At 40.5% G+C, this 121,896-nt stretch overlaps 15 protein-coding genes and 3 pseudogenes across 21 annotated transcripts; 7 read left to right on the top strand and 11 right to left on the bottom strand.

The window, feature by feature from the left end:
• The first annotated feature begins 7,233 nt into the window (after nt 1–7,233).
• On the top strand, nt 7,234–9,438 carry LOC112188817 (F-box protein At5g39250). 2 transcript variants are annotated; one of them, XM_024328026.2, is made up of 2 exons: nt 7,234–7,443; nt 8,270–9,438. In XM_024328026.2, the coding sequence occupies exon 2, from the start codon at nt 8,273–8,275 to the stop codon at nt 9,020–9,022; it is 750 nt and encodes a 249-aa protein (XP_024183794.1). In that variant the 5' UTR covers nt 7,234–7,443; nt 8,270–8,272; the 3' UTR covers nt 9,023–9,438. The 2 variants fall into 2 exon arrangements, with proteins under 2 accessions (XP_024183794.1, XP_024183793.1); XM_024328025.2 differs by having other exon boundaries at nt 7,238–7,443; nt 8,178–9,438.
• A 339-nt stretch (nt 9,439–9,777) lies between these two features.
• Nucleotides 9,778–10,944, bottom strand: LOC112188818 (expansin-A22). Its single transcript, XM_024328027.2, has 2 exons — nt 10,733–10,944; nt 9,778–10,550 (listed from the first exon to the last, which is right to left on the bottom strand). The coding sequence occupies exons 1-2, from the start codon at nt 10,857–10,859 to the stop codon at nt 9,928–9,930; spliced, it is 750 nt and encodes a 249-aa protein (XP_024183795.1). The 5' UTR covers nt 10,860–10,944; the 3' UTR covers nt 9,778–9,927.
• A 1,140-nt stretch (nt 10,945–12,084) lies between these two features.
• On the bottom strand, nt 12,085–13,165 carry LOC112185152 (annotated as a pseudogene).
• Nucleotides 13,166–14,947: 1,782 nt separating this feature from the next.
• Nucleotides 14,948–15,881, bottom strand: LOC112189457 (expansin-A23). Its single transcript, XM_024328798.2, has 2 exons — nt 15,800–15,881; nt 14,948–15,567 (listed from the first exon to the last, which is right to left on the bottom strand). The coding sequence occupies exons 1-2, from the start codon at nt 15,867–15,869 to the stop codon at nt 14,948–14,950; spliced, it is 690 nt and encodes a 229-aa protein (XP_024184566.1). The 5' UTR covers nt 15,870–15,881.
• A 1,064-nt stretch (nt 15,882–16,945) lies between these two features.
• On the top strand, nt 16,946–18,860 carry LOC112186170 (NAC domain-containing protein 1). Its single transcript, XM_024324520.2, has 3 exons — nt 16,946–17,116; nt 18,174–18,442; nt 18,518–18,860. The coding sequence occupies exons 1-3, from the start codon at nt 16,951–16,953 to the stop codon at nt 18,662–18,664; spliced, it is 582 nt and encodes a 193-aa protein (XP_024180288.1). The 5' UTR covers nt 16,946–16,950; the 3' UTR covers nt 18,665–18,860.
• A 986-nt stretch (nt 18,861–19,846) lies between these two features.
• LOC112186566 (sister chromatid cohesion protein SCC2) lies at nt 19,847–32,101 on the top strand. Of its 2 annotated transcripts, XM_024325023.2 has the most exons (28): nt 19,847–20,497; nt 20,725–20,834; nt 21,705–21,844; nt 21,922–22,018; nt 22,127–22,377; nt 22,636–22,743; nt 22,883–22,994; nt 23,316–23,412; nt 23,526–23,712; nt 23,842–24,273; nt 24,357–24,889; nt 24,969–25,182; nt 25,286–25,336; nt 25,434–25,592; nt 25,683–25,850; nt 26,053–26,352; nt 26,435–26,587; nt 27,234–27,403; nt 27,499–27,607; nt 29,021–29,179; nt 29,285–29,389; nt 29,458–29,691; nt 30,024–30,157; nt 30,235–30,525; nt 30,612–31,023; nt 31,147–31,239; nt 31,321–31,446; nt 31,590–32,101. In XM_024325023.2, the coding sequence occupies exons 1-28, from the start codon at nt 20,247–20,249 to the stop codon at nt 31,800–31,802; spliced, it is 5,409 nt and encodes a 1,802-aa protein (XP_024180791.1). In that variant the 5' UTR covers nt 19,847–20,246; the 3' UTR covers nt 31,803–32,101. The 2 variants fall into 2 exon arrangements, with proteins under 2 accessions (XP_024180791.1, XP_024180792.1); XM_024325024.2 differs by lacking the exon at nt 19,847–20,497 and having other exon boundaries at nt 21,697–21,844.
• A 436-nt stretch (nt 32,102–32,537) lies between these two features.
• Nucleotides 32,538–35,104, bottom strand: LOC112189992 (biotin carboxyl carrier protein of acetyl-CoA carboxylase 2, chloroplastic). Of its 2 annotated transcripts, none has more exons than XM_024329405.2 (7): nt 34,654–35,104; nt 34,119–34,169; nt 33,859–34,034; nt 33,419–33,746; nt 33,147–33,218; nt 32,979–33,044; nt 32,538–32,875 (listed from the first exon to the last, which is right to left on the bottom strand). In XM_024329405.2, the coding sequence occupies exons 1-7, from the start codon at nt 34,801–34,803 to the stop codon at nt 32,852–32,854; spliced, it is 867 nt and encodes a 288-aa protein (XP_024185173.1). In that variant the 5' UTR covers nt 34,804–35,104; the 3' UTR covers nt 32,538–32,851. The 2 variants fall into 2 exon arrangements, with proteins under 2 accessions (XP_024185173.1, XP_024185174.1); XM_024329406.2 differs by having other exon boundaries at nt 33,859–33,998; nt 34,654–35,101.
• A 10,542-nt stretch (nt 35,105–45,646) lies between these two features.
• LOC112188177 (probable mitochondrial-processing peptidase subunit beta, mitochondrial) lies at nt 45,647–49,223 on the bottom strand. Of its 2 annotated transcripts, none has more exons than XM_024327241.2 (9): nt 48,478–49,223; nt 47,897–48,061; nt 47,589–47,726; nt 47,360–47,511; nt 47,138–47,246; nt 46,670–46,768; nt 46,449–46,514; nt 46,096–46,210; nt 45,647–45,987 (listed from the first exon to the last, which is right to left on the bottom strand). In XM_024327241.2, exons 1-9 carry the CDS (start codon nt 49,147–49,149, stop codon nt 45,776–45,778), a joined length of 1,728 nt encoding a protein of 575 aa, XP_024183009.1. In that variant the 5' UTR covers nt 49,150–49,223; the 3' UTR covers nt 45,647–45,775. The 2 variants fall into 2 exon arrangements, with proteins under 2 accessions (XP_024183009.1, XP_024183008.1); XM_024327240.2 differs by having other exon boundaries at nt 45,755–45,990; nt 46,103–46,210.
• Nucleotides 49,224–49,391: 168 nt separating this feature from the next.
• Nucleotides 49,392–50,835, top strand: LOC112188508 (40S ribosomal protein S19-3). The gene is made up of 4 exons (XM_024327633.2): nt 49,392–49,560; nt 50,066–50,156; nt 50,261–50,444; nt 50,537–50,835. The coding sequence occupies exons 1-4, from the start codon at nt 49,477–49,479 to the stop codon at nt 50,607–50,609; spliced, it is 432 nt and encodes a 143-aa protein (XP_024183401.1). The 5' UTR covers nt 49,392–49,476; the 3' UTR covers nt 50,610–50,835.
• Nucleotides 50,836–52,330: 1,495 nt separating this feature from the next.
• LOC112185153 (putative F-box protein At5g66830) lies at nt 52,331–53,509 on the bottom strand. The gene has a single exon (XM_024323361.1). The coding sequence runs from the start codon at nt 53,507–53,509 to the stop codon at nt 52,331–52,333; it is 1,179 nt and encodes a 392-aa protein (XP_024179129.1).
• Nucleotides 53,510–70,566: 17,057 nt separating this feature from the next.
• LOC112185154 lies at nt 70,567–71,775 on the bottom strand. Its single transcript, XM_024323362.1, has 4 exons — nt 71,598–71,775; nt 71,225–71,482; nt 70,986–71,177; nt 70,567–70,865 (listed from the first exon to the last, which is right to left on the bottom strand). The coding sequence occupies exons 1-4, from the start codon at nt 71,773–71,775 to the stop codon at nt 70,567–70,569; spliced, it is 927 nt and encodes a 308-aa protein (XP_024179130.1).
• Nucleotides 71,776–73,848: 2,073 nt separating this feature from the next.
• Nucleotides 73,849–75,114, bottom strand: LOC112185156. The gene has a single exon (XM_024323363.1). It carries the CDS (start codon nt 75,112–75,114, stop codon nt 73,849–73,851), a length of 1,266 nt encoding a protein of 421 aa, XP_024179131.1.
• A 2,324-nt stretch (nt 75,115–77,438) lies between these two features.
• LOC112185157 lies at nt 77,439–78,468 on the top strand (annotated as a pseudogene).
• Nucleotides 78,469–80,932: 2,464 nt separating this feature from the next.
• On the bottom strand, nt 80,933–84,284 carry LOC112188972. Of its 3 annotated transcripts, XM_024328213.2 has the most exons (9): nt 83,359–84,282; nt 83,171–83,216; nt 82,977–83,072; nt 82,759–82,878; nt 82,516–82,614; nt 81,952–82,011; nt 81,762–81,856; nt 81,399–81,441; nt 81,077–81,217 (listed from the first exon to the last, which is right to left on the bottom strand). In XM_024328213.2, exons 1-8 carry the CDS (start codon nt 84,168–84,170, stop codon nt 81,423–81,425), a joined length of 1,347 nt encoding a protein of 448 aa, XP_024183981.1. In that variant the 5' UTR covers nt 84,171–84,282; the 3' UTR covers nt 81,077–81,217; nt 81,399–81,422. The 3 variants fall into 3 exon arrangements, with proteins under 3 accessions (XP_040370952.1, XP_024183980.1, XP_024183981.1); XM_040515018.1 differs by lacking the exon at nt 81,399–81,441 and having other exon boundaries at nt 80,933–81,217; nt 83,171–83,204; nt 83,359–84,284; XM_024328212.2 differs by lacking the exon at nt 81,399–81,441 and having other exon boundaries at nt 80,933–81,217.
• Nucleotides 84,285–90,282: 5,998 nt separating this feature from the next.
• LOC112186769 (DExH-box ATP-dependent RNA helicase DExH12) lies at nt 90,283–99,635 on the top strand. The gene is made up of 7 exons (XM_040514096.1): nt 90,283–92,059; nt 92,141–96,835; nt 97,333–97,459; nt 97,695–97,798; nt 97,942–98,122; nt 98,284–98,381; nt 98,652–99,635. The coding sequence occupies exons 1-2, from the start codon at nt 90,356–90,358 to the stop codon at nt 96,767–96,769; spliced, it is 6,333 nt and encodes a 2,110-aa protein (XP_040370030.1). The 5' UTR covers nt 90,283–90,355; the 3' UTR covers nt 96,770–96,835; nt 97,333–97,459; nt 97,695–97,798; nt 97,942–98,122; nt 98,284–98,381; nt 98,652–99,635.
• Nucleotides 99,636–99,747: 112 nt separating this feature from the next.
• Nucleotides 99,748–101,385, top strand: LOC112190672. Its single transcript, XM_024330143.2, has 2 exons — nt 99,748–99,908; nt 100,175–101,385. The coding sequence occupies exon 2, from the start codon at nt 100,176–100,178 to the stop codon at nt 101,331–101,333; it is 1,158 nt and encodes a 385-aa protein (XP_024185911.1). The 5' UTR covers nt 99,748–99,908; nt 100,175; the 3' UTR covers nt 101,334–101,385.
• A 4,609-nt stretch (nt 101,386–105,994) lies between these two features.
• LOC112186259 (probable RNA-dependent RNA polymerase 1) lies at nt 105,995–110,493 on the bottom strand. The gene is made up of 5 exons (XM_024324614.2): nt 110,356–110,493; nt 109,656–110,190; nt 107,387–109,212; nt 107,141–107,291; nt 105,995–107,050 (listed from the first exon to the last, which is right to left on the bottom strand). Exons 2-5 carry the CDS (start codon nt 110,163–110,165, stop codon nt 106,235–106,237), a joined length of 3,303 nt encoding a protein of 1,100 aa, XP_024180382.1. The 5' UTR covers nt 110,166–110,190; nt 110,356–110,493; the 3' UTR covers nt 105,995–106,234.
• A 10,236-nt stretch (nt 110,494–120,729) lies between these two features.
• LOC112191135 lies at nt 120,730–120,842 on the bottom strand (annotated as a pseudogene).
• Nucleotides 120,843–121,896: the final 1,054 nt, after the last annotated feature.

Consider the following 121,896-nt stretch of genomic DNA (forward strand, 5'->3'; position numbering starts at 1 on the left):
AACTATAATACAGCAGCATTAGTATTATCTTCTTTTTCAATACTACTAGATCCAACCTCAATGAGTTTCTGCAAAATCACCACCTGGGTTCGCAGCAGAACGATATAATCCGCTGTGTCTTGGAACAACTTGTCCGCCTGCACCGCACTAGCACTACTACTCTTCCCGTTTGGAATGAGGTTTTTCAGGGTTTCCAATTTGGCTGAGACCACCTTGGAACACTTCAACGCTTTGCGTCCTCCTCCTTCTCCACCATTGTTAAAGCTTCTTCGAGCTCTAGGGCTACAGCCACGCGTCGGCCTGAGACTTCTTCTTCTTCTTCTTCTTCCTGCGAGAGTTGCCTTGAGGTTTCCAGGAGTTGAGCTCATTCTGTAATTTCTGTGTGTATGAATGAGAGAAGGAGAAAGAGAGAGAGAGAGAGAGAGAGAGAGAGAGAGAGTGTGTGTGATGAAGAGGAGGCGTTAGTTTCAGGGTTTAAGTAATGGTGAGTTTCTAAACTGACACTAGGGTTGTTGGTTACTACGTAAATGCCATTGTTGGCTTTTCCTCCGTCGTTTTCTTCCAAGTATAATTCCTTTTCTTTGTTTCTGTCACCATAAAATTACAGGCTCTGTTTTGGCGTTTGGGTTTGGTAAGAGAAGTATGTGCGTAAAAATTAAGTGAAAAATATCTTGAAGACGTAACAGGTTGGTGGGAATGGTGGAGAAAAGTGTCAGATAATTGCATGCGAGGTGGATGAGGGCTAAAGGTGTAATTTCACAAAGATCTCGCATCTGAAAATTAAAAGATGGAAAGCGGGAATAGAGCACAACTTGCGAGCAACAACGCAGAAAGCCTGTTACATCTGTAACGGCACATGTGAGGTCCCCGGGAACGTTATGTGCATCATTTACCAAATTACCCTCAGAGTTTTCTTACCTAATTATGTGTGTTGAGTTTATCAAGATTACAACTAACATGCATCTATCTTATATCAAAAGGTTGATAAGTTTTCATCAAATAAAAGTAAAAATTAGATGAAAGGTTGATACGATCCTCCTGCAATGGTTGATTCTTAAACTCAACATCATGGTCATTATTCAAATCCACTATGTATATTTTACAATTAATTAGTTTGTATATTTCTCTTCTATATATCATACTTACTAATTATTTTCTAATTCTGATGATTTAGTTATGGTTCACATATTATATTTTCCCTTTGCCTTTTTTTTATCATGATATGTAGTTAGGAAGATTATGATGCGTCACAGTTTAAAGAAAACAGGGTTTGAAATTGTTTGACACCCTACATACATGTCAACAAAGATACAGTTAAACATTGACAACGAAACATTTGAAATGTTTTAGAATTAAAACAACCGTCGAAATAATTTTGAATTATGACTCAATTCTTACTAGAGCAACCTACTTTAATAAGGGTCTCAAATCACCCTTCCCTTTTATAACACTACCATATTATAAATAACTGAATAAGTAATATGTGATGTGCATATTAAGAAGGATAAAAGTTAAAAGACAGACATAAAGAATGCTTTAGGATAATCCACAACTCCCACAAGGTATAGCAAGACACATGAAGCTTCTCTTCTCTAGTTCTTTTGTATCTTGTCTTGGCCGTTCAGATTAAGGGAATTGCTAACTAGCAGCCCAAATATACAAATTAAGACAAAGCTTATCTTTTTTATGAATCCATGTAAATAACTAATTTGCTGTTTAGATATTGAGTAACACAAGGGGCTATAAAGACATTTGGGCATGTGAATAAAGGTTGGAGTGTGAGCTTGATAGATAGTTGTTTTGGGAGTGAGAGAGTGGCTTCCCTAAAGGATGCATGTGAAGGTGATATGGGCCATCTAGCAAATTGCTCCAAAATCTGAATCTCTGAAGGTTTAGAGGTGAAGAGTTTGAAAGAGTTTGAGAGAGAATTGAAGGAAGCGGAAGCACATGCAGATGAGGGAAGAGGGAGGTAGGGCATGTGACAAATTGAGAGACAGTGAGGCAGTATGAAATGTACAGCATGTTTTGCACATTCCCTGCATGGAACTGATCATATGGCAGCACCTTTTCTCCTCCTTCTCTCTCCCTTCCAAATTATACTTATTATTATTCTACCTTTAATCATATACTTTTTCAATCCATTCTATCTCAATTAATTCATATATATAATTGTTTCAATAATATAGAATTTTGTGCTATTCTGTAATGAAAGTCTTATATGTGTATTTTTTTTTATTCACAATAGAATTGAGTATTTTTAGCTTCTTAATAATAGTTTAATTCATTAAATCATAACCGCGAACAAAAATAAACTGTCAATCTTGAAAACTCATCACTCATCGACATTTTATTTAATTAAATAAAAAAGTACATAGAATTAGTCCTCATAAAAGTAAATCGAACAGGTACAATGAGTGACAAGTCCACCACCCGTAACAATAAATGTAAACGTCAAGTAGGTCGTCAAGATGAATCATAGTAAGTAAACAGTCCGAATGGAGCACCATATATAGAATTTAAGAACATAATAAAATAGAACCAAAATTAATTTAGTTACTACAAATCAAATCAAAGCTAAGTTAGAATGAGTGTTAGAACTTGTTTTTGTCTAACAATAAATTTAACAAATAGATTATAATATCTGAAAGGCACAAGCAATATATTAATCCGAATATTTAAGAAACACCGAATAAGAGTGAGATCGAGTAAGTTACCAAGTGATAATGTTGCCTGTTGCCACTATGAAATTTATGATGCAGGTGGAGTTGTAGAATTTGGCTTTTCTGCATATTGTTTTTTATTAACAAAATCATTTTTTCTTAATATGATAATAATTGAGATTTTGATTATTTTTACACGTCACGTTTGAACATTTAAGCTTGATCAATCTGGCATGTGTGACACATGTGTGTAAGCACTGTACTGCACATGACTTCATTCCTATTTATTATAAACTAATTATTAAAATCAATTAGAAGCATTGTAACAGGCTATTTCACTTGATTATTCTAAAGTCTAAACAGAAGAAGATCCTGTCTTCTCTTACTTTTGTTTAACTATAGTACTGCCGCAAACAATTTATAACTTTATCCATTTAATGTGTGACAATTCTACAATACATATGCTTAGCTAGAAATTCAAAACACATTATGATCCGTTATACAATTCATCCCTTGTGGGAAAATCAAAGATGTTTTCTCTTTGTTTAAATATACTTATATATAACCACTGCAAGTGACCTAGTAATTCTTGCCTAGTTTGATGTCCTTCTAACCTAGGTTCAAACTCCGAAGCTGTCAAAATGGTCAGGCACTGTGCTACAATGCACAATTGAAGCATTTCACATGCGCCGAAGGGGTTTATTTTGGGCCTAGGAAGCATTTGAGATCTCTTTGACAAAATAAAAAAATATACTATACTTATATATATATATATATAATAATCGGATATAATAGAAAATTCTCTTATACAGTTGAATATCTCTATAAAATGTAACAAGAATTATTGAATTAGTAGCTAGTTAATCGAAGACCAACTCAACCGTAAATAAAATGAATAGTCCGATAAAATTTAACGAGATTGTAATTAAACACGATAAAAAAAACTAGTGATAATGACGAGTTACAAATTATATGAATCGACTATATAGAATCCTCAATACTTGGTCTTAAGGAATGAACGGACACAATGATGAAAGCTTGGAAGGGCATTGTGTTTTGTTGCGCGAGATATGTGATGCAACATCTTTTTATTTATTTTTTTGGTACAATGCGACATCTTTTTATAGGGTTCATCTTATTAGTCGGCACTTTTTGAACCGGCAGATCGAGAGAGAGAGAGAGAGAGAGAGAGAGTTGCAGGGAGGAGGTGAGGAAGAGAGTGATGCGTGCATGTGTGGGAGGTTCGCACTTTATTCCTTTTGTTTAATGGTCGGCGGAAGCTGCCATAAACGAACATGGATCGCTCGCCCCTTTTGGTTGCAAGCCCATGACCCACTTGTTTTGTCCAATCTCAACCAATTCAGTTCAATTCCTTTTCGTTTTCTTCCTTCCTTTTTTGAGTTTTTCCACTTATATAGATGTTATGGTGGAACTCAAATTTAATCTTGTCGGCTCCTCTCCTAATCCATAATGTAGAAAGGACTGCAACTTGGCTAGTAGTTTGTGATCCTAGTTGCAGCTCTTTTCTTTTGGTTTAGAGTTTTAGACCCAAGTTCAAATCAATGTTCCCCTTAACTCCAATGGCTCGTGCATGCTGTTAGTATCTATTTAGAAAATTCATTTAGTACGTATTTAGAACATTTATTTAAATTTCATAAAAAATACACGCGAACAACGCGTAGCCTTAACTCACTATTTCGTGAGTAAGATTGGTAATACAAAGTCAATTAGATTTCTTTCTGTTGGTACCCGAAAAATCACACGACAAATAAATATGTCGCCGCGACATATTTTAGCATAAACACGCAATTTGTATAAAATTCTGTAAAACTATAGAATTTTATACCTATCTCTCGATTCTAACCCGTCAAGCAAACACACCCTAGATGTGGACCTAAGCCACATCCACACATTTTTGGGGCTTGCAGAAGTGGGTATGGTGTGGAAGGTTACGGAAACATATAATGCTCGCCTATTGGTTTAACGTCATCGGTGGTCTCGATCTTGGGCTCGAGATCCAAGCCCGGTAATTTAAACCAATAGAGAATTGGTGAGAATGAGGTTTGGATCAACCTTTTTCCCTCAAAACTCAAAGCCCAAAGAAAAGCCCAAACCCAAAAGAGATAAGATAGTCAAGCCTTCCCGGTCTTTCTTCTAGCTTCCTTTCCTTTCCTCGCAGCTACCAAACACGCTACTTGACCCAAATATCCAGGAGCAATATCGATCCCTCCTGTCAGTTAACAAGGATTACCTTCCGACCGTTAGGCGAATGTCCTCTCCCCCCTTGAACGATGAGCTCATAACTCCCTAGCTTCCCCTTCAACCTCGTTCCAGATTTTCTGTCACCGCAGCTGTTTCTTGTTTCTGCTGCAATCTTTGCGCACGGCTGCAACGATCTTCCCCTTTTTCCAAGACTCCAGATCTCAAGCAAGCTCTGATATCCCAAATTTTAAGGCAGAAATCCTGCATGAGCTAAAGGAGAAGCATCTTACCCAGAAAACCAAAGGGCTTAAGCCACCATAACACCCCTCCAATTGAGCCTATAAAATGAGAGATTTGGAACTGAAATCATCATCAAGCAACAACCCAGAAAACTTAGAAACATTAGAAAGCCTCCAACTCTTCAAGCTTCTAGGCCTCTAAACACAAAACTCAGCTCTTAGCCATTATCCTCTCAAAAACCCCCTTCCAAACTCATCTTCCAGAAACCTAAATTCAAAAATCCCCGAATTCTCTCACCGCAGTGTGTTTCTAGCTCCCACACCATCCTCACGCTGTCAAGCCTCATTTAGTATCTGAATCACGCACAAGATTCTCTCACTAACATCAAGTTATTGAGTTAATTTTGGCCTAGTCTTGCTTAATTCAAAAAGAACCCCCACACTTTCTTCGATGAAAAATTTAGACTAAAATTTTTGTTAGTGTTACTGTTACTGAGTCACATGTTTGGACTAGTACATGAAATTTAGTGCAACACTAATTCAGTTCAGTGGAGTCTTACCTATATAATTCACGTATAACAACGTTTATGAGTAGAATTATGCACCAATTATGAGATTTAAAAACCATTAGAAAAAGTGAGAAAAGTATAATTAGTTAAACAAAAAAAGAAGCTTGAACTTGATTTAGAACCTTGCCATTTATATACAAAGTTATATTGTAATTAAATTGATAAAATGGTGGTTCTAGTTGTATCTCCAAATTTGATATTTGAATCAATATTTTTTTCAATTATTAATAGACTTTGTCAAGTGATATAAAAAGACAAATAATATTTTCTCCAACCATCCATATTGCAAAAAAAAAAAAAAAAAAAACTATCATCCGGATTACAAGAAAAATCTTTATAATTGTCTATTTGCTCGGCCCCTCCAAAAATCACTTTCTAGTTCCGTCATTGAAAGTATACAAAAAATGCAGGCAGCTCCCTCATGAAATTTTTCGTGGTTGAATTAATAGGTGAAAATATGGATTTAATTGTTTAAGGGTATTTCGGTAAAATTAAGGAGGTATACTTAGCTTTTTAAGTATTTAAGAAAATGAATTAGAGATTTAATATCAAATTTAGAGATCCAACTAGAACCACTCTTGTTAAAACTAACAATTAGCAATATAACTCATTTCAGTAAAGTCACACTAAACATGCCTATGAAGTGAGTATGAACCTTAAGTTCACAATCACCTCCACTCTCATTGGTGGGTAGCAAACAAAATTGAGCGCATGGCTCTATTTTTGTTGAACCCTTTGACACCAAACTCTACGCTTTCTTTTAGGGTCTTGGAGAGGATAGTTGTTCGTGGTAGGTATTATTGGTTTTCTTTTAGGGTTTTATTTTTTGGTTTAGTTCTTTGGCTTAGTCTAATAAGTCCCTACTCTATCGAGCTAGGGTTTCGGAGTCTTAGTATGGTGGTTGTATCGTGTCATTCCCGGGAATTCAATTTACCTTTTTGTGGTCAAAGTAATGGGGAGAAGCTCTTGCACATGGTCTGGCGGTTTTGGGTCATGGTGTTGAAGGGAGTATCTTTCCTCTTGAGGTTGGCTGTGAGGATGTATTTTGTCTCCTGGGTTAGTATGGATGAAGTGCTGTTGATATGGCGTTATGTCCGGGGACTACATGTTTTATTCTCGGTGTTTTCTTGTTGTCAATGTGGTAGTGACTTGCTCTTGCACGTGGTCTGGTTGGATTGGGACACGGTGTTGATGAAGGGGAAGTGGCTGTGTGTAATGTTGGCTGTAGGGATTTATCGTGACTCTCGGAAGTTGTCTTATGGTGTAGCCCGAGTTGAGGGGCGATGGGTTTGGTTAGGGGTTGAGCCCTTTTGGCTCATGGATGTCATCGGGGATGACGGACCCGTAACTGAGGTGTTTTTAGGGAGGAGAGTGGGGAACTTTTGTCCACCACCGGTCATTCCCGTTTTATGTAATCGTATTATTCTGGAATAAAATGTTTCTTTCATTCTCAAAAAAAAAAACTCTAGGCTTTCATTTCTAATAGTAGAGATACACGTCTTTATGTTGAACATAACTACAAGACCGATCGCATGCCAAAGCCCAAGCCCACCAATTACATTTCCGTACCAGAGGATCCGATTGTGAGTCACTGTATCTAGCGAGCTGTGAACTAGAAAAGAAGAAGAAGAAGAAGAAAAATTGCATAGCACATAAGTATGGCGCACATGTTTTGCTGACTTTTCTCTCCCTTCCGACTCTGCCCAAATCTCTCTCTCGATTCAACTTCCGCACCAAATTCTAGGGTTTTTACCCATTCCGCCAACGATTCAGGTACCAAAGAATTAATCTTGCAAACTTTTCAATTTCAATTTCCAGATCACTGCTCTTATTCCTCAATTTTTCTGCTTTATGAGATTTGTTTGATTGCCCTTTTTGGCTTCTGCCCATTTCAATTTGGGGGTTTTGGATTTCTCTCCTATCCCTCTTGAACAGATTTGCTGGTAATAATAATCGGGTTATGTTTGATGTAGCTCTCTTTGTTTTTGTTGGTATTTAAAATGAGCTATGTTTTGCGGTTGTGATGATAGTGTTGAATATTGCCGAGTGTTTAAGGCTGCAATTCCTTTCATGGTGTTCTGCTTTCCTGTATGGTTCAGTAAGAAATTTTCGATTTTGGCTGAATGGAGTGATTATGTACCAATTCTGAGTATCACATATGACCGTGGTTTGAAATCGTGCTATGTACTTCTTGAGTTGACTACAAGGTTTCTCTTTAGGGCCACCTGATTTATGGAACTGTTTTGGGTATTTTGAATGTAGTTCAGCCATGAGTTTCGAAGGAAAATGCTTTGCTGGGTTGCACGGCTTCATGTCCAATGTCAGTGTCTAGGGTGTTGGATGTTTATGTTGTTAGATAAAAGCTACATTTGGACTGATTTTGAATTGTATGATTAATAGCTCATCTGTCCTTTGCTCACTCTAGAGCATGTTTATGTCAGGTTTTGCTAGAAGTTTGACGTGTATGATTTTCTCGTTTTTGAAATCTGTTCTTTTTATTCTCTCAGGGTTCTTTTATCAGTGTACTGCTTTAGTCCCTCCAATGAAGTAACTGTAGCCGGGGCGGATCATTTATTTATCAGTATTTGTTTGTGGGCAGAAAATGACATGTGATGAGGTTCTGAAGGCTGTTTTTCCTTATCTGGAGGGTGTGGATCTTGCATCATGTATGGGAGTGTGTATGCAGTGGAGAAACATTGCCCGAGATGATTTCTTTTGGAAATGCTTGTGTGCTAAGAGATGGCCTTCTATCTGCAAGCAACCTAACCCCCCAACTGTAACTTACTACAAGCTCTATCAAACCTTTAATAAGCGCAAGCAACATCGAACTCTTCTTCCCCCTAGACTGTCCTTTGATGACTTGGAGTTTTTCATTGATATCTGCACTGAAGATGGATTTATCTTTTCAGAAGTGGTTCCAGGACCTATCCTACAGAATGGTATTAAAATCCCACCACCAGGAGCATGTGACATGCTTAAGTTTCACCTGGAGGGTCCAGAGTACAGGATGAAACTCCCTGTTGACCCAAGATTTACTGTTCCTCTGAGCCAGACGGTGAGTGTTTCAGTCCTTGTGGGGCGCAAGGATTCTAATAGGGTTGCTTGTATCATCAATAAATCTATGTTTGATTACATTGATCGAACAGCATACCGAGCGATGGCAAATGACTACCTTGACTTCTCTCCTGTCTACCCCTTTGTTTCGGGTATCCGGGCATGGATCTCGTTGCTTTTCATGGAAGAAGGAAATGAAGGTGCTATTGATGTTTTTGGGATTGAAATGGATTTCTGTGATGCAGCCAACTCCAAGGAAGAGGTTTTGTGGCTTTTAGATATGCTTGATTGGAAGTGAAGGCTTGACTTGTAAGTCCATGCAAACATCAAAAGAGCCCGATGTATATTTGGATGTAACAATGATGATATGCTCTTCTTTGTGCTGTCAAATGCTCTGAGGCTGCCTATGGAGAACAGTGCAACTCTCCCATTTCTGGTTCAAATACTTTTCTGACTATGTTTTTGTGTTCTTTCATGCTCAACTGTACATGCTTTATTTATTCATTGCTTCGAATAATTATGAACCTTTTGAATTGTATGGAATTGTACTCGTTCGGTGTTGATTCACCTGAAATGGGAAAATCCGTGAATTTGTCTTATGAACAAAGAGGGGAGCATTAAGTTTTGAACTGCAATCTCGCATGCCATTTAGGTGCCTCTTTATTTGCTAAACAGGTGGAGTAATATGAAGTTTCTTTTGAATTGCTATTGTAACGGTAGCCGACTTCCTTGCCTGCACTGCTATCTTGCTTTGTTATTCGAACACTGGATATATGAAGGAAGTGCTTGTATTTGAGGTACCACTGTACCAAAGCATTATTGTTCTTCTTTTGTACCCAGATTACTCGGTCAGAACTGTTGTACTGTCTTCATACCCTGTGAAAGACTGAAAGATGCTATCTGGGTACAGAAGATGGTTCTTTTGAGGAATTGTATAAAGAGGAAGAAGCATTCTTGCGTTGCACATGTTCTTTAACATCAAATTCTGGAAACCTTGCTAGAATCGATTCTAGTAGTATTTACGCATTCCTGTAGATTAAGTGCTCGGAAGTGATCAATTATTTTTCTCTTAAACAAAACATGAATCATGAATGAATAACTACATTATTACTGACAATCCGAATTACATGAAGCTTGTAGCGAAATAAGTAAATGTTGCAAGAAGGTACAAATCAGATAACTAAGAAAGAATTCGCAAACATTTCAGCCTATAAAATTGCCGTGTCCCTCGTAGGTTTGACCGAATTGCCAATTCGCTGGTGCAACATTATCTAACCAAAGCACTTCCCCATCTCCAGCAGTGACCCGGAATGATAAGCTTTGCCCTACTAATTTGATTCCGGTCTGCCAAACTTGGCCCCAATTGCGCGTCATTGAAATCCAACCGGAGTTGGACCCCTTAATTGCGACGTGGTTAACAAGACCAGCACCAGCAACATTATAAACCACAACAGAAGTCCAGTAGGGGTTTCCCTTAACCTCAAACTTAATCCCTCCATTTCTGTCACATGGGGTTCGGCGATATATAACTGGAATGATACCGGCTTTGTATTCTGCAAGTTTTGTGAACATAGCCATGGACAAGTCAAAGTGTTTGCGAGGTGGGTTGCACCAATGATCAGGAGCTGGAACCCAATTTGGTGGACAGAAATTTGTTGCAGTGACTTTGATAACTGCGTTAGGTTTGCACCACTGTGGATCGTTGACACACATGATCTCAAAACAAGCACCACAAGAATGTCCATCGTTAAATAGTTGCGTGCTTAGAGCTGCCGTCTCCAAACCATAACCTTGTTGGAAGAGATTACCATATCCACAAGCCCCCTCTGTTAAAGAAAATAATGGAACAAAAATCACAAAGTTAGATGTGAGTCATGTGACTATATCTAATCGACAACAAAAAGGCGATTGCAATCAACAAGTTAAAATTGTTATGTGGCGGCTGAGCATATCATTCTTGATATAATATGTATGTCGATTTTGCTGTTATGAGAAATTCTTCACTTACGCATAGTTTCTCCTCCCTGCATGTCGCCGTAAAAGGTTGCGCTTGCATGTTGCCAATCACGGCCCATGGCCTGAACAGAAAGAGTGATGAACAGTACAAATCTAAACAAGCTCTGAAATTTGGACATGGCTGATATCTCTGATAATGAGAGTATTGCAGGCTAATGCAACCTGAATATGATGTTAATATATAGGTCTAAAATGAGATTATAACAAAGGAAAGAAAATGTGAGAATTGTTAATAGAGTGAAAAGAGGAAGAGAGTGAGAATGTAAATTAGGTAGCTTCCATAATCGTATTGTTACGTTGCCTGAAACGTATGATAATCTTTGGTAACATTCCTAGTAAGTTTGAAATTTTAATCTTGGAGAAAATCGTGCTTTCTTGGAATGAAATTATGATTTTCCAAGAATTTTCAGTTTATAAATATTCCTTAACTGAGAATTCTATATGCTAACAAAAACGAATGGACATGCAATAGATAGAAAAGTAGTAAATTCTGGTGAATCGATCTATTTCAATGAATAGGTATTTACTCGTTTTCAAGAGGAAAGCTTAAAAAGAAAAACCAAAGAGATTTATTTGTACTGTATTGACTGAATTGCATCATTGGATTGTTCATGCTTCATACGACATCAATTGTACTATACAATGCTTAATACGACAGTGTACGTTCTAGTATAGAATGTTTCAATTGGTCAATAATGACGCTGTTTAGGCGATTAAATTTTAGATAATTTCATTTAGGCGTTTAGTGATCATAAAAATATATAAACCTTGTGGTACACTATTGAAATGACAATGCATGATAAAGTAGTCTTTATGAAGAATCTAAAAGATAAAGGTAATCATCATTATATTTTAGATTGAGGGCATCCACTATAGGGTAAGTTCATCTCAATAAAACAGGGTTTAGGAATTAAGTTCGATCATCTTGATAAAACATTGATAATGTCCAAGTGTTGGCTTGACTTTGACACTAGAAAGATCGAGTTATAGATGATTTGAAACAAAACTTAATAATTGTTCCAAAAAAAAAAACTAATAATTCAGTAGCAAAATTTGTTATTGGAAGCAAAACATTCTTTATTGTTTAGCAATATTGCAATTACTAGAGCTTTCGAATTCGCAACATACAAATAAATAAATAAAATAATAGAAAATCAAATAATAGGTATAGAAATTGCCTTTCCCTTCATAGGTTTGACCGAATTGCCAATTTCCTGGTGCAACATTATCAAGCACAACCATCTTCTGATCACTAGTAGTGACTTACAATGATAGGCTTTGCCCTACTAAGTTGGCCGAGGTCTGCCGTCTGCCAAACCTGTCCCCAATTGCAGTCATTGGAACCTAATCGACGGAGTTAGAACCCTTAATTGCAAGGGCCGAAACATCACCTGCACCGCCGACATTGAAAGGAGTTGCAGTAATCCAATTGGGATTTCCCTTGATCTCAAACTTATCCCACCACTTTTAACACAAGGGACTCTGCGAAACTTAACCGGAGTTATACCAGCTTTGTATGGAGCAAGTTTTGTGAACATAGGCATGGACAAGTGCAAAATGTTTTCTTGGAGGGGGGGTGGTTGCACCACGGATTAAACTTTGGATCGTAATTTGGCGGACAGAAATTTGTTGCAGTGATTTTGATAGTGCCAGCAGTAGGCATGCACCATTCTGGATCTTGAAGTGTTTTCCACACCTTTCTCATTGATGTATTTCAATCTTATATACATGAATACATGATTGCTGATCAGTTTAGTTCCTGGAGATCAGCCATTACAATGAATACAATTAAAGGATTTCTGATCATTTTAGATCCTAGAGATTTGCAGTTTACGTCCTAAGATCAAGCAATGTACAATCAAGACAATCAGATATCAAGCAATGTAAAATCAATACAGAAAGAGAAATCAAGGTAAATTAGTTTAATTGCTTATCACTCGAAACATGCTCCACAAGTTGATCCATTTTTATACAGTTGTGTGCTTAGAGCTGCTGTCTCCAAGCCGTGCCTTGTTTGAAGATATCGATCCGATCACCATATCCACAAGCCCCCTCTGTTAAAACGATCAAAGAAAGTGGTTGGATATTTGATGTCCTAATTGTAGCTAATCGAAAACGAGAGGTCGCAAAAGTATAGCGAACGTGTATTTTGTTAATCGTAAAACAACTATGGCAACAAAGATTGCAAGATGATGTATAAACTGAGAGTAAGAATAACATCTTCAACCAAAACTATATGGTGTCTACAAAGTGTTTACTTACTCAAGGTTTCTCTGCCACTCATGTCTCCAAAAAAGGTTGCATGTCCATCCTCCCAAGCAACGCCATCTTTTTCACCAACAGGGAGGTTCTCGGCAATGGCTTGCACCAAAATAGTGCTGACGAACAACACTGCAAACGTGAATAAGTTCTGAAACTTAGCCATGGTGACTGTGATAGAAACTGGAATGCTAGGCAAGTTTGTACAAACCTTATAGTAATCGAGTCAATTAATTGAAAATTGAGAGGGATTTATAGATCGAGGGACAGAAATCTTATCTATATAATCGCCTTGATCAGTTGGGTGAAGGTATCCTATTGAATTGATCAGAGATTATTGGTTTTGGGTGAAGAATTCCTCAATTCTTGATGGAGTAAATTACAAAAACCTTCCTTCTTCTTTTTTTTTTTTTTTGAAATTGAATTTTTATACTGGAGTAGATTGGTTTGGAAGTGGTGAAGAATCCTTCAATTCTTGCTGGAGTAAATTACAAAATCTTTCTGTTTTTTTTCTTTGACAGTGGATTTCATTAAACTAGCTAGCGATTTCATTGCTCAACAGTCAAGAGGGCATCCCCTATAAATAGTTAAATACGGGAGCATACAAAAACCAAGACTCACACCAGCGTAACAACTTTTCAAAAAAAAAAAAAAAACATGAGTAACAATGAGCTGAGGGTAGCACCCTGACAGATACCTAACCTCCTCCAACAAGGCACCCAATTCACTGACAAAAACCTTTGCTGGATTACTTACAAAGATCTTCCAATTAATTAATATTGAATAGAATTTATTGATTTTGATGCGTGAAAGCACACCTAAGAAATTCTTGGTGAAATGTTGGATTTTTTTATTTTCTATGTAATATATACAAAATCTGTTCAAATCCATTAACATTCACTGTTAATTAGAATAAATCTTTCAAATTAAATAACTAATGAATACCAAGAGGTCGATCTTAGTAGATTTTTTGAAAGTCTTGATTGAGTGCAACTAGATTTATCGTAAATCGTCTGAAATTTATATTCAATACCTCTTAAGGCTCTAAACGACTAAACTTATAAACTTCAAATCAATATTATAGAATCCCATTACATGAAAAGATATAAAAGAATTTGCGAGAAATGAAATGTGACATGCGGTCTTATGCTGACAACTTATCAAGTCAACTCAGACCAATAAATTGGAAAATTGTCAACGTAGGCCATTATGTCATAGTTTATGTCCCAACCTTGAGGTCTTATGTCATAGTTTATTCTAGGTTCTATGCATCAAAGCCGGCCATTATGTATTTATATGCACATTAGGAGAGGCGAGATAGATATGGCTAACATCTTTCTTTGTTTTTGGATTATATAGTTATATTAAGTCCTAACCTCTGTAGCTTTCTTCACTATATAAACTAAAATTTCAAACTCTATCTGTTCGAGCTTTTTCTCAAGGATTGATATTGAGGAGCTACAGAGTAAAAGTCTAGATGAGTTCTATACTTCTATTTGAAAGGTATTCAGTGCATATTGAAATGGTTTTGATTTGTAGGATTAATGATAAGTATTGGCTCGGTGGCTCCTGGTTTGAAATTAACTTGATTGTTCTGTACATACACGGGTAATATCTTGCTTAACGCAGTACAGTTAAATAATTAATATTAGGAAAGATTTGAAGTAAGATGCATTGTTCTTGTCTGGTAATTACTCGAATACATATTCTCTGATATTTTTGTATTCTCATGGTGGTAGATGTTTCTAACTTCAATCAAAACCTGAAATCGATATCAGTAATCTTGAGATACGCATGCATTAGAAAGGAAGACATGTCTTCATTTTTTAGCATAGCACGATTACATTCAAGAACTTTTTCAAATTTGCACCGTAAAATAAAAGTGCAAATCAATTAACCATGCAACAACACGAGATTAAACAAACGTTTAATATATCTCGATGTATGTCTAAAAATTGCTTTTCCCTTCATAGGTTTGACCAAATTGCCAATTTCCTGGTGCAATATTATCAAGCTCAATCGTCTTCCCATCACTAGTAGTGACTTGAAACGATAAGCCTTGTCCGACTAAGTTAACTCCGATCTGCCACACTTGTCCCCAGTTGCGTTGCATTTGAAGCCAATCGGAATTAGACCCTTTAATCTTCACGGCCGTAACATCACCGGCACCACCAACATTCAAGATGGTTGCAGTAATCCAGTAGGGGTTTCCTTTAAGCTCAAACCTAACCCCTCCTGTCTTAGCACAAGGGACTCTACGAAACTTTACTGGAATTATCCCAGCTTTGGTGATAGCAATTTTTACGAACATGGGCATGGCCAAGTCAAAGTGTTTTCTTGGGGGGTTGCACCAGGGATAAAAATGTGGATCATAATTTGGTGGACAAAAGTTTGTCGCAGTGATTTTGATGGTACCAGCATTTGGTATGCACCATTGTGGATCATTGACACACATGATCTCAAAACAAGCACCACAAGTTAGTCCATTGTTAAACAGTGCTGTGCTTAGAGCTGCTGTCTCGAGGCCATAGCCTTGTTGGAAGAGATCACCATATCCACAAGCCCCCTCTATTAAAACAAACAAAGAAGAATATAAGAGAAAGCAATTAGGACTTCATGACATATTAATCTAATAAAAAAAAACTTAACCAAAAGGTGTGCTCCTCCACTCGGACAATCTCTTAAAAACTAAAAAAATCATGACTCGATCATACACCTCCCTCTCACAATATGCATGTGGAATTGTGGATTCCGCCTTATTGTGAGAAGTAACGAGTGCATACAAAGATTATTAACTTACGCATGGTTTCTCCTCCGCTCATGTCACCATAAAACGTTGCGGCTCCATCCTCCCAAGCATCATCGCCCATGGCATGCACCAAAAGAGTGCTGATGATGATGAGCACTGCCCATGCGAATAAGTTGTGGAACTTAACCATGGCTATATGCCGATACTAAGAGAATTGAACTAAAATGTATGCTATTACAAGTTTGTACAGACCTCATTGTTATGGGGCGAATTTATAGGCCGGGTGGGATTCATAACAGGAAAGAAAGATGTATATTTCCTTATACTGAAAAGAATATATCTAAATAAATAAAAGGAAAGAAACAATAATGATGCCAGAAAAAGCTATCTTCAGGTGATAAAATTGACAGAGATGTTTTGGATTGGCAGTGAAAAGGGGTGAAGAAAGTGAACCTCAATTCTTGCTGGACTATTTAGAAAGATCTTCCAATCGCAACAAAATTGCAAAAAATATATGAATGGGAGTTATTTACCTAAGAAATTCTTGGATTTGTGATCTGCTTTGTAATAAATAACAAATCTGTTCAAATCCCTTGAACTTCATCATTAATTAGATTTAATATTTCAAATCTAATTAGTTAATACTACAAGATACTATAAGGTTAATTGAATCAGTCTCTTAGAATTCTAATTGCATTTAATAATTTAAAATTTTTCAATTTTAAATCATATTTAAATGAGCACTCTTGTGTAATGATTCACATCTTACCGTAACGTGACATTTATTTTTTGTTTTTGGGATAACGTAACGTGACATTTTTTTCTTTCCCCCAAGTTGCTATAATATAAGAACCAGAGCACCATTCTAATGCCGAAACCCATAAATCGGATGATACTAGGCATTGGGCTGTTCTTTTTGGTTTTTTAGCCTTGGGCCGTTTGAATGAACATTTTGGGCTAACATTTTCGTATGCTCCTTTCTAAAACTCGGGCTCGAACCCGATCCGTTAACCACAGACTTGAAAACGTTTGGAGAAAATTAACCAGACCTGGAAACACCCGATCCGGTTAGAAAGTTACGGTTAGACCTGAAAGCAACAAGCCGAGGACTCAGAATGTCGTAGTGTTTCTACTCATCAAAGCCATTATTACTTTCTATTCTTTCTTCTTCTTCTTCTTCTTTTCAAGAAGCTCTGTAAGAAATGCCTTCTACTTGTCCTTGTCCACCTCCTGGTTTCAGGTTTCAGCCCTCTGATGCTGAGATTATTGGGTTTTACTTGATCAACAAGATACTGGGCAGACCGAATGCTTTTGATGTCATCAGCACCGTTGATGTCTACTCCAACAGCCCTGATCAGCTTCCACTCGGTTAGTTTTCTATTACATGAAAAAGAAGGGTTCTTGATTTTCTATATATGCAATGTGTGTGATTTTTGTATGGTTTTGGGTTTTTATGCTACTCTTGCTTATTTGTGTTCATTGATCTGGTTTGTTTCTTTATCTTTGTTCACGTTCTGGGTCTCAACTTTAAGCTCTGGTGGTTAAGTTTTACTGTTTCTGCATTTAGTATATCTTAGTAGAGGGTACGTAAATGTGTTGCTACTGTGAAGTGTCAAAGTTATCGATTCGTTACTCAAGTTACCAGAAAATAATAATATACAGTCTTGGAATCTTGGATCCAAGTGGAGTATAAAGATTTGTTGCACTAAATTCTCAAATTTAAAGACTGGATCGATGGATGTAACTTTGAGAAAATGAGGCTTAGTTTAGACAATTGGTGGCGAATTTGGGAATAGCCAGAAGAATTCTGTTCACATGTGAGTCAGAGATTGATCAAATTAAGGTCTTTTGGTCATCATGGTCATTTTCATATCAGCCTTCAAGTGCTGTGAAGTTTTTGTTTTCCTGATTGAAATGGGAGATGGAAACTAGCCCTCAAATACCTGACTGCATGCTGTAATGGATGAGATGTATGTGGAAGAGTATTATTTAGTAAAGGGCTGCGCTATCTGATTCCTTCAAACTCCACAAAATATATTGGTTTGTATAAATTGGCCGCCTGCATTAAAGCACTTCAAATTCCTTGTTAGGATGGAGCTTTTTAACTTGAGTATGCAGTAGCCACTTTAATTTGGTCATCAAAATTGTTTCAATTTGCTACAATATTGATAAAAAAATGCGAGACTGAATGTTAACATTCGCCTTAAATTACTGACTAGACTAACTAACAGGATAGAACTATTGACAAATTTCACATATGTAATATTAACATTATGAAATGTACTTCTGTACGTAATCATAAATCATTGTCTTACTGCTGTATCATGATGAAATAAGAGGCCAGGGACCTTAAAATGGTCAATATTTTTGTTGAGCTTAACATAGTACGTACTACTTTTCCTAATCTGTTGTGGATGATTTGCAGGTAATGCTGGGCACTTTGAAGAGAATGAATGGTATTTCTACACAACTAGGCCAAACAGCAGCCATTTTCTAACGAAAGATGGCTACTTTGCCACTTCTATGGATGAGCAAATCTTTCATAACAATCAAGTGGTTGGTTTCAAGCAGATTCTGAGATTTTACCTTGGTAGACCACCAACAGGGATGAAAACCAATTGGGTCGTCCATGAATTTCGTGTTAACCCTAATATATTTCCAGCTGGGAAACTTGATAATGTTCTTCAGGTGAAGGTAATTACTTACTTTTAAATCTTTAGTTTCCAATTGAGAAACACAGCTGATACTATTCTATTCATCTTCTTGCAGCTATCCAGTTTTGTAATGTGCAAAATTCTTCATACACAAGAACTTTTTATCAAGTTGTCAGAGAAAAGAGTCAGGGATGAACGCGATTCTTTGATGATTGATACGGATGAGATGCACAGTAAAAGGCTGAATCTACAAATTAGATAAGTACGTACTGTTTGAAGGAACTAATTAAGCTGCTAGCTGGCAGAAGAATAGACCAAATACAGTGTAGTTTTGTGGTTTTTATTAGTGTGATCATAAGTATGAGCTCCTGGTTTGCAGATTAGCTGACCAAAATAGAATCACAGCATTATTTGATGCCTTGATTGTTTTGTACATATATGTGTTTACATCTTGCTAAACACACAACATGCAGTTGTATGATTGGGAAAGATTAGAAATAAGGTGCACAGTTCTCGTGTGGTCCTCAAGTACTTATTCTCTGATATTTCTGTATTCCCCGTATGTGCTAACTATTAGAACTACACAGTGAGGTGCTCATTCTTGTTTATGAAGTGAAGCCTGGAGAGAAGAACAGGTTGGTTTGTGTGGTTTTATGTGAACCACATGATTCACACCAGTTAGGCTGAGGGTTCAGGGTCTAGCAAATTATGAAGTACTTAGGAAATTAGGAGTGATCAGCTATCAGATGCAGGGTACCTTTTTTTTTATTTTATATCATTTTTTAGTATTTAATGATAATCTGAATGGATGATGGTATGAGCAACTAAACAATATAAAGTCATTCTTCCTTATAAGTCAATTATAACTTAACACGTGTCGATTTAGAGAAAAATATACACAGATCAATCGGTGAAAATTAAAACTACGGTGCAAAAATATAAAACAATAGGTGACAAATTTAAATTCTCAAGTTCAGGTACGTAGGAGTTTAATCATAAGAGTGTTAATAGTTTTGTAGGCTTTTTTTAAGTTTAGATGCATGAACTTTTTAAATAATTTTTTTAATTGTTCATTATATCGTGATTGTACGGATACCTAAATAATTATCAATTTTTTAATAACACTTCTCTTAGTTAATAGTCCGCCATCATAAAGTTCACATTAATGTAACAAAACTTTATCCTCACATTAAAAGTATGCGTAGATGGTAGTCATTTTAACAAACAGGAAAAAAACAGAAAAGCTAAGAAGACGTTGAAAGAGAGGACTCATGATCTTTCCATTGGATCTACAATAGTCCTAAATTAGTCAGATCAGCCTTTCCTCATAGGTAACAAACACTTCCACAAAAAGTCTCCCATCTAATTAATTCGGGGAAGGATAAGGATACTTCCGTAATTTGACAACCGAGCTCACCGAATACTAAAACACAGCACCGCCAACCGTCGCCCAAAATCGAGAAGTAGGGAAAGGCTTCCAACGAAAGCCAAAGCTCACACAGTAGCGTCGTCGAGGGGCATTACCGTAATTGTGTAACGGAGACTCTATTTTCCCACACCAATAAACACTAAAAATCGACTTTTATTCCCCCCAAAAAATCCCGAAAATTCAGACCCTCATCGCACTTCCCCGCCATTTGCCTCACTTAACTTCTCTTCCAAATCTATTCCTCTCCCCAAAACTCTTCACCTCCCTCCCTCTCTCTCTCTCTCTCCAACAAAACCCTAATTCCCTCCGAAATACCCCTCGATTTCCTCTTATTTACAACCCCTGCCACTCCCCTCCGCCCTCCCTTCATGCCCTTGCACCGCCGCTCGTCGCGCCCTCGCCGGTGAACCTACCGATGAGCTATCCGGTCAGTTCGAGCTCCGGCGCCGGTGCCAGTCACCAAGGCATCCGGCTCTCCAATACTACTCACTCCGAGGTCGCTCCTTGCTTGCCTTTGCCTTCTCTTCCAGTGTTCTGCGGCGCTTCCGATCAGGACCTCCGGTTGTTCGATGAGCCGAGTCGGAGCAGTGCGAGGTTGAATTACTACGACGCCGCTCAGGCCAGTAGGATTGCTGATCTGCTTCGAGCTACTGACGTCTCGTACTTGTAAGTGTGCTATTTGTTCTTAGCAGCAGCTTTGATTTCCAGGTTTAGCTTTGAAATTTGAATGCAGCAACTTGAAATTGCAATAACGATTTGAAATTTTATCTGTTTGATTGTTTCTATTACATTTGAATTTACCGAATTTTGGATTTAAGCAGGTTTTCTGTATAGCGGCATTTGTTTTTCGTTTTCTGTTTGTTTATTATTGCTAATATATGGTATTGTGTCAGGAACCTGAGGGAGGATACTGCGGCGGTTCAATATGGCTATGTCCAACCTATGGAACTTCACGATGAAGTTTTACAGTACAATCCAGAAGCCTTTCAGTATACTACTCCAGGTAAACAAAGTATTTGGTTGCTCGTTAACTGCATTTTTGGTTGCAAGTATTGCTGCTTTAGAATTCACTCTACTGTTGTTTACATGTATTTTTTCATTTTCCTTATTGTTGCTTTGGTTTTTTGTGTCGTTGCTTAGCTACAACTGGCAAACTGCCGAGACATTTTTTTTAAAATTATTTTTATTTTTATATTTAAAGTAAGAGTAGGAGAACTGAAGAAATTTCATTTAATTTAGTGGCCCAAAAGATGAATGTGAGCCAATTTTTTATTATATAATCAAGAAACTATTACATATGTCAGATCCTGATAGAGTAATGCATTCACATCTTCCTTGGTGTAAGAAATCGTTCATGAGAATATTGATTTGTCAATCAATTTGTAGGTTTGGGATAACTAGACTATATATACATATGTAATGATAAAATATGAGATATAGGGAAAACATAATCCTAAAATATAATGGCTGCAAATGATTAATTTTTATTTGGACTTGTCCAAACAATGATATTAGTCAAATACGAAGCATAATTTTTCTTTTTATTCTTTAGAATCAATGTACGAGTTGTGTAAGTCACAGTTTGCTAATATTGGCATCATCACTTGCTACATAAAAAAAAGTAGTCTTATTTAAGCACAATTTTTTTATTTTATTTTTTAAAATAATGAAGAAAAAAGTCATATAGATATACATTATCATACTTAATTTCCAGGACATATATTGCCTTTACTCTATGTATCACATATACATCAAACAAAAGCTCTGGATCACATTGTTCTTGTTGAAGATTATTTGTGCTTTACAGTGTTCGGTTCTTAAAAAATTTATTGGTATTACTGCTTATTATTCTTCCTCTGTTCAAGTTTCTCAGGTCCTATTATGGGGCAAGTGCCTGGCAGTAGTACAGTACCAGATAAGAAGCCCTTTGTGCCAATTATACCTATAACAAGAACTTCTGAAAGAGATTATGGTGCAACTCACAATAATCAGCTCAACTATACTCCCCCAAATGTACGTCTGCTTCTAGTTGGCATTTGATAATCAAATTACGCCTCCCTGTTTTCCTAATTTGGAAGATGAAATTGCAGGACATATCTATAGCATCCTCCAGAAAACCAAAAGCAAAGAGAAAAGCTAGTGATGGCGTTACTTCCTCAGTTGGGTCAGATCCCGTTGCAAGTCAAGGTTGTACTAGCTGTTCTTGGGTTTTATATCACTCTTTCGCTCTTGCATGCTCACACACCCTTTCCTTTTAGTAGTTCATGAATAACTTATTGTGTAAATCTTGTTCAGAAGCCACTGTTGGATGCTTCTGTGAGTTGGTGGAGGATTTTTGCGGCAGAGCTGAAATTTTCAGTGAGGATCGGGACGAAGCACAGTGGTTATCTATGCCTCTTTCTGATCTTAGAATGCTTGCAAATGAAATAATGTCTCTTCGCGCAAAGAGGCTTCTACATATGGTTCCTGTAGATACTTTTGTTAGATTGTTAAGGATTTTAGATCATCAGATACATGGAGCTGAAGGCTTGTCTATAAATGAACAGGTGAGCTTCTTTTAAATTCCGCATTCTCTCTAGAATATGGCATTTCTACTGTGTAGTTTACTTCTTAACCTATTTGTCTTCAGGTTTTGTGCTATGCTGCTTGCTTATTTGTTTATAAACTTTTCAGTGTTTAGTCTATGATGATTTTACTGTGTTACCTTGCTATAGATTGACCATTCTAATTGTAAATGGGCTTGATATCTAATTGTAAATGGGCTTGATCACTTTCATTTATTGCTTCTGTATTCATCATTTCAGTCAGATTCAAATGGGGTTTCATCAATCAATTGTGCACTAGAGTCCATTCATGCAGCTTTAGCAGTAATGGCCCATAACCAGATGCCAAAGCAGCTGTATAAAGAAGAGGTATATGCTCTACATTAAGTTTTCTTTTTATATATAGTGGAGATGTTTATATGTGTAAGCTTTAAAAGCATTTTACTTTTATCTCGTCCATTTCACGAGTGACAGACAAGGAAACTAATTCTTAGTTTTTACTTATCAGATCATTGAAAGAATTCTGGAGTTCTCCAGGCATCAGATAATGGATGTTATGTGTGCTTGCGATCCATCATATCGTGCTTTACATAGGCCAAGTGAAAATGGGACACTTGAAGGTTAGCCTTTCTTATAACAATTTGGATATCCTTAATCGACATCATTTTTAATTGACATCTTTATTTTTTCTTTATCTTTGTTTATTTTGAATTCTAGAAGTATTAATCTGTATATGACATTGTTCCATGAATTTCTTGATCAGTTATTATTGAGTACTGGACTCATTGTTTCCTCCCTTAATTAGTGTATATTTCCTGGAAAATTCTTTCCATATTTTGTATTTGAGTACTGGACTCATTGTTTTATCCCTTAAATAGTCTATATTTCCTGGAGTTCTCTCCATATTTTGTATATGAAATGATGTCTCCCTATATTGACAGTTGAGGAAGACGAAATTCTTGATGCTGAAACTGGTTCAGCAAGCAAGAGGCGGCGTAGTACTAAGACTGTTAAAGTGCAGAAATCATCATATAACAGGTGTGCCCATCTGTATTTTGCTACCTATTTCTTTGATTTTTTTTTTCCTTAATGCGATCCCAATATAACAATGGCAGGGGGTTTCACCTTTCCTTACATCCTTTTCTTGGTAGGGTCTCTGCTGCTGTGAATAATATTCTTCAGAAAATGTGCACAATTCTTGGTTTGCTAAAGGATTTGTTGCTGATAGAAAAGTTGTCAGATAGTTGTATCTTACAACTACTGAAAACAAGCTTTACTACATTTATGGTGGATAATATCCAGCTTTTGCAACTGAAGGCAATTGGTTTGATCAGTGGGGTATAAATCTGCACTATTCTTCTTTTCTTGAAAGCTTTTGCTTACATATCACTGTACATGTTTTCATGCACATGCATTTTAGTGTTTTGTAGACTGAAACTTGTGGCATCTTCATTCTTGGTGCTACAGATATACTATTCATACACTCAACATCGGACTTATGTTATAGATGAGTTACTTCAGCTGCTTTGGAAGTTGCCTTTCTCGAAGCGAGCTTTGAGATCCTATCACCTACCTGATGAAGAGCAAACGCAGATTCAAATGATCACTGCTTTGCTGATTCAATTGGTTCACTGTAGTGCAAACCTTCCTGCACCTTTAAGGCAGGATTCAAGTGTTAATTCCATCTTAGAAGTTTCTGACAATGCTGATTATCCAATTAAAGGCCTTGAGGCAGCACAAGCAGCATGTTGTCACTTTTGGAAAGGGGTACTTCAGCGGTTTGCTAATGTCAAGAACCAGGAAGCTTCAGAATTCAAAGTTATGATGGAGAATCTTGTTACTGATCTGCTGACAACATTGAATTTACCTGAATATCCCGCTTCAGCCCCTATTCTGGAGGTAAATTATATGCATGATGTGTGTGAATATAATATGGTTAATTGCATTAGATTGTCTCCATGCTGAAGTATATTTATTTGCAGGTTCTTTGTGTCTTGTTACTCGCGAATGCTGGGGTGAAATCTAAAGATGTAGCTGCACGTAGCATGGCTATCGATCTTCTAGGAACCATTGCTGCGAGGTTGAAGCGTGATTCTCTCCTTCGCAGTAGGAGCAAATTTTGGATATTACAGGAGTTGGTTAGTGGGGATGCGGCTGATCAGACTTATCCAAAAGATGTATGTTCTGCTTGTTTAGATGGCAGGGTTGAAAAGACTTTCTTTGTATGTCAAGGTTGTCAGAGAATGTTTCACGCAGATTGCATGGGAGTAAGAGAGCATGAAGTTCCTAACCAATCTTGGCACTGTCAGATATGTCTCTGCCGGAAACAACTTCTTGTTTTACAATCTTACTGCAAGTCACAATACAAAGATGATGGATTTAAGGATCATAAAAGTTCAGGAAGAAAAACTGAAGTTACTTTTTCAATTACTAAACTTGAGATCGTCCAACAGTTGCTTTTGAATTACCTACAAGATACCGCATCAGCTGATGATGTTCATCTCTTTATTCGTTGGTATGTATTCATTCAACCTCATTCCTTCTTAACTTTGTGGTTGTATTGGTGCGGTAGTGAAGTTATGATGTTTGTCCAGGCTTTATGTCTGCTTGTGGTACAAGGATGATCCACCAAAGTCCCAGCAGAAGTTCATTTACTATCTTGCAAGACTGAACTCAAAAGCAATAGTGCGGGATTCTGGGACTGTTTTTTCCTTGCTGACAAGGGACTTAATCAAGCAGATTACCTTAGTATTGGGACGAAATACTTCTTTTGCCAGAGGATTTGATAAGATTCTACACCTGCTTCTGGTTAGTGAGCTTTTACCCTTACTCCCTGATTTACAGTGTAATGAAAGTTTTTTGTTTTTTTGTTTTTTGTTTTGTTTTGTTTTGATTATTTAGTTGATTTCAGGCAAGTCTAAGGGAGAATTCTCCTGTAATCAGGGCCAAGGCTTTACGAGCGGTAAGTGAGGGGATTATATTTGTGAACTTTTGTTCCTTTACATTCATTCTGTTGTAGTTTGGTAGAATCGTGCCTTAGTCTCTGCTATGATGAGCAGGTTAGTATAGTTGTAGAGGCTGATCCGGAGGTTTTAGGAGACAAACGTGTGCAACCAGCTGTTGAAGGAAGGTTTTGTGATTCCGCAATTTCTGTTAGAGAAGCAGCACTGGAACTCGTAGGGAGGCATATTGCTTCCCATCCTGATGTTGGTTTGAAGGTGTGTTTAATTGATTTCAATTCCTTCTAAGTTCTTGGTACATGCTATATTCTAAAGTTTTGCTTCATCTTCTCCACTTTTTTCTTTTAGTATTTTGAGAAGGTTGCTGAGAGAATCAAAGATACGGGTGTGAGTGTTCGAAAGCGATCTATTAAAATCATACGAGATATGTGTGTTTCAAATGGGGACTTCTCTGAATTTACTAGTGCTTGCATTGCTATCATCTCCCGTATTGGTGACGACGAATCAAGTATACAGGTAATCTGAAGCAATTACTGTGTTAGATTTTGTATGGAACTATACTCTACTCGCATAATTGAAGAATCAAATTTTTCTTCAATTTATCCTTTGATCCTCAACATGGAGTTGTATCCAGTTATATAAATAACATTTAAGACTAGTTTATGAATTTGTTTATTCTAGACTGATTCCCAGTTTTTATTCTTTTCCTCATCCTCAGGATCTTGTTTGCAAGACATTTTATGAGTTCTGGTTTGAGGAACATACTGGTTCACATACTCAATTCTTTGGAGATGATAGCTCTGTTCCATTGGAGGTGGCTAAAAAAACTGAACAGATTGTTGAGATGTTGAGGAGGATGCCAACACCACACCATCTTGTTACCGTCATTAAACGCAACTTAGCCCTTGATTTTTTCCCACAAGCAGCTAAAGCTGCGGGAATCAATCCCGTCTTACTTGCATCAGTACGCAATCGGTGTGAGCTAATGTGCAAGTTTTTACTGGAAAGGATATTGCAGGTAATTTAATTCTTACTTGTTTCTACTTAAAACAATTTGGTTAATGTTCAGATCTGAACATTCAGAAGTTCTTACTTGTCAGGTAGAAGAAATGAATATCCAGGAAGTTGAGATGTGTGCACTTCCATATGTGCAAGTTCTGCATGCATTTTGTGTTGTGGATCCAACATTATGTGCACCGGTTTCTAACCCTTCGCAGTTTGTGGTCACTCTTCAGCCTTATCTAAAGAGTCAGGTTAACTACATTTCATTGATCATAATGTATATTTGTACTCTGAGAAGTATCTATCGATTTTAAAGTCATTTTGATTCAAATGCAACAATTATTCTTTGTTTATGAATATACTAAAGAGCTGATTTTACCAGTTGTCCTTGCTTTTCTCTTTGATTCAAATGCAACAATATGAAGTCATGGAGTAACAATTGATAGCGGTCACTTGGTCCTTTTCTGATCTGCAAACTTAGGTGCATGTGTGCACAGCACATTGTGTGAGGACAACTGTATACGCACACACATATATTTATTCATGTATTTTATGATTTTTATCATTTTGCTTTTGCATTGCTCATGGTATTGCTTGACTTGGTATGCTCACTAATTTTCCTCTAAGACCTGCTGGACTAAAACAGAAAAGCAGTATCTTATCTGTGAAAACTTGGTGCTCTTATTTGAGTGAACAATTTGTAATGTTAAATATTGATTTGGACATCTTATCTATCTATAAGAGAATATAGATGTTATTGTTCAAACTCTATGTTGGATATTGATTACAACATTCTTATTAGTAAAGTAGTCTCTTCATTTCTGTGTATGTATGTATCCCTATAAACTTTTAATTTAGATGGAGGGGGCTGATTATGCACCTTTGTCTTGTTTTCAGGATGATAATCGAGTGGTTGCCAAGTTATTGGAGAGCATAATATTCATAATTGATTCTGTCCTGCCTTTAGTAAGAAAGTTGCCACAAAATGTTCTTGAAGAACTTGAACAAGACTTAAAGAGCATGATTGTTCGGCATTCCTTCTTGTCAGTTGTTCATGCTTGCATCAAGTAAGCTCACTTCCAGATTTTTGCATCAAGTAATAAGATGTGTTCCTTGCCAATTTGGAGTTCCTTTAGGTTTGAATTTTCTCTCCTCATTACAGGTGCCTCTGTGCTGTGAGTAAAGTGGCAGGAAAAGGCGCTGCTGTTGTGGAGTATCTAATTCAGGTTTTTTACAAACGGCTGGATGCTGAGGAAGTTGACAACCAGCAGGTTAGTTGGTTGATTATGTGTAATGGGTTAAAGTTTTAATACTTAAGTTGTGCAGTTTCCCTGTTTGATTTAGACTATTTTGATTAGATATTTATTTTGTTAGTTACATTGCTTTTTGAATGTTTGGTATTAGAATCTTTTGATCAATGCTAGAATTGAAGTTATATCAATGCTAGTAGTTTGCGATGTGTAAAGTTGTTAAACTCCTCTAGCTTTCACTTGGTGTATTTTAAGTATCTATGCGTGGTTGCGTGGCATCCAGGCATATGGGACCCTTAGTTAACTCATTAAAGATTCCATGAATAGAGGGACCCTATAGAGTTTTCTTCCAGTTACTCCCCCTTAAGTTTTCCCTCATTGTTGGTCCACTTCCCAACTTCTAACTTGAACTACTACTCCCTGGTTGGTTGATGAAGCCCCTTATATTAAGTGAGTACTCGCAGCACAATGGTGGTAGATTGAAGTTTGTATATGAGTTCCCATGTGTGCTCAATATGATATGTGAACCACAATGGTGAACTTGTGCATGACCATAGATCTGTATGATCACCCAACAGGGTGAATCACAATGGTGAACTTCTGTTGAGATGCGCAAGTAAGGCTCAATCATTTTCACACTTTGCATTTGTATTTGCCACAAATTAAGAGTTACTAATTGAACATGTGATATACTAATGGTCCCTTGGGGGCGGGGAGGCATTGTTCAAACCAGACACTAGGGAGAAACTCAGACTAGGGTAAAGTTCAGGGAGTTTATTTGTAAAGGCATGAAAACAAATACATGGTTCTTTCCTTTATTATTTTATTAGTTATTTTCGGCCACTTTATATAATGTTTTGATACTTAAGATAGTATGGTATGATTAGTATCTATGCGTAATGCCTCTTTTCAGTATCCTGAAGATGTACTGTCAATTGCTTTTATTTCCACTTATATATGGGACTTTGTGGTATTGAGTTGCTTAGCAACTTAATAAATAGTTTTTCTTCTGCGAGGTGTCATGTAGTGAAGTAGCTTAATCATTGTTGATTACTTGTGCATGCAACTTTATGGAGGACTTTGCAGTCTCTTGGTACATAAGGTGTTATCTTGTGACTTGTGTATCCTTTTATTGTTGGGTTAGGTCAGGCCCCAAGTTTTAAAAGGAACTATTGGGGATGGTTTTTATTTTATTTTTTTTAATCTTTTATTTATATATTTCCTCTTATGAGGGAGACTGAAGTTTTTCTTATGCACTATTCAGCTCTTTATTTCTTCGCTTTTAGTTTTCTTTTTTTTATTGAAAATGGCTTTTAGTTCCTTGAGAATCATTGTTGATAACTCGTGTGTAGCTCATATGTAGACAACATGTAACCAGGAAGCTAGTTTTGACAATATGCTACTCTTTACTTAGTTATTTATTTCTAATTTCAGAAAGCGGGGCGATCTCTTTTCTGTCTTGGAATGCTTATCCGTTATGGCAACTCTTTACTGTGTTACTCTGATCAAACAATTGATGTTGCAAGCAGTCTCGGCTTATTTAAAAGATATCTTCTAATGGACGATTTTTTCTTAAAGGCTAGATCATTGCAGGTATAATCCTTTTGATCTTTTTACTTTCTCTAAGCGTGATTTGATCTTGATTGTAAAATACCTGGTCTAAGGGAATGTAATAATGTTACTTTTTAAATTTTGTAGGCATTGGGCTTTGTGTTAATTGCTAGGCCTGAATTTATGTTGGAAAAAGATATTGGGAAGATATTAGAGGAGACATTCTCTTCTAGCTCTGATGTTCGTCTCAAGGTAACAAGGTGCCTTCATTTATGCTGCACTAATTGCCTCTCTGTAAACTAAATCATTTTATTGACCAGATGCAAGCTTTGCAAAACATGTACGACTATCTTCTTGATGCTGAAACTCAATTGGGAACGGATACAACCAGTAATAATGTGGCTGATTATTCTGTGGAGGGTGGCAATGCTGTACCTGTTGCTGCGGGTGCTGGAGATACTAATATATGTGGCGGAATAGTTCAGTTGTATTGGGATAATATTCTGGAGAGATGTTTGGACTTTAATGAACAAATTCGCAGCTCTGCCCTTAAGGTGAGTATAGGCTTCTATTTACTATTCCTAGCTCTGTGTGTGCTTTTATTCCCCTTCTAAGAAGCACTGGAATAATATTTTCAAAAAAAGAAAGAATTAAAGCAGTGGAATAATATTTTCAAAAAAAGAAAGAATTAAAGCAGTGGAATAAACCTGGAGCATGAACTATTATCTTTTGGACAGCCAACTTAGAGAACATTACACATAGAAGGAAAGGGTATACACTTCTCCTGGTTTTTCATAAACCAGTTTGGAAGGATTTGTTCAATTGCAATGATACTAATCATAGCGTATTTTCTTCAACTTATCTATACGTTTTATCAATTGTGCAGATTGTTGAAGTTGTGCTGCGCCAAGGGCTTGTGCACCCTATTACTTGTGTTCCATTCCTCATTGCACTGGAAACAGATCCACTGGAGGCCAATTCGACATTAGCGCATCATTTGCTGATGAATATGAATGAAAAGTATTCACCGTGCGATGCTTTTTGACTTGTCATGTCTTCTCTATTTCCTTATATTCGCTAATTGATGTTCCCTTTAGGTACCCTTCATTTTTTGAAAGCCGACTAGGGGATGGCCTTCAAATGTCTTTTGGATTTATACAATCCATACGTCCAAGTACTGAACGTGAGAACACAAAACCACCATCAAAGGCTTCTGGAAATGCAAAGGGAAAAGTTGATGATGTTTCTTTTGCTCAAGCAAGATTGGGAGTCTCTCGAATCTACAAGCTTATTCGTGCTAACCGTGTTTCAAGGAACAAATTTATGTCCTCAATTGTTCGCAAGTTTGATAATCCTATCTGGACCACTTCAGTAGTCCCTTTCCTCATGTGAGTTCAGTCATTGGTGCCAGCCTGGAGTTCGTTCAAGTGTGCTAGTTGATAGTGCTGACTTCATACTGTATTACTTTTTGTAGGTACTGCACGGAAATACTTGCCTTGCTGCCATTCACAACACCTGATGAGCCCCTTTATTTAGTCTATGCTATAAATAGAGTAATACAAGTTAAGGCTGGGCAACTTGAAGCAAAGCTGAAAGCTCTGACATTGCATCTGTTACAAAGAGGTGCACCCCGTGGGAATGGCGTAATTAAAGAGGACCCAGCTGCTCCGCCCTTTACAAGAGGAATGGCATCAGTGGATTTGAATGGGACAATTGAACCAGAATCAGCTTATTACATGGCAGCTATGGATTTGAATGGGACGATTGAACAAGACCCAGCTGATCAGTCTGTCTCAAATCAAGATACCGTGTTAGAGGCAAAGATGCACGGTAAAGGTTCTGTCAGTTCCTCTGGCATCTCAATAGATGATGTACAGATAATCCAGGTATTTAAATTTCTTAGTGCTATATCGAATCAATTTTCCATTGACCAGAAAAAAGAAGCTCATTGATACTGTTCTTTCATGATTATAATATCTTATCTATCTTGTTTGCCTTGCTTTTTGTAGGCAGACTGCCTGGCAGCTATTGCATTGCAGCTTCTTTTGAAACTGAAGAGACACCTAAAAATTGTGTATAGCTTGAATGATGCTAGGTGCCAGGTAAGTAATCACTAGATCACTTAGAACTTTATTTTGTTACAAAGATTTATGAATATGATTTTAATCTGGCTCTAAAACCAGGCTTTCTCTCCAACCGATCCCATTAAACCTGGAGATGCTTTCTCCAAGCAGAGCATTCCTTTTGACGTCAGTGACACACATACTAACTTGCCTGGAACTTATCAAGAATTGGTACAAAGATATCAGGTACTAGGAGCTATGACACTATGCATTTGTCTCCTCTTTTCTTGCTTGTATCTATCAAATGACTTGCTGTGCTTACTTGAAATTACCAATTAGTCCATATATCTATTGAATTCTTAATGTTATCACGTATTGTTATTGAACAGGAATTCAAGAATGCGTTGAAGGATGATACAGTTGATTTCTCAACTTACACAGCAAATCTCAAAAGAAAACGTCCGGCCCCTAGGAAAGGAAGGAAATCTGGAGTTAGAGATGATGAGGATGACAATGATGATGATGAAGATTGGTCAGGTGGGGCTCGGAGGCTGAGTTATAGTGGGAGGAGAGGTGGCCACAGTAGAAGTCGACAACGATAGTTGTAAGTAAATGACAGGTAGACGTAGAAATGCCCTAACTTGTACATTTAGGAGAAAGGAATAGAAAATAGGATATAATGAGCGGAAAGAATAGATTTCTGAGAACAGTAGAGAAATCAGGTAGAGTAGTGCTTTCTCTTACTGTTTTTCTGTATTTTGCCTGGGCATGTAATTTTTTGTCAATGGTATTCCGCGCCTGTATATTATTATTTTTAGGTTTCTTTTCTGGTGCTGTGACATCTAATGAAAACAGCATCATTGATTCTTTGCTTTTTATAAATCTAGTCATTGTTACTCATTTTTCCGGGCTTCTTGTGGTACTAATGTTTGTCTCATTATAGAGCATTGTAGGAACTAGTCATGGGCGCTCTTGTTGTTTATAGATTTTTGTTTTTTTTAAAGAATATATAGAAGTTGGATTTAGATCCAGTAGGGGTTTAGAATTATTAATCGCATTGCACTCCATCGTTTTGATTGCATCAGCATGCAAATAACCATTAAATTGCTCCCAGTTTAAAGTAATATACCTCAAGGCTTCCCAATTTGGAGCTACCGCATTCTTAATCAGAAATCACATCAGATCAAATTGATGCCCTGAAAAATGAGATAAAAAGGTTGCACTAATTGGTATTGTAATGAGGTCAGATTAGAATGTAGGCATTTATTCTGTGTTTAAGCATGTTTTGCAGACCGAGGTTCGGCGAGGCAGAATCAAATCAACACATCAACTCAAGGTTTAACAATAGCAAAGTATATTAACACTAGCAAAGTGAAGAAAAAGTCTCATAGCATACTTTCTAGCACCTCCTTAAGGAGGCACAAATATTGTGTTTTGAGATAATCCATTGCCTAACTTCACTGAGCACCATGCCCTATCCTAAAACTCTAAAAATGTGAATAACGACGATTTCCACCAGAATCGAAACAACACCATTATTCAAATTTAAGTTACAAGGGAGCATAAATAGTATCAAAAAGTCCGTCGAGAATCAAGCATCTTCAAACAGTGTTCTTCACCATAAAGCTTATACAAAATTCTTCCCAGTTGCTCAGGGTGCTATGACAAAAAGAGGCTGCACAAAGGAAAACATACCGCTCAGATAAAATAATCATTACAGAGTATGTGAATGCGGGCTGTGTGTGCCAAAGAGCGAGGGAGAGAGGTAGGATATTTACCGTGTCTACGCTCACTGGTTTTGTATCCTCAGCAAGTACCTCAACTATGGTTCCAGATTGATCAGCCTGAAAGAGAGGACAATAAATAATTTAGAATGCTGTACTATACCAAATGAAAGTAAAGCCAATTCATAGCACAACATAGCCGTGAGTAATGTAAAGCCATACCTCAATTTCATTCATCAACTTCATGGCCTCAATGATGCAAATGACTTGACCTTTCTGCACTTTATCTCCTACCTGAACATTTATTTGAGTAAAGATATGAGGGGAACTGACCATATATTAACAGTAAATGTACGTGTAATCTGAAGAAAACATAAGCACCCAAACATAAGTTTATATCTCTAGTTGTTTATATAACAGACATATGCACATAACATAAGTGATCATGTCTTGCTATAGCTCCTAGAACTCAAGCTCTAAGAGATAAGACTTGCCTTGACAAAAGGTGGTTCGCCAGGTGCAGGAGAACGGTAAAAGGTTCCAGCCATGGGGCATTTCAGCGGTGGGTGAGCTGATGCAGCTGGCTTTGCAGGGGCAGGTAATGCAGGTGCTGATGCTGCTGGAGCTGGGCTTGCTGGAGCAGGAGCAGCTGCTGGGGCAGGTGGTGGTGGACCATATTGCATAGGATAAGGATAAGGTGGTGGTGCCGAAGCAACTGGAGCTTGTGGTGCTGGCTTCTCCAAGGCTTCCTTCTTTCTTATTACGAGCTCTAGATCTAGTTGCTTCATTTGCAGCTCCACAATATCTCTTGAATCCACTAACCTGCTCATGAAAATGATGCCAGCATATCAAAAATGTTTAGTGTCTGATGCATAGTTGCTGGTAACTTAAGAAGACAAATATAGGCATACATATGAAAGCCGCTGCAACTTACTTGATAAGGTCTGATACTTGGGCCATGAATGCTGAGATTGATGATGAATCTGGAATATTGTTCGAAACCTTTTCAGCAGACTCATCTTCAGACTTGGTGTTATTTATGGGAGCAGAATTTGAAGGTTTCTCAGTAGTGACCTTCAATTCAAAAATTGGAGCAAAAAAAGAAAGAAACTTCAATTCAAAACGTAATTTATCTCCGTAGATGAGTAAAGTTCCCACTAAATCCACACACTGAACTTATAGTAAATAATCTACCTTACTGAGTGCCTGCACCTTCCAAGCACCAGATTGCTTCTTGATGTTGCTCTGCACACATCACCCATATTTTCATAAAAATACAGTCAAAAAATAACAAAGTTCCACTGCAAAAACTAGACTATCATTCATCAAATCATCACTTTTTCAATTCAAAGCTATTGACAAATAAAAGTTGCAATCTTTATTGGTCTCAGCTTGCTGGTGTACATCTAAAGACAGTGTCTTGAGGTGAAACAATATTGGGTTCTGCTCATTCAAAAATCTTAACCATGACTATCAAACTATATGAAATCCTATGCATACCCAAAATTAAACTGGGTTCAGCTTACTCAGAATTCTTACTAAAGACTCAAAATTTTCACCAAATAATTTGTTCAAAGCTGGTACCCGCAACACTAATCTCAGCGTTTCCTCCAGTACAATGTTCATGTATACAGAAACCCATTTCTCTCACTTAAAAACAAAACAACACTAATCAACTAAAACCCAACAGAACCATACTAATCACCAGAGAGTGGAGAATCAACCAAACCTGGAGGCCAGAAGATTGGAGCAAGGAAGACCGATTGAGACAGTTGTGGAAGGAAAGGAGCTGCTGCTGGGGCTGTGAGCTCTGTGACGCAGCAAGCCGAACAATTGGGGCAGAACAAGGTTTGGGACAAGGGGCAGTGAAAGAAGCCATTTTGGAGGTAAACACAAGAATGAGGAGAGATGGGTGCGAAGTGTTTTAGGGGATGGGATCTGAAATTGAAATGGGGGATTAATGGGGTGGATTTGTAGGGGTGGGGACGAGGGGCGATGAGATCCAAGAGAGCGCTTTGGTGTTGGTCTGAGAAATCTGAGAAGCCCAAAGGGAATAAGGGTGGTGTTAAATGTTGTGTTTTATTATAGTTGAGGGAAGAAATGTGTAGAGCGTCTGTTTGTTTTGCGATACTTCCAAAGTTCCAATGCCACAGAGAGAGAGAGAGAGTCGTTTGTGAGTTGTGACATAATAAAAATGGTCAATTATATTATCCACCCTCTCTTAACTAACCGCGAACAACACACGCGGAATATGGAGAGAGAGAGAGAGGGAGAGAGAGAGATGGACATTGTGATTTTTGCGTGCCATTTGTGGGTTGCTTTCCCTCCAACTCCAACTCCAACTCCAACTGCAATGCTAAGCTGGTGGCCTGGTGTGATGTGAACTGCTAGTGTGGGTCCTTGCATTTTCACTATTATCCATCTGTTTTTTTGTTTGTTTGATAATGTGTTCTTGATCCATTTTCTTTTTGGGTGAAAGTATGTATTTCTTGCAAGTGTATATCAAATATTAGTATATCAAATATGATCAAATTTGAAGACAGAGTTAAAAGGCAATTTCGTTGAGAAATGAGATTTGTATAACAACAATGAAATATCTCAACTATCGGAAATTCACTCAATTTCTCAAAAAATAAAAATTTAACTACTAAATGACATGCACAAGGCATTAAAATTTTAACCTTTTTTTTTTTTTTTTTCTGAAAGTAAAGAAGAAAAACTACAAGTTAAAACCTCTGCAACAACCAACACCCAAATTATCTCAAAGAAAGGCCTGACAAGCACCTCAAAGTCGGAACCAACTTTAAGCTTGAGTATCGTGACCAGTTTTGGCAATGGCATCCGCCAAGAAATTTGTCTCTCTCTTAGTATGATGGAAGGATGACACCTGAGTAAGACTTGCGTCTTGTACCACATGATTAATTCTCCAAGGAGTCTGACTTATTCCTGCAACATTGTCTAGAAGTAACTTAGAATCCCCCTTAATTTTAATATATGTAAAACCATGAAGCCAACTAGCCAAGCTGCATGTAATCCCCCTCGTAAAGCTAAAGCCTCCGCTAAGAGAACATCCTGAATACCAAATCTATTACTGGCTGCAAAGATAGGTTCTTCAGTTGAGTCTCGAAAAACAAAACCTGCAGCTGCACTTGTATTCAAAATAACAGAACCATCAAAATTAAGTTTTAAAGAGCCATCTTTGGGTGGAAGCCATTTAATTATATGTGGAGAAGGTCTTTTTGCAGGAGAAGAGTGATAAGCAGTATAATTCTTCCAAACTCTTGCCGCAACACTTACCACTTTTGAAGGAACAAACAAAAGGTTCCTAAAACTCAAAGTCAGATCATTCCTGGCCTTCCACAATGAATAATCGGTGATTGGCATTAGTTTCTTGCTTCCATGATTCATTAAAGTTTTGAGTTGGATCCACATAAATATTGTAAAGTATCTGAATTTTACGATATTGTAAAGGTTATTTTGATGTTATAACATCATTATAAGCAGTTAAAAATGAAAACTTTTTTTTTTTTAAATAGTGAAATTTGGCCTAAAAATTGTGATATCCAAATTTGAAGTGAGAGTCAAAACACAATTTTATTGGAAAATAAGGTTTTTGAGGTTCATGTTAGACAGCTGAAACATGCTTCAACCCTTGAGTGGATTTTAAATAATTACAAATGTGAAGCAGGACTCAAAAGGCAATTTAAAAAGAAGAAAAAGAAGAGGTTTCTAAGATTAATATAGGGGTTGTGCCCGTTTGCCCAAAAACTCAAGGTATTTTGCCCAATCAATCCAACATCCTTGTATTTTGCCCATTTACACAACTTTTAGGTGAAAAGACTCATAAGGGTAGTCCTTTCTAAAGTAGTGCCTAGTGTATCCTATGCTGACTTTTGGGTCCAAAACTCACTTTTTCTTAGAAAAACCTGTTCCAACTTCTGAGAAAAACAAAACTAGCCTTCAACATGCCCAAAATTTTCACCTAACGGTTACTTTAACAGGCGGAATCACTGCTGCTTGTTTCTATCCTAAGCTGTGGCACGTTTTTTCTAAAAACCAGGAATTCTGAACTTTTAAAAGAAAGTCTAAGATACTGGCTGAACACAATTAAGATAAAAGAAACATCACAGAACTTAACTTGCTAATATTAAAAATTTGATGAAGTGGGTGAACACACTGAAATTATTCATATAAACATAATTACAAGCTAGGAATTCAGAGCCTCATTCTCAGGTAAATAGCTAAAAGCTGTTTAGCTATCCATAAGAATGATTACAGTACTTACTTGAAATGAAAGCACACTTCTTCACACAGATGGGAAAAAAAAAACTCTGCTACTTCTTAAAACTAGTATGAACTGATGCTCTCCTCTCTTCGAATGCCTTCTAAGAGAAGCTAAAGCTCCTTATATAGGGAGCGGAACTCTAATTACAATTCAAAACTACCAAATGTACAACACGACTCCGTGATTTTCTGCTTTCCTTAGTGCTCCTGCTGGTGGAGGTCGGCCGAGGAAAAGCAGATTCCTTTTAGGTGAAATGTTTTTCACCTGCTTTTTGAAAAGCAAAAGTTGCTTTTGGAAAAGGTCCAAAAGAACTTTCGGTGTTTTCTGCACCTGCTGCTTCACATGTTCTCGTCAGTTTCTGAATTGTGACCAAGGACAAACGAGTCGTTATCTGCTTGGGCCATTCGAACAGTTGTTGCATTGTCTTCGACATCTATATCAACATACATCTTGTAGTGGTTGTCTGTTTCAAGCTTTTCCACCCATCGTAAGCATGCCAGTGTCGAGTCTATTTCCTTTCTGGTAAGAGATAGGAATAGGTCACTGCTGACTACGTCAGGATGATCGTAAGCAGTGATAATAATTTTTTCTCCTGCTGCCAGGAAGGTATTATGGATATCTTCAGAGATGATCTTCTTGATATATTCTAGAGTCATGGCCTTCATCCATGGAATGCTTGAGTTTGGCTGGCCATTGTACCCTACACAGGCTGGTTGAAGATATTTCCTTTGAATGATTCTCACATAATGATATGGAGGAATATATTCAACTTCACCGTTTGCCTTCTGTATCCATTCTGGAGGAGTGGATCTGAACTTCAGACGAAGTATACAGTCATTCTTTCTTATATTTTTGACTGTGTTGACAATGATAGGCGGCAAACCTTTGAGATCATCATTTGTTTTGGTCCATAGATTATGGACAAAACCATTTTCAACAAGCCAGAGCTTGTGTTCTTGAGGATGTTCACTCTGAACATTAACCAGGTATCTTCCAACATAAGGTCCTGAAACAATAAAGAGAGTTGGAGGAACTAGGTCTTCTGGATTATGTCTTCCTATCAGACTATGGAATTCATGCCAGTCTGATTCATTTAGTGCCATGATAGGAACCCTAGCACTTTCTGGACTTTCAAGGAAGGAAATTTTTTCTTTTCTTACAGCACTCTGCTGCATATGACTTTCTTCAAATTGTGGTCTACCATTTTCGTAGAGTTCTTCAGCTAAGGCAAAGAGAGCTGGGAACATCAGACCACTGCTTCTTTCTTGAAAGGCAAATAAAAGATTATCCAGGATTGCCTTCTGGTGATAAGCTAGTCTCCTGCCAGTTCTGAACACAGGAGTATCAAAAGTTCTTAATTCATAATTAAAAACATTTATGACTCCAGTTGGAGTTGGTCTGCTTTTTGGCAAAGCAGCAGCCATCAACTGTCTTGATGAGCCTTTACCGTCTGTCGTTTGAGACGGGCTAGCCAATCTTTTACCCTGAGATTGATCAGTTGAGGCCAAGCCTTTTGGACTTAGCAGAAACCTTTTAAGGATTTTTTCTTTGGTTTCTATGGGCTCTTCTTCAGGTTCATGTTCTTTCCCTGTTCTTCTGCTTCTGGGATTACGACATTCGTCGTCTTCTTTTTGGCTGAACATTGCCATTTCCCTTGTCAATGCGTCTGGAAGATAATTCTTGTTTCCTGCAATTAATTCAACATTATAATCATATTGGTTAAGAAATAATTGCCAGTTTGCTAATCTTCCTCTATCAGCAGCTTTATCAAGTTTGAAATTTTTGAAATTCTTTACTCTGGCACAATCGGTGCGGACAGTAAAGGGTTTTCCAAGATAAGCTGGAGACTGTAAAATTGTTTTCTTGACAGCCAAGATTTCTTTTTCCCCTGTGGGATAATTTAGTTCTGCAGGGCTGAACTTGCCACTACAAAATTTGCAGATTTTTTCAATGTTAGTTCCAGGCGCTCTAGCTAGAACAACACCGGACCAGTAATTATCACTCGCATCTGTCTGGAGGATAATTTCATCGTTCTCTTCTGGTTGTTGCAGAGGAGGGAGGTTTTTGCAGAGATTTTTTATCTGCTTCACGATCTTTTCATCATCTTCTGTGAAGTTCCATTTTCTTTTGGAACTTGTCTTAGGAGATAACATTGCTGTTAACCCTGAGATTTTAGGGATGAAATCTCTCCCATAATTTATGACACCAAGGAATCTCTCTAGACTCTTAGCATCAGGGATTTTATCTGGAAACTTCCAGATCTTCTCAAGGATGTGAGGTTGGAGCTTTATGACTCCATTCTTGATATTTATCCCTAGGAAATCAACTTCATCAAGGATAAAGAAGATTTTCTTCTCGCCTAGGATAATTCCATGCTGAACTATTAGCTTTACTACCTCATGGAGGTGTTTCATGTGTTATTCTCTGGTTTTGGAGAATACCAGGATGTCATCTATGTAGACAACACAGAACTCCGCTACATGCTTGAAGATGTTGTCCATCTTTCTTTGGAAGATTGAGGGAGCTTGCTTTAGACCAAAAGGCATTACCAGCCATTCGTAATGACCTTGTGGTGTCCCAAATGCAGTGAGAGGTACACTCTCAGGATGCATCTTGACCTGCCAGAAACCCGACTTTGCATCGAATTTCGAAAAGACTTTGGCTCCTCTGAGCTGGTTGATCAGTACTCTTACTTGAGCGATCTGCTATCCGTCTTTGACAGTCTTTTTATTGACATCTCTGTAGTCAATAACCATTCTAGCTTTTCCTCGTAGTTTCTCTGCATGATTTCTCACGTAGAATGCTGGAGCATGATGAGGGCTAGTTGAAGGTTGAATTAATCTCTTTTTCAGGAGATCTTCGATATCACTTCTGAATTCTTTTTTATCTTCCTCTTTGTACTGAGGAATGGCTTTGACATGGCAGATAGCGTTCATGTCATGCAATCTTAATTCACAGACCACTGGGTCTTTTTCCCAGAACTTCTGAGGATTTGTATCTACATTCTGCTCTAGTAGTTTCTTGATTTTTTCAAGAGTGGGAATTTGCTGAGACTCAAGCTTATTCTGAAAGTGCTTGAGATTATGCTCATGGATGAAACTATCTTCTTCATCTTCACTAGTTTCTTCTTCTTCTGCAGATTCTTCAACAAGCAATTCTTCTTGTTGTTTGATTTGGAGTATGGGCTCAAATTTGGGTTTGTAAGGGGTAAGATCACCACTATTCGGTTGCGATCTCTGATAGTGAGTAGTAAAACCGGGACCTACCACACTGAATGCATGTGTGAGTCGGTCTGCCCAAAACACCCGATCTCCTTTTCTGAAGCCTATTGCTTCCTCATCCTGATGAATCGTTGTTGGAGAATAAAATCATTTCCCAACAAGAAATCAGATCCTTGGCCTTCAGATTGCCAAACATTCTGGATGGTGAATGTTCCTCCACCAATGGTGATATGAACATTTTTTGCTACTTTCTTCATGGTGAGATGGCTTCCATCAAATGTGACACCAGTAGCTGACTTTTTCTTGTCTTCTTTCCAGAGTTCATCTGGAATTGCAAATCTCTTTGCAACAGTAAATCCCGATCCATTATCTACAAATGCATGTAGATGATATTTTCTGTGATCAGGGAATTTTAGTCCAATCTCTATGTAGTTGCTGTATCTACTTGTAGAGACGACTTTTGACTGATGAAGCTCATTTTCTTGAGCTTGTTCCTTTGGAATGAATGGTTTACATTCTTCTGGAACATTTTCCTGATTGGGTGATTTATCAAAACTAGAAGGTTTTGTATTATCATCCCAGTCTGTAGGAGTTATCTCTTTGCTGTCTGGATTACTGAACCATGACGGAGGGTCATATCTGACTTTATAATCAAACTTGCCCGATGGTTGGCCAAGTAGATCCCATGTGTCAGTAACCTCTTGTCGTTCTAAGAGATGAACAACTTCTGGTGGTTTTACCAGTTCAACATTTTCTGGTATTTCAACCAGTTCAATATCTTCATCGATGTTTTTGTTACCGATGATTTCTTCCTTTATTTCTGAGGAAGATGGGTCCATGGTTTCCTGGAACAGAGTTTCAACTTTTTTCGCATTTTTCTCAGCAAAATATTTTTCATATTCTTGCTCAACCAACCGGCTAACAAGACCATTCTTGGTTTTTCTTCTTGCTTCAGCTATGAAGCATTCTTTGTGATAAGTCTTCTTAGACTCTTCGCAGAACATAGGGAAACCATTCTTTTCGTGACAAAAGCAGTAGTCACAAACGAATGTACCAGGGTTCACCTGGTAAGAAGACATGAAGGATTCTGTCTTGCTTTCTTCCCAGTTTTTGATTTTCAAAACATTCATTTGTCTGGATTCGAAGTACTCTACTTCAGAATCTATCTCAGACTCCTCTGATGATTTTTCTTCTTCAGACCAGGCAGAGTAGACTGACCTGTCATGATCTTCATCATCAGAATAGGCTATTTCGTAGCCTTTCATGTTTGCTACTTCTACTATTTGCTCGTATTCTTCAAAGAGAGCCTTAGTAGATCTTTTCCTTTTCTGGGCATTCATTGGCATAGTGCCCTTCAGCTTTACATAACCAACATCTGCAAGCTTTCTTGCTTGGTTGTTTATGTTGATGAATATTCTTCTTTTTCTTGAAGAATTTCTTTTTTGGATCTTCATCATGTCGCTTCTTGTAATTGGAACTTCTCTTGAATTTCCAATTTTTCTTCTGATTACTCTTTTTGAATTTTTTAGAGAAATATTTTTCTTTCTTTTTTCTGTGGAATTTGGATTCATGACATCCCCAGTTTGTGGGCATATCCAGTATTCCATAACAGAAATTTTCAACTCCTTTGAGTTGCTTTTTGGCCATCTTAGCTCTAAGATTGGCTTTGCATTGCTCCTTCAGTAATTGCCGGATTCTGTCTGCAATTCCTCCAACTGAAAATCTTTCAATTGGTTTTTCAGCTATGCTTTCTCTCACAGCTGTCCTCCATGGTTCAGGGAGCTTTCTGTGCAACAGATTAACTAGATCAGTATTTTCTAGTTCACCAATTGTACAGTAATATTCTTGAAATTCATTCAGGTATTTTTCGAAATATCTCATGTCGCAGATTTTGAGGGCATAGATATTCGATTTTGCCGTTTCTTTGGCTTTCTCACTCAGATTTGAGAGATCTCCACAGAACTGATCATACAGGGGTACTGCAAAATCATACGGAGATTTTGAATTTTTGATTTCCTCAAGCCAGTCTCTTCCTCTGGCAGTCTCTTTGAAAGATAGGTAGTACTTTTTTGCCACTCCAGTGAGAGTAGTTTCATAGTACACCTGCAAATCTGGTGCTTCAAATTTGCCAAGGGTAAGTGCAGAAGCCATCATCAGGCTGTCTACCCATTGGTCAATGGTTTTTCTTTTGTCTAGACTCTTGTCTAGATTTAACCAGATGCCATAGTTTGTGATAGGAACTCTTGGCAGATTGTCCTCTGGGACAAATCTTTGGGAATTTCTTTCCCCTTTTTTACCCGTGGGGGCTTTCTGAACTGAGAGTTTTAGTTTCCCTTTTTCTCTGCTAATGAAAGTTCTGGAGCTTTCTCCTTCTTCCATTTCAATATCTTGATAAGGAAAGACTTTTCTTGTCTTTCTGAATTTAAATTCTTTCATTTCTTCGATTAGTTTTTCTAATCGTTCAGGATTTTCACAATTCTCAGCTTCTTCATAAAGATCATAGAGCCTCTCAGCTCTGAGCATTTGGACTGGTCTGTTTAGATCAGCTTCTAGATCTTCTTCTGATATTGGTTCTTCAATAGTAGGTTTTGTACCACTGACACTAGTTTCTCTAGTGCTGTAGCTTCTTCTCAGAAGACTGCTGTTTATCCTGAGGTTCTCAGGACAGGCATCACTTTTCCTGTGATTGTCGAAGTTGAGGCTGATTTCTCCAGTTCTTCTACTCTCGTAGATTTTTGCTTTTGCTCTTTCCGGTTGCTTTCTTGGACCGGATAATTTCCATTCAATAGGAAATGTTACTTCATTCCAAGTAACTTTGTGGATCTGCTGTGAATGGTTCTTTTGATTGGTGAGGAATCCAGTAGTAAGACCTGAGATATTTGTAATCCTTGTCTTAGGGGCTACTGTGGTACTCATCAATTTATAGTATATCCTGTATACTATTGCGAGTTCTTGCATATCTTCTTTCATGGATATGCCATCTGTCTTGACTCTCAGTCTGAGACAGTGAGCTGCATCTTTCAAGCTGGTGGTGAAGTTGGGGAAGCAGTTGAAATAAGCTACTTGATCGCATAAGGATGCTTCGAGTGTTCCCAACAGACTAGCTTGGAAGTCTGTTAACCTGTTGTCCTGTAGAACACATAGGACTGAACAGTTTATACCTTCACGAGCAAGCAGATTTATGCCTACTTGGACTGCTCCAATATGCATAAATTGATATTTTTTTGCTTGTGCTCTGGCAACTTCTGCTGGAGTGATCAGTAGAAGATCAGTCTCTCCACCTGCTGTTGCTGGGGTTGTAATCTCTAGTAGTTTGAAATAATGGCTATCCATTAAATCAAATTTTCCTCTTTTGTAGATCTGTTTAAAATCTAACTTTGGAATTGAGGAATTTTTCACTTCTTGTTCAATCTCATTGAACTCAAATTCTTCAGCATTTAGGAGTTGTACTCCTTTCTTTTTTCCAAAGATACTTAACATCTTCATTTCTCTTTTTTTTCCGGGTTTTCATACCGGATACTAGTCTGACTAGTAGATGGTTCCAGAAAAATCATGTTAGGAACACGATTTGTGTCTGGTTTCTCTAATGGTTTGAATCCATTAGTCTTCTTTTTTACTGTAGGCACTTTCTTGTCCTTCAGTATTTTTGTCATAGAATCCAGCGTTTTTTGCTGTTCATTGATTTTTCTACTGACGACTGTCAGCTTTTCTTCTTCCGTTTTTGGAAGTTCCTTAATATAATCCAGTTTGTTTTCCAAGCTTTCCAATTGGTGGATTATAGTAGGTAGTTTTTCTAGATGTATTTGACATCTAGATACTTCTAGTAACAGCTTCTGATATTTCTCATCAGAAGATTTTAGTAGAGAATTTATCTTCTCTAATAATAATTCTGACATTGTCCCCATTAAGGAGGGGTTCTCCTTGAGCTATTTTTACAAGCTCTGATACCAGCGATTGCGGATCTAACCAATGCTCAAATAATCAAGTGGTTTTTGTTCTATCTCTAGAACATATAAAAGATTATCAATATCTTCTTCTAATTTATAGATCCTAGTTTGGAGTCTATAAATGATATCCCAATAGTTGGGAGTTTCTTTGTTAAGACTATCTCTATAGTCTTTCAGCTTTTTCAATTTTTCTCTTTCTTTTTTCAATTCTTTGCTAGTATTTTTACAGACTGCAACTAATTCAAGTCAATCAACGATCGAAATTATGAATAGTAAAATTTACTGTTTACCGTCGAATGGAGGATACAATTCTGCTGCAATTATATTTAGACAAATAAATTCAAGATGGGCCCACCACGTTTCATAAAAAAAAAAGGAAACAAAAGAATAGTAAAAGCTATAGAAAGGGGTATTAATGGGATAAATATTAAGTGAAAGGAATAGTTGGGAGAAAAAGAGAAAACTTTTGTGTGAGTGGGGTTGAAAATAAGTTGGTGGAGTGTATGAGGTTGTATTTGATATTCTATGGGTAAGTGGTCATTATCCCATTAATATAAGACCATTGAAACATGTCTTAGACATTGGGAATTTGCTCAATACCCCGAAATGTAACCATCTAAATTGACTAATGACACTCACACGTAGGAGATTTTGAGCTCAAGCCTAGATATCAATTTATGAGATTTTACAAGTTCTTATGAACCTTAAAGACTTCATTTTCATCAAAATTGTGTCTTAACACCCGCTTTGTGTTTGGTCCGATCTGAGCCAAAAGTCCAAAACCCTTTGTAATGGATTTTGTCACACATTTGGTCCAATTTAAAGCTTAGAAATTAGGCAAATTCATTTTTGTTGAAAACTGAAAGTTTCCATGACCCATCCAAGACATTTGAGATATGTCCATTTGAACAGATGGCAAGTGCTTTGCATACAAGAAACTGCAAAAACTAGTGCAAAATAGGGACCTGTCCATAATGAGCTTATTAGTTCTTTCAAACCTCTCATTACTTCGGAGCCCCGTTAACAATAATCAGGTTACCAGGCCTAATTCGGCTTGCAGCAACTCCGAAACTTATTCTTGAATGATAATTACTATACATGAAAACCAATTTGGACGAGTACATAATTAACAATGCTAAGGCATTAATTTATCATCGGAACGGAGCTAAGAATAATGATTCTTTAATTTTAAACTAGAAATTGGTGATGAAAGAGCTTGAACAACAGAAGATCAAACAAAAAAAGGGAAAAGAAAAAAAAAGGTCGGAGTATAGACAAATTGCCTGTGCCCATTTGAATAGTTCAAATGTCTAGCAAATCACATTCACATTTGTAGACTTGTAGCATGCTTATTTTTGAAAATGCCATGTAACAAAATAGAGAGAACCTATAACATATTTATGGGAACAAAAAATACACGGGCCTTAAAGCTCTCCCCAAAGGCGACAATAAGCAATAAAATATTCCAAGATCAAATCGATCATGAAAGTCGATGATGATGAAATAATTAACGCACAGAAGAACATCTAGTATCTGTTCCAGTATGTCCTGCGTCTGAACCAGTTGTAGTCGGGCAATTTCTGAACAGGACCCATGGCAACAATTGCAATATCCTGTGGATAGTGAACAAAAAAGAAGTTTTGAGCATTCAGATTGATATACATGATTCACTCTCTATAAAAAGAACTTACTACACACAACAGTTATCGCAGATTGTAGTCTTACCCTGTCATAGATAAACCGGTTTGCAACCCGTTTGACGGTGCTTGCATCAACAGCATCAATTCTAGCAAACAACTCGGGCAATGGGATTCTTCGACCATATGTGAGTAGCTGCATTGGTGTGAATCAAAGGAATCAGTATAAGCAACCATGCAGAATCAACTTCTTTTTCAATATATATAACACCAGTTCTTCAACTACGACAATTACATCTTTTACTGGCAAATTTTAATGATCAATAAGCCCTTTACCAATAAGGCTCCTGTCAGCTGGTCAACTTATACTAATGATCTTAATACTGGATGCAACCCAACTGTTATCATTGTTTCCATATGAAAAGGAAATGTACCTGGCGCCCAATATCTTCAGCTACAGGACTTGTCCCATCCAAGTGAAGAAGGAGAGAAGATTTTAACTACCAAAAAATGAAAAAAGGTCAAGTGCCAGTAAACATCATGATATGGTCAATAACAAGTGGGTAAAACAATTATGGAAGTTTTGTATGTACAAAAATGCATACATACACACAATTAGAAAGTAAGAATTTAGTAACAGGAATGTAGTAGCTACCTGATTGCGAGCACGAATGACATCAGTTTCAGAAACTCGATAAACTAACTTGGTTATCTCATACATTATTGCATAGGCCAAATCATCCAAAGCTTCCGGCTGAAATCAAAAGAACACATAGATTAAAATGACTGCTTGAAATCTGTAAAGCTTGTTGCATTTCTTTTTAGTCACACTATTCCGAATCACAAAACATTACTCCTACTAACTAATTTGATCCAAAATTTAGTAAATCAACTCCTTCCAAAGGAAAATAATAGCCTACTGCTCAGGCATTAATCCAAAAACAAAAGACTGTACCATTCTTAATTATGACCCAGGATTATTATAAAAAAATACTCGGGCATACTGGTACACATTTAAAATACAAGTGTGCATTGGTGTAAACCTATTTCCTTATCATAAATTCCAACATTAATCCTCCACATCAATGACAAAAATAAAAACATTTGAAATGAATAGCCTTACCTTCGCAGTTGCAAAAACGCCGAATAAGCCAGTGTCCTTGTAGTTGGTGTTGAAAGCCATTATGCTTTCTGCTATTTCGTTAATAGCAACCCTCTGCGTCAACTCAGAACTGTTTACAGATGGACAAAACTAATCATTGCATGTTCTTCCGACAGTTGAACTGATACCAATCAATATCAAGTATTCAAGTAAAAAACGTAGCAAATCACATAAAGAGCTCACCCCATGTGCTTTCCACCATTGACACTTTTACTCCATGAACCCAACATTGCTTGCATGACCATTAGAGCAATAGAGTCTGGATCTGTCCAGGATGCTCCACTGAATGCAACAGCAAAGTTTGCATAAGGCAAGTCATCATCAACAATTCTGACCTGTTACAGGAAAATAGATTAGAGAAAGTATAATCATCAAGTAGAAGATATAAGTAAAAGCAGAATAGATGCGTCACCTCAGAACCGGTGAAAAATGAAGGTTCTTTTGCAACCAACTGACTTGCTGTCGTTGGATCAGCTGATAAGTTTGTAAACAAACCCTTAACTTGCCCAACAAGGTCTTCATGCTTAATAGCTCCTGAAGCAGCAATCACCTAAAAATAGAAGATCACCAAAAAGGAAGGTTAGCAACAATGACTGACTGATGAAATTACTAGGTATATATCTGTTAAATTCACCATGGAGTAACAACAAAGGAAAACAATCACACCAGTTCTGTGATTTACTGTACAATGAAATACAAACTAAGTTAAATTATAATTACCATTCTGGGAGCAGTGTAGTGTGTTTTAATATAATTCTGAAGATGCTCTTTGGAAATAGTCTTAATGTTTGCAGCAGGCCCAAGTATAGTTCTGGCCAAAGGAGAGTACTGGAATGCACTTGCATGTAGATGGTCAAAAACGACTTCATCAGGTTGCTTTTCAACCTGCAACACCAAAACAATGTATAAGCACACCGAATTATAAGATGCAATAACAAATTAAGCATCACATATATGTCTGCATGTAAAAACACTATGAAAGCACTTCTTTATTCAAGCTGTTATCAAATGCCAAACAGAAAAATCTCTTTCACTTATGTTACCTGTCTACCAAATCATTGCACATATCAAGCACCATAAAGTTAAAACCTTTTCGCACTCAAACACTTGAATATTTCGTAAGGCATCCTCATTAACACACAATTTCTAGCTACACTCACACAATGCACTTCCTAAATTTCATTTTCCTTCATTTTTACAAGAGTAGCCAACACTTCGAATAACACCAAAAATCACAAGTTATGTAATACCCTAAAATCCACAAAACCAGTCCTAAAGTTTCAATTTTTATATCAAATTACCTCCTCCATTTCCCTCAAAATCACATCACGCTCTCGGCTAATCCGGTTCTCATCGAACCTCGAGTTCTGCAAGATATCAGCCAATATAGACAATGCCTGGGGCACGTCCTTATCGAGCACCTTGGCGTAGTAGGTCGTCTGCTCCCTAGAGGTATAAGCATTCAAGTGCCCTCCCATGTTCTCCACCTCCACCTCCAGATCCAGCGCCGTCCTCTTCTCCGTCCCTTTGAAGATCATGTGCTCCAGGAAATGCGCCGTGCCGTTGTTCTCATCGTTCTCGAACCTCGACCCCGAGTCGATCCAGACCCCGACGGTCGCGGTCTTCGCGGCCAGGTTCGACTCCGTCGCGACTCTCAAACCGTTCGGGAGGACGGTGACGCGTGTCTCCGGGGCGGTGAGGATGTGCGAGTGATCCGTCAGGGTCGGGTGGGGCGACCCGTACTTGAGGAACCTCAGGTCGGGGTTCTCGAGCCTCTGGAGCTTGGATTTGACGTCCTCGGCGAGGCGATCGTAGACCATGGCGGTCGGCGGAGGAGGCCTGGGCGGTGGGGTTGAGAGGGAGGATGCGACGGCGGGTGAGGTGGAGCTGGATCGGACGGCTTGGGTCAGCGCCGGCGGGGCCTTGACCGACCGGCGGCGGGCCAGCGCTGTGAGCAGGTGCTTCATCGCCATGGCTGTAGCTCAGAGAAGAGCCTTAGGGTTTGCTGATGGAGACGAATCCGAATTGGATTTTCAGAGTGAGAGAGTGCTCGAGTAAAAGGAAGATCTAAACGTCCTGACGACGTCGTTTCAGTCAGTCTAGAAAATAAAAAACTTGGGCCTTCCAAAGGCCCATAATAATAGGTCAAACTCATCAGGCGGGTCGAAATAAAAAGGCCCAAACACACAGCTATATATTGTTTGCGAAAGCCAAATCTCAAAACCCTAGAGATAGAGAGAGAGAGAGAGAGAGAGCCTTCGTCTAATCTGAGCAAGCTTCTTCTCTCTGAAAGTGAAGCCATGGCGACGGCGAAGACTGTGAAGGACGTGTCACCACACGAGTTCGTGAAGCATTACGCCGCTCATCTGAAGAGATCCGGCAAGGTACTTCCTTACTGAGAATCAGCTTCTTCTTTAGTAATTTGTAAAACGAGCTGATTCGTATCAGATTTCTTATGTGGATGCAATCTTTTGGTGTGTGGAACTTACTGGTTTTACCTTTTGGCTCTGCATTTTACTAAATTTTTTTGTTGTTTTTCGAGTTGAAATTGTATAATCTGTGTGATAAGGTAATAATAATGGGGATAAGGTATATGCTATGGAAGAAGATTCGTTGCTAATTGTATTGAAATGAGGTTTTAGATATGAAATTTATTGGGGATTAGTGTGAAATCATGGAGTACACAGTAACTGAGACGGTTGGTAATGATATGGTGCTGTTTCAGTCGGGGTGGAGTTTCAATTAGTATTGGTTGGTATTTAGGTGATATAGTAAAAATGCCGTGCAATTTCTGGTGCGATATTCATTTTCAAGATTGTGATTGAAGTAAGATTATTGAGTATTTTGTGACATTTTCTGATTTCGATTTTCTTGTTTATTCCTGAGCAGATTGAGCTTCCTCATTGGACTGACATTGTCAAGACTGCAACTTTCAAGGAGCTTGCCCCCTATGATCCTGACTGGTATTACATCAGGGCTGGTGAGCATTCTTTCTTTGTTGAGCCTCTGTGTTACGCTATACTAATTTTCAATACGTGATTAGATCTTTGGTCATTAATCTCGGTAACCTTTGATGTTATGCAGCTTCCATGGCGAGGAAGATCTACCTCAGGGGTGGTCTTGGTGTTGGTGCTTTCAAGAGGATCTATGGTGGAAGCAAGAGGAACGGAAGTCGTCCACCACATTTTTGTGAGAGTAGCGGTGCTATTGCCCGACATATTCTGCAGCAGTTGGCTGAAGTTAAGATCGTTGAAATTGACCCAAAGGGGTAAGTTGTAGGGTCTCAGTGAATTTTTTTTTTTACCCACTTAAGAGTTTGTGACCATTTGTTAACAAGGTTTTGTCCTGATGTTGTTACAGTGGGAGGAGAATCACATCAAACGGTCGACGGGATCTTGACCAAGTTGCTGGGAGGATTGTGGTTGCCCTTTGAACCTTAGAATTACATGTCTGATAATTTTAGGTTTCGATATGATCTAGTGGAAGAGATGTGGCTACACTAAATGTTTTGGGTGCAACATGGTTGCTTTTTTTGTTAATTTAAGTCGGCTTGACACTGTTTTTTCTATCAGAACTTGCAAATCCTTGTTAAATTGTGTCCTATGGATTCTTTTATGAAATGCTTAGATAGTGTTTCCCTTTTGGTGCTGCATGCAAAATCATATGCTTCTAAATTAGGATTGGATCCAAATCTTTTATGATCCAATTATGCCTTTTTAAGGGTATCTGAACAAAGAACTGTTATGTTGTGTTCAACTTCTTGGCTTTAACAAATAGTTTTATCAAAATTTAGCAGAATTTTTCATGTACATGCCAAATGTATGAAGTAAATAAGCCATCATGTTGGTTGAGAACCAAAATCTTTCACTGACATGTTGGTAAATGAATGATGCAAAGGAAAAACAGGAGGAATGATCCTCCTAGTTTTCAAAGGAACACCCCTAAATTAAACATGTCATTGACTCCATGTCGGAGAAGAATAGATGCAGTTTCTTTACAGTATCTCATGGAAACAGTTCCTCGAAAACAATATCCGATCACCAATGTTGACAATGTGCTGCAACTTTCTGAAAATCCTTCAGTCTCACTTTCCCCACAGCAAGCGGGATGAATATGCAAATAATCCCAAACAGCACCTTTGACGTAGTCTTTTGCTAGGTAAGCTTCTTCCTATTCCAGATCACGGAAGAAAGAGACCCTGAGCTTGGAAAGCCTAATCAACTTAATGTCGTCGATGTCATTGCCATGTCTTATAATGTCAAACACTATTACATGCTGTGACCTTATTTTCCTAGTTAAAGCATACAAGTTTCCATCAACTATTTCTAAATTTCTATATCTTGCGCTTCGATGCCATCAGTAGCCCCGTTCATGATGTATCGGTCAGCCTACAGATAGCCCCACAATTTTCTATAGGCTAGCCACAAAATAATGCTGCTTCGGTGTTGAAGAGCTACTACTTCCACTAAGCTTCGGGTGCATGAAGTGGTGGAGGATTGTGATGGGAGCATGACTCAGGCATACGGAAATGGATTCAAGAAGGTATAAGGTTGATCAGCCACCATGAATCGGTCACTGTACAATGCCAGGAATATAATTCTCACCTGTCCACACTACCTGTTAATGAATTAGGTGATGCTACCAACTTGGTCCTATTCTGAGTTGCAGCAGTAGCTGAAGCACGTAGGCTTCACCACTCAGTTATGACAAACTTAGAGCCAACATTGTTGAACTGGTTGAGGTTAGATTTTACGGCGTAAGCAGTAACATGCTTCGACCACATCAGTAATAGAAACACAAGAGTATCAGATGCGCCTCAAACATGCACCACATTAAGGTTTGGTTTAAAACGTTGATGAATGAAAGCTGAATGAAATATTAAATATAGGATATATGAGCAGAGGGGACATAATGAAAGCCTCCATCTGCAAGAATTTGGTAATGATTTTACGGATCACCTAAAACAGAAACCATAACTCCTAATTCTTCAAATCATAACAGTAGCATATAAAAAAATGCTAAGCCATACGAAACTCAGAGAAACGACCAGAGACTTGAAACCCAGTATCAGAACAGACAGGCTAGAGCTAACAAACTTACTAACCAAGAAACTTTTCGGATATGAATTTGTGAAAAACTTTTAAAGTAACTCAGCTACCACGGATGAGGTGTGAACCAAAGAGTTCGATTGTTAGCACAGTGTATGTTATTTGTATAACCCTCAGGTAAAGCAAGAGGTTTGATGGTCCTATTGGTCAAGGAATGCACCCCAAAATCATCATCATTGAAAGCAAAATAGATGCAATTTTTTCCAAGTGTCTTGTCATGGATGAACTTATTACTTGCCCCGCTCAGAAACAATATTCGATCACCAAGGTCAACAACCTCCTCCCACCGTGCTCCACCGTCAGTGTCAAACTCCCGCTTGAACACTCGGAATAATCCTCGTTTCTTCTGGCTGAATGAAATCTTGTGAATAATCATAAACAACTCCTTGGATGCAGAATCTTTCACTAGGTAAGGGACCCATGCCCTTCCCCATCCCCATTCCAAACGGACCGGGTCATTGGAAAGCACTACCAACCTTTCGTCCCTATAAACATCGACATGTGCAGGGAGGATGTCATATATCATAAGTTCATTGACAGTTGTTACAGCATATAATTTCCCATCAATGATTTCTATATCTCTAAATAGGAGCCCTTTTCTGATCGTAATGACGGTCCATGATGTATCAGTTGGCCTACAAACAGCCAAAACTCCACACCCAAGGCCAGCCACAATCAAGTCCTGCTGCTGCTGTTTCAGGCTTGTTGGCGGTGATGAGGCTACAACTTTCTTAAAGAAGAGTGTGTGGCTGCTGTCCGGCCGGTTAATGGTGGATTGTGATGGGAGCATGACTCGAGCCCAAGATACTGGATTTAACAAGAAGTTGTCGATAATAGTGATGTTGTTGTTATTGTGGCGATATTGATCCTTAGCAGCTATGATAAGCCACGCCCCAATTGACCCAACACAATCTGGGGAAGTCGAACAAGAATAAGCTGATCTGAAAAACCGTGGATCCGTTACCAAGGAATATTGGTGCTCGATGTAGAAGCCATTTAGAGAAGAGAGACACTTGTGCAACAGCCATGGGAATTGAGGAGCAGGAGGGCAAGTCTTGGTGGCAATACCCCTATCAACAGCGGCTCGCCAATTAGGGCATACTTGGCGAAACACTCTGTAATCTGATATGCAAAGCCGTTGTGGTATCAATTGCAAGATATCTTCTGGAAGTCCTTTCGACCACCTCTCCTCCTCCTTCTCCTTCTTCTTCTTCAGATTTGACATTGACTGCTACACAGTGAGAGAGCTAGCCTTAATTAGCTAGGGTTTGTAATGCGGTCTAATGTTAGATGAATAACCAAGCTAGGAAACCTCTACTTTTGCAGCGTAATTTAGGGTTTAAAAGCACGCCTTAAATAATCAATTATTTTGACATGTTAATTTTCCTGCAAATAGTATGTACACCAATTATATTCTTTTTCAAAAAAAAAAGAAAAAAGAAAAGAAAAGAAAAAAAGGACCTAGCTAATTGGTAACTTTACCGTCGGAGCTTCTTCTGCCCACCCAGGTGGGCACTCAACTTGGTCTTTTAACAGCAAGTGAATTATACGCGCTGTTAGTTTTGGCGATCAAGATATTTGTTGAGACGGAAGACCAAAAATTATCAACCCAAATTAAGATCGGCAACTACTTCGAACTCAGATCGAATTTGGATGTTGTTGGGTTAGCGAGTCTCCAGAATCCTCCAAAACCTGCTTATAAGTCTCCAGATCGTCGCCCTTCCATGGAGGACTGAGTTAATCCGTCTATCGTTCTCCCAGATCTGGATTTTTGATGGTCTTTGATATAAGAATTTCACATCTACAAAATTGATTTGATAACTACTGCTAACTCTGAGATGTAAGAGTGCAAGACATCAATGCTAAAGTCAAATAACATTACTATAAGTGATCAATCAAGTCAAATTCTACCAGCTTTTCACCATATCAATTCAAACTAGAAGTCAATATCCTTTACGAAAGTTGCAACAGACCATTGATGCTTTTTATAAATGAAAGTGTTTTGGCTCCAAAACCAGCTGGTGTGCAAACAGTCTCTTTTGAGCGAGTGATTGCGCAGGCGTGCCAGCACCGCGGGGTGCAGTCGTTGGGGTAGTCCCGTGACCTGACTTCTTCTTCAAGCGCTGTGGACGAGGAGAGCACCAACCTTGTCACAGGGTTCTTTTCTTGCCTTCCGGAGAAGGACTTCTTTGCCTTACGCGGGTAAGGGCTTTGGATGTGGTCTCTTTGCGTTCACCAAATCGATACTCAACTTGAAAGCCGAGCAGAGCAATCACTGGGAAGTTGGAGAGGAACACGGGTTTGCTAAAGCGTGACTCTAGCTTCGCTGGGTTGCGAGGGCGTTACCCTTGCTTCGCTGGAAGTAACAATGGCGGTTGTGCTCGCAGTCGGTTCCTGGGGAGACTGGGACTGGAAGTACGGTCGCCGGGTTGATCTGGTGAGGCTGACAGTCGGCTCGCGAGGAGACTAGGACTGGCGGGCGGTCACCGGGTTTCAACGAGGTTTAGGGTTTGCTCCGAAGAGGCTTTGCAATCGCTGGGATTGATTACTCAGAGAGATTAAAGGTCCAAAAAAGGGTCCCTCTTGTATCGTGTTTAGCCTCTATATATAGGCTTGTTGTAGATTCACTTCCCTAATAGGAAAGGAATACTATATCTTGGGCCACAGTTATTGGCCTTGAATCAAATCAAAACTCTTGATAGCATTGATATTATTATGGGTGATAACTATCCTCTTCTATCGTCGCTAGAATATAGGCAAGGATTAATTGCCTCTGTGAAAATCCTAGATACGATCGCTGGATGCAAGCAATAGGATACGCATGTATTAATTGCAAATATACCTTCACGCTCCCACGAACGCTCAATTAAGGATGGTATCTCCTTATGAAACACGGGATGAGCAACACCACAACCCAAATCCGTATAGTCTCATTTTTGGGCCGCAGGTATCGGCCCACTGGCTCAGACCCACTAAAGGATTTTGCCAAAATTACCTTTGGGCTCAAACATTGCCCCCCAGGCCCCGAAATCAGGCCTGCTAAAATGCAACTGATTGAAGGGGACTTAGAAAAACGTGTTGGTCGCTTGAAACGATGCCATTAATGAGGGTCACGTCCCTTCATTTTTGAAACGTTTCTGTCGCATCGTTTCCCTCACAAAAATTCTTTATTTAAAAGCACCGCCGCCACCCTATCTCATCAGACACTCCTTCAAACTCTAAACCCAGAAAAACCCATCTCTGCTCTACCCTCTTTGCAAACGATCCAGAAATGGCTCCCCCTAAGAAAATCATCATCGATCAGGAAGAAGAATTGAACGAAGCGGCTGCTCGGACCTGGGGTACCAGTATCGGCGCTCGCATTCATCTAGAGACCACCATTCACCGACCCCTACTCCTTCGTTTTTCCGATCACCACACCGGGTTAGGCCCAGCACCGCAAGGTGTTATCCCAGATGACGCTATCGCCATGTACGGTCTTCCTGTCAGACGGCCCATTTTAGTCCTCCGAAGGACTCCCGGAGATTTTAGCGGTTGGGGTGTCCAAAACCATCGAGCCAAGATAGGGAATTGGCCATCCTCCATTAGTGCACAAGAAATTTCTTGGTATCGCGAGGCGCGGGCGCGAGATCTAGGTCGCTGGAATGCTGCAGGTATCACCCACACTATTGATCTGTGCTTCCATCTTCCTCGCGGTGGCAATCGTTCTCCACTCGCTGCTTTTCTCTGTTTCTGGAATACCGCCACCAACACATTTGACTTCAGATTTGGTCAAATGAGCATTACTCTGTTGGACATCCTCGCTATCACTGGCCTTCCCATCGATGGTGAACCATATGTGCATGGTCAATTTGACTCTATTGATTTCACTTTGACCATGGCCCAGCAAGGTCGCAGCGCTCATAGTGGTTCATACCCAAGATGGCTGGCTTACTACAGCCGGGAACACAATGCGACCGGAGGAATCGCTTTCCTTGAATATTGGCTCTGTAAATTCATATTCTGCACCTCCTCCTGCAAGCCCACTGGCACCTGGACCTACTTAGCAACGGCCCTCTACAACGGCCGCAACATTGGGCTCGGACAACCAGTCTTGGGTGCCATCTATCGCATGCTGTACCAAGCGACGATGCATCCCTTCGAGATCAACATTTCCGGACCCTTCTGGATTTTGGACTTCTGGATCCAGACCTACTTCCCATTCTTTCGCCATGAAGATATCCCTCAATCCCCGCCGGCCGATCAATTGTTAGGTCGATGGTTTTGCCGCGAGGACAAGTACTCATCTCCCCCTTACTCTGAGTGCTTTTCTTACCTGTACCTGTTAGATGACATGCCATACTGTGATTTGATTCTGGGAAGAAGATTCCCTTCTGTGCTACAATATGGCTTCCTTCCTGACGATCCTCGTTATCCCGACCGCGCTCGCCTGGCGTTCCGCCGCTCCATCTCCTGCTCAGACATCCGGATTGCCGCCGAGGAACTCAGCTATGAGCTCTATGCTCCTAATCATTTCGCTCGCCAATTTGGCCTTGTCCAATTGGTTCCAGTCCCTCTGTACGATGCCTGGAATTATAACACTTCCTGGCGAAGATTCGGTCCACCTTCTGGGCCCCCACCGGCACAAAGTATGCTCGCGCTGGTCGATCTTCCCGATTGGGCCCAAAACCTTGATGCTGTAGACGGGACCGAAGAAGGGTATGAGATTTGGTGGAGAGAAGTCTCTGTCAACTGCTGGACTCAACCGGATGACGAACTCTTCGCTACTCTCTTTGGCGAGCTCAGGAAACCATACCCCGCTGATATTGAGGTGCTCGCTCGCTTTTCTGAAGATGCCAACAGACCTCGACCCCTCCAAGTAGTCAGACCTACGCGAGCTCCTCGCCCGGCCCAGGCCGGCATCGTAATTCGTGAACCACCTCCAGAAGTAAGTACTGCAACTCTAATCCCTGCAATCTCCTTCATCGTTTCCTCCTTTACTCATACTTGTTCGTATTAGGGGAGTGCGCCGCGCCCTGGCCGCCGCACAACCAGTGCTTCAGCGGCCGCTGGACAAACTGGGAAACAGAAGGCAGTACTTGCTGAAGCTACAGCTGAGGATTCTTCTTCTTCTTCTGATGACGATGACCCACAAACCGTAAGAACTCTTTGTCTTCAGGGCCAACTTTGTGAATTAAACGCTAACCTCTTGCTTCTCACAGGTTATGGCCGCTATAGCCCGCAAACGTAGTCGCTCAGATACTCCGGCTGACCCCTGGGAAGGAGATGAACCAATGGCTGACCGGCTGGTAAGAGGCAAGAAGCCTATGTTAGCTATTATTCCCATTTCTGCCCATATTTCTCACCCTTCTCTTTTACAGGTTCGTCGCAGGTCATCTACATATGCTGGGGAAGGCTCTTCAGCTGCCACTCAAGGAACAACTGCTTCGCGAGTGCCAACCCCTGTGGGTCCTGAAACTCTTCCACCTCCTGTCAGTACTGATGGTGGCTCAGCCTCTATTCCTGTGCAGATCATAGAGGATAGTTCCGATGAGACGGAAGGGAATGTTCCCCTTCCGGACGCCCCACCTGAGGATCCGGTCTCTACACAACCACCAGCGCTTGAGTCTCCGGATCGCAATCCTGGTGAGGAAGTTCAAGAAACCGCGCCAGTCAATGTCTCAACCGAGGGCCCTGTCGCAGAGGTATTCTTAGTTGAAAATTGGTGCCTTAATTCTTGTTCTTCTTTACACACCTGACCGTTTTTTTTTGTTTTATTACAGAGTGACATCCCTGCTGAGGAGGTCGCCATCGCTGACCCTGCTGAGCCCGCTGATGAAGGCATGGCGAATCAAGAACCTGCCCCCCAGGTTCCAGAAGTAGGCGATGATTTAAATGCAGTACCAGAACAAGTTGCGGCCCCGATCGTCGAGCCTCAAGTGGGCCCCGCTGTTGCTGCTGATGCCGAAATCATCGCTGAAGTTCCTCCTCCTGCGCCTCCTAATAGGCTGGAAAGACTTGTTCGCGTACTAGAAGTGGCTCCTCCAGGGGTCGCAGATGAAGCGAGGGATAACCTGCAGCGACTCCTGGGTCCTGACATTTTACTGCCGGGCGCAGCTGCCAGAGCTCAAGAATATCTGATGGTACTTCGCCGCGAACGTACCATCACTGAAGATGAATTTGTTGAAGTGTATGAGCTCTTGCAAAATCTTCCTGCACGGATCAATGAAAGGACAACCGCGGCCGCACAGGCCAGGCAGGCTCAGGATCACTATCGCGGCCTTGCACAACAGGCAGAGGCATCTCGCGACTCTCTAAGCGATCGAGCGATTCGTGTCAGGGATCTGAGGATCTCACAGAACCACCTTCGGACCCACATTCAGGACCTCCAAGCCCAACTGATCGAAGCCAAGGCCCAATTAGTGACGGTCACGGCCCAACTGGTGCAAGAAGAACCCCAGATAGAACAGCCCTTAGCGGCGCTAGAAGCGATGTCTCAGAACCTGGCTCAAGCGCGCGAAGCAGTTCGACAGGCAGAGCGCGCTGCTGCCGACGCTAGCTTTCGTCTGGATGAGCATTTGCTTCGCTTGACCCATGCAGGTCGAAAACTTTAGGCCTCTTGTTTTAGGCCCATTTTAATTTGTATAAGGATATTCTTAACATACAATATTTAGCCCGCTTTGCTCGGCCCAACTATCATTGAAGGCTTGCCAATTAATGAAAAGCAGGACCGTTGAAAAGATAATCCCATTTTGGGCGGTTGCTTCCTTGGAGACCGTCCTGCTTCCCACGCGTTTTCAATATCTTCCTTTTCCGAGATAATCGCATTTAACTGCATTGATTCTCTTAATGGTGGCGTTGAAAGCGTCTCAACTGCTTATCGCACGGTGTGAGATCAATGCTATAAATACCAGCATCCAAAGAAGAGCGATAACCAAACCACCATGTTTCTTCCAAGGAAAAACTTGCAAGCCCTGTTGCTTTTCCTCCAGTTTCTAAAATCTTCCCACCGTGATCTCACCCTTAGCCACAGGTTCTTAGGCTTCATGGCTTAATCTCAAGACCTGGTTAGGCCTCATGGCCTAATCTCAGGTCCAGCGGCATGTCTTTGGTTTCTGAGAACCCGGATGAACTTGCCAGTCTCAGTTTAACCGAAGAACATGCCGCGCTCCCAACGCGGCAGAACCACATTCTGAGGAGTCCAACTTTTCAGACTGCCCGCGCGGAGCAAGCGGAGGAAGGGAGGAAGGCCACTTTGAGGCTTACCTTTCTGCCTCCGCGGTCTACCTCTGGGGCCTGGGCACGCACTTTCTGATTTACCCCAGGAGGTAGATGTGGTTGTGAGTCGCGCCTGCTCTGGAGCCCAATTCCTGCCTGGAGGAGAGGCCCCAGGAAGGGGGATGAAGGTTCTCTTTTTCCCCTCTTCCTCCAGTACCGATGACAGCAGCGGCGACTTAGATGGGAGGAGGATCTGATCGTAGGGGGAAGAATGCTCTGAGGTTGTAGCGTCCAGATCCTTCTCCCCGCGGCCACGACGACCACTTTAAGTTTTTATGTCTGTAGCCACTCTTGTAATCGCATGTGAAACTGTATTGCTCTATTCGGTTGTATGCTTCTGGCCGCAAAGCCACTTTATGACTAAAATGCTTGGTTTACTCAAAAATCTGTAAAAAACAGAGCAAAAAATAGTCAAAAATAAGGCCTCTTGTATAGGCCTTTGTATTTACTCTTAACACGTTTTGTCAAGACAATGAATAAAATAAAGCTGAGTAATAATTGGTTACATGGACTATAATTAACAAAACCTCTTGTATAGGCTCTTACAAAAATACAAAAATAGTCCACAAAAATAAAGCCTCTTGTATAGGCCTTAGTAGATACTGAGGTGCCCCCCAATGTTTAGCGGGGAGTAGAGACAAAAACACAAGACCACAGAGAAAAAGCCGAATAAGCATAACACTGCGAGCCGATGAAGATTAAGGTTGCCCCCCAGCCGGAGCAAGAACAGGGTCTGGAGGATCGTCGAACTCCCAGACACTTGGATAATATTTCTTCAGAAAACGACCGTTAATGGGGTTGCGATGGATATCACCATCGATGTCTTTGAGGTGAAAAGCGCCACGCTCCAATATGCGGTGGATAACAAAGGGCCCCTCCCAGCGCGGCGTCCATTTTCCACGACCGGTTACCTTTTCACCGAAGGGCAAAATGGCCTTCCAAACAAGGTCACCTTCTTTGAAACTGCAACCCCGCGTCCTCTTATCATAGGCGCGGGCGATACGCTGTTTTTCCATCACCAAATTATCTAAAGCGGCCAAGCGCTGCTCGCTTAAGTCTTCGTGCTCCTGCCACATTGCTTGAACATAATCCTCGCCAATCAAATGATGCTGTTCTTGGACTCGTAGGGAGTGAACATTAATTTCTAATGGTAAAACAGCGTCATGTCCAAACATAAGCGCGTATGGCGTCGTGGCGGTAGGGTTACGTTTAGAAGTACGATAGGCCCAAAGTGTCTCGTACAAAGTATCATGCCACTGTCGAGGATTCTCCACCAGCATCTTCTTCAATAAGGTGATGATTGTCTTGTTGCTCGCCTCCGCCTGACCATTAGATTGAGGATAGTACGGAGTACTATGTAGGAATTGAATACCGAAATCATTCACCAGCTCCTCAACGGGGCCTCCCTTGAACGCTGCCCCCCGATCCGACACCAGCACTTCAGGGATACCAAACCTGCAAAGAATATTACGGAAAATAAACTGGCGAATGGTAGCACCGGAGGCCTCCTTCAAAGGCTCTGCTTCGACCCATTTCGTGAAGTAATCAGTGGCGACGATGATAAACTTGTGCTGTAGGGAGGAATGAGGATGGATCATCCCAATCAAGTCCAGCGCCTAGCCTCGCGCAGGCCAGGGTTTAATGATGGGTTGCATATGAATGTTAGGAACATGCTGGACAGGACCGTGTGCTTGACAGTCCGCACAGCCTTTGGCGAATGCAATACAATCCTTCAAAATACTGGGCCAATAATAACCATGACGTCGGATGAGCCAACGCATCTTAGGTCCAGCTTGATGAGATCCACATATCCCCGTGTGCACCTCGCTCATCAGTCTCTTAGCTTCGCGACCGTAGACACATCGAAAGTCTATACCATCTTCTCCACGCCTGCGCAGTTCAGCACCTCTAAGGAAGTAATTCAATGTGAGAAAACGAATCTTCCTATCAGTGCTGGAGTCTGGTTGTTTGAGGTATTCAATTAGTGGGATCCGTCAATCGACATCAATGGGCTCCAGTATCGCGACCATGGGGTCATCTGGAGGATCAGGTCTAGCAAGCCACGAAGGTAGCGTGCGACGCTCAACTTTCAAAATGCGCTCGCGCACTCCATACTTCAAAGTAATGCCAGTAGCCAACTGAGCTAGCTCATTAGCAGCAAAGTTACGTTCACGTGGTATATGTTCCATATCAACGTCTGTAAATTGGTCCAAAAGCTCAATGGCGCGGTTCAAGTATGGGATGAGCAGCCAACTCGTACAACGATACTTCTCCAGAAGTTGATTGATAACGAGCTGAGAATCGCCGCGAATCTGAACGTCCCGGACGCCCATTTCCAACAAGACTTCGAGTCCAATGATAAGAGCTTCATACTCAGCCTGATTATTAGTACATTGGAACGTGAGCTGGAAAGAATAAGAGAAACGATCACCTGCCGGGTTCTCCAAGACAATCCCCGCGCCAGCCATAACGTCCGTTCTTGAGCCATCAAAGAATAATACCCAGGGCTGTAAAGAGATCGTAGCCTGATACCAGACCTCGTATTCCGGGATGCATGAGTTATCTGGTCGAGTCGCGGTGTTGCAAGCAATTTCCAACTCTTTCAGTACGGGTAGTTCTAGCGGAGGGTGATGCGCTAGAAAATCTGCGATAGCCTGCCCTTTGACCGCCTTCTGGGGTACATACTGGAGCGAGAACTCTGAAAGTGCCAATACCCATTTGCCAATGCGGCCTCTCAAGATAGGCCGGGACAACATGTACTTGACCAAATCTGTCTGAGCGATGATGCAAGTAGTAAAGGATAACATATAATGTCGCAACTTGCACGCCGAAAAGTATAGGGTTAAGCACAGCTTTTCCATGGGGGTGTACCTTGTCTCGCAGTCTGTCAGCGTACGGCTGAGATAAAATATAGCATGCTCGACCCTGTCCTCATCGTCTTGAGCAAGCAAGCTGCCAATGGAGGCGTCGGCTGCTGAGATGTACAGCTTTAACGGGACCCCACTTCTGGGTGGCACCAAGACTGGTGGGTTTGCCAAATAGGCCTTGATACTGTCAAAAGCCTCCTGATGTTTGGTCTCCCACACAAACTCATTCTGCCCTTGTAATCTCAGCAAAGGCGAGAAGGGCTGGATTTTCCCTGCAGAATTAGAGATGAAACGCCTTAGAAAATTAATCTTACCCAAAAGACGCTGGAGTTCCTTCTTCGTCCGTGGGGGAGATGCATTAATGACTGCGCTTGCCTTATCCTCAGGGACCTCAATTCCTCGCTGGTGGACTATAAACCCCAGAAAGTCCCCTGCTTGAACCCCAAACACACACTTGGCCGGGTTCATCTTGAGTTTATGTCGGCGCATGCGTTCAAATACTTTTCTGAGATCCGTGATGTGATCCCCTTTCTGCTGAGACTTGACGACCACGTCGTCAATGTATATCTCTAAAACTTTCCCAAGTATGTCATGGAAGATCAGATTCATAGCTCGTTGATACGTCGCACCGGCGTTCTTCAGGCCAAACGGCATGACCACATATTCGAAAACCCCCGCAAAACCAGGGCAGCAGAAAGCAGTTTTGTGTCTGTCTTCTTCAGCGACCGGAATCTGGTGATATCCCGCAGTGCCATCCATGAAGGACAACAGCTCATGGCCTGCCACCGCATCTACCAACATATCCGCGACTGGCATGGGGTAAACGTCTTTAGGTGTAGCAAGATTCAAGTCTCTATAATCAACGCAGACTCTTATCTTGCCATTTTTCTTCCGGACAGGCACTATATTAGATAGCCACTGATTGTACTTGGCAACCCTTATAATGCCTGACTTGTGCATTTTCTCTACCTCTTCCTTTACCAGAATCTGGGTCTCTGAGTTCATTCGTCGAGGTTCCTGCTTGACGGGCCTCTTGTCAGCAAGAGTTGGTAATTGATGACAAACCAAGTCTGGTGACAGGCCGGGCATGTCCTCATACTTCTCCGCGAAGCAATCCTTGAACTCTAGCAATAGGTCGATGAGCCTCTGTTTCTCGCTAGGCTCTAGGTAGGCGCTAATAGAGACCTCCATAGGCTCACTTACGGTACCCAAGTTGACCTTCGCAGTAGGGTCTTTAACCTTGGGAGGTGTATCGTCCAGCGCCGCCGGAGCGAGCTGAATATGGACTTCCTCCTCATCTTCCGGATCAGCAAGTTCTTCATTGACGACCTCTAAGGTCGCAATGCGATCGTAAGCCTCTTTTTCCACCATGTATGATGACAACCGTTCGTGTATCGAGTGGAAGGCTTCTATTCCTTCTTCAGTGAGGTCGTAATCCATTAATTGGTTAAAGGTTTGGGCACAGCATGGCCGGGTCGTTCCAAGCCTTCTTTTGCGAGTGTGAGGCCCCACTGTGCCAGTTCAGAGGCCGTCACCCCTGTGGGGCGGCCCTTATCATCGATGCCACTAACCTGCAATGGAGTGATAGGTTCCAAATAGTATCTGGCATCTACATAATTAGCGGAGACCGGGAACGGACGGGGATCTGCTGGGACCACTTCTGCCATGTCTGTTTCGCTATTCCACATAACCAACTCTTGGTGAAGTGTTGACGGTACACAATAACTCCGATGGATCCAATCCCTGCCCAAAATGGCGCTGTAGGCCGCATAACTATCCGTCACAAAGAAAGCATACACTCCCTCTGCTGGTCCGACTTTGATGCGCAAGAACAATAACCCTAGGGTTTTGGTTACAGTTCCTGCGAAATTTTTGAGCGCAAGAGAGGTGGATTGGATTTTCTCCCGCTTGATTCCGAGCAAGTGCATGGTCCGAGTAGTGACCACATTAACGGCCGCCCCAGTGTCAATCATGATTTTGCTGACCTTGATACCGCCGATATCTGCTGTAATGTATAGTGGTCGCATGTGCTGGACCATGGCTGGCGTTGGCTTAGAGAAGTGCATGAGTGCCCCCTTGTCTGGGACCTCTGTTGGTTCAGGTAAGGCCCCGTCCTCTACAGGTGTTGTAACTGCTGAAGTGACCTGCAATGGTTGTGCACCCTCTTCTTCGATCTCCACGCATTCCTGGGCAGGGACCGGCAAGGCATATTTTGCGGGGAGCACGTAAACCATGTTGCAAGAAACCTCGTCTGACTCAGTCCCCTCTATGTCGACAGCCAGCTCCAGCTTGGGTTCTTCCGACGGGGTATCAGTCTGGAACTGTCGAGCCAAGCGATCTACTAACGATTCTTCTGTAAGGCCTTTTACCTGGCAGTGTTCAAGCCCCTGTGACTCGAGTTCTTGCTCACCTACCGAAGGCTTCGGATTTTCTGGTTCCGTACGCTCGTTTGGGGGGGAAATGACCACACTTTGGACCTTCTTGGGTCGCCATTGCAAGGTGCTAACCACTCTGTCCTTGCCCCCCAGCCTGTCGAAGACTGAAGCCTTTACAGCCGGTGCTTCATGGGAGAGCCTGCGCCTGACATGCGGTCGTTGGGTAGGCGGCGGCGAGCGCTCTTTAGTAATTCTGCAAAACACACTGGGTTTTGAAGCCCCTATTAGTGAATCTGTCTGTTTGTTAAGACCACGGGGAGGTCTCAACGGTTTGGTGGCCAGCGCCTCCATCTCTTCCTGGTATTTTTCCGGCGACTTGACCAATTGGGAAGGTTTTATCAGGCCCTGATCTAAAGCCTCTAGAGCACGCTTGGCTTCGCCGAACCTGCGCTGTAGCTTTCTCTTCCGGGACGGACTAATCTCCACTGCCTTCCCCTTCTCCCTTGTGTACCATCTGCCTTCTTTGATAGGATTAGCTGATGCAGGTGGTATATAGGGCTTGGTCAGAACATCTTTGCAACCGCTTCTGATCTTTTCCTGTTTCGGTTCGCTGGTGGTTGCTTTCAATTTCATGAACAAATTAGAGTCTCTGGGGGATGATGGTGATGTCACTTTCTCCCGTTCTCTCGGGCTGGCAGGCTGATAGTTCCGCGACGGGGAGGTCCACTTGACTGGTGGCAGGGAACCGAAACGAAATGTCTGTTCGACTTCCTCGTGCGGTATTTGGATACCACACTCCTCTTTACATCGCGAACACAGAATCACGGATGAGGCCTGTTTGGTCGTCTCCATTCTATCCTTAACTGACGCCTCATCTGTGGTGGACTTTAGACCCTGTTTGCTCGTGGCCAAATCCAGCGTTTGGTTTCCTTTGCAGCTTTTTGTCCCAATCTACATTGACCATATTGACCCCGGTGTCAGGGAAAGGGTCCACATCAACCAGTGCTGCAGCGGTGACTGGAGTTTCTACCTGCAAGCTGCTGTTATTAAGCCAAACCTGTATTTGGTCCTTGAGCTTCACACAGTCCGCAGTGTTGTGGTTCCACAGGTTATGGAACTTGCAGTATTTCTTTCCTTTCAATTGCTCTGGTCGCGGAAAAGGCCCGAAATCAGTCTTCACCATCTTTGCAGCAATCATTTCGTCGAGGATCTCGTGAGCTTTGTTAGCATCATAGGTATATGCCGCGAACTCTGGTTTGGTGAAGGCCATCGACTTGAGCTTAACAGGCTCCTTGGAGATCTTCAACTGTTTTAAAGACAGGTTTTTCTTCCCGGTCAGTTCATAAGCTGCTATGTCATTATCTTCGTCTTCTTCATCGTCCTGGCACCCTTCTCCAGTACCGCGATTATAATAAGGGTCGTAAGTGGTTGGCTGGTAGCTCAGGGCCGCTACCGTACTGTGTTTACCGGGCACATACGTCCCTTTGGACGCATTCTTCCTTGCATCCGTCTCTCGAAGGAGATGCTCAAAACTGCCTACCTCCGTGATGAGTTCTCCCATCGACTGGATCATGCTGCCATGCTGTTTCTTTCTTTGCCGGGGCTCTAGGCCTTTAACCGCCAACTTGACCAACTCCTTCTCGGGCAGAATGACATTCAGTTTGGCCTTCTGGATTTGAAAGCGCTGAAGATAAGAGACTGCTGATTCTGTGGGCTGTTGGGCCATCTGGGTAAGAGAGGCTAGATCTACCTCAGGCTCAATATTCCCAAATGTTTCCCGGAAAAGTAGTTCCATCGCCGGCCAATCCGCCACTGTCCCTGGCCTAAGCTTAGAAAACCATCTGAAGGCAGCGCCGGATAGTGAGGTGCCAAAGATCCTGCACTTGAGGACGTCATCATTCTGATATTGGCCGCATTGCACCCTAAATCTGGCCAGATGAGTGGCCGTATCTTCCGTGTCTTCTCCTGAAAAGGTAGAAAAAATAATGTTCTTATAACCTCGAGGAAAAGGTGCGAGCATGATGTTTGGCGGGAAAGGTCCTTCGTACACTCCATCTGGCTGGGCCCTAGGGTTCGCCAATCTGATCATCTCCTCAACCTCCTCACGTCTCACATATTCTGGGCCCGGGGGTGGAGGAGGTATCACCGCAGCTCGGTGAATAGTTTGTCCAGGGGTTGTTTGATTTACCATTGTTGATCCTTCCCCAACCTGCACAATGCGGGTAGTAGGTTGCTGCTGGAGAGTCACTGCAGGGGTAATCTCTTCCTTCGACAGAGCGGTTATCTTGATCGGGATACCAGTTTGGTCGAGTGCATAATAGCTTCCCGGCAACTCTTGATATACCACTTTCGCTCCGTCGCTGTCGTACTGAACAAAAGTGACAGGTTCTGAAGCAGTCCCTGCTCCCCTCGCGACTTGGTGTTTCTTGGCGGTCTGTCCACCTGATGAAGCAGTCTTTTCCTTGCTGCCAGGAATGACCAAGGCCTGCTCCTTGTTCTTTGATGGAGTAGCAGCAACAGTAGCCGACGAAGAACCAACGTTTTGGTTGGCCTTTTCGCGCTGATTTGGGGGCACATACTTGCCCGAACTAGACGGCTGGGCGAGAGAGCCAAGGATAGTATTAGGATCGCCTAAAGCCGAGTGCATAACCTCCTTCGCATGGTTCAATTCGGCTCTCTGCATAGCCACTTCAGTTGCCAAGTTGGCCCCATCCTTGCGGAGATCTGCTATGTTTGATGCGGTTTGCTTGGAATGATCCGCTATGGCATTCAAGATAGTGGTGTGACGCTCATTTTGTGCGGCAGCGATGGTTATAGCTTGCGCCTTCAAGGCACTCTCTGTCTGCGTGACCTGCTGCCTGGTATTTTCCGCATAGAGAGTCATACGCTGCTCGAACTCGCGGAGGAGCCTTTCTGACTTCGCAGTTTCCCTTGCGAGATCTGCATCCATCTTCTTGCGATGATTCTCGACATTCTCCATAAGGATCGCAATTGTCTCGTCAAAGGTTGCTCCTTCCGGGATAGGCTTCGAAACGAAAGCCTCTTCCTCATCACCGGCCGCTATAGTGTTGACAGTAGCGGAATTAACAGGCTCGCTTGCCTGATTAGTACTGACGCTCTGGCCCTCAGTAGCGGTCGAGCGATTCTCACTCTGAGAAGTTGACATACTGGATGATTGATTCTGCAGAGAGAATCGTTGCGTTACTTGTTCCTCAGAAAGACCACGACAGTCCGCACAAGAATGCGATCTGTAGCTGGAGGTCTTATGCTTTGAGCAGTTAGCGTAGCCCTTTTGGTAAGGATTATCACTAGACTTCCCAATGGTTGCGTTAAAAAAGAAACACTAGTTTGTTGTCCCACTGGGCGTGCCAAAATGTTTTGGCTCCAAAACCAGCTGGTGTGCAAACAGTCTCTTTTGAGCGAGTGATTGCGCAGGCGTGCCAGCACCGCGGGGTGCAGTCGTTGGGGTAGTCCCGTGACCTGACTTCTTCTTCAAGCGCTGTGGACGAGGAGAGCACCAACCTCGTCACAGGGTTCTTTTCTTGCCTTCCGGAGAAGGACTTCTTTGCCTTACGCGGGTAAGGGCTTTGGATGTGGTCTCTTTGCGTTCACCAAATCGATACTCAACTTGAAAGCCGAGCAGAGCAATCACTGGGAAGTTGGAGAGGAACACGGGTTTGCTAAAGCGTGACTCTAGCTTCGCTGGGTTGCGAGGGCGTTACCCTTGCTTCGCTGGAAGTAACAATGGCGGTTGTGCTCGCAGTCGGTTCCTGGGGAGACTGGGACTGGAAGTACGGTCGCCGGGTTGATCTGGTGAGGCTGACAGTCGGCTCGCGAGGAGACTAGGACTGGCGGGCGGTCACCGGGTTTCAACGAGGTTTAGGGTTTGCTCCGAAGAGGCTTTGCAATCGCTGGGATTGATTACTCAGAGAGATTAAAGGTCCAAAAAAGGGTCCCTCTTGTATCGTGTTTAGCCTCTATATATAGGCTTGTTGTAGATTCACTTCCCTAATAGGAAAGGAATACTATATCTTGGGCCACAGTTATTGGCCTTGAATCAAATCAAAAATCTTGATAGCATTGATATTATTATGGGTGATAACTATCCTCTTCTATCGTCGCTAGAATATAGGCAAGGATTAATTGCCTCTGTGAAAATCCTAGATACGATCGCTGGATGCAAGCAATAGGATACGCATGTATTAATTGCAAATATACCTTCACGCTCCCACGAACGCTCAATTAAGGATGGTATCTCCTTATGAAACACGGGATGAGCAACACCACAACCCAAATCCGTATAGTCTCTTTTTTGGGCCGCAAGTATCGGCCCACTGGCTCAGACCCACTAAAGGATTTTGCCAAAATTACCTTTGGGCTCAAACAGAAAGCAATATTTCAAATTGAAAATCTATACTAACGAATTGGTATCGCAACTTCTCTGAATCTAATCATCCCCATAAACGTAAACAACCCAAAATCCTTCTCATCGTTCTTCAGCCACAGAGGTCTGCAACTGGTTATTTCAGTATCGTACATTCAACAATTGACATACAACCAAAGAAAAATTCAATCAGTTAAGCCGACAATTCGATAGAACCTTTAGTATCTGGTATTCGAACCAGAAAGGATCTGGGTTTTCGATGGTGTTTTGTCTTTTGATTGAACCTTTGACTAAACCCTTTTTTCTCCCAACTATATTTTGATTTCTTACGGTGACGATCGTATTTAGACTAACGACTGAATGTACGGTTCACATGAGTTAGTCGCTTGAGAGTTGCTAGATGTCTGACACATCAATCAGGTGACCACCCACTTGGGTGGGTAGAAGAATTTTCGCTTTACCGTCGCGCGTGTCATCTTTTCGAAAGGATGAATGAGGTTAGTAATTTTGCTAGTTGATTTTTATGATTGATGACTTCATATTGTTGACGAGAATGAATACCAACGTACTTGTTCTGAGTTGCAGCAATAGCTGAAGTGCACGTAGGCTTGATGACATTCTCAACACTAGATCGGTTTTGACAAACTTTAATCATTGGAAACCACCATTGGATCGTTGCGGTTAAATCATAAAACATAGTTTTTATGCCCACTTTGACAATGTAAATGCGCATCTACAATATTATGCAAAAATCAGATCAGAGTAACAGGCAGCAAAAGCACATTCAGGTTTGGTTAATGATCGAAAGCCTAATGGACAAGAACAATTGAAAGCAAATAGATGCAGAAGTAGGAGAAGATAATTCAAGTCTATTACAAACAAGGTTTGCATGACATTTTTTATATATTTATCTGAACAAGGACAATAGTACCTATATCAAAAAAAAAAAAAAAAAAATACAACCCAAACTCTCTGGCTCTGGCGAATATAGGTTATTATGCAGAATTTAACAATGTAAACATGCAACTAATCAGTAATAGAAAACAAGAGTAACAGATTCACCCCAAGCACCATATTAAGGTTTAGTGTAAAACTTTGATGAATGAAGCTGGATGAAATATGACCTACATTAGCAAAGGGAACATAATGAAAAGCCTCCTTCTGCAAGAATTTTGTTATGATTTTAGGGATCACTTAAAAGTTAAAACAGACAATTAAAGAGACCATATCTCCAAAACGTAACCCTAGCATATACAAAAATTCCAAGCCATAAGAAACTTAGAGATCACGACCAGACATGAAACACGGCCGGAATCGGCATAACAGAACATGGCACTAGTTAAATAACTTTTCGAATATGAATTTTGGGGTGCAATTTGTGCTTTATAAAGCAACCAAACTACCATGGAAGTGGTGTGAACCAAAGAGTTCGACTGAAAACATTGATTATGGTAGATGATGTATCCTGAGGCAAAGCAAGCAGTTTGATGTTCCTATCTATCAAGGAATGCACCCCAAAAGCACCATCACTACCAGCACCTTCATCATTGATAGCAAAAAAGATGCAGTTTTTTCCAAGTGTCTTGTCCTCGATGAACATACTACTTGCGTCGCTCAGAAACAACATTCGATCACCAAGGTCAACAACCTCCTCCCATGGTGGTCCACCATTAGTCTTATTGTAATCCAGCTTGAACACTTGGAATAATTTTTCATTCTTACTTTGATATCAAAGTAAGAATTGTCTGAATGAAATCATAAACAACTCATTGGCTGCCGAATCTTTCACTAGAAAAGGACCTCCCCGTCCTCAATAACAACGGAATGTGTTCTTGGAATGCACCCTATAACCATTGGCATGCGCAGGGAGGATGTCATATACCATTAGAAACGCCGAGGCTTGCTCCACAGTCGTTACAGCATACAATTTCCCATCAAGGATTTCTATATCTTTAATTAAACTTGAGCAAGTCTTTGGTCTCAATGAAGGTCCATGATGAATCAGTTGGCCTACAAAAAGCCAAAAGACCTCCATAACTAAGAACCAGCCACAATACATTCCTGCTTCATCGGCAGCCTTGTTGGTGGTGATGAGGCGACAACTTTCTTGAAGAAGGACAGTCTGCATCTGCTGTAGGGGGCCCGGCTTGTAATGATGGATTGTGATGGGATCATGACTCGGGCATGTGTTACTGGATTTAAAAAGAAGTTGACTGCCTTGGTCTTGTTATTGTAACGATGTTTAGCAGCTAGAATAAGCCACCCCTCAATGGACCCAAGATAATGTGGTGAAGAAGAAGAATAAGAAACAGCAACTGATGTGAAAAATTGTGGGTCTGTTATGAAGGAATATCCTTGCCGAAAGATGGGAGGACCTGAGCAGAAGCCATGGGAGTTGAGAAGCAGGAGGGCAAGTCTTGGTGGCTATACCACTATCAACAGCGGCTATCCAAAAAGGGCATACTTGGCGAAACACTCTGTAATCTGATATGTACAGGCAGTACAGCCGTTGTGCTAACGATTGCAAGATGTCATTTGGGAGTCCTTGCGACCACCTCTCCTCCTCCTCCTTCTTCTCTATATTTGACATTGACATTGACATCGACATCGTACTATGTGAGAGAGTTAGGCGATCGTACTATATATATGGTTGAATCTGAAAACCAAATGGTGCTTAAATAGAGCGCTATTCCATAATATTAAAGGAATAACCAAACTAGAAAACCTCTACTTTTGTGGCGTAATTTAGTGTTTAAAAGCATGCCTTAAATATGTTTAGTTAGGCTAACTAACCAACAGACCACGGCCCACCGACATGTTTGTGAATGATTATTTTGACATGTGTAAACTGCCTGCAAATAGTAAACACCAAAAATATGACTCGTCTAAATGGATAAATTTTTTTTTTTAAAATGGACCTAGGTAATCGGTAATTTTGCTATGTTAATATTATTGTAACAGTCGTGTGATCTGTGAATGAGGTTATTAATTTTGCTAGTAGATTTTTATGATCATTGATGGCTTCATATCGTTGAATTCCGAGTTGCAGCAGTAGCTGAAGTGCATGTAGGCTTGATGACAGTCTCAACACTTGGTTTTGACAAACTTTAATCATTGGAAACCACCATTGTTAAATCGTACAACGTAGTTGTTGTGCACACTTTGCAAGGTAAATGCGCATCTACAATATTATACAAAAACAAGAGTGACAAGCAGCAAAAACACATTCAGCCATTCAGGTTTGGTTTTTGATGAATGAAAGCTAAATGGGAAAGAACAATTGAAAGCAAAATAGATGCAGTTTTTTTTCAAGTGTCTTGTCACGATGAACATACTACTCGTCTGGCTCAGAAAGATTATTCGATCACCAAGGTCAGCAACCTCCTCCTACTGTGGCTCGGATTATTCTTCCGTCAAAAACATTTCAAAATCAAGAGTGATTCTTATATATGAAAAATTATATACGACTTCTTGGTTGCAAAATCTTTCACTAGGCAAGGCCCTTCCCACTTAGAATACCACTGACAAACGGCCAATATGGAGACATCATAAGAATGAAAGAAAGTAACTATGGTTACTATGGCATCGGCCAATATCGTAGCACCGGCACAGATATGATTTATATGATTTGACACGAGGAAGCAAAGCAGTAGTAAAATGGAGTCCATAACACGATGGGATATGTGGCAGTCTATGCACATACGGAATTTGCTTTTAAGTAAAGTCTTGCCGGCTGAATATAACCGGAAATCTCAATTTTAAGCCGAACTTCTCGATCATATATTGTAAAGCATAAGTACAAAGATAATACTGACGAGAGCAGACAAAGTAACTAGGCTACTTCTTGGTTATGAATTTTGGGTCAACTTGTGCTACTTTCACAAACTATTTGTTCGCAATTCATGAGTTGGAGGTGGATGAATAGAAACTTGTTCTTGCGGATCCCCATTGTTGAAAGGCATTCTTCACGGAAGTTAGATATCTTCTCTAAAAGGGTTACTTTGCCATAAATTTTGGTACCCCTATTTTTCAAAATTCATGGCTTCATATTGTTAACGATATATATGGAATGAATTTGGTGCCACTTGGCCTAATTTCTGAGTTGCAGCTAGCCAGTAGTGCAGTATCACCAGTCCGGTTTTGTTAAATGATAATTGCAAATTTGCAATAACCCATACCAGACATAACACACAACCCATTTAAGAGTACATGTGATATGTTTGGTGAAAACAAGATGACAAAGATCTAGATGAGTAGGATCCACCATTATTCACCTGGTTGCAGTTAGATTTTACGTTGCAGTTACTATGAACAAATTGACAATGTAATTTTACATTCATCTCAGCTATAGAAAACGAAGAAAAATAAGAGTACCCAGGCACATTAAGGTTTGGTGTAAAACATTGATATACATAGGGGAATACAATGATATTAGCTTCCTTTTCATTATTACCTCTACTAGAATTTTGTAATGATTTTAGAAATCCGACAAAAAAAAAAAATACAACCAATTAAAGAGACCCAGAAGTTCTAAAAACCAACACTAGCTAGAATAAATAAAAATGCCATGAAAAGGGATCGAAAGACATAACTCAAGGAATAACCATAGAGTTGAATGAAACCTAAAACAGTAAAAGAACACATAGGCTGGAACTGGTGTGCAACTTCTAAAGTAACCAAGCTAATATGGACATGGTGTGAACCAAAGAGTTTGACTGTTAGCACCGGATATGCTAGATGAATAATCCTCAGGAAGGCCAGATAGCTGTGTAATGCTGCTATCTTTCAAGGAATACACCCCAAATCCACCATCATATCCACGTTTACAAGTGAAAGCAAAATAGATGCAGTTTTTTCCAAGTGTCTTGTCATTGATGACATTAGTACTTTTGTCGCTCAGAAACAGTATCCGATCACCAAGGTCAGTAACCGGCTCCCACATTCTTCCATGCAGACGGTCAATCTTACCGTCGGTCTTGTACACTTTGAATCCTTCTTCTATATTCCTTTGACGAAGAACCATAAACAACTCCTTGGATGCAGACTCTTTCGCTAGGCAAGGGTATCCCCATTCTGAACCAGGAAGATACTGGTAAGGGATCCAGCAAATGCTAAGGTACCTATTAGCGCTACTGACATTGGCATCTTCAGGGGCCATGTCAAACACCATTAACATCTCGTTTCCGCTATTAGTAACAGCATATAATTTTCCATCAAATATTTCTATATCACTAAATCGGGGAGCGGTGTCGGGATCAATGAGGGTCCATGATGTATCATTCGGCCTACAAAAAGCCAAGATACCTGGATGAACAAGACCAGCCAAAAGACAGTCCTCCTTCTGCAGCCCTGTCGTTGGCTCTGGCGGTGAAGAGGCTACAATTTTGTTGAATAACATGGTTGAATTGCCGCTGAAGGAGGTTTTAAGGGTAGACTGCGATGGGAGCATCACTCGGACACGAGATACTGGATTCAAGAACAAGTTGACGACAGTAGTACTGTTATCATTCTCACATTGTTGATGAGCAGCTACGATCAGCCATGAACCAATTGACCCAAGACAAGTTATGGAAGCAGTAGGGATCGGCAGCGGACCATCAAATGACTCATCTTCTAGATTTGGGGGACCAGGAGGGTAATCGGCAATATTAATTGATGGGAAGAATTTGGGATCTCTTATACAGGAGTATTTGTCTTTGATGTAGAAAGCATGAAGACAATCATAAGACCTCCTGAACAAAAGCCATGGGAGTTGTGGAGCAGGAGGGCAAGTCTTGGTGGCGATGCCTTTATCAACCGCGGCTCGCCAATTAGGGCATACTTGGCGAAACAATTGGTAATCTGATATGCATAGCCTTTGTGGGATCAACTGCAAGATATGTTCTGGAAGTCCTTTCGACCACCTCTCCTCTTGTTCCTCCTCCTCCTTCATCATTGACATTGACATCGTACACAGCGATCTTGGTTAAGTAGCTAGGTTTCTATATATCGTATAACCTCTATATAAATAGACAACTGGGCTTTGTATGATAAAGCAGCCCAATCTCTAGGCCTGGTTCTCAAATTAAAAGATTAAAATGTGGCAAATGCAGATTATAATCTGAAAAGATATAATTGTCCAATAAATAAAAAATTCAAATAAATAATTATCCAATACTACTGGTTCATTCATCTGAGTAGATTTCTTTGCAAAAATGATTGATTTTTTTTTTTTAGTACTGAATTGAATAGAATGTTTGCTAATGTATAATACATTATTTAGAGAAAATTGTATATATTGTTTTCAGACAATTACTCCAAGAAATGCTATGTCAATTTCTTTTCAATTTCTTCAGGGCTAATTGCCTTTTTGGGTTTTCTTTGCAGCTCAAAACTTGAAGGAAGGCCACCAAGTTGCAGGCTCTCACACAAAGTATGTTGTTCACAGTGACTAATGAGTATATTTTGTCACTAATTGGTTTCATTCTTTCAATTTTGTAATTAGATGATTTCATATTGTGATTTAGCTGCTAACATTTGGACAATTTATATGAAGGCTAATGATTAGTTACGAAGTTCGTTCGAGGACAATGATGTACTGGAGCGTGCTATTGATGAAGAGAAAGTCTTCAGTAACGATGGCTGAAATTTTATAGGATCATGCCTTCCCTGACTTCATATAAATTGAGCTAGTAATTACTAAACAGTAAACAATAGAGCTATTATTTTTACTTCACCTATATACAAAAACAATGTCATTCTAACGTTTTCTTTCTGCTGTACATTTCAGAATGAACTAGTATATTGCAGAGTGAAAATAGCCAAATTTGTGCCAGAAGAAAGGTGGTTCTATTTAGCTTGCCCAAAATGCTTCAAGGAAATAAGGAAAAATCCACAGAGCCAACTACTAATCTGCGCAGAACATGATATGCAGCAACCTCTTTACAGGTAACGTACTAACTTTCATGCTGCTTGACTATGGTTATAACTACTTGATTGTTTGAAGTGCTGATTGAATAGTACTACTTTTCAAGGTACCATGGTCTTCTGCTTCTTGAGTTCTTATCCTCCTTTTGGTTTGAAATTCGATTGTGTTCTGCTGCTATCTGCTTCTATTTGATTTTTGATTTTTTTGTTGCTGGTGTCTTTGAAAAGGAACAACTTTTGTTAATAGCTTAAAAAGATACAGTTAATGTGGACAAGAGGTCCAGAGCAGAATAGAACAACGAATAACAGAGAAAAGCTAAGCTTATGTGAAATGCTTTTAGTGATTGAGATTTATGGTTAGAATTGTTAAGCTTATGGTTTTAGTGATAGGTTATGTCTGTTTTGTCCACTGCATAATTGTATGTTAATATGCTTTGTCCTCTGACCAGTTTCTGATCATTTTATATGCCCGTATGTACGTTCTTACATTATATGTAGTCTTACGTACATAAAGCGTGAGAGTGACAGTGAGGTGTCAAAACGGAGTTCAGAGTGCTTTTGAGGTTCAAAAAAATGCCCGATTTTGGTTCAAACAGGGGAATGTGTTATTTACGTACCTTCAGTTTTGGTTTGGATTGCATGTAAGTTGGAGAAGTTGGGTTTATGTGGAGTAGTGCAGGCTTCTATGGTTCTTACTGTTTTAAGTCTTAGCTAATTGTTTTAATATTGAGACCAGATTTGAAGTAATCTTTGTGTTTAAGACTTGGGGGTGGAGGTGGAGCTTTGCCTCTGATTTATAAGAAGTTAAGAACCCAACTTCTAGGCAGGACTATGGACTGGTGGAATGTGAACATATTGATGTCTAGAGAAACTTTTTCCTTCAGCTAATGGACAACGTTTGGTTTCTTTTCGAGCTCATGAGGTGGATGATTTTTCTGGTGTGGGTGGCTGGAATGATATTGGCATTAAATTTGATCTGATTATGTTATTTTAGATTTGAGTAAGGTTAGGGATGGTCTAATTTGACAAAATGTGACAGCAAGAATATCATTCCTTTTGATCTTATTTCTAGATATTCAGGTAAAATAAAGGCACGTAGGTACATTACAAGAAAACATCAGATATATATGCATGTGAATGCATTGAATTGAAGATGCAATGAGAAGCTCAGATAAATCTGCCTAGCTATATGCATAGGTCAGAATAGCTAAATGGTAAAACAAGAAAAGCATGTTGAATGTAAATGTTGTAGTGAGCAGCCAACATTATCACCGTCCATGCTTTAGTTTTACCTCCAATATTTGATTTACGAAAAAAAAAAAAAAAAAAAAAGGTGCTGAGAAAGATAGCAAGTTTGGTGAGAAAATGCAGGTCCACTACCAATTTTTGGCTTCTGCATCTTTTGTGAATATTAGTGTACTTTACTGTATTAGATGGTTTTAAACCCCAATATTCCAGATCTTGAAATTGCATGTACCAGCTTCAGTTACTGAACCTAATGCCGACTATAGTGCTAAGCAATATCCTTTTCACTAGACTGAGTTTATAAATGAGTAGAGGAGAAGGAGTTTTTTTGTCTAATTACTAAGAATATAGGGTTTCTGCACAGCTCCTGAAGATAATATGGATATAGCAGGTACAACTGTGGTTTGGAATCATTGGAACAGTTTGGCACAGAAATCCTAGCTGGAGTGAACCCTGTCAACGTTAGTCATGTCCAAGTAATTTCGACATAACTTGCGTGATCTTTTAGCACTTATATTGGACTGAAAATGAATATGAGTTGGAAGAGTGTCGAATTTATTTTCCTCCCTTCTTTAAGAGCCAAAAGTAGCATTACGAACATTTGATTGTAAATGCAGGAATTTCCACGAACAAGCATGCAAGATCCAAAAAAGTTTATGGTGATCAGACCAGTAAAATAACAGAACAAAACACACCAAGAATAACTTGGATGCACTGACAATAGAGGAGGTAATATCTTCAATTAATTTCCTTCAAAAGATATTTCATAGGATGCGCAGTCACCTATAAATTAGCTTACACTGAATCATACCATTAATAATGATGAATTTTGTTGCACAGGCACTCACCTATATTAGACCATCGGAATGCATTGATGCCATACTTACGGCATATAAATTCAAATACCTCCTCAAAGATATATGCTAGCAAGACACTGCTTTTCTTGAAAAAGTGATGCAACTTTTAGCCATTGGTGATTGAAGTCATTGAACTATGCTTGCCTCATCCTGATGGAGATCAACTCAATCACATTAGCAGCGTGTTCACACCAGCTGAAAGAGACGTGGAAAGCTCCATATGACAGCTGGCCAAAGCTTACGCTGTCGTAAATGATTCTGGAGTTCATCAACTTATCAGTCACTGGTATTAAATTGAAGGACCAAGAGAATCAAAGTTAAAAGTCTGAACTGAACTAAGAATAAAGGGCAGAATAAAGCATTGTTCATGTAAAATTTATGAATGTATATTTTGCGGAGTCAGCAAGTTTGTTACTTTTTTTTTTTTTTTTTTTCTCTTTGGGTAAGTTTAAATGTTGAAGAAGCCTAATGGTAAGAAACTATATGCAGCCATTAGACAGACAAGCATCTCTTTCTATATGGAATTGATTTGGAGTCTGAGAATATTCAGTTGGACAAAAACCTCTTCATCTCCATATTAAATTGGCAGACTTTAATCTTGCAAGTTACATCAGGCCTGGTACTAATTTTCTTTGCTTTTGATAAGTTAGGTTTTTATTCCACTTTTGATTAGTTGATGTCAGATATTTGACAATATTTTGGTTCAAGCATATCAGAGTTTGCACGGTTTGGTGGTGAGTTCTTTTATATAGTGCCTGAGGTACTTGCTGGGGCTGATGTTGAGTGCAGGGGTAATTCTTTACATTCCTCTTAAATATATTTGGTGTGGCTAAAGCTCTGCTTAATTTTTTGTTTTTTTTCTTCAATAATGGGCGTTTTGTTTCAAAGGTTGCTCAAGGATCCAACTCGGAGGATTATCCATTAATCAGAAACACAGACTCAGAAGATGAAGAGAGTGATTTTTCCGAAAATGAGGTATGCAAATATAAAGAGAGAAAATAAGCTTAAAAAAGTAATGATATGGATTATTTTTCTATGTCTTTAATCTCTATTAATTTCAAAGTTTTTGTGATTTGAAGAATGCAATTGGTATCAGGATCAGAAGCATATTGGTTATGATCTTAAAGGGAAAAAAGATTGGTGGAAAAATTGGAGAAATTGCAATCATTTCTTGCCAGCGCTGATGGTTCCAAAAATTGGTGGGTTTTACATAGGCCTTATGCTACGGAGGCTGATGTCTGGATCATAGGTGTGATTGCATACATTCTGTTGTGTAACAGCCATCTATTTTGGCCTTCAACTGAGTTTGGCATTGTATTAGGTAACATGCATTCCCCGACATTTGAAATGATGTGTTATGAATATGTAATTTTGAAATCTGGCTAAAGTACCAGATTCTAAATCTGGCTAAAGTACCAGGTTTTGCATCATGTAAAACAATGTTTAATGTATATGTATAACACAGTTATATATTGTACCTAATGTTTATAAATTCAATACTGTTGAATTGAATAATCTCGATATACCTGCAGCATCGCGCGGGCTATCTTGCTAGTAAAATGAAGAGCTGAGACCATTGAAAACCAAGGAAGGTGCAATTCTTCTGTAACAAATTCGCTGCAATCCAATCATCCCATCCAGTATAAAGGCTCTAGCCATAGTGACAGGCATACCAATCTCATTCCATGTAGTAGAAGCTTTAGGACAGATTTTTAAATAAGTGAAAAAGAGTTTCAGACTCACCAGGGCAGTGAATACAATTTGGGTCATTAGTAAGATGTCTATGAGCACGATGCGCATTGGTAAGCAGCCTCTTCTTGACCAGTAACCAAGTGAAAATCTTCAATTTTGGATGTATATTTAAGCTCCAGATACACTTCCATATACCATCACCAGGTTGATCGATAATCATCACCAATGCTGTTAAAAGCACTCTTCACAGTAAATTTTCCATCAGATGTGTTCTTCCATATAATTTTATCTTATCGGGCTCACCACCAAAGTTATCAATAGGAATACACATGATTTTAGCAGCAATTTCAGGAGGCAAGCAAGCAAAAAGCATGGTAATAAGTATTTTAGGCTTTTTGAGTTGACTGCAGACAAGAAATGGATTCAGCTATGAAGAAGCTTTTTGTGTTTTTGCTGGTGGAATACCATGGTGGATTACAATTGTACTGGGGTATTGCAGCTGATGGCTTTGTCCTAATCCGACTAATCTCTGATGAAGTAGTTGAGGATATTATTATGACATTGCATTGTAATTTCAGTACCGTGTGGTATTCAGGATGCTAGGACTCCTGACTTCAGTATCGGTAGTTTGATCGGTTTTGAGTAGATTATGTACATTTGAACTTGTTTATATTTTGAAGGTTATCCCAATATCTCGTTCATGGCCTTGCGTTTTTTCCTCTGGTTTTTAAGTTTGGTAGTCCTTGGGGTTTGGCTTTATCAGTGCAGCATTTTCTTTTCAAGAATGTGAGTGGAGAATGCAAGTCAGATTTGTCATACGAAATCTGTTCCTCTTTTTTCTTTCTTGCTGAAAAAGAAACAGCTATCTCTATCAGTCTTAGGGGTTTCGTTGTATCAGTGCAGCATTTTCTTTTCAAGAATATCATTGGAGAATGCAAGTCAAATTCGCCATACAAATTCTGTTCCTTTTGGTTTTTCCTTCTTGCTGAAAAAGAAACAGCTATCTATCTGCTTCTCTCCTTTCATGCTTGATTATATCCATAACCTTTCAAAGAATCAAATTAATGGAACCAAAAATTGCAACGTAACTGGTTGCTGCTATGCTTCATTCATGTACATGGATCAGAAAGAAACCAATTTGGCAACAAAATAGAAGGGATCAATTATTCATAACGGGGGAATAAACATGGCTGTGACAAACAAATAAGGCAAGTTTCTTGTCTTCTTCAAGCTTCACTTTGATAAGAGTAGGAGCTCATATCATCATTCCATGACAAGCAGCACTTGATCTTCTTATGTTGAGGGATATGGAACTTTGGGTCTTTGGGTATAGTTGGATGCTTCATTGACCTGAAACACAATCAAACACGAAAGCATAAGAAACCTTCACCGCATCAAGTTATTACGCGATAACCTGACATGCTCTTAGTATATCAATGTTATTAATAGGATATGCAGCATATATTATAGTACTAATTCTTCCTCTTTCTTGAAAGTTAAAAACAAGACATAAGCAATTTATGTAACCCACTTTGTGTTAAGATGGATCCCAAAACTATCTGCACTCTCTTTTTCTGCATATTTAGAAAGTGCAATAATATCATCAGCATCATTCTAACCCAAGGCTATAATCCATAATCACTACAAAGAAAAAACAAATGCAGCAAAATTGCAAAAATCATGTTCTTTTAAAACTACTTGCAGAGAAACCGCACAAAAGCAAGGGAATTTTCTTAAGTCAGTACTCAGATCTTTCTTCAGAAATTAAAGGATTTGGAACACACCATCATTTTCATCCAATATGAGAATATCACCCAACCATATAGTTCTAGGCATGTAAGAAACTTGAAGAAAAGGGGTCTATTACTGTACAACCAGATGAGTTAGATTTTACCTTCTGGGAATGAAAGGCCTGTCAAAGTAGGGCATTGGCTGTGCTTTTGGAACAAGCTCCTTTCTCAGCCTTCTTACTTCTTCCTCTTCTGCCAACTGCAAGTCAAAATAACAAAATGAATACTCAGCTGAAGAAAAACTACAATGATGTAAGCTCATCAAGTACACATTACTCTTGAAATTTGGGTTACCTTCTGCAGTCTCTCTCTTTCCATCTTGTATTGCTCAAACAGGCTCAGCTTCTCTGCCACCTGAATTCAAATAGGCAACTCATTTTTTAGTCTAAGAGCTGAAAAGTTGTACCCTCATACCATGGACAAACGACCACTAAAGTTTTGTTCCATTAACAAAGTGCAAGTCATGCTGTGATAGTGTATATATCTACAAAATGAAATTATAGGCTGTGAACGGAATGTACTAACAAAAACATGTAAACTGTACACCTTTGTTATCTCACAGTCAGTTTATAGGATGTGATATTCGTGTCAGCATGCTGGCACAAAGGTTTGTTGTACAAAAGCTTACTCATTCACATGTTAGGATGCTGGAAAAAAAGTTTACTCAATATAAGCTATGCATGATCTTTTTATTTTATTTTTTTAAGAAGGTTCCTGAGTAGTGCACCAACCCAAAGACAGATTTTGACAACTTCACTAATAAGAAAGATATCTTCTATTCTTATGTATATCTAGTTTATATGCACAACTAAGCTTGAGAGTAACTGAAACGATGAGAACATGATTTATAAAAGGCACCTGATGGTCAAACTCAGCACGCTCTACTGCCCGCATGTCAGTGTGGAGCTTCAGGTCTGTTGGTCTTGTGCTCTCTTTTACAGGAGGTTTTATTAAGCACTGAGATGAAAAACACCAAAGATATACATACAAGTCAGCAAATCAATATTGTCTGTCTAGCAATAGCAATGACAATAGTGTCCATGTGATGAATTTCTAGCCACTATGCAACAGGAAATAAAATCAAGCAAATCAAGAGTTAACCTCTGGTTCATCTGTTGTCCATGGCAGGCCCTGAGCAATCGGTATCCGCTGCCTCTCCTCCTGTATCATCATCTCCTGTACCTTCTTCATGAACTCTTCTCCCTTCATTCTCCCCCTTTCCTGCAGTCATAATTCAACTTCCAAAGTTAACACCAATACCAAAGCAAGTCTATAAACTTTGTCCACTTTTCAACACCATTCATTTTCACTACATTTACCTCTGTCCTGAGCTTGAATGGTTTAAGGCTAGTTGCTCTGAGCTGCTGCTTCTTTTTCCATCTACTTCCTCCAATCGTGCCAGACGACTCCGAGCTCTGAAATCCAAAACAACAATTCAACAGTCCATTAGTCCATCACTTGGCAAACAATCTCACTCTCCATATAATCTCGAAAACAGTAACAAACATCTTACATTTCTTCGGCTTCTCCTCCCCCCATTCGATGTCCTGTTCGAAATGCTACATCAATCAACACAGCAAAAACAAACAAATTCAGACATTGTAATGAATCCATAAACCCTAGTGCTAATCATAAACCCTACATTGCAATTTTAGCCCAGTGAGGCAATTCAACAAACACGTAGTGTTCATAAAATTTTACCTTCCATCCCAAGACGACGACAACGACGGCCGGCGATCCAGCCCGAGATTCTCCGACGTCAGAAACAAATCCGACCGGCAAAACGACGACGACGACGACTCATGGGCCTCCGGCGGTTGCAGCCCAGGCAAGGCCCACTTCGTAGCCTTCTTACCACTCTCTTCTTCCTCTGCTTCGTCTCCTTCCTTGGGAATCGTGAGCAGCTTCTCAAACGCCTGAACCAAGTGCATCACCTTCCCACGCGCCGGCACGCTCTTCCTCGCCTCCTCCAACAGCCTCGCCCTCCTCCTCTTAATCGTACCCGTTTCGTCAGTCGGGTCGGGCTCGCCCGGGTCGCGATCGTCGAAGTCCTGGTCCTGAATCAGCAAGGCCTCCTCGAGTTCCCGATCATCAGCCCCGTCGGACTCCTTCGACCCGTTTTCGGGTTCGGGTCGGGTCTTGAAGAACTCCTCCTGAGAAGCCCTCAGATTCTCGTAAGCCACACACAGACACTTCTTCTTCGAATCGCCGCCTTTCTCTTTGCATTTGCTGCACTCGGTGTTCGAATTCGAATTCGGATTCGGATTCTCCTCCTTCTTCCCTCTCTTCTTCGCCACCACGAATTTCCTCTCCCGGATCTTCTTCCGGGGCGACTGGAAAACCGGGTTCGGGTTCTTGGAACCCGATTTCTGGGACTTGGCCGATTTCGGGCCGGGAGAGACGTTGGGGTTCAGATTCTCGGAGTATCTGGAGTTTTCTTGCTTCTTGGATCGGGAGCCGTGTTGGTCTCTGATCGGAGTCACCGCTCCGGCGCTCTTGCCGACCGAGTCCATCGGAAAGTGACCGCAATTGGGTTTTGATTAAGAAATTGGGTTTTTAAGATTTGGGTGTTTTGGGATCAGAGAAAATAATTGAATGAGGGAATTGAAAGAGAGAGAAGGAGAGAAAAAGGGAACGTTCGAGCTATGGACGCTCTTTCGTCTAACGGCTAGTTTTTTGGGGGGTTACCTGTGGACCGTCGGATGAGGGTTTCAAAAATTCTGTGGATGTTTTAGCCGTCGGATTGACTGGTTAAGAGAGATGGTCATTTTAGCAACCGTTATAGCCGAATCAGGATAGTCGTGTTACGGAAATGCCCCTGTGGTTTCACTTGTATACTGATTAAAGACTAATTTGGGCTGTTAATTGTTGCCCACATCTAGTTGGGCTGGTTGGCTGGTTATTGAGATTTTGTTTTTTATTTTGTTACAGTGATAGTTTTTTTTTTGTTCTTTTTCAAATGCTTATGAAAGTGATTAGGGCTTAAAAGGTATCATTTAACATTTTAACAAACCTTATATTATCACTTTTAAATTGAATATTAAGTTTGATGAAGCGGTACAAATTATGAAAAAAGTAAGTTGTACATTGAAAAATGAGAGCATCGATCGCTTCTTTCTTGATCGATATCCCTTTGTTGTTATAGAGGTGTCTCGGCGCTTTGTATGTTGCCCATAGATACATCGTATATGTACTCTCATTGATGCAAACTTTTTATATGGAAAAGTTTTTGAGGTAATCTATCAATTGTATCCCTAATAACCCTCTTAGCTATAGGGTCGAAAGGTTGTTTAGGCTTTTCGAGCACCTATTTTCATTGATTAATCAATTGGACTTCACCTTACAAAAAGAAGAGGCATCCAATAAGTTTGATCATTTTCATAGATCCGTCATATTTCGAGGGGTAAATGCCAGATACGTCATCAGCAGTACGATTAAGATTCTGACTATTCAATTGGAGTATAAGACTATTTATAATATCTTGTCAAGATTTCTGACACCCCTACTACAGTATTTGAGATTCATGGCTTCGTATTGTTGAGGAGCAAGATGGAATGAATTAGGTGCCGTGCTACCAACTTGGCCTGTTTCTTAGTTGCAGCAATAAGCTGAAGCATGTAGTGCAGTATCAGTGTATCACCACTCTGATTTTCACAAACTTAGGATCCACCAGTATTCCCCTAGTTGCAGTTAGATTTTCGATGTAGTTATTATGCACAATTCAACAACATAAACATGCCTGTCAGCAATAGAAAACGATAGATCGAATCCTCACACATTAAGGCGTGTAAAACGTTCATGAATGAATAAAAGCTGAATGAAATAGAAAAATACACGAGCAGAGTAACCTCTGCTAGAATTTTGTAGTGATTTTAGGGATTCTACAAAAAAAACACAATCAAAGAAACCGGAAGCTCCAGATACCAACACTAGCTAGCATAAACAAAACTGCAATGAATATGGCTCAAATGACATATAAAACTCAAAGAGACCATAGACTTGAAATAACCAAAAACAGTGTAACACATAGGCTGGAACTGGCAAAGTAACTGTAAGCTTTTCGGATGGATTCAGGGTGCAATCAGTTCAACTTCTAAAGGAATAGAGCTACTGAAAATACAAGGACAAAATGTGTTTTTCTGGAAAATGGGGATTGCAGTGCACGGATCAATCCTTACTGGGCAGCAGAAACCAAAATAGCAAACTGAATACAGATTTTGGTAACGCAGTCAAAACCTCAAATATGAGATTAAAAACACTGCGGGGCTCTTACTCTTGAGAGCCCAAAATAAGAATCATCTTATTAAAAAGGATATGTTCTTTTACAAACTTGAATAGCACTCGCTTGGCTACAATGTTTAGACAAAAGCTAACACAAAGTTTGTCTATCTTCTTGAACTCCTTCACTTGAACGATCACACGATCTTGCTCTTCTTTCTTCACAGTCTCTCTACTGATCTCAAGAGAGTTTTTATGCATATGAGAACATAATCAATAACACTTATACATGGACCAAGTGTATTGACTCTTTGTGAAGACTCAAACTCAACCAAACATGCAAGACTCTATCAATATTCTTGTGTCTCTAGAAGCAGAGTAGACCGTGTCTTTTTCCTGCTTATATGATAGCCTTGCAGCAACTACATAATCATGCAAAGATTCTACCCTAATATCCATTTAATTAGAAAAGAAACTTCCCATATATGAACTCCAACAAATCTTCAAGAAAATCAATTAGGAATAGACACTTCCTAAAAACCCTAGGACATCATCACCATGATTTTAACAATCAGAAGAATCTTTTAAAAAACGTAAATACATAAAATCCAAACCCTACTTTCCAAAAACAGACTCCACATGAAACTGACTACAGACTCGGGGATTGCAACACATGTTTCAATCCCATGCTTATGCAAATGCATTTACCTTATTCTCCAGGATCAGTAAAGAGACATAGTTTTGTATGGGAATGCCAATACGAATGTACAAAAATTGTACCTACAGCTACCACGGATGGGGTGTGAGCCAAAGAGTTCGAGCGCTTGGAGACGACTGACGAGGAATCCTTGGGCAAGTTAACCCCTTTGAAGCTCAGATCCGTCAAGGAATACACCCAAAAACCCTCTGTAATATTGAAAGCAAAATAGATGCAATTTTTCCCAAGTGTCTTGTCATTGATGACCTTATTGCTTGTCTTGCTCAGACACAATATTCGATCACCAAGGTCAGTAACCCCCTCGCAGGATGGATTATCATCAGTCTTGCCCTCCATCTTATACACTAGCTAGGAATCCTTTTCCTATCGTACTCGTACAAAGAATTATAAACAATTCCTTGGATGCAGAATCTTTTACTAGACGAGGGTACTGTCTCGAATTCGAATCAGTAAAATTCGGGACGTCAATGCAGAGCCTAGGGGCTCTTGATCATTTACCCAATTTGGACTTAATAAATGCCCACTTACTCCACCAAAAGATTTGTGTACCCACTTAAACACAATCGATAAATCGATTTTGAAGATTTTACCCAATTTAAATGTAAAAAGACAAGTTTTCCCTTTAAATAATTAAAAAATCATTGAAGACCTCGCTGGAATCCTGCCACCGGTCGCCGGACTCCAGTCACCGGTCACCAGAGGTTCCAAAGAGGTTGTCGGAGACTTTTGTTACCCCCCAATAAATTTTTTTAAAGTTTATTGGGGTCCAATAAAAAGTTTATTGGGGGGCAATAAAATAAGACGCCGGACTCCGATCACCAGTCCGGAGATTGCTGGAAGTTCGCAAAGAGGTCGTTAGACTTTTATTAACCGCCAATAAATTTTTATTGGGGGGCAATAAAAAGTTTATTATGGGGTAATAAAGTTTATTGGGGGGGGGGGGCAATAAAAAGTTTATTAGGGGGCAATAAAGGTTATTGGGAGGCAATAAAAAGTTTATTGGGTATTATTGGGGGTAATAAACAGTTTATTGGGGGGCAATAAAACAGGACACCGGTCACCGGCCGCCGGAATCCGGTGAAGTCTCTCTCTCTCTCTCTCTCTCTAAGTGACAAAAGGGAAAGAGGGCAAAATTGTCCAAAAAATAAATTTAAAAAAAAATAAAAAAAAATTTTAATTGGGTATTAGGGTAAAAAATAAATAATTTTTTGAGTAAGTAGACAATCTTATAAGATGTTTGGGTAAATGGGATTAGTTTAGCTCAAATTTGAGTAAATGGACATTTTCCCTAATACTTTATACTTACTACTGTCTCTAAGCTTCTCTCTACCTGCAACATATAATTTCAGATCAATTATTAAAGATATTGAATAGTCGAGCCCATCTATGGTCTCAATGAGTGTCCATGATGTATCAGTTGGCCTACAAATACCCAAACAGTTTTGATAACAAAGAGCAGCCACGAAACAATTGTGCTGCTTCTGCTGCAGCGTTGTTATTGGTGCTGGTGATGTAGACTTGTAGAGGCTACACTTTTTATCAAGAACAAGTCCTTTAATTGATGGGAGCATGACTCGGGGGTAGTGGATTCAAGAAGAAGTTGACGACAGTAGAGTTGTTGTTATTGCGGCATCGTTGATAAACAGCTACGATCAGCCACGACTCGATTGAACCAACCCAATGTCGGAAAGAATCATAAACAGGAGACATCATTTCTGATCTGAAAGATGTTGGAGCCCTTAGAAAGGAGTATTGGTGTTGTTCGGTGCAGAACGCATCGAGAGAATCATGAGTCCCAGCTGACCATCTTGAGTCGTGGAGCAAAAGCCATGGAAGTTGAGGAGCAGGAGGGCAAGATCGATCTGGTGTAGAGATGGCAATGGGGCGGGTTGGGGATGGGGATCACAATACCATCCCCATCCCTGGGGTCATTTTCTACCCCCATCCCCGCCCCAATCCCCAATAAAAATATGTTGGGGATTCCCCGTCCCAATCCCCATTGGGGACTAAGCCTCCAAACCCGCCCTAAATCCCCAATAAGAATTTAATAAATAAAATAATTTTTTCTCATATTGTCTGTTTTAAAATCAAAATCTACAACAAATAAATTTAAAATATGATTAAATTCATAATTCAGTGAGTGCAAAAGTCAAAACATCGTTAAAGTAAAACTGTAGCTATTAAAGTAAAGTAGTAAAGTGATTTATATTATAAAAAATAAATTAAAATATATATAAGTTAAATATATGTATATATTATTGGGGCGGGTTTGGGGATGTGGATCACAATACCATCCCCACCCCATCCCCAATCTTAGATAGATTGGGGATCCCCATCCCCATTCCCCATTTGTCCCCGAATTCTCCCCCCATTAGGGGCAGGTATCCAATGGAGCTCCGCCTCGCTGGGGATTTTTGCCATCCCTAATCTGGTGGCAATACCTCTATACACAACGACTCGCCAAAAAGGGCATACTTGGTGAAACACAAGGTAATCTGATATGTATAGTCGTTGTGCTATCAATTGCAATATATCATCTGGGAGTCCTTGCGACCACCTCTCCTTCTCCCCCATCGTCTCAGTCATACTTGACATTGTGAGAGACTTAGGGCTAGGGTTTTTAACTTGCTATTGTGAGAGACTTGTATACTGATTAAAGATTAACTTGGGCTGTTGATTGTTGCCCACATCCAGTTGGGCTCGTTGGCTGGTTATTGAGATTTTGTTCTTTTTTACATTTTTAGAGAATCGAACTTACCCTAATGTAGTTTAGTTCTAGTCTAGTCTAATTACTAACTCCCCTCACCACTTGAATTAACCTTGAATTATCACTTTTTAATTGGATATTACCCGAGGAGTGTTGGTGTTTGATGTAGAAGGCATGGAGAGAATCTAAAGACCGTGCCAAGCCATTGCAGGTGAAGAGCAAAAGCCATGGGAGTTGAGGAGCAGGAGGGCAAGACCCGGTGGCAATACCTCTATCCACAGCGGCTCGCCAATAAGGGCATACTTGGCGAAGCACTTGGTAATCTGATATGCATAGTCGTTGTGCTATCAATTGCAAGATATCATCTGGGAGTCCTTGCGACCACCTGATCTCCTTCTCCCCTATCGTCTCCGTCATCTTTGACATTAAATTGTGAGAGACTTACGGCTAGGGTTTTTAACTTGCTATTAATTGCACGCTCTGTACCGTACCCCCTTTATATCTTATATAATTAAGTAAATTCTTGAGGGAATTGTTAAATTTTTGAACTATCATATATACCCTCACATAATATAGATGTTAAAAAATAAATGATTTCTATATGAGGATAAGACAGTCAATTGACTGTATCATATTTCAAAAAATTGCAATACCTCCCATGAAAAAATGAGAAACTTCTCCAAAATCAGGAGAGAAACTGTTGTAACTTTTTAAAATTAAAAATAAAAATAAAAAAAGCAAATTGACACGTGCGGAGCACATGTTAAGGAGCTAGTATGCATAATGTATTTTATTTTTTTACACCTGACTCACCATGGGACCATTATTCTATTCCAACTAGAAAAATTAAAGAAAAAAAAAAAAATCGCTTGACCAGTACCAACTAGAACAGGGCAGCAAAGTCAATTTACTTGGCCACTACTCATGAAAAAACTATATATACAACAAGTCCTCGACGAAACCAACTAACGGGGTTGATTTTTCCATTCCCCAGTCCAAAAAAAAAAAAAAAAAGTTTCTCTCTTTACGAATCGAATCCACAGAAATCTCAGAATATGGCGGGAGGTGGTGGAGCGGAAGCTCACGCGCGAAACAACCAATACCAGCTGCGATCGAATTCCAGTCTGGTCCTCCTGGCGTCCTCCGACCCTCGCTCACGTGACGGTCACGTGCCCAGCGGCGAGGCTGAGTCTCTCCGCGGCAGAATCGACCCCAAAAGCTTCGGTGATAGGGTTCGCAGGGGAAGGCCGAAGAGGCACCGCCGCGACCCGAGTCCCCCGGAACCTTTTGCTTCCAGCAAACGGCGCCGTATTTGGGAAGAGAGCGTGCTCACTGCGACGGAGGAAGACGGCGTCGTTTACAGGCCGAAGACGAAGGAGACCCGGGCTGCGTACGAGGCGATGCTTCACGTGATTCGGCAGCTGTTGGGTGACCAGCCGGCGAGTGTGGTGCACGGCGCCGCCGACGAGGTTCTGGCGGTGATTAAAGGTAAGAGGTTTGATAAGAGAAAAGAGATTGAGAATTTGTTGAATTCAGTCGGTGATAATGTATTTGATCAGATTGTTCAGATTGGGAAGCTGATCACCGATTACGGTGACGACGACGACGACGACGACGACATAGTTGGTTGTGGTGATGGTGATTTCGATGTGGGAGTTGCGGTTGATTTTGAAGAGGATGAGGAGGAGGAGGAGGAGGGTGTTGGTACGGTTGTGGAGGATGAGGATGAGGATGAGGAGGAACAAAGGGAGTCGGTGGCGGGCGGAGCGATTGTTGATGGTGATGATGTAATGGTGGAATGTAGTGAAGGTGTGAGTGTGAATGTTCATGAGATTGATGCTTACTGGGTGCAGAGGAAGATATATGAGGCTTATGAGAAACAGATTGAGCCACAACAGTGTCGGGAGCTAGCTGAAGAGGTGGTTAGTATACTCGGTGAAGGTGGTGTTAGGGATGTGGAATCCAGGCTTTTGGAGAAGCTCCGGTTTGACAAGTTTGGGCTTATTAAGTTTTTGTTGCTGAACAGGGTGAAGATTGTGTGGTGTACTCGTTTGGCTAGAGCTGGGGGACAGGAGGAGAGGAAGAGAATCGAGGAGGAGATGCTGCGTTCGGGTCCTGATTCGGCTGCAATTGTAGAGGAGCTGTGTTTGATGAGGGCTAGTGTGAAAGAGAGGCAAAAGAGTAAGGAGATGAGTATTAAAGCAGAGGCTCGGAAGTTGAAGAAGGCTGGGGTTGTTGACAGAGATGGAGAAAGTGGTGATTGGTGGAAGAACCAGGATCAGCAGCTTGATCTCGACAGCATTGCACAAGAACAAAGTAGAAGATTTTTGGTGCCAAACAAGTTTGAGCTTCCGAAAGGGTCTTACAGACATTCAAGCAAGGGATATGAAGAAATCCATGTGCCGGCATTGAAGCCTAGACCTTTCAACTCTGATGAGAAACTTGTGCTAGTATCTGCCATGCCAGAATGGACTCAACTGGCTTTCAAAGGAATGACTCAGTTGAATAGGGTACAAAGTCAAGTATATAGGACTGCCCTTGAAGCAGCGGACAATATTCTCTTATGTGCTCCTACTGGGTCTGGAAAAACTAATGTTGCAGTGCTCACTATACTTCAGCAGTTGGGGCTGCACATGAATCAGGAGGACGGTTCAATAGACCACAGTAAGTACAAAATTGTATATATTGCGCCCATGAAAGCCCTTGTTGCTGAAGTTGTTGGAAATCTGTCTAATCGTTTGCAGGACTATGGTGTCACGGTGAGGGAGCTAAGTGGTGACCACACACTGACTCACCAACAAATTGAAGAGACTCAAATTATCGTCTCAACTCCTGAGAAGTGGGACATCATTACCAGGAAGTCGGGAGATTATACTTCTACAAAACGGGTCAAGCTTCTTATCATTGACGAAATTCATCTTCTCCATGATAGTAGAGGCCCGGTTCTTGAAAGTATTGTTGCCCGAACTGTCAGGCAGATTGAGACCACGAAAGAGCATGTCCGCCTGGTGGGATTATCTGCTACACTTCCTAACTATGAAGATGTGGCGTCATTCTTGCGTGTTGATAAGAAGGGTCTGTTTTATTTTGACAATAGTTTCAGACCTATCCCTCTTTCGCAACAGTATATTGGAATTACTGCAAGGAAGTCATGGCAGAAGTACCAGTTGATGAAGCAACTCTGCTATGAAAAGGTGATGGCTGTAGCTGGAAAACATCAAGTTCTTATTTTTGTACACTCAAGGAAAGAAACAGCTAAAACAGCGGGTGATATAAGAGATTCTGCACTTGCTAATGATTCCCTTGGTAGATTTCTGAAAGAAGACAGCGGTAGCTGTGAAATCATTCGCAGTGAATTGGTCAAAATCAAGAGCAATGATCTCAAAAGTCTTTTACCATATGGTTTTGCTATTCATCATGCTGGTATGGACAGAGCAGACCGCCAACTGGTTGAGGATCTCTTTGCTAAAGGGCATGTACAAGTTTTGGTTTCCACTGCAACGCTTGCTTGGGGTGTGAATCTGCCAGCTCACACTGTGATTATCAAAGGGACCGAAATCTATGATCCAGAAAAGGGAGCATGGACTGAACTAAGTCCGCTTGATGTTATGCAGATGTTGGGTCGTGCAGGAAGACCCCAGTATGATTCGTGTGGAGAAGGGATAATCATTACTGGCCACAAGGAACTACATCACTATCTTTCTTTAATGAACCAACAACTTCCTATTGAAAGTCAATTTCTGTCCAAGTTGGCTGATCAATTGAATGCAGAAATTGTTCTTGGAAATGTTCAGAATGCTAGAGAAGCTTCTCATTGGTTAACATACTCTTACATGTATGTTCGCATGCTAAAAAGTCCTATCCTTTATGGCTTGGAAGCTGATGTTCTGGCAAAAGATAGTAAGTTGGAGGAGAGGCGAGCTGATTTGATCCATTCTGCTGCAACCATCTTGGAAAAGAACAATATGATCGTATATGATAGAAGAAGTGGATACTTCCAGGTTACAGACTTGGGTCGCATTGCCAGTTATTATTATATAACACATGGAACAGTGTCCACATATAATGAGCATTTAAAGCCAACGATGGGGGACAGTGAGCTTTGTCGATTGTTCTCTCTCAGTGAAGAATTTAAGTATGTAACTGTGCGGCAGGATGAAAAGATTGAATTGGCAAAACTTTTGGACCGCGTACCAATTGTGGTCAAGGAAAGCCTGGACGAGCCCAGTGCCAAGATTAATGTTTTGCTGCAAGCCTACATTTCACAGCTGAAGCTTGAAGGTTTTTCTTTGGCATCTGATATGAGTTTTATTACTCAGAGTGCAGGGCGCCTTCTTCGAGCTCTTTTTGAGATTGCCTTGAAACGAGGATGGGCTGAAGTGGCAGAAAAGGCTTTGAACTTGTGTAAAATGGTTAGCAGGAGGATGTGGACTGTCCAAACACTGTTTCGCCAATTCAATGGATTGATAACAAATGATATTTTGATGAAGTTAGAGAAGAAGGATTTAGCCTGGGAAAGGTATTATGACCTGTCTTCACAGGAGCTAGGGGAACTTATTCGTTTCCCTACTTTGGGCAGAACACTTCATAAGTTGGTCCACCAGTTTCCCAAATTAAACCTCGCAGCCCATTTGCAGCCAATTACTCACACAGTATTGAAATTTGAGCTCACTATAACACCGGATTTTCAATGGGAGGACAAAGTTCATGGATATGTGGAGCCATTTTGGGTAATAGTGGAGAATAATGATCGAGAGCATATTCTTCATCACGAATATTTCCTGCTGAAAAAACAGTATATGGATGAAGATCATACTTTGATCTTTACGGTGCCAATATATGAACCTCTTCCACCTCAATATTTTATCCGTGTTGTGTCTGATAGGTGGCTTAGGTCCGAGACTGTTTTACCTGTTTTATTCAGGGACCTCATCTTACCTGCAAAGTGTCCTCCACCGACTGAGTTATTGGACTTGCAACCACTTCCTGTGACTGCATTGAGGAATCCGTTATACGAGGCTCTGTATGATCAAGATCTTATGCATTTCAATTCTGTCCAGACTCAGGTCTTCACTGCTTTGTATAATTCAGATGACAATGTTTTAGTTGCTGCACCAACAGGAAATGGGAAGACCATATGTGCAGAGTTTGCGATATTGAGGAATCATCAGAAGAGCACTGAACCTGAAGGTTGTGTCATGCGTGTTGTGTACATTGCATCTTTTGATGCAATTGCCGAGGTAACTTATGTTGACTGGAAGAAGAAATTTGGAGATGGTCTCAAACTGAACGTTGTAAAATTAACTGGGGAATTAGCCATGGACTTGAAATTGCTCGAGCAAGGTCAAGTTATCATCAGCACTCCAGAGAAATGGGACTATCTATCCCGTTGCTGGAAACGGAGAGAGAATGTTCAACAAGTTAGTCTTTTTATTGTGGATGAACTCCACCTGATTAGTGGTGAGGGCGGACAGATCATAGAGACAATAGTCTCTAGAATGAGACTGATAGCCAGTCGACCCAAGACCAAGATTCGCATTGTGGCTCTTTCAACTTCTGTTGCAAATGCAAAGGACCTTGGAGAATGGATAGGAGATGCCTGCATTTTCAATTTTTCTCCAGGTGTGCGTCAAGTGCCTCTGGATATTGACATTCAGGGGGTTGATTTGGCAAACTTTTATGCAAGGATGGAAGCTATGGTGAAAGCAACATGGACTGCAATTGTTCAACATGCCAAGAATGGGAAACAAGCTCTTGTGTACGTTCCTACAATGAAACATGTCCGACTAACTGCTAAGAATCTGGTGACTTACTCAAATTCTGACATTGTCGAGAAGTTGTCATTTTTATTGCAGTTTTCAGAAGATATTGGAAAAGTTAGTGATGAAAAACTGCGAAGCACTTTGAGCTGTGGGGTGGGCTACTTGCATGAGGGATTACCCAGCGAGGATCAAGAAGCTGTGACAAAGCTTTTTAAAGATCGATCAATCCAAGTCTGTGTCGTGAGCAGTTCAATGTGTTGGGGAGTGCCGTTGTCAGCCCATTTGGTGGTTGTGATGGGAACCCAGTATTATGATGGCACTGATTACCCTGTTACTGATCTGTTGCAGATGATGGGTCATGCCAATCTCCCGCAGCCAAATGATTCTGGGAAATGTGTTATCCTTTGTCACGCGCCTCGTAAAGAATACTACAGGAAGTTCTTGTACGAAGCATTCCCTGTTGAAAGCCAATTGCACCATTACCTACATGATATCCTAAATGCTGAAGTTGTTTCTGGTATTATTGAAACCATGCAAGACGCTGTTGATTACCTTAGCTGGACTTTCTTGTTTAGGAGGCTGACGCAAAATCCCAACTATTATGAACTCCAGGGAGTTACTTACCGACATTTATCTGATCACCTCTCAAGGCTTGTTGAAACTACAGTTTATGATTTGAAAAGAAGTGGGTGTGTTAGCATCGAGGATGACATGGATCTTTATCCTTTGAACCTTGGTGTGATAGCTACATATTATCACGCTAAGTATACTACCATCGAGCGTTTCAGTTCTTCCTTAACTTCCAAAACAACAGTGAAGGGTCTTCTGCAGATTCTAGCTCAAGCTTCGGAGTTTTCAGAACTTCCTATACGACCAGGGGAGGAAGAGGTGATCCAAAGGTTAGCAAACCACCAGAGGTTTTCCTTTGAGAATCCCAAATACACAGATTCTCATGATAAAGCACTTGCTCTGCTTCAGGCCCATTTCTCTAGACAACCTGTGGGTGCGGAGCTGGCTTTGGACCAGCAAGAGGTGCTGACAAATGCAAGTAGGTTGATTCATGCAATGGTTGATGTGTGTTGCACCAACGGGTGGCTAAGAGTTGCTCTTCTAGTGATGGAAGTCAGCCAGATGCTGACCCAGGGATTGTGGAAGGGTGACTCAGAGTTTCTACAGCTTCCTCACTTCACAAAGGAGTTGGCAAAGAGATGCCAAGAAAATCCTGGAAAGAGTGTGCAAACCATATCTGATTTGAAGGAGATGAAGGATGACGAGAGGCATCAACTCCTTCAGTTGCCAGAGACGGAGTTGATGGCCATTGAACATTTTTGCGAACAATTTCCTGACATTGTGATAGATTATGAGGTGCTGGAGAGTGAGAATGTACGGGCCGGGGAAGAATTCACTCTGGAAGTGAATCTCGAGTTTAGGCATAAGGTGAGAACAGCCCAGTTGGGCTGTGATGACGTGAAGAGGTACCGCAAGGACAAAGAAGACGGGTGTTGGGTTGTGGTGAGCGATAACAAGCTTGACTCAGTTGTCTTTATAAAGAGAGTTCCCCATGTTAAGAAGTTGACGAAACTCCCAGTTACAATTGCTGCTCCTGCAGAAGCTGGAACGACGGCACATTATAAGCTTTTTTTGATGTGTGATTCCTATATGGGATGCGATCAGGAATCTGACTTGATTCCTGTTGAGATAAAGTAGTCTGTTTTGAAGCACGGCTTGGAAACTTCTCTGATGAGCCTGACGTTGAGCTTGCTGCTTGTACTAGTAAACTTCAATTATCCATGCTACTTTATGTTGCTTTAATATTTTTTTCTTAATTGTTATAGTATATGAATAGAAAGACAATAGATATAAATGTCATATGATGATTCATAGAATTATGCTCTGTAGCAGAACCTGGATATTATATGATACTTTTTAAATGTTCATTATTTTCAATACATTATCGAAAAATTTGCACCAATGCTTCAGGTTAAAGCATGAATTTGCTGCCCTGCAGTAATAGACCTTTATATTTGTGCCGTCAATTTGGAGAGTTTGTTTGTTTTTTTTTTTTTTTTTTTGGGGGGGGTAGAGTAGCAGCAGCCTTAAAGAAAATAATGGTGGAGCAATTTGGGTTAGCAATAACCGCCCCCTTTTCTTTTCCAGCTTTGATTCCCCTGATTGTTCTGCATAATAGTCTAGCTTGTTACTGGGAATTTAAGCTTCCAAAGGGTATGTAGGAACTATCAACTCATTATTTCATTCTTCTCCTTAATCAGATTGATCTGATGATCTCTGGAAACCAACCTGTCCAAGCTATGACCTATATATGTGACTTGGAAGTTATTTGGGGTTTTCTTCAGTATTCATCCGTAGTGTGAGCTAGCCATCAGAAGGATGTGACAGGTATGTGCTTAAGAAAACAGCATTCAACAGTATAGCTATCATATATTTGTAGACATATTAAGTTCATAAGAATTGTTGCTTCAATGTATTTCCTTACTAGTGTTCTAGGATTATTATTCAAAGCATCAGTCTTGATTCAATATGTAAAATACATTCTAATTCTACCTTTTTCTTCTTCAGCCCCTGTTTCTCTCTTAGGCGTAATGTTGATTGATTATTTTTCTTACCTATCCAGCGATTGTGTTGCGTACTTGGATTGTACATATGGAATCTTATTCAATTAGTTGGGCAGTGATGTCCCTCTTGCTTCAAAAGAATCAAAACTTCTAGCATTGACAGGTATCTAGGTTCCTGGTCCTTCTTGTTTCCCTCAGCTTTAGTTGCATGTTCTAATTGTACGATAGATTAACAGCCTAAATTATTCTCTCTTTTGTTTCAAGTGAGTTTCTTATGGCTTGCTATACTTGTATTTTCAAATCCAGAATTCCAGATATTCTCTTGCGAAACAAAGAATGTTGGCGCATTGCCTTGCTGTTGTCCACATTGTTATATCATAGGGACGTTGTTGTTCATTGTGCTGGAGCTAATCTAAACAAGACCTTCAAACTTGAAGAACGAAGAGCTTTATTTAAGGCAGCCAAAAAAATGCCATAGTTAATCCTGGTACTTATCAACGTCCCTGCTTATGTATGATATTCCCTCTCCATATTAATGCATTACTACCCTGTATAGAAAAGGTTAAAAGTGCTTAGCTGAGATTTGTTCAAGCCCTGGGAAGTAGGAGCTTGGATGTCTTTTCTGATGATTCTTGTTTTGTGCATCAGGTCTTGGTAAAGTCTGGGATTTAAAGCCATTGCTTAGCACACAAGTCATGACGAACGTTTTGCATCTCAAGTCTGGAGGACCACTAATTAGAGAATGGGTAAGCTATACATTCTCCTCGGGGAAAGTCTACGGGGCACTATGGTATCAATACATTGATTTCATCAATGGTAGCTCCAGCTCCTTACAGCGGAAGACCAACTCGATGCAGTTGTAGATTACCTCCCTTCTGGCTGTGGAGTTGCCTACCCCATTGAAGGTGGTGTATTGATACATTAACGTATCCAAGGAAACATCTCATGCCATTATTACCAATTAAAATTGCTGTAAACTTGAAAAGCTTAACTGATTTGTGTTCTTTACTTGGCAGCAAGAAAAGCTAATTGCTAATCCCTTGGGGACTGCAGAGGAATGCCTCAGGTGGATCAGGGAAACACATTCTCAAAGATCTGCAGGAGTTGCATACTGAAAACATTCTAAAGTATTTTAGAAATAAAGGATCGTTACACCCGGATCAATCCTTAGTTGCTGATGCGTTTATGATCAGAAAATAATATCGAAACTAAATTGAAACAACTGTTGTAGTATATATGATTCACATGTACAAAACATGAGTCATAGTATAAATGTCTATATCATGTATACAAATAGGTACTTGAGTGTATAATGTAGGTATTGTGACTTGTGTGACAAGCTTTATGCCAAAGGGCAACAAGCATGGCATTTTATCATCATCACAGCCACCATAGAAGGCTGCAGCTGTGAATGTAGAGGTTATCAAATTGAGTTACTCTTTGAGCTTTCACACTTGTAATATTTTCCTATAAATACCTCTTTGTGTGAGATGAATAAACACACTTGAATCTCTATTCTCACAGAAACATTACTCTCTCTCTCTGTTTATCATTTCATACTTGTCCTCAAACACGTTATCAGCACGAAATTGCTCTAGAATTAGAATCGAAATTGAAAAGAGGAGAGGTAGTTCATAATCCGATCGAAGTCATTTTTTCAAACTTGCAAAAAACCTCCAAACCCTAGCTCATATCAAAGCCCTTGATTCAAGAAGCTCAGAACCGGTTTCAGAACGCCCAGAACCGGCCGGAAACAGCCTGAACCGGCCACCGGAAAAATCGAACCGCTGCTGAACCGCTGTCGAAGTGCTGCCGAGACCTGCCGAAAGCTCCTGCCGAGTGCTGCCGAAAGCCCCTGCCGATACCTGCCGAAAGCCCCTGCCGAGTCCTGCGCAGCAGCTGCCGAGCACCTGCCGAAGCCCTGCGCAGCAGCTGCCGAGCACCTGCCGAAGCCCTGCGCAGCAGCTGCCGAGCCACCTGCAGGCCATCTGCCGAGCAGCTGCGCAGCAGCTGCCGAGCTCCTGCCGAGCAGCTGTCGACACATCTGTCGACAACTTTTCCGGCGACTTTCGGACAACTTTCCGGCGACTTTTCCGGCAACTTTCCGACAACTTTTCCGGCAACTTTCCGACAACTTTTCCGGCGACTTTCGGACAACTTTCCGGCGACTTTTCCGGCAACTTTCCGACAACTTTTCCGGCGACTTTCGGACAACTTTCCGGCGACTTTTCCGGCAATTTTTGGACAACTTTTTCCGGCAATATTATTCCAAGGTAATATTTACTAAAAGTTCCCGTTTTTGAGTTTTTACTCTATTCTTCTTCTCTTTATTTTTCTCGGGAACTTACAATCAAAAGCGGAATTCCAAGAAATTCACGCTAAACGAACTAAGAGCGTTCGTAATTATGAACTAAGAGTGTTCATAATATTCGGACTAAGAGTGTCCGCAAAACATCATTGTTTTGGTCTAAAGATTATTGATTTTAGATTTCGTGGAAGTTTTGAACTCCGAAACTAATATATCTTCTCTTATCTTCAGGATGTCGAATGCACCTAGACTCGACTTTCAAATGCTTGACTCAACGGGTTCGGAATACTATAGTTGGGTAACCGACGTTGAGAACCACCTCACTTCAAGAGGGATATTGCCCATAATTCAAGCTCCTAATCCAGGCCTTGTGTTCCAAAGAACACCTACAAAGCATGCACAAGCTATTATCTTGATGCGGCGCCATATGGATAAAGCTCTCAGACTAGAGTATATGTCAATGAGAGATGCTCGAGACTTATGGGTAGCGCTAGAAGAGCGTTTTGGTAATATCCAAGATACCCTCCTCCCTGACTTGAAGGTTCAGTGGAATAATATACGCTTCTCCGACTTTAAGTCTGTTGCAGAATATAATTCGGAAGCTCTTCGACTCAAAGCTATGTTGAAGTTCTGTGGAAAGCCTCTCACAGAAGATGAGCTACTTGAGAAGACTCTCTCCACCATTCCCGTCTCAGCAATTGTGATATCAAAGCAATTTCGCACAGAAGTCAATGCTGGACGAATTACAAGGTTTAATGAGCTTATTAATATTTTGTCGGTATCTGAAAAGTACGACAACATCCTTGTAAAGAATTATAATTCTAGGCCCATAGGAACCAAGAGCGTCCGTGAGGCAAATTATAATGCACCCAAAAAGGGGCGCAAGCAGCAATACCCTAATAATAAGGGACAAGAAAGGCGTACGGGCCCATATAACCACCCCAATAAAGAGAGAAACCGCAACTTTAAAGCGGACACTCGTGGTGGCAACTTCACACGTGGTGGTAACTCCACACGTGGCAACTTCACACGTGGTGGCAACTCCACACGTGGGAGAGGTGAATATAATAACAATATGGGCCGTGGAGGTCGCATCATAAGGCGTGGTAGTAGCAGTAACCCTCCTAGGGAATATCCACAACATGGACAAACTGCACCTCCAATGAAAGGAGGCAACCATAATGACGTGTGTCATAGATGCGGATCAATCGAGCATTGGTTCAAACAATGCCATGCAAGTACTAAACTAGCTGCAAGCTACAAACAGTATAGGCAAAACAGGGAGCAAGAATCCAACCTTGCCGAAAATGAAGATAGTGAAGATGTCAATCTCACAATAGAGGACTTCAAAGCTGAACAAATGCACGAGGATGCAGCAGACTTTGATTAGAATAGTCCTTTTCTATTTTCCAAGGGCAAATGTGCCTTAATCAATAACAATTGTATTGACTTTTTCTTATGTGGTGTACCCAATGAAATATGATGTCTAGGAAAGTAATTGAGACCATGGTATTTAAGCGAGCCTCGCTCCACCAACATCTCTCTACTTCCCTGGTCATATTTCATTGGAATTACCAAACGGAATGAGCAATTACAATTTGTATAAAGTTTGATTGTACTTTGGAATAGACTTTGGAAACCTTGATGTAATCATTGGTTATTTTCCTTATTAATAAAGTATCGCATTCAATGTCATGGACATGTGTTAATATTCCGAACTTTACTCCTTTTTCAGTATGTTTTCCGGAGAAATGGAATGCCTTCTTGATAGTGGCACCACACATACTATATTACGACACAGGCAATTATTTTTATGGATGAAGCCTAGTCGATCTTCAATAACTACGATGGCAGGATCATCACAATTGATTCATGGTCGAGGACCAGCTCAATTTTTGTTGCCAAATGGCACGAATATTAATATCATCGAAGCTCTATATGCTCCTAGGGCTGGAAGAACCCTATTGAGTTTTAAAGATATAAGAGCCAATGATCTTCATGTGGAAACACATTGTGAGAATGGACAAGAGTTCCTTTGCATTACCTCTAATAACTACGGAAATACACGAGTATTAGAGAAACTTATGTGTCGCTCTAGTGGATTATATGCAACCACTATCAGAGTAATTGAATCCAACCATGTCATGAATGAAAATTTATGGGATTCTGACACATATAGACTTTGGCACGACCGCTTGGGTCACCCAGGTCGTGATATGATGCTCCGTATATTAAAAACTTCACACGGACATCCATTCTTCAAAACGAAAAGAAGTACGAACCAAAGATTGGTCGAAAGAACTACTTCATATCATTCGTTTTGTAAGGCTTGCTCTTTAGCAAAGGTAGGATCAAGACCATCCTATGCAAAGGACTCTAAAGAAAATATACCATTCTTGCAAAGAATACAAGGTGATATTTGTGGACCTATTCAACCAACTTGCGGACCATTTAGATATTTTATGGTGTTGGTTGATGCATCGACACGCTGGTCACATGTCATGCTATTATCCACGAGAAATGCTGCATTTGCTAAACTCCTAGCACAGATCATTAAATTAAGGGCTCACCACCCTGATCATCCTATTAAGTCAATTCGTCTTGACAATGCTGGAGAGTTTACATCAAAAACTTTTGATGATTATTGCATGTCCATTGGGATCGAGGTAGAACACCCTGTACCTCATGTACACACCCAAAATGGTCTCGCAGAAGCTGCCATTAAAAGACTTCAAATGGTTGCTCGAGCATTGGTTATGCGCACCAATCTCCCTATTTCTGCTTGGGGCTATGCAATATTGCACGCAGCTGTGCTTATTCGTCTGAGGCCCACTGCCACCCAACCATTTTCTGCTTCCCAGATGGTCACTGGGTATGAGCCCGATGTCTCACACTTACGAATATTCGGGTGTGCAGTCTATGTGCCAATTGCGCCGCCACAGCGCACCAAAATGGGTCCTCAAAGACGATTAGGTCTTTATACTGGATATGACTCTCCCACCATTATCCGCTATATAGAACCCTTGACAGGCGATCTATTTACCGCTAGATTTGCGGATTGTCACTTTGATGAGACAGTCTTCCCATCATTAGGGGGAGACATGAACAGTAATGTTCAACAGAAAAGACAGGAATTGTCGTGGTTTGTCCCCACTCTGTCTCATCTTGATCCCCGAACAGCACAATCTGAAATAGAAGTGCGGAGGATTCTCGATCTTCAGAACGTAGCAGAATCAATGCCTGATGCGTTTTCTGATATCGCTAAAGTGACAAGATCACATATACCTGCTGCAAATGTGCCTGCAAGGATTGATGTCCCTAACACTAGAGGACATGATGCCATCTCAAGAATACATGAGAATGGCGCCAACGTCCCCTATATGGGTGATGTAGTGGCTAGACCCATGGCTCCCGCCAGGAAGTGCGGGAGGCCCATTGGTTCGATGGATTCTCGCCCAAGAAAGAAAGCGAGTTTGGCACAAAATAATCCATTAATCATCGATACAATTAATCCCTCTCATGAAAATATTCCGGATTATGGTTATGTCAAAGAGACATCATTGGAGGACGCTCCAATAAAAGAACCAATTCCAGAGAATAGAGAGATCTCCATGAATTACACTAGTATACATGGGGTGATGGATAGAAATTCTATGACTATTAATGATGCTTTTGCATATCATATTGCAAAAGGAATTATAGAATACGATGATATCGAACCTCGCTCCGTTGAAGAATGTCAACGAAGAGCAGATTGGTCTAAATGGAAAGATGCGATCCAGACTGAATTGGATTCACTAACAAAGAGACAGGTATTTGGGTCTATAATGCTGACACCACCAAATATAAAACCTGTTGGCCATAAATGGGTCTTTGTTAGAAAGCGTAATGAGAAAAATGAGGTTGTTAGATACAAAGCCCGCCTTGTGGCACAAGGTTTCTCACAACGCCCTGGAATCGACTACGAGGAGACATATTCTCCCGTAATGGACGTTATAACGTTCCGCTACCTTGTCAGTTTGGTAGTTTCCGAAAAACTTGACATGCAGCTTATGGATGTGGTTACAGCATATCTCTATGGGGATCTAGATTCAGAGATATATATGAAGGTTCCAGATGGACTTCAATTACCCAAATCAAATGGCTCTAAACCACGGAGCGCGTTTTCAATAAGATTGAGACGCTCACTATATGGATTGAAACAATCCGGACGGATGTGGTATAACCGTCTAAGTGACTACTTGATTAGGAAGGGATATATTAACAATGAAATATGCCCATGCGTGTTCATTAAAAGAACAAGTTCCGGATTTGCAATTATAGCAGTATATGTCGATGACATGAATCTAATTGGAACTCTAAATGAGTTAAAAGAAACTGCTAAATATTTGAAATCCGAGTTTGAGATGAAAGATCTTGGGAAAACACGGTTTTGTCTCGGAATAGAACTCGAGCACCGTAGTGATGGGATTATGATCCATCAGTCAGCATATACTCAAAAATTACTAAGGCGCTTTAATGAAGATAAAGCAAAGCCTGTGAGTACTCCCATGATCAGCCGTAGCCTTGAGCCCAGAAAAGATCCATTTCGTCCAAAGGATGAGGACGAAGGCTTATTAGAGGCTGAAGTGCCATATCTAAGTGCAATAGGTGCATTATTGTACTTAGCTCAATGCACAAGACCGGATATCTCATTCGCAGTGAACTTGTTGGCTCGACATAGTTCCTCGCCAACACGCCGCCATTGGATTGGTATAAAGACAATCTTTCGATACTTAAAAGGTACGATTGATATGGGCTTGTTTTATCCCTACAGGGAGAAAAGAAAGGACGGAAGTATGGGATTAGATCCCACATGGCAAAAAGCCACCTTCCGCAATATGAACGCCGGCGACACTTTCCATGGTGGCCGACGTTCTCCTCCTCCCCTCCATCAAAATGATAATGATGTTTTGATGGGCTTTGCTGATGCAGGGTATCTCTCTGACCCTCACAAAGGTCGCTCCCAAACAGGTTATGTCTTTACCATGGGAAGCACCGCGATATCTTGGAGATCCACGAAACAGACCCTTGTTGCTACTTCCTCAAATCATGCAGAGATAATTGCTCTACATGAAGCTGTGCGTGAATGCATATGGCTAAGGTCTGTAAACAGACACATTCGAGGAACCTGTGGTTTGAAGTCCACCACAGAAGAACCTACATGCATTTACGAAGATAATGCAGCTTGTATTGAGCAAATGAAATTAGGTTTCATCAAGGGGGACAATACCAAGCATATATCGCCAAAATTCTTCTACAATCAGCAACAACAAACACTTCTAAAAATTGAAGTAAATCAAATCCGATCAGAGGAAAATGTAGCGGACTTATTTACTAAGTCGTTACCAAAATCCCCTTTCGAGAAACATGTGAAGAGTATCGGATTGAGAAGGCTATCCGAACTCCCACGATCTTCAGGGGGAGTCTAAATCAGGGGGAGTATCCAGTTACATACTCCACACTCAAACGCGCGTTGTGCTCTTTTTCTCCTTCGACCAAGGTTGTTTTTTCCCACAGGGTTTTATTACTTGGCAAGGTTTTTAACGAGGCAATTTCGAAGCGCACGACCTAAACAATACTATTTGACATGAAATATCCAAGGGGGAGTGTTGTAGTATATATGATTCACATGTACAAAACATGAGTCATAGTATAAATGTCTATATCATGTATACAAATAGGTACTTGAGTGTATAATGTAGGTATTGTGACTTGTGTGACAAGCTTTATGCCAAAGGGCAACAAGCATGGCATTTTATCATCATCACAGCCACCATAGAAGGCTGCAGCTGTGAATGTAGAGGTTATCAAATTGAGTTACTCTTTGAGCTTTCACACTTGTAATATTTTCCTATAAATACCTCTTTGTGTGAGATGAATAAACACACTTGAATCTCTATTCTCACAGAAACATTACTCTCTCTCTCTGTTTATCATTTCATACTTGTCCTCAAACAACAACTAATATATTAACAACTATATACAAACAGAATGAAACGAATTCAACAATGGCTTGCAAACAAGAATTCGAATTGAACAGCAAAAGAAAGAAAGTGAACAAGGTCACTAACTTGATTCTTGAGAGAGGCTTGCGAAAGCAATGTTCTAAGACAGAAATTAATACAACATAGTGTGCTAATCTTATTCAGAAAATTAAAGAAAATACACAACAGCTAAGCATTAATGTAAAATTCTCAGACACATGCCACTAGGCTGCCAAGTCAAATGGCTCTTCAGTGGTGACTTTTGTCAACGAGTTCTTCTACTTGTTTTCTCCCTCTTGATCTGGATAAGCATGTCGAAAACACACCATGGAAAACTCAGGAAATGGTCTCTTGCCATAGCCTTGTTGTAGCAACCCCAGTAACGATGATGATATGTAACATGGTACCATGCTGATGCTTTGGCTGCATACACATTATCAATATCAGTTCCGAAATCTGATGGATCATCACCATTTGGCTTCTCCATAAACCATGTTCTTGCCTCCTTCTTCAATGACCTCACAGCGTAGTTAATTGACTCCAAGTCCTTTCTCTTGTTGAAGAAATTTGATACATTCGTGATGTTTCCACTCAGTATTTCAGCTTCAGTTTTGATACCATAATAGTCCATCAGGTTTCCCAGCTTGTAGTCATACTTACTTTTGCAACTCATGGCATCATTGATGTAATATTCGAATCCATCTACCTCCATGTCAGGATCATAAAACCTCCTAGCCACTTCCATAGTGAAGGACTTGAACTTAAAAGAGTGTGAATGTGATCCTAGCTCAATATCTTTCACCTGTCGGAAGAGCTTCCCAATCACACGCTTGGACTCATAGGTTTTCCTGTCAATCTTTTCCATGAAATCTGGGTATTCTTGGACACGCAGTCTACGTGGCAGTTCCACTAGTACACCAGTTTTAGGAGAATCAACAGCATCGGAGTGGAGCTTGGCGAGTTTAATACATTCATCACTCATAGCCTTCCGAGGTTTTCTGTCTGCAAAGACAAGATGTGCATTTGAAATGATGCCCAAGTTGTCATTCACTATGTAGTTGGTAAAAGACTCCTCAACTTCCTGTAGTGTTACACAGCAGAACACAATATAAAGACATGTTTAAAATTATGCTTCACTACATTTTACATGATAATTTGAATAATACCATACCTCCATTGTAACATTATGATCCAATTCCACAGTTGGTGCTGGGGTATAGTTCATGGGTTCAGATTGCCGCGGTGGAATCAGGTCACTATCCCAGCTAACAAAGTAATCATCTCCATCTAAATCGCCGCCTGAGCATTCATTAGGATGAGGCCTATTTAATGGAAAGAAGTTTTAGTCAGTATATATATCAAACAATACAAGAAAGACTGAAATACAAATGCAAGTATTAAGCAATCTGAAAGTTACCTCTTTCCTTTTTGGGGGAACACAACGCAATCCACCATGTGGTGTAACGCTGGCACATCCACAGCCATAAGAACACGCACATCTCCCGGGTGTAAACACGGGTGTTTAGTAACAACTACTTTGCCCTCAACAGTAAAATTTTCTTGGCTTGCAGTTGTAGTGCTGCCATTGAAGATAGCATGGTGAGAACATTGCACAAATACCTGACCATATTCCAATGTCCCTGTTTCATCTAGGCATCCCTTCATAGATCTTCCATCTTGAACAAAAATTCGTGTTCTACTCCGCAGTTCTTCAAGTTTTGATGCACATAATGATTGTAGCATCAATGAGAGAAATGGCTCTGCATTTGGCTTATAAAACATCAACATTTCCTTTAGAATGTTGGTCGCCTCTCCATGGAACATCAATTCCAGTGCCTCCTGTGCTTTCAATGGATCAGTTAGAATCCCTTCCAATTGATTCATTGCCTGCGTTTGCTTCTTCTCAAAAACATGATCCTGAACTCCAAGAGTAGACAAAAGGGTAATCAATTGACGATTGAGGAAACAAGGTTGGTACCTGCTCCATGCCAGGACATCTAACTTTGTGTTGAGTGATTTGAACTTGCACATGCTCTTTCTCAATGCCAGCTTCTTTGACAATTTTGGATCAACTGCCACAATACCTTTGTAGCCAGCATAGCGGATTTGAAAGGCGGATGGAGTAGAACTTTTCCCACATTTTCTTGCCACTCTTTCAGCAAAATCAATAGATATCTTCCCAATTCCATCAGAGAAGCAATATTTGGTTCTGCCTCTTTCAATTTCTACATCAGGAATGACTTCAATTTCGTCCGATCCAACACTAAAAGTCTCCCTGGAAGAGCTGAAAGACTGACCAAGCCTGGCTGCATATTTAGCTGCATTTTTAATGTGACTAAAATCACCCATCCAGTCTCTAATTCCTTGTGCAGTAAGGCCCCTTCTGGAAGCAAACATCCATACAGAGTGTTCTCGCAATTGACTAGATGAAAATGCAAGAAACTCAAACTTCTTTTCGCCAATCACTATCCCATCTCTTAGAGTAGAAAGTATTCTTTCATATACTCTAGTTCTCCTCTCCTCTTCTGCACGACCTGTCCGCGGACACAAATCTACAGAATGTATCTTCCCCAAGTCCTCATCAACAAAAGAAACCCTAAGAAAATTGTCAATATCTTCAGGATAATTTCGTAAAACACGATTGGAGAGATTTATCTCTGGACCACAGAAGTATACTTTACATGGTGTAATCTGAACCCTGTGTACATACACAAAGTCTTCATCTAAAGATATAGCTGGTGACTGAGGAATCTGCTTGCATGCCTGGTACATTTCGTACTGCTTAAGAAGCCACCTCACAGGTTCATAGCAGCACTCCTTGGAGTTAAACAGTTTGTCCAGGGCACACTCTATATATTCAATTCTTATTCTAGTAGGATCCACTAGATTATAGAAACTGACATCAAGAGCTTGCCCGGGAATACAACCATGCTGAACCAATGAATTTATCTTGAACAGGATTTTAAATGGTAAGTCAATCCCTAGGGGTGGAGCCAGAATAGGAACAAGAGCTGAATTTCCGGAGAAAGTGTTTCCCGTCTTCAGCACAAACTGTCCTTCATTCTCTATATAGTGAATGAAACTCTCGCCTAGGTCTGGAAGTGCACAACTTAATGGAAGCTCCAAACATAAAGAAGAGGATTGCCCGATGCAGCATGATGGAGTGAAATCAACTTCTCGAACCCGGGAGTTGTCAGAAGCCGAAGTTACATTTTTCTTATAAATCCGAGGGGCACCACGTAACTGGCAAGAAGAGAAAATGTTAGATACTTTTCCCAAGTGACGCACATAGTCATACTATAATGCAATAGGTAAGTGCTCAAATACTCAAACTTTATTAGAAGTTTAGAACCGAAATAGTAATCAAACATGACATCACACCTAAGTTTCACTGAGAGAAACCATATTTCTGTATATTATCCAGAGCCAAAAGTCACTGCTTTTTATCTAAATTAAATACAACATGAGTCTAAACCCTATAAAAGTATCACTACTTAAATACACCCCAGAAATGTTTTTTTTACTGGTATAACTCATAAAAAGCTAGCATAGAACAGTTTATTTTGCAAGATAATGAACTTCATGCTAGCTAAAGTTAGAAGTTACTAGGATTTAAGTACAAGTATATAAACAATATATGAAGAGCAGCAAAATAGGGGAATCAAGCAGTAAGAACTTTGACAAACCTGGATGAGAAGAAACTTTGTAAACTGACCAAGTGGACAACGCAGCTCAATCCGGCAAATAGTGTCAGATGGGAGCTCAAACTTGTATTCAGCACAATCATAGGAGAAAGACAAGTGCACATTTTTCAGTTCCATCCCAAATGTCACAGAAACATCTGATTTTGTCCAAAGCACCGAAAACTTCTCCTCAGATATCTTGCATCCAAAGTGAAGTGTCACATGTTCCTCCAAGACTTTTGATCTCTGTGCCAAGTCACGCTTCCATTCTCGAGCTTTCAGATAAGACTCTCCATACCACAGGCGTCGAGCATCCGCTAATGGAATTATTATTTCAGCACATTCTGCTGTTGTGAATTCAACTATGGCAGATGATCTTGATGCGCCATCTTTTGGAGGAAGAACATTCACAGAGATAACAGTTCCTTCTCCAGTATACTCCTCCAGAAATTTTGTCACTGCTTCCGGAGACTCCACAGTGGGAAATCCAAACAAGGAAACTGTCTTGACCATGCTGACTAGTTGATAATGGCAATTGCTGTATCAAAGTAAAAATTAAAATTAGTAACTCTCAACTAAAAACAGTAAAGAGAATGCAGAACATAGCAAAAGCTTTGAAAGAAAATGCAATTGACATAATACTACATTATCATTAGGCATGAAGTTAACTAAAAGAGCTAGAAGAATGTAATGCAAAGCTCACATTGACTTTGAAATGTAAGCTCGATCAGAGGTAACTACTGCTTTCTGTGGATGAAGCAAAGCTCATGAAGCCAATATTTATAGGAAGAAAAAGAGCAGAGGTCAAAGATTGGTCCTCAAGTTTCAAGTACATCTCCCGTTGTTAAATAACTTGTCATGGCAGCTCTGTGCTTTTTTTTTTTTTTTGCCACAACTTGTCATGGCAGTTATGCTTGGTCTAGAGAATCTTGCCTCTGTTTTTGAATAGAATAAACGACTGTCATGATCCCGTGCTTCGCAGCAATGACTTTGTCACTGGTCAGCTCTGAGAAGTCGAATTGCATTTTGACACGTAGCAAGGCCATGATGGTTGACCTTTTGTTCATTTGCTTAGTTTCTCTCTTAATTGTACTGAAAGTGTAATGCAACAAGTTCTAAATGCCTAAACTAAGATTTCATCCAATTAAGGTTGGTGGTTGATATTAAAGTAATTGACAAATATGTTACACTAGGATTATTTAAATTCCCTTAATTTGTCCAGTTTATTTTGTTTAAATGATGTTGAAAGTGAACTTTTTGGCCAAGAATGTTCTGAAAGTTAAGGGACCAATGAGTCACAATGCCTTAACCCTTATGCGAAGTTCAAGCCAAGAATCGTCTAGAATCTCTCCAAGGGGAAAAGGAAAGTGGGCATCTATGTTCCCCATGATCAAGAACTTCACTCCTTGTTGAGCAAGTTTTAGACAAGGATGTCTTAACTTGAGCGAGTGAAAGTGAATAAGAATTAAACAATGCCTAGAATTTAGAAAGCAAAAGTAAAAGAAAAGGATAGACGAACCTGCTTTGAAAGTCGTTGGAAGCTTGGAGCCAGCAATTTCCCAACATAGACCATCACCATCATAGACTACGCTATTGATCTAACCAACCTTGGCTGGCAAGCCTAATGTAAAGGCTTCAAACACTACTCGTACAAGATCAAGGAATGAAAATGCTAATTAGTATTTTATACAATAATAATACTGTTGTTAAAGGATATTGACATAATGTGTGCCTCTACAAACTAGGGTTAGAGTTGTAACAGGAAAGTACCATAGGTATACTAATTGTATTCCGATTCTATTACTTTTTGTGTACTCTGTAAACTCCCTATATAAAGGGCTCCTATTATCAATAATAAACACAATTCTATTCTCCTACATCCTACAACACGTTATCAGCACGAGTTCTAACCATAGCTTCAGAAGAAAAAACCCTAGAACTTCTTCACTGCCGCCAACCCAAAAAAAAAGGAAGAGAGGCCGACTAACAGCAGCGCCCCCGTGCCCACGTCGAACTGCACCAGCAGCCCAGCCTCCTGCGCAGCCTCCCTGCATCCTACAACCCGCGCACCAATGCTGCCCCAGCCCTCCACCGATCAACACACCGCCTGTTTCCCTGCACCCATACCACCGGCGAAACTGCAGCATCAAGCTCACTGCAACAGCCCTCCTTCGCATAGCCCAGCAGCCCAGGCCGTGATCTGCAACAGCCCAGCCCTCCTCCGATCTGCACACCGGCGAACTGCAGGGAGAAGACCCAGAGGATGAAAAGTCGCGAAAAAAAAGGGGAGGGAGGAAGACCGAAAAAAAAAAAACAGAAAAAGAAGGGACCCGGCCCGAAAAGAAAAAAAAGGGGAAAAGGAAAGGAGGGGACCCGGCTGGCCAGAAAGAAAAAAAAAAGGGAGGAAAGCCCAGAAAAAAAAAAAAAAACACGCCTGCTCCAACACGCACGTGTCCTCAAGCAAAATCATGTAAGTTTTTATAATTAAGGTTGTTGCTTTCTTGTATTTAAATTCCTTTTATTTTCTGCATAATATTGGAATATATGTTGCCAAATGATTTTGAGTACTTAACAAAGCGGAATTGTGGGGATTACTAAGAGTGTTCGTATGAACTAAGAGTGTTAATAATTAAACGAACTAAGAGTGTTCGTGTGAACTAAGAGCGTTCACAATGCTTGGACTAAGAGCGTCCGTAAGCATCAAATTGTGACCATATTAAACATCATTGTTGGTCTAATCCAAAAGAGATTCTTGGAAAATGATTTCTTGGTAGCATAGCTCGGAAATCTTATTATTTTAGTTTTCGTGGAAGTTTAGCTCCGAAACTAATATATCTTCTCTTCTTATTTTCAGGATGTCGAATGAACCTAGACTCGATTTTCGCATGCTTGACTCAACAGGCTCGGATTACCACAGTTGGGTAACCGATGTTGAGAACCATCTCACTTCAAAGGGAATTTTACCCATAATCCAGGCACCTAACCTGGATCTTATGTTCAACCGAACATCTACAAAGCATGCTCAAGCAGTTATCTTGATGCGACGCCATATGGACAAGGCACTCAGATTGGAATATATGTCGATCAAGGATGCAAGAGAGCTATGGGTAGCGCTAGAAGAGCGCTTTGGCAATGTCCAAGATTCCCTCCTCCCTGACTTGAAGGTTCAATGGAACAATCTGCGCTTTGCTGACTTCAAGTCTGTTGCTGAATATAATTCAGAGGCTCTTCGCTTACAATCCATGTTGAGATTCTGTGGGCAACCTGTCACAGAGCAAGAGCTAATTGAGAAGACTCTCTCTACTTTCCCCGTTTCAGCCATTGTGGTATCAAAGCAATACTGTACTGAAGTCAATGCTGGACGGATCACGAGGTTTCATCAGCTTATCAATATTATATCTGTAGCTGAGAAACAAGATAACATACTCGTGAGGAATTATAATTCAAGGCCCATTGGAACTAAGAGCGTTCATGAGGCGAATTATAATGCACCCAAAGGAGGGCGCAAGGAGCGGTACCCTAAGAATGGGGGACATGAGGGACGTATGAGCCCATATAACCGCCCTAACCAGGAAGGAAACCGCAAGTTTGGTGCGGATACACGTGGTGGTAATGCCACACGTGGGAGAGGGGGTCGTGGTATCCCTAGCCGTAATGATGGCTCAATGGGTCGTGGTGGTGGCACCAACCCTCCTAGGGAACGCCCGCAACGTGCACAACGTACACCTCAATTAAAGGGAGGCAACCGCAATGATGAGTGTCATCGATGTGGATCAATTGAGCATTGGTTCAAGCAATGCAAGGCAAGTGAGGAACTAGCTGCAAGCTACAGGGCATATAGAGACATGAGAGAGCAAGAAGTGTACCTTGCAGAAGAAGAAGAAGATGGTGGAGATGTCAATCTCACCATATGGGACTTCAAAGCTGAAGATGAAGTGCACAAGGATGCAACAGACTTTGATTAGATTAGTTTTTTTTTTTTTCCAATAACTTTTGTAATGGCAATTTGCCTTAGTCAATAAATGACAATTGTATTAACTCTTTCTTATGTGGCAGACCCAATAAAATGTGATGTCTAGGAAAGTCATTGAGAGTCTTGGTACTAAAGAGAGCCTCGCTCCACCAACATCTCTCTCTACTTTCCTGGTCATATTTGATTGGAATTACCAAACGGATAGAGTGACTACAATGTGTCTTACTTTGATTTTATTTTGGATTAGACTTTGGAAACTTTGATGTAATCATTGGCTATTAATAAAGTTTCAATTCTTTTACTTAATGTCTTGGACATACCTTAATTCGAACTTTATTATATAAGAGCCAATGGTTTTCATGTGGAAACACATTATGAGAATGGACAGAGTTCCTTTGCATCACCTCTAATGACTACGGACATAAACGAGTATTAGAGAAACTTATGTGTCGCTCTAGTGGGTTGTATGCAACCACTATTTGAGTTATTGAATCCAACTATGTCATGAGAGACGACTTATGGGATTTTGACACATATAGGCTTTGACATGATGATCCGTGTATTAAAGACTTTACACGAACATCCATTTTCAGAACAAAGAAAAGTAAGAACCAAGAATTGGTTCGAGGAGCTGCACATGCGCCTCATGGAGCCATGATTGTGCAAAGATACGCCATACATGGCCAGTGCCGCCTACCCCCTGTGGTAAATACATGGCATTGACGCCATAAACTCCTCTATCTACTTCTCAAGTCCATTGTGACACTATGGCTTCACCAAAACCTTTAGTGGTTGATTATAAAGCCCATGTTTCGTTCTGTAAAGCCTGTTATTTAGGATTGAGACCATCCTATGCAAAGGAGATTGAGGAAATAATTTCATTCTTATAAAGAATCTAAGGGAATTCTATGGATTTTATCAACCAACTTGCGGACCGTATAGATGTTTTATGGTGTTGGTTGATACGCAAACACGATGGTCACGTGTTGCGCCATTATCCACTCGTAATGCTGCTTATACTACACTCCTAATACATAACATATGGCTACGGGCTCACTACCCAGATCATCTCATTCAATCAATTTGCCTTGATAATGCTAGAGAGTTTACATCGAAAATTTTCGATAGGATTAAATTCAGTTTAGTCCCTCAGACTTTAGGCCAAACATCAGTTTGGTCCCTCATCTTTTTTTTTTAATCAAACTCATCCCTGATTTCTCAAATTGCATCAACCTCATCCAAAATTTGAATCCGGCCCCAATTGTGACGTCATCTGTTGAGCTGGAACAGACAAGGAGGTCCCACATGAAGGGCATAATGGACATTTCGTATTTAATCTAATTTCTATTTTTTTTTCTCTTATTTTCTCTCTCTTCTCTCTCTTGCTTTCTCTCACTCACATCTGAAACAGAGAGGAGCTCTCTCTCTCTCACTCACACATATTCCCAGCCACCGTGAACACCGGCCGGCCACCATGAATCCTCTGCTCACACCCTCGACCACCTCCACACCCTCTCAAAACCGGAGCAACAGGAGGCCTCGATCAAATCCACCGTCGAAGCCTCTCTCTTCGCCTCCGCCTCTGCCTCTTGATAGGCATCGTCCTCGTCTTCTTCTCCGGTGACTGACTTGGACTTGTTGAGGCAGCCCAAAGCTACTTGACCCGGCAGCGATTCGGTATGCGGAAACCGTGATGCTCTCAGATCAACGAGAAAGCATCCAGACAAGGCGAAACGGATCGATCCGGGATCCGAACTGGAGAGAGATCCAAATGACGGATTCGAATCTGAATCTACAGGAATCGGGGTGGGAGGAGACAAGGAGAGAGGCCCGCAAGATCGAGGGAGGTGTCTGCTAAACTCGGAGCTCGGTTCATTTCTGTCTCTCTCTTTTTTTGATGTAATTTGTTGGTTGTTGAATGGAAGTTGTTGATTGCTCGGTTCTGTGTTGTGGGTTTCTTCAATCTTGGGTTGTGGTGTCTGCATTACATTTTGGTTAGGTATTGGATTGGTGGGTTGTGATGATCGAAGAACTCCCCGAAATTGGACTTGAACATCTTAACCCCGCTGACATAATCGAAGAAAAATCGGCGGGGATGGTGGTGACTGCGGTGGTGGCGCCGCTGGGAACGGCTGCTTCTCATGGTGGTCGGCCGGTGTTCACGGTGGCTGGGAATATGTGTGTGTGTGTGTGTGTGAGAGTGAGAGAGAGAGAGAGAGAGAGCTCCTCTCTCTGTTTCAGATGTGAGTGAGAGAGAGCACGAGGGAGAAAATAAGAGAGAAAAAAATAGAAATTAGATTAAATATGAAATGTCCATTATGCCCTTACTGTGGGACCTCCTTGTCTGCTCCAGCTCAGCAGATGACGTCACATTTGGGGCCGGATTCAAATTTTGGACGAGGTTGATGCAATTTGAGAGATCAGGGATGAGTTTGATTAAAAAAAAAGATGAGGGACCAAACTGATGTTTGGCCTAAAGTCTGAGGGACTAAACTGAATTTAATCCTTTTCGATAACTATTGCATATCATTGGGTATTGATATCAAGTATCATATTCCCATGTACACATCCAATTGGTCTCGCGGAAAAGCCACCATTAAACGACTACAATGGTAGCCCGGACATTGGTAATGCGCACTAATATTTCTGCTTGGGTTATGCAATAACGCATGCAGCTATGCTAATTCGTCTACGACTCATAGCAGCCACTCAACTTTTATTTGCGTTAAAGCTAGTGACTGGGTTCGAGTTTAATATCTCGTATTTATGCATATTTAAGTGTGCAGTTCACGTGCCAATTGCACCGCCACAGCGCATCAACATGAGTCATTGCAACGAATGCATATATATATTTGTTAGACATGAGTCTCCAACTATAAGTCCGCTATGTAAAACTCTTGACAGGCGATCTCTATTTCGCTGGATTTACGAATTGTCATTTTGATGAGACAGTCTTGCCGTCGTTAGGGGGAGATTAGAACGTCAATGTTCAACAGGAACGACAGGAATTGTCGTGGTCTGTCCCCACTATGTCTCATCTTGATCCCCTAAAAGTGACGAGATCACATATACCTACTGAAAACATACCTGCAAGGATTAATGTCCCCACAAGAGGACATGGTGCCACCCAGAGAAGATGGGTACTGCACCACTACCATGGATGGTAGTATGGTGACGCCACAAAGGTGGCATAATGGTGTCATAGGCCATGGGTTCCGCTATAGAGAGTAGGAGACCCATAGGTTCGATGGATTCTCGCCCTAAGAAGAGAGCGAGTTTGGCACAACTTGATCCATTGATCATTGATACTCATAATCTGTCTTATGAGAATATTTTGGATTGTGGTTATGTCCAAGAGACATCGTTGGGGGACGCCTCAATGTTAGAACCAATTCCTGAAAATATAGAGATCTCTACGAACTACACTAGTGTACATGAGGACGTGGAACTATTGAGACCAATGACATCGAACCTTACTCCGTTAAGAATGCCAACGTAGAGAAACTTTGCCTAAATGGAAAGATGCGATCCAGGTTGAATTGGATTCACTAACGAAGAGGAAGGATTTCGGGCCTGAGATGCCAATACCTCCTAACATAAAACCTATTGACATTAACAGGTCTTCGTTAGATAGTGTGATGAGGAAAAGAGATGGCAATCTCACCTTATGACGCAGGGTTTCTCACAACGCCCTGGAATCGACTACGAGAAGACATATTATCTCGTAATGGATGTCATTGCACTCCACTACCTTGTCAGTTTGGTAGCTTCCAAATAACTAAACATGCAGCTTACGAATGTGGTCACTATGTATCTTTATGGGGATCTAGATACGGAATATAATGAAGGTTCTTGTGGACTTCATTTACCCAAGTCAAGTGGCTCTAGACCACGGAGCGCATTTGCAACGAGGTTGAAATGCTCACTAAAATGACTACTTGATTGGGAAGGGTTATGGTGAACTATGCCCACGTGTTTCCATGACAAGTTCCGGATTTGCAATTGTCGCGGTTTATGTTGATAAACATAATTGGAACCCTTGAGAGTTAAGGGAAACCGCTGAACACCTTAAATCCGAGTTTGAGAGGAAGGACCTTGGGAGAACACGGTTTTGTCTAGATTCAGAACTTGTATACCGTGTCAATAGACATTTTTGATAAAGTCAAAAATGCACTCCCATGGTCGTCCGTAGTCTTAGCCCTAAAAGGGATCCGTTTCGTCCCAGGGATGATGACGAAGACGTGTTAATAGCGAAAGTGCTTACTTATGTACAATAGGCGCATTATTGTACTTAGCACAATACAAGACCGGACACCTGACTACACGCATTTATATACGTGTAATTATATCTAAAATACTAGAATTAAGCTAATCCTCAAGTCAATTATTATGTAATTAATCCATTTTTATTTATTCTGTAGTAAATAAGAGGAGTTGTGGATTTCGGAAGAAGTTGTGCAAAATTGGAGCAAAATGAAGGTTCCCAGAAAATGACAAAAAAATCAACCAAGAGCGATATCATCGGAAATGGAGGAACTTGAACACACAAAGCAAAAGAAAAAAAAAGGAATGAGTTTAATTGGAAGTGTGGCAGCTTAACATTTAATTAAATCAAATTGGTTTAATTAACAAGGTGGTAATAAGCTGTCTTCCACGTGCAGCAATCAAGCTTACTCTCTTCTTTCATCTCCTAGCCACCCATATGCTGACACGTGCTTGTCCCTCTTTCACACCAACCAGACCACAATTCCCATTCATTCCTTTACCTCTCGGTGAACAGGGGACAACCTAATTATATATATACACAGTACCACACAGAGAAGAGACACAATTCCGCCGCATATCAATTAACCCAATTTTGCCTCTCTTCTTATCACTCACGCCCAGACCCATATATTTTGCAATTAACCCCATTTCTTTCTTTTCTTCTTCTTCTCCCATCGAAACCAACCCACCTCCAACTCTCTCTCTCTCACAATTTCTTCCTTCTCATCTTTTTCATCCCACCTCACCAAGATTTTCATCCCTCCTCACCAAGATTTTCTCACCTCACCAAGATTTTATTTCCTCCTCACCAAGAAATTCTCCTCACCAAGATCTACCTCACTAAGATTCAATCTTCTCATCAATTCCACAAATTTCAAAGGGGGAGCCCAAACATCGAGAAATTCATCACCATTAAATTTGGGTAAAAGTGGGGAGCCATAAATCAAGGCTAGCCATAATTGCTTTATAGCAATTTGTGGCTTGTTGTTGTTACTCCTACTTCTCTTCACTTTGTTCCTCTTTAAATTTGGTATATTGATGTTTGTTTAATGATGGGTAGTGAGTAGATTTGTTGTTGGGGGCTAGGGTTGTGTGCCCTAGTCCAAATTTTATGTAAAGGATGCCTATTTTAATGTCATGATGCAATTTAATTTGTTGGATGCTTATATCAATTTTTGTTGGGTTAAAATGCATGTCTAGGAGCCTAGTCAACTCTAGGGTGTGTATTTTGAGCATGTCTAGGATGGAGTTAGAGGCTTGACCCCCTGTAATTCCTAAGCTAGAAACCTTCAATTTCGTATTCGAGGGGTTATAAGCATGGTGATTTACACCCGTTGCGTGAATGCGCGGGCGGGTCGCTTAGTAGTCTAATTCCTCGATTTTTAGGCCTCTTGATGTGAATTAGAGACCCTTGAACCGGCTCTAATTCATGCCAAGTGAGTTCCTACGACCCTTGAACCGGAGTAGAAATACAATGAAAGAGAATTTCGGTCCTTGAGCCTTGAACCGCCTTGGATACAACTACCGCCAAAGTAGGAAATTTGCATCTACATTAGATTAGCTTCCGACACATGAGATTTGGGTGAAGGAACCTCCCTAGCACCCGACATTCCCATTATATTGTTCACACTTTTCTAGTTTAATTTCCTTGCATTTTTATTAATCGCTTTACATTTTATTACTTTTTGTTTAGTTCAAATCAACTCTCAAATATTAAATCCATCGACTCATTTGTGTATACCCATCTTGAGGCTACAAGTTAGTGGCTTTGAATAGACTTGGTGTGAGCTAAGCCGAGCATTGCCAAGGCTTGGTGCCTTGATTGTTTATACTTTTTATTTTACTTTTTATTTTTCGTGTGTGCTTTTAGTATCCTACCGCCAATTATCTTGGTTAGGTCCAACACCTAATCCCCGAGGTACGATAAACTAAGGTCCAAATATTTCCCTTACTTGACAACGATTCGTACGCTTGCGAAGAGTTTATGAGTCAAGTCAATGGCGCCGTTGCCGGGGATTAGGGTTTAATAGCCTTAATCCCTTGGTAATTGGCATTTTGGGTCATTTTTAGCATACTTTTATTTTTATTTTTATTTTTATCTTTATCTCTTGTTTCTTTGTTTAGTTGTTATTTATTTTATTTTATTTTATTTTGTTTTATTTTATTTTATTTTCATTTCTTCGGTTAGTTTAGTCAAATTTAGTACTACTTGTGTTTCATTCTCTTTTTACCCCTCTAATTACTTGTTAATTTTGCGTGGGTTGAATTGGTGCTTATCTTGCTTATATTTTGGTTATTGAGATACTCGATTTCTTATTGATCTTTCATAGGTATATGAGTGACACTCTACTACCTATCAATTTGAGAAGTGGTTGTGTTTTGCAAAGATTACCTAGAGGAAGACCAACAAGGAGAGTTAGGAGACCAAGACATCGCTCACAAGCACCTTCTAGGTCTCCTATTCGAGTAGTAGATATGGGTGACGAGCGTCAAGTACTACAAGATGAGGAAGAGATTCCATTGAGCCATTATTCATGTCCTAGCATTGTAAATGCTCCATCTTGCATTGTGCTTCCTCCGACAAATGCCAACTTTGAGATCAAGCCTAACATGTTGTCTATTCTCCCTACTTTCCATGGCATGGCTAGTGAGAGGCCACATGATCATATAATTGAGTTTGATGCCATATGTTCCACTATGCACTTGGGAGGATTAACTTTGGAGGGTTTGAAGCTTCGATTATTCCCATTTTCTTTGAAAGATCAAGCACGCACATGGTTTCATAAGCTCAAGCCAAGATCCATTCTCTCTTGGGCCGATATGCAAAGAGTGTTCTTGACTACTTATATGCGGGATAGCTTGACCAAGTTCTTTCAAGAGGATAATGAGACTTTTTATGATGCATGGGAGTGCTTCAAGGATATTGAGTTAGGTTGCCCTCATCATGGACTTACCAAGTGGCTTCTTTGCGAATCTTTCTACAATGGGTTGATTATTGATGATAGAAGGAGATTGGATAATGCATCGGGTGGAAATTTTCTAAAGAAAGGTCCTAATGCCGCTTGGGATACTTGTGAGGAAGTGGCTACCCAATCCGGTCAATGGGATAATCATCAAAGGAGAAGAGGAGGTAGAGATGACCACACTACATCTAGAGGTCGAGATTCACATGTATATGGTACTAGAGGACAAGTTCATATGGAGCCTCGTGGTAGAGGTGTGTATGATGTTTCTCATATTGATAAAGATGATGGAGTTATGAATTCCAAACTTGAAAGGCTCGAAGCAAAGATTGACAAGAAATTTGAGATGCTTCTTCAAGCGCAAAAGGGTAGTGGTTCGTCTTCTTCACATGTCAAGAGTGTTGCTTCTTCACATCTTTGCTTGATTTGTGAGTCTCCTCATCATTCTACTCATGATTGTCACTTGGCTTCACAATTTCCGGAATTTGTTGAGGAGCAAGTTAGAGCTATTAATTCTTATCAAAGGCCACCAAGAAATGATCCTTATTCTACTACATATAATCCGGGTTGGCGTAACCACCCAAATTTCTCATGGAGAGATGGTGGAGGGTCCTCTAATGCACACCAAGGTGGTTCTCACTCATATGGAGGGAGTCAAGGCCCCAATTCTTCATCTTTTAGTCCCCACGGCCATGGAAACACACAATTTGGTGGACGAAATCATTTTGGGCAGCAAGCATCTACTTACAATTCTCAAGGCCAAGGGCCATGTTTTGGTGCTACACATGCTTATGGAGGAGCCCCACATGATACTCAAGGGTTTGGTCAAAGTTCCCATTCATTTTGTGGTGCCAATCCTACACAAAATGCTCCTCCCGGATTTCAAAATAGGCAAGCACCACAACCGGAACCAAAGAAGTCTCATATGGATGATATCTTGCCCGCTCTAGCCCAAAGTCATACTTCTCTTACACAAAGCCAAGCGAAGACCGATCAAACTCTTAATATTCTTACTCAAGGTCAAAGTTTGCTTGCACAATGT

The sequence above is a fragment of the Rosa chinensis genome, chromosome 2 (genome assembly GCF_002994745.2).
Source record: "Rosa chinensis cultivar Old Blush chromosome 2, RchiOBHm-V2, whole genome shotgun sequence".
NCBI classification, from domain to species: Eukaryota; Viridiplantae; Streptophyta; class Magnoliopsida; order Rosales; family Rosaceae; genus Rosa; species Rosa chinensis.

Coding starts and splice junctions, on each gene's coding strand:
- LOC112188817 (XM_024328026.2), top strand. CDS start 8,273: ATGACATGTGATGAGGTTCTGAAGGCTGTTTTTCCTTATCTGGAGGGT.
- LOC112188818 (XM_024328027.2), bottom strand. CDS start 10,859: ATGTCCAAATTTCAGAGCTTGTTTAGATTTGTACTGTTCATCACTCTT. Junction 10,551..10,732: donor GCAGGGAGGAGAAACTATGC/GTAAGTGAAGAA, acceptor TTTCTTTAACAG/AGGGGGCTTGTGGATATGGT.
- LOC112189457 (XM_024328798.2), bottom strand. CDS start 15,869: ATGGGCGATGATGCTTGGGAGGATGGAGCCGCAACGTTTTATGGTGAC. Junction 15,568..15,799: donor GAGCGGAGGAGAAACCATGC/GTAAGTTAATAA, acceptor TTGTTTTAATAG/AGGGGGCTTGTGGATATGGT.
- LOC112186170 (XM_024324520.2), top strand. CDS start 16,951: ATGCCTTCTACTTGTCCTTGTCCACCTCCTGGTTTCAGGTTTCAGCCC. Junction 17,117..18,173: donor CCCTGATCAGCTTCCACTCG/GTTAGTTTTCTA, acceptor GATGATTTGCAG/GTAATGCTGGGCACTTTGAA. Junction 18,443..18,517: donor ATAATGTTCTTCAGGTGAAG/GTAATTACTTAC, acceptor ATCTTCTTGCAG/CTATCCAGTTTTGTAATGTG.
- LOC112186566 (XM_024325023.2), top strand. CDS start 20,247: ATGAGCTATCCGGTCAGTTCGAGCTCCGGCGCCGGTGCCAGTCACCAA. Junction 22,744..22,882: donor AGCAGCTGTATAAAGAAGAG/GTATATGCTCTA, acceptor TTTACTTATCAG/ATCATTGAAAGAATTCTGGA. Junction 29,692..30,023: donor TTCGCAGCTCTGCCCTTAAG/GTGAGTATAGGC, acceptor TCAATTGTGCAG/ATTGTTGAAGTTGTGCTGCG.
- LOC112189992 (XM_024329405.2), bottom strand. CDS start 34,803: ATGGCTTCTTTCACTGCCCCTTGTCCCAAACCTTGTTCTGCCCCAATT. Junction 34,035..34,118: donor AGGTGCAGGCACTCAGTAAG/GTAGATTATTTA, acceptor TTTGAATTGAAG/TTTCTTTCTTTTTTTGCTCC. Junction 32,876..32,978: donor AACCAGTGAGCGTAGACACG/GTAAATATCCTA, acceptor TCCTTTGTGCAG/CCTCTTTTTGTCATAGCACC.
- LOC112188177 (XM_024327241.2), bottom strand. CDS start 49,149: ATGGCGATGAAGCACCTGCTCACAGCGCTGGCCCGCCGCCGGTCGGTC. Junction 47,727..47,896: donor ACTACACTGCTCCCAGAATG/GTAATTATAATT, acceptor TTCTATTTTTAG/GTGATTGCTGCTTCAGGAGC. Junction 46,769..47,137: donor GCGTTTTTGCAACTGCGAAG/GTAAGGCTATTC, acceptor TTTTGATTTCAG/CCGGAAGCTTTGGATGATTT.
- LOC112188508 (XM_024327633.2), top strand. CDS start 49,477: ATGGCGACGGCGAAGACTGTGAAGGACGTGTCACCACACGAGTTCGTG. Junction 50,157..50,260: donor CTGGTATTACATCAGGGCTG/GTGAGCATTCTT, acceptor GATGTTATGCAG/CTTCCATGGCGAGGAAGATC. Junction 50,445..50,536: donor GTTGAAATTGACCCAAAGGG/GTAAGTTGTAGG, acceptor ATGTTGTTACAG/TGGGAGGAGAATCACATCAA.
- LOC112185153 (XM_024323361.1), bottom strand. CDS start 53,509: ATGTCAAATCTGAAGAAGAAGAAGGAGAAGGAGGAGGAGAGGTGGTCG.
- LOC112185154 (XM_024323362.1), bottom strand. CDS start 71,775: ATGTCGATGTCAATGTCAATGTCAAATATAGAGAAGAAGGAGGAGGAG. Junction 71,178..71,224: donor GCTGCCGATGAAGCAGGAAT/GTATTGTGGCTG, acceptor GGCTTTTTGTAG/GCCAACTGATTCATCATGGA. Junction 70,866..70,985: donor TTCCAAGAACACATTCCGTT/GTTATTGAGGAC, acceptor AATTATTCCAAG/TGTTCAAGCTGGATTACAAT.
- LOC112185156 (XM_024323363.1), bottom strand. CDS start 75,114: ATGTCAATGTCAATGATGAAGGAGGAGGAGGAACAAGAGGAGAGGTGG.
- LOC112188972 (XM_024328212.2), bottom strand. CDS start 84,170: ATGGACTCGGTCGGCAAGAGCGCCGGAGCGGTGACTCCGATCAGAGAC. Junction 83,217..83,358: donor TCGTCGTCTTGGGATGGAAG/GTAAAATTTTAT, acceptor TGATTGATGTAG/CATTTCGAACAGGACATCGA. Junction 81,857..81,951: donor AAAGAGAGAGACTGCAGAAG/GTAACCCAAATT, acceptor TTTGACTTGCAG/TTGGCAGAAGAGGAAGAAGT.
- LOC112186769 (XM_040514096.1), top strand. CDS start 90,356: ATGGCGGGAGGTGGTGGAGCGGAAGCTCACGCGCGAAACAACCAATAC. Junction 92,060..92,140: donor TGCAGGACTATGGTGTCACG/GTGAGGGAGCTA, acceptor ACTCCTGAGAAG/TGGGACATCATTACCAGGAA.
- LOC112190672 (XM_024330143.2), top strand. CDS start 100,176: ATGTCGAATGCACCTAGACTCGACTTTCAAATGCTTGACTCAACGGGT.
- LOC112186259 (XM_024324614.2), bottom strand. CDS start 110,165: ATGGTCAAGACAGTTTCCTTGTTTGGATTTCCCACTGTGGAGTCTCCG. Junction 107,292..107,386: donor TTCCCCCAAAAAGGAAAGAG/GTAACTTTCAGA, acceptor TCCATTAAATAG/GCCTCATCCTAATGAATGCT. Junction 107,051..107,140: donor ATCATAATGTTACAATGGAG/GTATGGTATTAT, acceptor GTAACACTACAG/GAAGTTGAGGAGTCTTTTAC.